The sequence below is a fragment of the Calliphora vicina genome, chromosome 5, assembly GCF_958450345.1.
Source record: "Calliphora vicina chromosome 5, idCalVici1.1, whole genome shotgun sequence".
NCBI classification, from domain to species: Eukaryota; Metazoa; Arthropoda; class Insecta; order Diptera; family Calliphoridae; genus Calliphora; species Calliphora vicina.
Genome location: NC_088784.1, coordinates 101,342,759 through 101,486,937, shown reverse-complemented (window position 1 = coordinate 101,486,937; position 144,179 = coordinate 101,342,759). Strand labels below are relative to the sequence as shown.

Genomic DNA, 144,179 nt, shown 5'->3' with positions numbered 1-144,179 from the left:
TTTTGAAAAAAAAATTTATGATGAAAAAAAAGTTCGGGTTAAAAAATATTTTTCCCGATTTTGACCCATTGTAGGTGCAACTTACTATAACCTTATCTACATCGTTGCAATGGACTGATATCATTAGATATCCATATTGTCTATATTAATGGTAATCCAGATATAGATCAAAAATAGGTAAAAAATCGAGGTTGTCCCGGTTTTTTGCTCATATCTCCGTTATTTATGGACCGATTTTGCTGATTTTAAATAGCAAACTTCTCGAAAGCATGTCTGACAGAATTATTGAAGATTTGGATACCGAAGATATCTGGGGTCTTCAGAAAATTGATTTCAACAGACAGACAGATGGACATGGCTTAATCGAATATATATACTTTATAGGGTCAGAAATGAAAAATGTAGAAATTACAAACGGAATGACAAACTTATATATACCCTTCTCACGAAGGTGAAGGGTATAAAAAATAGTCAGAGTTCGGTTGAACTCAATCTTATATAATCTTTACCGTAATACAGTTTTTTTTTAATTTGAAAAATACAGAAATCTTCAGATTTGAGTTCGACATTTCCAACATATGTCAAGCCAAGCTTGTTTAAAGAGCATGACTTGACACTTAAACAATTCAGCTTTAGCAGGCCTTTACTATGAAGAACACAACTAATTCATTTCGTAGATATTTTGTCCCACTGTTTTTGCGATTCTTATCAATCTATTAAATGGCAAACACGAAACTATAGCACTATAGTATATAAAATGCATCAAATATTTTTATATTTTCTCTTTCCATATATAAAAGCCAGCATTAGTTTTCATCAATTTATTTCAATTCTAAACTTAAACAGTTTCATATACATATTTACAAAATAAAAATAAACTTCGGCACATCATGAAAATGGACACACATTCCAAATATATTTGCCTGATTGGTATTTTATACATTATCGGTTCTATACTCTTTGCCATGGATCCTATAATGACATTGATTGGAAAGCTAAATGCTCAAGAAAATGGTAATTACAGTTAATTAATTAATAAATATTTTAATAAATAATTATTTGCTTTTGATGTTTATTTTCACAGGTAATTATGACCTAAGTACAACTGAACTCATTTTCAATATAGCATCAATTGGATTTTATGTTTTGATGCTGAGCTTAGCGGGTTTAATGATTCGGGGTGTTATGAAGGTTAGACAGTTTTATTTTTAAATTCAATTCATTTCAATTTAATACAAGTTTTCTATTTTATTTAGCAACGTCATTTATTAGTGGCTCCATTTTTAGTAATCACCTCTTTTATTTTGGCTGCCATGATTTTTGTGTTTTCCATGGATGTTTTTGTAGAATTCCGAACATCATTTTACTTTTTCCAAGATTCTTTATATACAATGGGTAAGTTGTTTTTAATATTAAATGTTACGATTTCGTCTTGTATGGTTGAAAAGCATGTTTTCCTACTTTATTATTTGCTCATTAACAATTTGTTTATTTATTTTATTTCTAGGTGTACAAATCATGGTTCTATATCCCATTTACACTCTGTTTGTGAAACTTCGCTCCAGATCTCTAAAAGAAAAATTAGCTGCAGAGTCTTCCTTTGAATCCGAAAAGAAAAACGTTGATATGATGACTCAAAAAGTATGTGTGTTATAAAGCGGACTTAAAGGGCATTTATTAAGTGATAATATTTTAATAATAAGATTTTATGTATTTAATTCATTAAATAATAATGTGAATTGTAAATTTTAATGCAATAAAAATAAATTAAAAGTAAGAAAATAATGTAAGAAAATGGTAATTTAAATCAAAAAACAAGTAAGGGGGGCTATATTCGGCTGTGCCGAATCTTATATACCCTTCAAGAACTTATACTTCAAAATAAAAATTTTAAATATTTTTAGGTGAACAAAATTTAATTTTTTTGCATTTTAATTTTTTGGAAAAAAATTTTTCGAATTGTTTTTTTTTAAAAACTTTTTAATTTTTTTTTATAAATTTGAAATTTTATTTTTAAATTTTAAAATTTTTTTTGGTGAAAAAAAAATTCGGGTTAAAAAATATTTTTTCCATTTTGACCCATTGTAGGTCCAACTTACTATGGTCTCGTTGCAAAGGTCTTTGAAATATCTATCATTATATATCCATATTGTCTATATTAATGGCTGAGTAATCCAGATATAGGTCAAAAATCGAGGTTGTCCTGGTTTTTTCCTCATATCTCAGCCATTTGTGGACCTTTTGCTGATTTTAAATAACAAACTTCTCGAAAGCATGTCTGACAGAATTATTTGTCAGAATTTGGATCCCGAAGATATCAGGGGTTTTCAGAAAATTGATTTCAACAGACAGACATGACTTAATCGACTCCGCTATCTATAAGGATCCAGAATATATATACTGTATAGGGTCGGAAGTGAAAAATGTAGAAATTACAAACGGAATGACAAACTTATATATACCCTTCTCACGAAGGTGAAGGGTATAATAAACTTTTATTGGGTGCTCCACAGTGGTATGCGAAAAAAAGATGGAAATAAATCTGTAACTTCTAAACCCTTAGTCCAATTTGAATGAAATTTCACATGCGGTAAAGTAAATTATCTGCGAGTTGTTTTATCATAGTTTTCCATAATTAATTTGTCACGTAAAAAACATAAGGTAGACATGTTATATATCAATGGATAGAAGATTTTGTCTACTTTCCAACAATGTATACAACTTTTGACAATTAACAAATTCATAGAATACTTTTTTGAAAAATATTACAACAAATGCTTTTTAATGAGTTTTGACATAGATAAAAATTTTTCAAATTGAAATCAAATGTTTATTTATGAATTTTTTGTAATGAAATTTTACACTTATATAGATTTTTTTATTGAAAATGAAAACAAATTTTGAAATTTGTAATCAGGAATCCCGCAATTCCCAGAAAAGTATTGAAAAATTCCAAAAATGGGATTTTTTCGTTTTTTGGCCATAATAGATTATTATAATTTGATATCGACTATGCTATTTGAGAATTTTAGCTCTAAAATTGAATTTTACATAAAAAATAGGCATTTTTTGAATGAACCAAAAATTATAATTTTTTTTTCATTTAAAATATTTGATGAAAAGTTAGCTTTTCAAAAAGTACAAATTCATTATACATACTCTTAGAAATTGTTTTGATAACTTAAAAAGAATAAAAGTACTTTTTTCCCCAAAAAATATCGAAAAATCGCATTTTAACCAATTCTTTCTTTATTTGATATATACATCTGTTGTTAATCCCATCAAAAAAAGTGGAGAAAATCGGGAAATATTTGGAACCGCGGTCATCAAAAAACTGGAGTAGGGTGGGTAAAAAGTTGAAAATTTAATTTTCAAATGCGAATATCTCCTAAGCTATAAGAGATAATTGATAGCTACGACGAGGTTTTATGTAGTGCTCGATGAGAAGATTCTATATATGTAAGTTTTTTGAAATCGGAACACAAACGAAGAAATATTATCATTTTTAAAATTGAACATACCCGAGGTGTCCTACCGTAGGTAACCCTGGTCCCGCTCGTGGTGAGGCATGAGGGCCGAGTTCAAAACTTAAACTCGACAACACTTCCTCTTTGCGCATGTGAAATTTCATTTAAATTGGACTGAGGGTTTAGAAGTTACAGATTTATTTCCCTCTTTTTTTTCTCCTTCTAAGTCTATTTGGGCGACAACGATTCTTGTTGGAGACTCTGATCTGCTAAGAATCATTATTTATAATAAGATTTCCTGAAGTCTAAAGATGCAATTTTCAATATTCTTTTAATTTATTTTGGAAAACCACCTTAAAACCTCTATTACTATGAAAATATTCAGATATTTTGACCAAATGATCTGGCCTAAGCAACGTGTGAAATGCGCATTTGAACTAGTTTATCCCCCAACAATAAATTTTTAATAAATTGGGAATTTAGCATAAATCTTACTTAAATAATGGGCAACAAAATCGAAAAAATTTGATAGGATTTTTAATGTATTTTGATGTATTGTGGTTCCAGTAGTACCAAATTTTAAATTCTATGGAGAAGTTTTTTTTTAATTTTTTTGTAAAATTGTGAATTTTTTTAACGTTTCTCCACATAATATATGATAACTCAAAAATGGGTTAATCCGATATTATTAAAATAAACTTAGAAAAGTTTAGATTTACATAACCTTTTATTCGTTTATATATTGCGTTTTAATCGGTTCAGTAGTTTTGGAGTTATAATAACAAATTGAAGCAAAAAATTAATTTTTTACGTGAAAATAGCTAATTTGTTTTAAAAAACTCATGAAAAATCGAAAACGGCAGAAATTGTTCAGGTTTATTATTACATTGCAAAACCACATATAATAGCAACAAAATTAGATATCGATCATAAAATTCGAATGATTCTTTTCGAATTTATTCACAATTATGGGAATTCGCCCATTTCTCAAAATTTTACTTTTTTGTTTGATATACATAAAATTGTGTAGTTAATGTTCTTCTTTCGATTGATTGAATATTGAAAACATTTTCCCCATGCTACGTACAATCGGCTCAGTAGTTTCGGAGTTATAAAAACAAATTGAAGCAAAACATATATTTTGTATGTGAATATAGCAAATTTTTTTGTTTTAAAAAAATCATGAAAAATCGAAAACGGCAGACATTGTTTAGATTTATTGCTTTATCGCAAAGCCACATGTAATGGGAACAAAATGAGATATCGGTCATAAAAATCGATGGATTATTTTCGAATTTATTTACAATTAAGTGAATTCGCTCCTTTTCAGAAAATTGTATATGCTTACAAGTGTGTCTGAGGGTCGACTAATAGGCCTAAGGGCTTTAAGAATATTATAAAACCTTTCACTTGGAACGAACCACAAATTCCTAAAATGCCCTACTTTGAGACCCCACAGAGCCTCTCCGTTTGTTTATAACTCAGAATATAATGGGTTTCTTGGGAAATAAGATAAATATTTTTATTAGAAATTTCTTTATATGAATTATTCATTCTTATTTTTGGAAAATTTTGTGTTTGTACTAAAATTGTATTGGCTTTCCCCGCCTCGGAAGCATAAACAAATATGTGTTTTAATAAGTAAACAAATTAATAAAATAGATTAATTGTTCGTAAGCAGAAAATTATTACAATAATATTGAATTACACAGTTCGTATTATACATATTATTATCAAAAGCTATTTTCTAGCTGGCATTTCCAGCCGAACAGCTTAATTCAAGTGCAATGATCAATTAAGCTACAGTGGAGCGAAAAGTAATAAAATATATGAAATTAAAATGTTAATATTTTTTAAAAAAAATAAGAGAATGGAAAAAATTATACTAAACTTGCTTAGTTAATTTGTTTTTATATGAAAATGAAAAACTAAGTTTTATTATATATGCCAATAGGTAATTCAAACAATACACTGTACCTAAAAGCTATGTTAATATAACTATTGGAATTAGTAACATCTTCGAATTTATTTGTACGAAGATTTTTTTGTTTATTTAATTGTCAATTAAAAATATTTTTGGTGCAAAAGGGTATGTATATGGGGGATTTCATGTCAAGTGAACCAACTTTTGAAATCGATGTCTTCCGATCGGGATGAAATTTGCACCAAGGTTAGCTCTATTGGATAGTAACTCAGACACAATTTTTCAACAACATCGGTCGAGAACTCTCTGAGTTATAGGGGGTAAAATTTTGACAATTTGGTCAAACAGGGGTTTTTTCTTATCCATGTAACTTATTACCTATTGTTCTTAGCAAAATGTGTTCCAAATAGTATAGATAGCTATTTCTTCGATCTTTCGAAAAAAAATATTTAAAAAAAAAAATAAAAAATTTTTAATATTTTTTTTCCGAAATCAAAAACTTTTTTGACTTTTTTTTAAAATACGCTATTTTTTTTTATTTTTTTTTTTTTCTTAAAATAAAGTTTAGATATTTTCCTTGAACACCTACTTGGTCGCTTAGTGGGATGCGAGTGGGATATCTATCAAAATAAATATTTTGTAACTCAAAACATAAAATTTTTGACTTTTTTTGCAAAATCAAAAACTTTGTTGACTTTTTTTTTTCAAAATGGACCCTTTTTTAATCTTTTTTTTTAGGTCAAACAAAAGCTTAGATATTATCCTTGAAGACCCTTTTGGTCGCTTAGTGGGATGCGAGTGGGATATCTATCAAAATAAATATTTTTTAACTCAAGACTTACAATTTTTGACTTTTTTTTTTGCAAATACGATTTTTTTCCAAATGGGCCCTTTTTTTAAAATTTTTTTTGTAGTCAAAAGAAAGCTTAGGTCCATTCCTTTAAGATATTTTTAGTCCCTTAGTGGGATGCGAGTAGGATATCTATCAAAATAAATATTTTGTAACGCAAGACATACAATTTTTTAATTTTTTTTTGCAAAATCAAAATTTTTTTCCAATATGGGCCCATTTTTAATTTTTTTTTTTTGCTCAAAAGAAAGCCTAGGTCCATTCCTTTAAGATATTTTTAGTCCCTTAGTGGGATGCGAGTGGGATATCTATCAAAATAAATATTTTGTAACGCAAGACATACAATTTTTTAATTTTTTTTTGCAAAATCGAAATTTTTTTCCAATATGGGACTTTTTTTTAAAAATTTTTTTTGCTCGAAAGAAAGCTTAGGTCTTTTCCTTTAAGACCTATTTTGTCACTTAGGAAGATGTGAGTAGGATATCTATTAAAATAAAAATGTTGTAACTCAAGACATTCAATTATTGACTTTTTTTTTGCAAATTCGAATTTTTTTTCAAAATGGGCCCTTTTTTAAAAATTTTTTTTTAGTCAAAAGAAAGCTTAGGTCCATTCCTTTAAGATATTTTAGGTCCCTTAGTGGGATACGAGTGGGATATCTATCAAAATAAATATTTTGTAACTCAAGATATACAATTTTTGATTTTTTGGCAAAATCAAAAACTTTTTTGACTTTTTTTTAAAATGGGCCCTTTTTGTAATTTTTTTTTTTGCTATAAAGAAAGCTTAGGCCTATTCCTTTAAGATGGTTTTGATCGCTTAGTGGGATGCGAGTGGGATATATATCAAAATAAATGTTTTGTAACTCAAGACATACAATTTTTGTGTTAAAACATTTATTTTGATAGATATCCCACTCGCATCCCACTAAGGGACTAAAAATATCTTAAAGGAATGGACCTAGGCTTTCTTTTGAGCAAAAAAAAAAAATTAAAAAAGGGCCCATATTGGAAAAAAATTTTGATTTTGCAAAAAAAAATTAAAAAATTGTATGTCTTGCGTTACAAAATATTTATTTTGATAGATATCCTACTCGCATCCCACTAAGGGACTAAAAATATCTTAAAGAAATGGACCTAAGCTTTCTTTTGACTACAAAAAAAATTTTAAAAAAAGGGCCCATTTGGAAAAAAAATCGTATTTGCAAAAAAAAAAGTCAAAAATTGTAAGTCTTGAGTTAAAAAATATTTATTTTGATAGATATCCCACTCGCATCCCACTAAGCGACCAAAAGGGTCTTCAAGGATAATATCTAAGCTTTTGTTTGACCTAAAAAAAAAGATTAAAAAAGGGTCCATTTTGAAAAAAAAAAGTCAACAAAGTTTTTGATTTTGCAAAAAAAGTCAAAAATTTTATGTTTTGAGTTACAAAATATTTATTTTGATAGATATCCCACTCGCATCCCACTAAGCGACCAAGTAGGTGTTCAAGGAAAATATCTAAACTTTATTTTAAGAAAAAAAAAAAATAAAAAAAAATAGCGTATTTTAAAAAAAAGTCAAAAAAGTTTTTGATTTCGGAAAAAAAATATTAAAAATTTTTTATTTTTTTTTTTAAATATTTTTTTTCGAAAGATCGAAGAAATAGCTATCTATACTATTTGGAACACATTTTGCTAAGAACAATAGGTAATAAGTTACATGGATAAGAAAAAACCCCTGTTTGACCAAATTGTCAAAATTTTACCCCCTATAACTCAGAGAGTTCTCGACCGATGTTGTTGAAAAATTGTGTCTGAGTTACTATCCAATAGAGCTAACCTTGGTGCAAATTTCATCCCGATCGGAAGACATCGATTTCAAAAGTTGGTTCACTTGACATGAAATCCCCCATATATTAAATTAACTTTAAAAATATGAAAATTTAAATAAATTATATTCTTAGCAATATAATCAAACGCTTGGAGACACGCGACATGTATAGAATGAAGTAAATGTGTTATTCACATTGTTGATAGACCTTCAGCTTCAGCAGTGGCCCAACAAGAATTACAGCAAAGGCGTTCAAAAACTCAAATAAATTTACAAACGCGAGATCCTACGAAACTTTTGGTGAAACAAGTCCCCAAAAGAAATCAAAATTCCACAATACCACCACAGACATCGTCTTCGGACAATGAAAGTGATTATTTTCAAAACTCAAAAAATCAAGCAGCCCACAACAAGCTCAACTCCCGACAAATCTACCTACATGGCAAGTTATCTCCCAGAAGTACCGGTATTGAAATGTTTCAATATTTTATTTAACTGTTCTGTTAATGCTGTTTAGTTAATTATTTGGTATTATTAAGAATAATAAGAATGTGAATGTTAGAATGTGGAATGTCCATCTCTATCTCAGATTGCAGGTTTCAATTAAAAACAAGTAAGAAAGTATGGTCGGTCAAGCCCGATCATATAATACTCTACACTAAGTAAAAGAGCAAAAACATTTTTCTTTTAAAATTTCAATAATTTATATTTTTGAGTGATTTTCGGAAGTGGGCCTTATATGGGGGCTATGACCAATTATGGACCGATCACCATGAAATTAGGTCGTGTGATTTATGTCTATATTAAAGTTAACTATGTTGAATTTTGTGTGTATACCAAAATTTTTAAGCGATTTATGTACGTTAAAGTGATTTTCGGAAGCGGGTCTATATGGGAGCTATGACTAATTATGGACCGTTCGTAACAAAATTTGGTGACATGAATTTTGTGTATATAAAACTTATTTGGAGCGGAATTTGTGGAGATACATATATAAGTTAAACATTTATGATCGATAAAGTCCAATTTCGGAGGGACATTTGTATGGGGGCTATGTGAAATAATTGACCGATTTCAGCCAGTTTCAATAGGCTTGGTCCTAGAGCCGAAAAAATAATATGTACCAAATTTCATCGAAATATCTTCAAAATTCCGACCTGTACTCTGCGCACAAGGTTTACATGGACAGCCAGCCAGCCGACCAGACGGACGGACGGACGGACATCACACAGAAAGTGATTCTAAGTCGATCGGTATACTTTAAGCTGGGTGTTAGATTAATATTTTTGGGCGTTACAAACATCTGCACAAACGCATTATACCCTCCCCACTATGGTGGTGTAGGGTATAAATAGTGATACTATAACAATTGGTTCATAAGTTTATTATTAACAAGTAAGAAAGTATGGTCGGTCAAGCCCGACCATATAATACCCTACACCAAGTAAATGAGTAAAAATATTTTTCTTTTAAAATATCAATAATTTATATTCATGAGTGATTTTCGGAAGTGGGCCTTATATGGGAGCTATGACCAATTATGGACCGATCACCTTGAAATTAGGTCGTGTGATTTATGTCTATATTAAATTTAACTATGTTGAATTTTGTGTGTATACCAACATTTTTAAGCGATTTATGCACGTTAAAGTGATTTTCGGAAGCGGGTCTATATGGGAGCTATGACTAATTATGGACCGATCGTAACACAATTTGGTGACATGAGTTTTGTATATATAAAACTTATTTGGAGCGAAATTTGTGTAGATACATAGATAAATTAAACATTTATGACCGATAAAGTCCAATTTCGAGGGGACTTTGTATGGGGGCTAGGTGAAATAATGGACCGATTTCAGCCAGTTTCAATAGGCTTGGTCCTTGGGCCGAAAAAGTAATATGTACCAAATTTGATCGAAATATCTTCAAAATTGCGACCTGTACTCTGCGCACAAGGTTTACATGGACAGCCAGCCAGCCAGCCAGCCAGCCAGCCAACCAGACGGACGGACGGACGGACGGACGGACATCGTTTAATCGACTAAGAAAGTGATTCTAAGTCGATCGGTATACTTTAAGGTGGGTGCCAGACTAATATTTTTGGGCGTTACAAACATCTGCACAAACGCATAATACCCTCCCCACTATGGTGGTGTAGGGTATAATAAAACAAAACCTTTAAATCTGACTAGTACTGGAACAGATCAAAAGATAGAGATGGACAGACATTCCACATAGTAACATTTACATTCATAAGGTTAGATATTAATTGTTTCCAAAATCAATTTTATTTGTAATGTTTTACTCCATTAAGTTTTCATTTTATCAATAAATAAAGATAAATTAAATAAAAAATCAATTTCATTGTCATTAGTAGTACTACCATAGAAAAAATAATTAACTTAACTAAACAGATATTTTATTACATAGATAATTTACCAAAAATAAAAGTATAAATTAGCTTTGCTATCATTTGTAATTTTGAAAAGTTTATAAGAAAGTTTAACAAAAATTTTAGGCATATTTACTAAATAACTTTGTAAATTCCATTCTACCCTTGCTCTTAGTTAAATTTATACTATAGTTTTAGGCAATATTACCTATAGAATTTTTTGTGTGTAACTATATTTAATTTTTTAATTAAATTTGCATGTTTTAGGCTAAAATTGCTGCGAAAACTAAGCTACCAATTAGAATATCGTATGAAATGAATTTGACTCTGATTGTTTTTTTTTGCTATTATCAAATTGTTTATTGAAACCGAATGTATATTTTCTATTCATATCTTTAGTTTTTGTATACATATATCTACAGAATATATATTGTTTTATTATAAGAGAAAAATGTGTCACGTGCGGTATGTCACGTACGATATTAAATTTTATTTATTATAAAATCATCCAAAGATTATTTTTATTTAAATATGACGGATTGTAAAGGAAAAAAGTTTGGTTTAGTGAAAGAAATTTTCGCATACATATTTCTACATGTACCTCAAAATTACTTCCGTTTTATGTCACGTTCGATATACCCGTATTTTGCTCGATATTTTGGACAATAATGTTTCGAAAGAACTCATTTTATTTTTAAAATATAGTAACCTCTGAATGGAACATAAAGAACAAATTATTTTCTAGATACTCTTATTTTTGCAAAATCTATTCCACTCTATAGGCGTACAAATGTCACGTACGTTGACATGGAATTGCTCATATGTATGTGACACATGTCCTGTAAGATGATTTCAAGTCATATTTGTATTTGTATTGTTTTTTTTTATTTTGTCCCACTGTTTATGGCAATTCTTATCAATTAATTGAAAGCACATCACAATAATCCCAATTCAACAAACATTTACATTTCACATATAAAAGGCTGCAGTTATATTTCCATAAATTTATTCGAATTCTAAACTTACACGTTACATATTGTACTTACAAAATATTTAAAAAAATAATATATATAAAAAAGAATATGGACAGTCATTCGAAAAATGTTTGCCTTATAGGCGTTTTACATATAGTGGGTTGCGCAGTATTTTCCCTGGAACCTTTAGTCCGAGCAATAGGCAATATAAATTCTGAAGAAAATGGTAAGTACCTAAAACGTTTAAAAAAAAAACTATTTTTACTTATTTCTCTTGATTTTTATTTAAACAGATGAACAAGGGTATGATGGCGAGTCTATTTTTCTTTTAGCCTCTGTGGGATGTTATATTTTATTGGCTACTTTGGCGGGTTTAATGATTAGAGGCGTTGTTAAGGTAAGATTTAATAAAAATTTGTATAAACAACATATTTTAGAAATAATATTCTTTTAAATTTAGCAACGTCATTTATTAGTGGCGCCCTTCTTAATAATTTCCTGCCTTTTCTTGCCTGCCCTGATTGTTATATTTTTAATGGAGGAATATCAGGGATCAATTTACTTTTGTCAAGATACTTTATACTCAATAGGTATGTATGTTTTTTACATAATGCAACACAAATTGCAGAAGTCTCCTTTTTTAAATTTACTTTACATTACACTGTCTGTAATTTTTTGAGTCATGGAAATATAACCATATACGGACAAGGGCTACAATTTTGTCTCAGAGAGTAAATCAAAATTCTAAACTGTTTGCAAAATATGAACCTGAGAAAATGATCACTTTTTTGCAAAAATTACACCGAGGCCCCAAATATTTGGGGGACCATAAAAAGTGCATGACTTTGGTCAAAACTTGGAGACACGGATCTTTTTTTTTTGGTATTTTATGACGTAGTGTTGTCCGTATATGGTTATATTTTTTCATGTTGCACTGTGTTATTAATCTTAATTTTATATTTCTTATTATAAATATTATTTGATTTTTTTTGTAGGCGTGCAAATCATGGTTGTCTATCCCATCTACACTTTGTATATGAAACTTCGTTCAAACTCTCTTAAAGAAAAATCGCAGCTAGAGCCGTCTTGTGGGCACGAGAAGAAAGACATTGGAATTTTGACTCAAAAATTATGTGTTTAATACGTTTGCAATTTCAAAAGGCATTTATTAAGTTGTAGTTGTATATAATTTATTATTAAGATAGGCCAATTCTTAATCTCTGGTAATTTTTTATTGTGACGATATACTGACAGTTCTCATGCAAAAATTATATTAATTGGAAGTAAAAAACCATAATCAGAGATTGAGAAAATCGGTCATAGTATTTAATTTGTTAATGAGATTATTTGTAGTAAAATGTAAAGCTTATTTTAATGAGAAAATGCTGTTTATTTTTATACGAATTGAAGTTATTAGTTTCCCGGCTACAAGACAATCAAAAATGCTGCACAGTGGTATGAGAATAAAAAAAGAGGGAAATAAATCTGTAACTTCTAAACCCTTACGCCGATTTGAATGAAATTTCACATGCGCAAAGAGGAAGTGTAGTCGAGTTTAAGTTTTGAATTTGGACCTCATGACCCTACCAGGAGCGGGATCAGGGGTTCCCAAAGTAGGACACCTCGGGTATGTTCAATTTTTAAAATGATCCTATTTCTTCGTTTGTGTTCCGATTTTAAAAAAAGCACTACATAAAACCTCGTTATCTATCAATTATCTCTTATAGCTTAGGACATATTCGCATTTGAAAATTTAATTTTCAACATTTTTACCCATCCTACTCCAGTTTTTTGGTGACCGCGGTTCCAAATATTCTCCGATTTTATCCATTTTTCTTTTATAGGATTAACAATAGATGTATATATATAAATAAAGAAGGAAGTGTTTAAAAATCATGGCCGAATCCAAAGTTACATACATTTGAATATAAAAAAATTAAAAAAAGTCGATTTTCGCAATTTTTTTGGGAAAAAAGTACTTTTATTCTTTTTAAGTTATCTAAAAATCTTCTAGGAGGATGTATAATGAATTTCTACTTTTTGAAAAGCTAACTTTACGCCAAATATTTTAAATAAAAAAAACATTTATAATTTTTGATACCGACGGGATCTGGTCCATTCAAAAAAGTCCTATTTTTTATATAAAATTCAACTTGAGGGCAAAAATTCTCAAATCGCATACTCGATACCAAAATATAGTAACCTATTTTAGATGGCCCAATAAGTTCTTAATTATTTTGTAAAGGGTTCCGATAACTCCGCCCTTTTGTTATGGATATTATAGCCAAAAAACGAAAAAATCCCATTTTTGGGATTTTTCTATACTTTTTTGGGAATTGCGGGATTCCTGATTATAAATTTCAAAATTTGTTTTTATTTTTCCATTTTCAATAAAAAAGTCTATATAAGTGTAAAATTTCGTTAAAAAATATTCATAAATCAAAATTTTATTTCACTGTAACAAGGATATGCTGATTTATTTATTCGTCGAAGGTAATTTTCGTTTCGTCCTCAACGATTATTTAAGTGACAATAGTTGTGTTCGCGTACTTGGTAATTTGTATAAATTATCACTGGAAGTTACGGGATTCCGTTCGTTTACTTTTAAAAACTTGTAACGAGAGAGTGTTAAAAGCGACAGTTCGTAGATAAAGCTGGCCACACACGGAATGATTTGTTCGCCAGATTTGTGATTGAAAATTTTCAATTACTTGTGATTTTGTTCGCGCACAGCCTCATTAACAAGTAACAAGACGTCGAACACGAACAAATCGGACTCACAAATCATCCGTGTGTGGCCAGCTTAAAGAACATGATATTTTTTACTGTACATTTTTTGTCCAGTAAAAAATATCAACATAAAAAACGTTTAAAACATATGGTTGCAAATGCAAACAAAACTAAAAAGTTGAAAATTAATACAATTTACAAGTTTTGCAAAGAAAAGAAGTAAAATAGCCCAAAACAAACGTTTTAAATTAATTTATAATAAAGTACAACTTATTTTTACAAATTGTTGTTTGCGTACTTTTTTTGTTACTTTTCAGATTGAGAGTAATTTATTTTTACTCTCTAAAATAAAGTTACTGGATATTTCTTACTGGAAAGTACGCGAACACAACTAATGTATATTATTTTATTGTCAACCAATTTATTTAGGTCAATGACAAACAATTTGCTACTAGTACAGTCTACGACACTTTCGCTTTTGTAATCGCAGTGATAAGTTCCTTTATTAATTAATTCAATAATTTTGTCATCAATGCTTGTTTGAGTGACATTGATTTCCATTTAGACTTCAACAATTCTTAGATGGATTGTTTGGAGGGGAGTTGAATTTTAATTAATTTTTTAAGAGTCGAAAACCATGATGAACATTTTACGTCGTCTGCCTCTGGGGTGCTTGGTTTTGTAGGCAAGCACTTTAACCATTACACCATGCCTCCACATCGAAGACATTAAAGAAAATTAATTCCATAATTTTGCCAGCAATGTTATATGATCGACATTGATTTCCATTTTGACCTCAATAATTATTGACTATTTTTTCGTCAACCATTATATGTATGTATTAGGGTATTCAATTAATCGGGTTTCTGGTTTAATCGGTTAATCGAGCAAATAATTAATCGAGGTTTAGATTTATTCGGTTAATAATCGGTTAATTTAAAATTATTCGATTAACCGAATAATTTCTATTTTCATTTTAAATTTGAAATACAACAACGAATTTTGTGTACAAAAACATAAAAAATCAGCAAATAAAGTATTTGAGATCATTTTTGTAAACATATCGCATATTTGCTGCAACAACGTCCTAACTTGAAATCCGTGTTTTATGAACTGAGTAATACAAAGTTCATTAATCTTTAATTTTGTGTGAAATTGTTTTTTTGTTGTAAACATCAAAATTAAAATTCATGTTTTCTTGTATATTTGATAAGTAAAAATTTGGGTTAAATACAGATTAGAAAGGTATTAACATCTACTATTTATATTTCTGAAATCGCATGATATGTTGAAAATTTATTTAAGAAATAGTAAAATGTCATAAAATATTCAAAGACGTTTTTCTCGAAACGACTTTTTTTGAATTATGACGTTGTTGCAGCAAATTAGAGATATGTGAGTTTTTTTTAGGGTTTTAGTGAGATCTTCTGAAATAATCTTTTATAAAAAGAATATAATTTAAACGATTTTTTTCTTTAGATTTAATAAAACTTTTCTTGAAAAAAAAACTCTCAAAAGCATGATAAAGAATATTCCTTTTTGGATTGTTTTAGATTTTTGATTAATTTAACAGCTTCGTTTATTTATGATAAAAGACTCATTTCAAAAAAAGTTTCGTCTATACATGTAAATATAAACAAAGTTTCAAATACATGTAAATTAAATATGTCAGTTGTTATACAACTCACTAATCATGTTTATAGGATGTTCAAAAAATATCTAATTTTAATTTGAAATTTGTATTTGAATTGAAACGGATAAATAAATACAAAAGCATTTTTTTAAGTGCAAAAAAAAAGGATTTTCGGTTAATCGACACAAATTAATCGGTTTATTTGTTATTTAAAAATCGGCAATTTCAAATTATTCGAACAGTTAACCGTCTAAAATTAATCGGTTAACCGATTAACGGTTAATCGATTGAATACCCTAACTAGCAGACATCACTCCTTTTTAGAAACATTTTAGGTTTACAAGATTATATCAATAGATATTTTGAACTTTTTAACTATTATTCCAGTTTTTTTAATAATATTTTATTCTGATTTGAAAATTGTTTACGCTAAGAGTTGCATTTCTAATATTGATTTGAGTTTTTAGTAGAGATTTGTAGTAGAGATGCATTTTTTGCACCATAACCGTTAAATTTAAATAAATTAAATTGTAAAAATACAAATCTAAAAGTATTGAGTAACTACTTTTGAGTATTGAGTACTCAAACAATATGGCAAATACTCGATACCCACTACTCAATACTTTTACAGCAATATTCAGCAATTCTCCAAAAATTGGTAATTGCGTATCTAAGTACCAAAAACTATAAAAATAAAAAAATAAATCTGCAAAAAGTGTTAAAATTAATGAAATTTAAGTATATTAGGACTAGAACATTCAACTAAAATTACTTTATATAAATATTGACTTACTTCAATAGATTATTCATAAAATAAATATGAAAAATTTTTATTCAAAAAAGCTGAACTTTAAAGGCGAATAACTTTAAAACGCGAGCTAACTTTTAAAAACCCTTTGGGGGTTTTGGTATACTAATTATTTACTTTCATTTCCCTTTGGTCTCATTCGGGAAAGATTTTCATGTTGCACAGTTGCATTAAATTAATTATATTTTTTTTTTTATTAAATAATAACTTTATTTACATGTAAATAAAGTTATTATTTAAAAAGTTAATAAAAAATGTTTTTGGTATTTTTAACGTATTTTTGGTCTTGACGATTTCTGGACGATTTTTTTCTTTTTAACTTGACGATTTTGCGGTTTTTTTTTTAACGATTTCTCCAAAAAAAAAGTTGGCAGCGTCAAACAAATTTGTGCTAAAAAAATTGTTACACTTTTTTGAGTAAATATGTATTTGGTTTTTCATCTCTCACTAACACTTATATGTATATTTTATTCTATGACTAATCAGCTATAAAATAAATTTGAAACATTTTAGTTGATCGTAAACCGTAGAAGAGGGAAGTGAGAATTTTTTTTAAAAATATTCATATTTTCAAAATGAAAGTTGTTATCAACACATATGGTAAGAATTTCTAAAGAAATAGCGACGAAATTCTCAGCAGCCAAGCCAGGTTGCTAATATTTGTGTTAATGTTAAATAAATTTGTTTAATATTAATAATTATATTTTTAGGAGGAAATTCGAAATCATGTTCCACAGTAAGAAAACCTTCGAAATCATGTTCCACAGTAAAAAAACCTTCGAAACCATGCACTAAAGTACAAACAAAATGTACTGCAGGACGAGGAGCAGTTGCATATGGATCGAAACCTAAACTTCAGAAGGAAACATACGTAAGACAAACTGTTGTGATAACACGAGAATATAGCACGAGTAAGAAACCAAAAAGTGCCGGAAAGAAAAAGTAAAAATTTCATGGCGATTTGTGTTAATAATTTCAAATTGTTAAATATAGTATCCCATAAATAAAGTTTTTTTTTATGCAAATACATAATACCAATAAACATTCGTTTAATGTTTTAAAATTAATTTATGGAAAAAGAAATACTGCGTCATTTTCAAGATCATTCAAAGTATTTGCTTAGATAATAAGTTGTGTATTGAAGTTACAAAACCATTTTAAATATAAATCGAAATTTTAGCATAAATTTCAATATTTATTTACAATTTCCAAACAAAATATTAATTGTTGATGTGTCTGATTTAGTTGTTATGAAATATAACAAATTAAACTGCAAAATTTAAAGTTTTCTATACAGAAACCTAAAAACATCATTCACCTTCAAAATAATTGTCAAGAGTGAATATTATCAGTAAATGGAGATTATACTCGTACAAGTGTTATTAGTCAGAGCTTCTGCACATACAACTTTGTCTTAATAACAAATTTCATTACGTGTTGTGATAAATATTTGTCATGTTTGGACACGGAGTCAAACATATTAATAAACATATTGTTATGTTTTTACCTTTTAAAAGCGGTGCTTTATTTCCTTTAAATAAACCGTATTCTTTTAATTGCAAATAAAAGTGATATCAGTAGTTTTGTTTATTAAAGTTGACTCTACAAATTCTCCATGGGCGGCTCTATGGGGGTTCGACATGTAAAATTTTTAAACACGTGCCATTTTTTGTTTCACATCAGTTTGTTTCACGATTTTTAGATTTCTGCTACACACAGAAAACAGATTGGTCGTAAATCGGTGTTTAGAATAAAAATTTAATAGAGTAAAACTAAATTTTATTGTAATAATTAAAAAACTATGCTCTTAATCGATTTTCTATGTTCAGAATTGAAAATCCATAAATGTATAAGAATTAAGGTTCTAATAACTCTAACGGTTTGTGTCTTTACTAATGTCTATTCAGTCAATTCGGAAACGACAATCGAATTGAATCAAGTATTTTGTGTTTCAGTTCCAAATATTATCGAAAAATTACAAAATATAAATTGATAAATTGTTTTGACATTTGTTCAAAATTAATATTAAAATAAATTGAAACATAATAGAATTTATGAACAAGTAAGAGAGCTATATTCGGCTATGCCGAATCTTATATACCCTTCACCAAATTATACTTTAAAATAAATTTTTTTAAATATTTTTAGGTAAACAAAATTTAATTTTTTTTTAATTGTTTTTAAAAAAAAAATTTTTTTTTAAATTGTTTTTTAATTTTTTTTTAAAAAAGTTTTTTCCAATTTTTTTTTAAAAATTTTTTTTTTTTTGGAAAAAAAATGTATGACAAAAAAAAATTTTTGATGAAAAAAAAAATCGGGTTAAAAAATATTTTTCCCGATTTGGACCCATTGTAGGTCCAACTTACTATAATAGCCTTATCTACATCGTTGCAATGGACTTTGAAATATCTATCATTAGATATCCATATTGTCTATATTAATGACTTAGTAATCCAGATATAGATCAAAAATAGGTCAAAAATCGAGGTTGTCCCGGTATTTTGCTCATATCTCCGTTATTTATGGACCGATTTTGCTGATTTGAAATAGCAAACTTCTCGAAAGCATGTCTGACAGAATTATTGAAGATTTGCATCCCGAAGATATCTGGGGTCTTCAAAAAATTGATTTCAACAGGCAGACGGACATGGCTTAATCGACTCCGCTTTCTATAAGGATCCAGAATATATATACTTTATAGGGTCGGAAATGAAAAATGTAGAAATTACAAACGGAATGACAAACTTATACATATTGTTACGAAATTGTACTTGAATTCAAATATAACGATTTTAACGGCTGATTTAAAAGTAGCATAATGTTTTCAAATAACAGTGCTGTAAAACTGTAACATATCTGTGGGCATTATTAAATAAAAGCTTTCAGTTGATTTGATCGTAAGTTGGCAACGCTGTATTCGATTTCGAATATTCAGTTAAAGAACATTGTAGAAAGTACACCACAGATGGCGTATGTATTAGAAACCTCTAGACAGTTAAAGAGCTTTCTAGATGGTAATGCAGCGTTATAAATAGTGGCAGAGGTTGCAGTCGTTAGTGAGTTTATCAGAGACGCTTTTCGAATAAACATCAACTAAGTGCCTTGAAGTGTGTTGTGTTTTTCAAGTAAATTCGTGTACATTATAAATTGTGTCTGTATTTCTGAGAATTTATAAACGTGTATAAAAAAAACATTGAGTGGCTATTTAATTCTGTTGTTGTTGTACATTTTAAATAAATAAAGAGTTGTTACAATTTTTAAACTACTAAACGGCTTTTATTTGCAATCAAAAGTATCCGGTTTATTTAAAGGAAATAAACCAGCGTTTTGAAAAGGTTAAAACGTAACAATATATACCCTTTTCACGAAGGTGAAGGGTATAAAAATAAAATGATAAATAAATAACTAAAAGAATTCTTTCTGATTTGATTTTGCGTGCAAAATATGTTGTGTTCATAAATATACACAGCTATTTTCTAAAAAAAAATGATTCTTATATTTTAACTAAAGTCATTATAACATTGTTTTAAGATTAACGGTATCAATTACACTGGACTTCTGCAAGAACACAAGTCTTAGTCATCCGGAACATGGTCCTTACCCTGTATGAGAAATAACTTATCAATTGCGCAACAATATTTGCCTTAATCTATTGTTCTGTTCAACATTTCTGAGTGGAAACCTGCAATGTGCCTTAATGTTATTAGTTATTAGCGTACAAAATGTATATTTTAACTTATATTTTATGTATTTTCATGTTTTAAAGAAAATAAATTAAAAAAAAAGGAATTTTTTGAATATTAATTTAACTATAATAACTACTGAATTGTCGGTTTCTTTCACCGAATTGAATAGGAAAAATGAGAAAAGGGAAAAAACTCCCGCGGAATTTTTATTCATAATTGGGCTGATAGGCATTTCAAAATTGAAATTTTTAAAAGGGGAACATACCTTGGTCCGCTCGTACTTTTGGACCGAATGGACTCGAATTACTTTTGTAAGTTACCAATAAATTACCCATAATATACAAAAGATTTCAGAGCAATATCAATTATGGATCCAAAAATAAAGGATTTTCAATTAAAAAATTTAAAAAAAATAGCATATTTTTTCTGTTTTTTTTGGGGCGAATAATTCTTTTTTTATTTTAAAAAAACAACTTTCTTTAAGAACATACTATAATAATTTTATGTTTTTCTGTAGAGTATTTTTACGGAGAACATTTTGATATAAAAACATGTCTTAGTTTTCGAATATGTCGCCCTTACGCCCTTCGGAATATGACCTATTTTTTTTATCAAAATTTCAACTTTGGGCCACATGTTCAAAAATCCCAAAGCTGGGATTAAAAAACGGAAAGCTGCTTTGGAAGTCTGGAAAAAAACCCAAAGAACAGACATTTCAACTAAAAACTGTGATTCCCCTCTTTTTGCTTATAAAACACAAGCAACTGAGGTGACGTAATTCGAATGGCGACGCAAATCTGACGACGCACAGTGGGGGAAATGAAAAACAAAGTGGAAATAAATCTTTAATTTCTAAACGAATAGTCTGATTTTAATAACATATACCATGACTATTAGGGTGATCGGCCCGGTTTTTTTGGTAAGGTCGGTTTCGGTTTTTTTGAAAAGCTCACATTTCGAATATCGAAGAAACCGGGTTTTTCTCCTCGAATAGCCGGTTTTTTCTAAAAGTGTGTTTTTATGAGTTCTAATGTATTAAAAACTTTAAAAAATATTCAAAATCCAAAAAAAAAATTAAAACAAATACTTCAACTATTTTAGAAGACTTTTTATATTTAGAAAATGTCACAAGTGATCTGGAAAGCCTGAAACAAATAGAAAATAGATTTAAAAAATCTAACGTAGTTGTTGACATTTGAAATTAAATTAAAGTCATAAAAAATCAAAAATATCAACCACTCATTTTTAGAAAAACTGCAATTAATTTCAAAATGGGTAGAATTTTACCCGAAGATCTTATGAAGGATAAGAAAAACATGGCTTTGGTATTTACCCGGGGAATCCCAGTTTTCATTCGTGTATAACGTTCAGCAAGTATGATGAAAAGCGACAGATATACATATATTAGAGCTACCGAAGATATATTGTAGTGCTACCAAAGCTCTGAAAATATGTAACTTAAGTGTGCGTAACAAAACACCTTAAGTCCAAACAAGTTTACAGATATTGTTTGCCAATTTGTTTTTCCAAAAACCTAACGTAGTTGCTGACTTTTGAAATTAAATAAAATTCACTAAATATCAAAAACATCAACCACTCACTTTTAGAAAAATTAAATATTAATTTCAAAATGGGATAAAAGTAGTAATCAAAATTGTTTTAATCACTGTTATTTTAATAAATAAAACTTTTTTCATCTTATTTCTAGGCGTTTTAATATTTTTCCAAAAAACCGGTTAACCGGTTATTATAAAAAACCCGAAACCGGTTTATTAAAATTGCAATTTTTTGAAGAAACCGAAAACCGGTTTCTAAAAAATGTCGAAGAATTTAAACACTAAAGCTAGGTATTCTGTTCAAAATTTCGTGCGAAATGCTGTCAAACTACATATAAAATATTTGGAATGAAATATATGCGAAATAATTTCGCAAAAGCAGTACTCTGTTTTTATTGTGGAAAACATGTGAAATAAATCTGGCAACCTTATTTTTCCACACGAAATAACATATGCAGCACTTCTTTCGCACGAAATTAAAACTAACAGCTAGCTGTCAAACAGCATATAAAATTTTTCGCATGAGAAAACCATAATTTTTCGCAAATATGAACAGAGTACTAGGCTTAAGGAAGGGCGGACTTTCATGACCACAAAATGGGGTATCTCGGGTATATGAAAATTTAAAAATAATGCAAATTGCTCTCGATCCGATTTGAAAGATTTTTTATATGTAGAATCTACAAAAGGACACATACACTTATAGATTACAAGATATTCACATTTGAAAAATTTAAAATTCAGTTTTTTTTTTAATTTCCATTGTCTAAATTTTTATATATTTTTATTTATCAAGAAATTTACAACTATTCTCGAAAAATAATTATTCCAAACTCAATGCTGACTCAAAAGTTATGTGCATTTAAATTAAAAAAAAAATGTAGTAGTTTTTTCAGGATTTTTTTTTCGATAAAGGTTAATATTTAGTTATTCTGAAAATAAAAACAAAATAAATAATGAGTTTATATTCTTTTCAAAGGTAATATTTTGGAATGTTTTATAGAAGAAAAATATTGGTATTAATGTAAGGTCCAGGTCCTTCAGAAGTAGACACTTTTTTATGTAAATTTAAATTTTATGCCAAATTTCGGCTCTAATCACCTCTTTTGTATGCCCCAAAATGTTCTTAATTATTTTGCAAAAGGAATTTATAGCCCGAACCTCGGTACTAGAGTATCCAAAACCGAAAACCGGTTAACCGGTTTTCTCATCTTTATAAACTCCACCGGTTTCGGTTTTTTTAACTTTTCGGTTTTTTGACAAACCGGTTTTTGTAAGACGGTTAACCGGTTTTAATGAAATATATTTCCTAAAGCTCATTGAAACATATTTATGAAAAACTTTGATACCATTTTTAAAAATATTGATTTATTTTATAGAAAATTTAGCATTTGACAACATTTCGTAAAAGATATAAAATAATTGCAAAAAGAATTCAAAAATGATAAATTTCCATTAAATAAAAATTTTAATATAAACTGTTTAACCAGTTTTTTTGAAGACAAAAACCGAAACCGCTTAACCGGTTTTTTTTAAAAGACAATACTCGAAACCGGGTTTTTCAAAAACACACTATTTCGGTTAAACTGGAAACCGGTTTTTTAAATTTTCCGGTTTTTTGGACACTCAACTCGGTACTTTCAACTGTTTTTTTGGGAATTGTGGGATTCTCAAGAAGAAATCACAAATTTCTATTTCAATTTTGCATTTTAATCAAAAATATAAACACATAATTTATTTTGTTTTTTCTTTTTCTGTTTAACTAAACATTAATGTAAGAACTTTTTATACCCTACACCACCATAGTGGGGAGGGTATTATGCGTTTGTACAGATGTTTGTAACGCCCAAAAATATTAGTCTAACACCCACCTTAAAGTATACCGATCGACTTAGAATCACTTTCTGAGTCGATTAAACGATGTCCGTCCGTCTGGTCGGATGGCTGGCTGTCCATGTAAACCTTGTGCGCAGAGTACAGGTCGCAATTTTGAAGATATTTCGATAAAATTTGGTACATATTATTTTTTTGGCCCAAGGACCAAGCCTATTGAAACTGGCTGAAATCGGTCCATTATTTCACCTAGCCCCCATACAAATGTCCTCTCGAAATTGGACTTTATCGGTCATAAATGTTTAATTTATAAATGTATATCCACAAATTGCGCTCCAAATAAGTTTTATATATACAGAATTCATGTCACCAAATTTTGTTACGATCGGTCCATAATTAGTCATAGCTCCCATATAGACCCGCTTCCGAAAATCACTTTAACGTGCATAAATCGCTTAAAAATGTTGGTATACTCACAAAATTCAACACAGTGAACTTTCATATAGACACAAATCACACGACCTAATTTTATGGTGATCGGTCCATAATTGGTCATAGCCCCCATATAAGGCCCACTTCCGAAAATCTCTCAAAAATATAAATTATTGAAATTTTAACAGAAAAACGTTTTTGCTCTTTTACTTAGTGTAGGGTATTATATGGTCGGTCTTGACCGACCATACTTTCTTACTTGTTTTAATTTAAATGCACATCACTTTTGACTTAGTATGGATTTTGAAATAATTTATCTTTCATAATACTATTACATTTGTTGTTCATCAAAAAATATATAGTTGAACAAAATCGAGAGAGATTTGAATCATCTATTAGCAAAAAAACCAGACTAAAGTAGGCAAAAAACTGAAAATTAAAATTGGACTATCGGTTTAGAAGTTACAGATTTATTTCCATTTTTTTTTTCATTTCTCCCACTGTGCGGCAACACAGTTTTATCAACTTAAAATAAAAACCATATGGGCAATTCCACGAGAATGACTACCACTGACTGAAAACCCTCGAAACATTTTATTGCCAAAAATAATAGTTTAAAAGACTTATTTAATTTTTTAATTAAATTTGCATGTTTTAAGCTAAAATTGCGGTTAAAACTAAGCTCCCAATTGGCATATAGTATGAAATGAATTTGACTCTGATTGTTTATTTGCTATTATAAAATTGGTTATTGAAACCGAATGAATATTTTCTATTTTTTACAGAATATATGTATATTGTTTTATTATAAGAGAAAAATCTGTCACGTACGGTATGTCACGTACGATATTAAATTTTATTTATTGTAAAATCATCCAAAGATTATTTTTATTTAAAAATGACGGATTGTAAACGAAAAGTATTTCGTATAGTGTATGAAATTAAAAGAAATATAACGCCTCTCACGATTCAAATATTTTCGCATACATATTTATACATGTAGCTCAAAATGACTTCCGTTTTATGTCCAGTACGATATACCCTTATTTCGCTCGATATTTTGGACAACAATGTTTCGAAAGAACTTTTTATTATTATAAATTATAGTATCCTCTGAATGGAACATAAAGACCAAATTATTTTCTAGATACTTTTATTTTTTTCAAAATCTATTTCACGTACGATGATATGGAATCGCCCATATACAACGTGTCTGAACATGCACAATACAAATTGTAAACAAATACAAATTTTAATTCATGGAAGCAAATAATATTGTATGTGTGTGTGTATAAATACGATGTCTGGATGTTTAATCTTTGTTTAAATAATTGTTTTTAGTAATAATATGCAAAATAAATATGATTTTTTTTGTGGCATCAGCATTTCAAATTGAATTTTTTTTGATTTCTCAAAAAAAAAAAAAGTAAGAAAGTATGGTCGGTCAAGCCCATATAATACCCTACACTAAGTAAAAGAGCAAAAACATTTTTCTTTTAAATTTTCAATAATTTGTATTTTTGAGTGATTTTCGGAAGTGGGCCTTATATGATCCATGAAATTAGGTCGTGTGATTTATGTCTATATGAAAGTTTACTATGTTGAATTGAGTATACCAACATTTTGAAGCGATTTATGCACGTTAAAGTGATTTTCGGAAGCGGGTCTATATGGGTGCTATGACTAATTATGGACCGATCGTAACAAAATTTGGTGATATGAATTTTGTATATATAAAACTTATTTGGAGCGCAATTCGTGGAGATACATTTATAAATTAAACATTTATGACCGATAAAGTCCAATTTCGGAAGGACATTTGTATCGGGTCGAGGTGAAATAATGGACCGATTTCAGCCAGTTTCAATAGGCTTGATCCTTGGGCCGAAAAAATAATATGTACCAAATTTTATCGAAATATCTTCAAAATTGCGACCTGTACTCTGCGCACAAGGTTTACATGGACAGCCAGCCAGCCAGCCAGCCAGCCAGCCAGCCAACCAGACGGACGGACGGACATCGTTTAATCGACTCAGAAAGTGATTCTAAGTCAATCGGTTTACTTTAAGGTGGGTGTTAGACTAATATTTTTGGGCGTTACAAACATCTGCACAAACGCATTATACCCTCCCCACTATGGTGGTGTAGGGTATAAAAACACACACACATAACCCGGCGCGCTTCAAAAAAAAAAATATGAATGTTTTTCTGATTCCACTCAAATATTTACAATAGTATGAAAATAACACATGAAAAATATTGAGAATCTCTCAATTATGTATATTCCATTCTATTTTTTATGTTAAAGAATAACTTATATCAAGCTTTACTTAAACTACTAGTATAATTCTTCAATTATAATTATATCCTTTATATAGGAGGGGTCATTCCTACTAAGCCGATACCGCCCAAGTTCAACCAAACATCATAAAAATATATGTAAGTGATTCTGATATAGTTTAAAGACTATCGAAATTACAATTTTCTTTGTAATGGCGCCCCCACACCCATTGTTCCGGTCTCGTTATTTTTTAGCTAAAACTCGTACAGTGTTTCCGCCCATAGGCCAAAAATAAATAAAACGATCACAAAATATTTAGACAAAATGCAAAAAATTGTCTCTTAAATATCCAATCTTTTTAAGGCCAAACCGGTTTTTACTGTAAATCTAACGGGACTTTTTAAAAATAAAATTGAAAGCATGAGCAAATATTCATTTGCAAAGCGCAGCTGAACGCTGGAAGAATAATTCAAAGCAAAAGTGCACTTCAAAAAGGTCTTGCAATTGCTGTAGTCTACAAAATTAAGTTATTTTCAATGGATTTTGAAGTTAAAGATATTTATTTTATCTTTAGAAAATAATAAAAACTAACTTGTGTTGTAATTCTTGTGAAATTAATGTTTCAGTTAACCTATATGTTTGTTACTTTTTTGTAAAACTTCATTATGTTTACTTAAAGTTTTAGTTGTGTTCCCCCAAGAGTCCCCCATAGGTTTCTTTTTCATTGTATTCATCTGATTCTTAAGATAATAAAAGTGCTGAAGTTAGTTGCGGAAATTTGCGGATGGGCGTGTAATCTGTAATATACTAACCCGCCCCACAGAGGTATGGCTTCATATATTTTTTTGCAAAAATTATAAGGAGTGGTTGTAGAGCGCTGAAATTTGGCACAGATAATTATATGGACCAAACTAAGAAACAAATAAAATTTTATCAAAATCGACCACGCCCAACGCCCACTGCCCATACAATCCAAATAGATTTTAAGTTTTATTAAAATCGGCCATGCCCACCGCATACCGTCCATGCAATCCAAATGCAATACATTTTTGAGCAAAAATTATAAGGGGTGGTCGTAGAGCATTGAAATTTGGCACCGAGAATTATATGGACTAAATTAAAAAAAAATTAAATTTTTTCTAAAAAGGCCACGCCCACTGCCCATACAATCCAAATTGATTTTTTCGCATAAAATTGTTTATATCCAAGCAAAAGTCTAGAAATTTGGTACATACATTTATTGAAACCAAAAAGGAACGCATATCGCGTTTCAATAAAATCGGTCACGCCCACCGCCCACGAAACCCATACATAAATAAGAATTTTTTGGATATTTCGTTTATTATTCGACAAAAAATGTTAAGTTTTCATCCTGTTCCGAAAACTATTCTTTTTTTTTAATCGAAACAAGACACTCCCACCTTTCATTTTATTAAAATAAGAGCTTGGGGGAAAGTGGGGCTACATTGAAAATCAAAAATACAATAATAATTAGAGTCTTATAGATATGGGCATATCTTCTTAACGATTTATGGTTTCCCCATAATTTTTTTTTATTGATGTTGAAATGTTATATTTTTCAAATATGTTAAAGGTAAATGGTATTATTAGGAAAATTATACCACTGAATTGCGTGAAAATATAAGTAAATTTTTGCTTAACACCCTTGCATGGACTTTAGTTCAATTTTTTAAAAATAAAATAAATTTTTTCTTAAAACTATAAGTGTACATTTCATCTATAAACATTTCTCTACATAATTGCATCATTTGATTGTTGAAATTAAGTGTTTGAAAAATTTACTTTTTGACACCAAAATCCCTGTGCACCGTCTTATTTTTGCATCGGTACATGCAAATCTGATCCATGGAGCTGAGATAAGCAAGCATGTAGTAGTGTCAATAGGTGAATTATCGGAGGAAGCAGCTGAAGCGAAAAATAAGCATATAAAACAGTTTAGATTGCAACATACCCAAAAAATTTCGTGCAATACTACAAATACAGAACTTTTAAATAGCCTGTTTTAAGTTCCATTTATTTCTGGAGGACAAACTTACCAACAAAGAAAACAAGTAGTTTAAGTCAAGGAGTTTTAAATTTGATTAATATTTGATATACATATGTATATTAATGTCTTATTTTACCTTACTACCTTATATTACTTAGTAATACCTCATATTGCATTATTTAACAATGTATAACATTTTAATTTAGTTTTTTTTTCAGTGTATAATTCAAATGAATTAAAATGGAATAAAAATTTACTTAAATTGTTTAAAACAAACGAATTTTCATACTGAAATATTTTATTTCAAAAATTCATAAAACAAATCTAAAAGCCAATTAACCCTTGAAAGATCAAAGGGCTACTGTGGTTACAGTTGTTAATATTTGTTCTTAAACATTTGCAAACTTTAAGTTCTTCGGGCATGCTATGAGGTGACAAATTTTGAAGATCCTAGCTTTTTTAGTTTTGGAGATATTGATTATTGACCGCTTGTTCATATAAGGGAAACCACAGTGCAGTGATAAGGAATTAATTAGCTGTTAGCTAAACTCCAGATATTCGAAATTAACTATTTACGTTGTATTGCAGGTGACTCACCTCCTGTTCCGATCCGATGGTTAATCTTCATGCCACTGATAAGAAACTGAATCATGTACAGTTTGAAGACTTTCACAATTATAGTTTTCCAGCTATTCGATATTACCATTTACGTTGTACGATTGGTTCTTTGAAAATGTCGAATTTTGTGCCAACCAAGCGTCATATGCGGGAAGTTTTGCTTTACTTCCTTAATTTGGAAAACAGTGCCGCTGAAGCACACCTATTGCATAACAAAGCTTATGGTGAATGTGTTTCATCGATTCATCTGTTAGATTCTGAAGTGGTGAATTTGACACGGCAGACAAAAATCGACCAGGCCTGCCAAAAAAGTTTGAAAACCAAGAATTGGAGGCATTACTCTGGCCAATACTTTGAATATATTTATGTATATGTATTGTTCAAATATTTCAAAACAAAAGCTAAACATTTTAAAAATTCCCGCATTTTTTAGTTATAAACCGAATATATATGTATGTAGTATTATTTCAATATTGTGAATATTGTATTTAAGTAATTTATTTACTACTATTTTAGATTTCATCTTTCAAGACTTTTATAAAAGCAAATAACGTAAAATTTCATCATGATGAGACTTGTCTGATCAAATAAATATTTATACTTATAAATTGTATGAATATATTAACTTGTTTTGTAATGGAGCTTTCTTTCTACAAACATATTAGCAGCTTTTAGTTAGAATTTATTAATAAGCTTAGTCGTTTTCAAAAATTTCTTTGTAATTTCTTATTTTTAATGAGTATTTCTAAAACCTGTTTAACTAACTGGTACTGCAAATAAATCTCTATATTTAAAATCACAAGTGTTATACCCTTCACCATGAGTGGCAAGTGTATATATAAGTTTGTCATTACGTTTGTAATTTCTACATTTTTCACTTGCGACCCCACAAAGTATTAATATTCTAGATCGTTATAGTAAGCGGAGTCAATAAAGCCATGTCCGTCTGTTTGTTGAAATCAACTTTCCGTAGCCCCCAAATAATTTGCATAAATGATTCATACATCAATATATCAGCTATAGTCCCGGTTCAAAATTGAGAAAATCGGCCCACCTCGATCTCTAGCTCTTGATCTATAGCTGGATTACTAAGTGATTAATATAGACAATATGGATATCTAATGATGGGTGTCGAAAACCTTTCCAAGAACGTATATAGCGCCATAGTAATTTGGACCTACAATGGGTCAACATCGGGAAAAAAATATTTTAACCCGAGTTTTTTTTTTCAACAAAAAAATTTTCAATTTTTTTGTTAAAATATATTGTGTTGAAGGGTATATAAGATTCGGCACAGTCGAATATACAGACATAGCTCTTTCATTGGTTTTACTATATAAAATTATTAATAAGCCCATTGAACTTTTATCACTAAACACACTTTTCAAATTTGACAATTTCCGAAATGTGTATGTTTTCATTTTAAAAAACAAATAAACAAAAAAAATTATTCAAATTTAATAATTGTGAAATACATACATACATACAAACAAACAAAAGTAATTTATAAAATTCTTCTGATAAAAACAATTTTTATATTGGAAGCTAATTGTATTTAAATAAATAAAAAAAATAGCCGTCGTTGTTTTTTATTTGATTTATTTTAATACCGGTTTATGATGATTTGAAATCAGGGTTTTCAGATTCTTAATAACAAATACTCAGAAAACTAGGGTCTAATTAAGATTCATATATTTCCTAAGCTGCTGCAACAACGTTTTATACCCTACACCATGAGTGGTAAGTTTGTCATTCCGTTTGTTATCGCAACGCAATGACGATATTGGTTCTTTCGTGAACCAATATAGTCCCTGCGCATACTAATATAGTCCCTGCATATTCCACAATCTGAAATTCTTATTATCTCGCATTTCCTCAAATTTTGTACCAACAAAGCGTCATATGCAAGAAGTTTTGCTTTACTTCTTTGATTAAAGAAAAGTGCCGCTGAAAGCTTATGGTGAATGTGTTTCATCGGTTTTAACGTTTGAGGGATGGTTTGTACTGTTCAGAAGTGGTGATTTTGACAAGGAAGAAAAAAATCGCCCAGGCCAGCCCAAAAAGTTTGAAGACCAAGAATTGGAGGCTTTACTCCATGAATATTGTTGTCAAACTCAACAAGATCTTGCAAAATTAATTGGGAGCTACTCAAGCAGCAATTTCAAAACGTTTGCTAGCAGCAGGATTTACACAAAAGCAGGGAAATAGGGTATCATACGAATTGAAGCTGAGAGACCTTGAAAGAAATGCTGCTTGCATCGAATCATTACTTGCGATGAAAAATGAATCCATTGCAATAACCCGAAGAGTAAGAGATCGCATGTGAAGCCCGAAGTCACCCAGCCGAATCGCCAAATATGCATGGCGCTAAGGTAATTCTCTGTATTTGGTGGAAGCAAAAGGGACCTATCTATTATGTGATGCTGAAATCTGAGCAGACCATCACATGGAATCTTTACTTAACGCAACTGATTCGTTTGAAGCGAACATTGGCCGAAAGACGCCCAGAATATGCGGCCAGACATGAAACACATGTTGCAATACCTGTTAAAAAGTATTTAGAATGAGTTTCGCTCTCTCTCTGGAATACGCTTCACTTTGGAACAGAGTATCCGATATTGGCTTGATTCGTTCTTGATCTCAAAAGATGAGCTTAGAATCCATATGTTGCCAGAAAGATGGGCAAAGGTTATAGCTAACAATGGCGAATACTTTGAATACATTTTTACTGTACAAATATTTCAAAATAAAAGCTAAAAATTTGAAAAAATCCCCCATTTTTAAGGCATACACCCAATCAATTGTATGAATATTAAATTTTAGAATCGTTTGAGTGGCTTAACACGATCGACTCAGCTGTATATTTTTTTAGCAAAAGTATTTAATTTCGCTGTTGTCTGTTTGTAAATATTGATTGTGTTGCCCACATTGTTGGGTACATGAATGAGTTCTGATAATGAAGTGTGTATTTGACAGTGTTCAGCAACTTTCTTAAAATAATTCAATAATTCAACAATTTAGTAACTTTAAGTAATTTCATTTGATTGGACAGGCAGCTAAACTAGCTGCTCAAAGAAATAAAATTTGAAAAAAAAAAAAAATCTTAAAAAAATCTTTAAACAAAACAATGAAGTGCTGCAGTCGTTCTACTTTGGGTATCACCATTGGCAGTCTTAATGTCCTGGGCTATATTCTGTGCACAATTTTTTCAATCATTGCCGTTGTTCAAATAAATGCAGCCGATGAACAGAATCAGCAACAGAAAGAAGAATTCGGTAAGTTGTGAGAAGAATTTTGTTATATGACAAAAATGAGGAATAAAGGAATAGAAAGATACATAGCCCAATTATGAAAAAAAAAATTACCCGCGAGTTTTTTCCATTTTCTTATTTTTAACATTGAATTTGAATAGGAAAAAAGGGAAAAAACACCCGGGGAATTTTTTGTTCATAATTGGGCTGATAGAAAAATCGTGATTATGTTGAAATTATACAGATTCTCTTTAAAGTTTTATTTTATGGAATAACCAAAAACACTGGAATAATATGACACTTGATGTGAAACAGCAACTTCCAAGATTTTAGTCTAATCGCTCAATATAAATCCGTAGCGCGTGTAATCTGAAGTTTAAAAATCCACAATTTTGCTATTAAATAGCCATTTTCACATTCAGTTATAACGGAATCATAATCCTATTGAATTTTTTTTTTTCCTATTGGAAAAATTTCTAACGCAAGACTATTTCAAAAATTTGACCATGGCTAAGACATTCACATCTAAGACCAAAAAATTTTTTTTTGATTTTCGTAAACGAATATTTAAATTTTAGAATTTAAAATAATATCAAAGCTAAAATTAATTCAATGTAATGAATTTTAGGAAAAACGAAATTCTTTCAATTGAATCGTTTATTTCAAAAACCTGTCAAGCAACAAAAAATCCAATATTGAGTTATTGGGCGATTACTGTTTTGTAAAGGTAAATGCATTGTTTATTGCAAATAGAAATAAATAATGCCTCCCTAATATGGTGAAACAAAGCCGAGAAATTTGTGTTTATTGCAGAAAGAAGTTAAGTGACAGCGCACAGTGGGGCAGAATCGAAATTTTTTGGAAATAAATCTGGCATTTCTAAACGGCTTGTGACTTGTTTTGAATAAAATATTAAGAAAATTTAGACAAATTTTTTTTAGTATTAAAAAGTGCCATATTTTTGAAGGACGGAGTTTTAAAGTTTCATATTTTTGAATTTAATTCAGATATTGACTTGAAATTTTTTTTGTAAGACCAAAAATTACCTTATCTAAACAAATAAATAAAGATCGGAGGAAATGTGGATCAAATTGTTCCTAATATTTACAATCCTATTAAAATTTTGATATAAATTTTAGTTTTAGAGACTCAATAAATATGTTATATGTAATAAAATCTTTATTTATTAACGAAACTCAATGAAATTTTCAACGTTTTTAAAGTTTGTTATTCTAAATATCCCAAAAATGGTATTTTTTTACAATTTTGCCTATAGGGTCCACATTTCCTTCGGGGCTGGGAAAATACTTTGGCGATAAATAGGAAACACATCAAGGTTTCTAAAGCAGCTTTCCGTTTATTGATCCCACCTTTGGGATTTTAGAACATGTGGCTCAAAGTTGAAATTTTGATAAAAAATGAGTCGAATTCCGAAGGACGTAGGGGCGACATATTCAAAAAGTGGAAAATTTTTTTATACCAAAATGTTCTCCGTAAAGATACCTTACAGAAAAACATAAAATTGTTGTATGTTCTTAAAGAAAGTTTTTTTTTTAATAAAAAAGAGTTACGTCACCTTTTCGCCCAAAAAACAGCAAAAATCTACTATTTTTTTAATATTTAAATTGAAAATCGTTTATTTTTGGATCCATAATAGATATTGATTTGAAATCTTTTGTATATTATTGATAATTTAGTTGTCCAACTAACAAAAAAAAATTCGTCCATTCGGTTGAAAATTACGCAATATATTTTTAAAATAGCGGGCCAAGGTATGGCCAAATTTTTAAATGCCTATAACTCGAAAATTAGAACAGATAAATAGCACACGCAAGCCGAGCGCTTTCCAAAAATATAAAAATCGGATGGGAAACAAAAAAATGGCACGTATTTAAAAATTTTACATGTCGAAGGTACCCCACTTTGAGCAGCTATAGCGCCGCCCCTGGAACATTTGTAGGATCCATTTTAATAACTTAAACTCGAATACTCCTTGGCTACGGTCACGTTAAATTTTATACCGATCGGACCAGCCGTTTAGAAATGCCAGATTTATTTCCAAAATATTTCGATTCTGTCCCACTGTGCAGCACTATGAAAGAGATATTTGTGAATTGTTAATGAAAATTCCACAATTCCTAAAAAAACTTTTCAAAATTCCAAAATTTTATTTTATATTTGTTTGGATCTGTTGAGGGCACCAAGCTCGGGGCTATGAAATCCCTTTGCACAATATTGAAGAACATATTGGGTCATACAAAACAGGTCTTCATTTTTTGAAAGCAGCTATGCGATTAAAGAAATTGTTGTCAAAAGTTGAGATTTACATAAAAAATAGGTCTAATTCGGAAGGCTCTGGACCACGCAATAATAATAATTTTTATAATATTTTGCTTTTTTAGTTTTCCCGAAATGTTATCTTTCAGAAAAGTATAATACATTATTTAAGTTTTTCTTATTTTCTGTATAATTTAAAATTAATGTAAGAACTTTTTTCGAAAAAAAAAAAAAAAAAAAAAATGGCGAAAAAAAACACTGACTGAGTAGAGGTTCAGTTCTTTCTTATGATTATTAATAAATTTGTTGTTAATTCAAAAAAAGATATTTCAAGAAAATCGGAAAAGAATTGGATCCGTTATTAGCAAAAAAGCAGACCGTGGTAGGTAAAAAAAATTAAATTTTAATTTTCAAATGCGAAAAACTAAACTATAAGAGATAATATATGGCTAAAGCAATGTAGATCTCGTCTAGTAGATTCCATATATATAAAAATCATTCAAATCGGATCGCAAATTTGTTATCATTTTCAATTTTTGATATGCCCGAGGTGCCCCACCCCTTGGTGTTATAAGCCCAAATTCAAAACTTAAACTTACCAACCTCCTCTATAACCATGGGACATTTTAATCGGGCTATTCGTTCAGAAGTTACAGATTTATTTCCACTTTTTTTCAGTTCCCCCACTGTGCGATGTATATAACGCTATTGGACCTGCAATGGGTCAAAATCGGGAAGAATATTTTTTAACCGAAAGTTTTTTTTCACCAACAAATTTTTTTGTCATACATTTTTTTCACTAATAAATTTAAAAAAAAAAATTAAAAAAATATTTAAATTTAGCTTTTTAAAAAATATTTAAAATTGTTTGGCACAGTCGAATATAGCTCTCTTAACCCTACTTGGTTGGTTAGGAATGATTTTATTAAAATATTTTTCAATGACCTACAACTGAAGCAGAATGAATTGTAGAACGAGTGTATGATGACAAATAGTTATTTCAGAACAAATATATATATGAATATGATATTATTAAACTCATTAAAAATTTTGTTTGTCATTTTACTTTTGAATTTCCCAATAAAATTAGAATATTTCGTATGAAATTTACAATAGTGTTGGTTGTTTGTTTCAGAAACTAGTTAAGAACAAACTTTATATTATTTTTTAAATATATGTATGTTAATATATCGAGCCCTTAGCGCCAAATTATCGTAAGCGACAAAACACAAATTTTACAGGAGAAGATTTTTTCGATTATTTTGAAATTTATGTATGGAATTAAAAATGTTATGATTATGGATGCCAATCCCGAAATCCCGATCCCGAAAATCCCGGGATTTTTCGGGATCGGGATTTCCCGAATCCCGGGATTTGTGAAAAAGAATCCCGGGATTTTTCGGGATTAACAAATCCCGAAATATTATGAGATTTTTGATATTTTAGGAAGATTTTTGAAGCACCCAAAATACTTAGAAAGCTAAATTTCAGCATATTTATAATAATCTCGCTTCAAATCCAAACGCAGCCAGATTTTTTCATTTGAATCAGGAAGCAGCACGTCTCCCTTCCATTGACAGGCTTTTACATAATTTACACTTTTACGAAATTTATGTTCAAGTTATTTTCTGAAGGGGCAAATGTAGACCGATTTCCGCAGTACTTTACAGTATAATTTCAGAGTACTTACAACTTATTTTGTGCAAAATTTTGTAAGGATTGCCGCATAATCAAGATATTTATGACTGCTCAAACAGTACTCCGGGGGACAATTGTATGGAGCTAGGGGAAATCATGGACCATTTGTTTTAATTTAATGCATTAGTTTTTGATTTGTTATATTTTTACTTAAATATATTAATGAAATCAATAGTTTTTATTGTTAAATTTGATGTTTTTGACGTTTAACTAAAATCCCGAAAAATCCCGAAAAATCCCGGGATTTACATTTCTAAAATCCCGAATCCCGGGATTTGTAAAACCCAGTCCCGTTTGGCATCCCTAGTTATGATGCGATATAATATAATTTCGTTCAAGCTATTTACATATTTTTCAAAAATATTTATAACTTTTGACAATTAAAAATTCATGGAATACTTTATTGAAAAATATGACAAAAAATGTTTTTTATTGAATTTTTGCATAGATACAAATTCGAATTGAAATAAAATTGTTATTTATGAATAGTTTTTAATGAAATTTCACAGTTATGTAAAATTTTCTATTCAAAATGGAAAAATAAAAACGAATTTTGAAATTTATTATCAGCAATCCCGCAATTCCCAAAAAAGTGTTGAAAAATCCCAAAAATGGAAATTTTTAGTTTTTTGGCTATAATATCCATACCAGGGTCGGAGTTATCGGAACCCTTTACAAAATAATTAAAAGCATATTGGCCATCTAAAATCGAATTTGATATCGAATATGCGATTTGAGAATTTTTGACCTAAAGTTTAATTTTACATAAAAAATAGGTGTTTTTGGAATGGACCTGGTCCCTTCGGTAACAAAAATTTAAAATATTTTATGAAAACTTAGCTTTCAGATAGTATAAATTCCTATACATCCTCTTAGAAATTTTTTGTGATAACTTAAAATGAAAAACAGTTCTTTTTTCCTAAAAATTAAATCGGCTCTTTAAAATTTTTTAAATTCAAATGCATATAACTTTGGACTTAGTCATTATTTTTAAACAGTTCTTTTTCTATTTGACACATACATATGTTGTTAGTCCAATGAAGAAAATCGGATACGCTGTTATCAAAAAACTGGAGTAGTTTGGGTAAAAATATTGAAAATTTAATTTTCAAATGCGAATATCTCCTAAGCTATAAGAGGTAATTGGTAGCTACGACTAGGTCTTTTGTAGCGCTCGATGAAAAGATTTTATATGTGTAATTTTTTTAAATCGGAACACAAACGAAGAAATAGGATCGTTTTAAAAATGTAACATACCCGAAGTTTCCTACTTTGAGGACCCTTGGTCGATCCCCTGGTGGGCCCATGAGGTCCACATTCAGAACTTAAACTCGACAGCACTTCTTCTATGCGCATGTGAAATTTCATTCAAACCAATCTAACCATTTAGAAGTTACAGATTTATTTCCTTCTTGTTATACCCTACACCACCATAGTGGGGAGGGTATTATTTGTTTGTGCAGATGTTTGTAACGCCCAAAAATATTAGTCTAACACCCACCTTAAAGTATACCGATCGACTTAGAATCACTATCTGAGTCGATTAAGCGATGTCCGTCCGTCCGTCCGTCCGTCCGTCTGGTCGGCTGGCTGGCTGGCTGTCCATGTAAACCTTGTGCGCAGAGTACAGGTCGCAATTTTGAAGATATTTCGATGAAATTTGATACATATTATTTTTTCGGCTCAAGGACCAAGCCTATTGAAACTGGCTAAAATCGGTCCATTATTTCACCTAGCCCCCATACAAATGTCCTCCCGAAATTGGACTTTATCGGTCATAAATGTTTAATTATACCCTACACCACCATAGTGGGGAGGGTATTATGCGTTTGTGCAGATGTTTGTAACGCCCAAAAATATTAGTCTAACACCCACCTTAAAGTATACCGATAGACTTAGAATCACTTTCTGAGTCGATTAAGCGATGTCCGTCCGTCCGTCCGTCCGTCTGGTTGGCTGGCTGGCTGGCTGGCTGTCCATGTAAACCTTGTGCGCAGAGTACAGGTCGCAATTTTGAAGATATTTCGATGAAATTTGATACATATTATTATTTTTATCAAGGACCAAGCCTATTGAAACTGGCTGAAATCGGTGCATTATTTCACCTAGCCCCCATACAAATGTCCTCCCGAAATTGGACTTTATCGGTCATAAATGTTTAATTTATATATGTATCTCCACAAATTCCGCTCCAAATTAGTTTTATATACACAAAATTCATGTCACCAAATTTTGTTACGATCGGTCCATAATTAGTCATAGCTCCCATATAGAGCCGCTTCCGAAAATCACTTTAACGTGCATAAATCGCTTAAAAATGTTGGTAAACACACAAAATTCAACATAGTTAACTTTAATATAGACATAAATCACATGACCTAATTTCATGGTGATCGGTCCATAATTGGTCATAGCTCCCATATAAGGCCCACTTCCGAAAATCACTCAAAAATATAAATTAATGAAATTTTAAAAGAATTTTTTTTTTTGCTCTTTTACTTAGTGTAGGGTATTATATGATCAGGCTTGACCGACCATACTTTCTTACTTGTTTTTCTATACCACTATGTGTCGCTAACGATAAAATTCGTTTACTGTAAAATGTAAACATTGACTTACGATAAAATCTTACCCTGTATAATTTTGAAGTTGAAGTCGGTCCATAAAATTTTAATTTTTGCAATAAAAAAAAGATTTAGAAAATGTCGCTTACGATAATTTGGCGCTAAGGGCTCGATATGTTTATCAAACAGTTACACAAATGGCTAACTTTCATAAGAAAAAATATCAATTTTGTAAAATTTTTTTTACAAAATTCAAGCAAAATCAATAATTTGTTGCTTGACTGGTTTTTGAAATAAACGCTTCAATTAACCAATCCTTTTTACTTTGGCTCAATTTCAATAAAACAATTTTGGAATAAGAGTCCGACCAAAATGAATATATTTTCAACTCTTGTGCAAAATTAAACATTTCTCATACAGGGTCAAGTGTCAAGTTTTCATGTATTTGAGATTTTTCCAAAAAAAAATATTGGAGATTAAATATTAGTTGTAATTACGTCTTTCACATACATGGGATTAAAATAAGTTACAGTCTTTAATACGCTTAAAAACCATATTTGATTTTGTAAACTTTTCATTTTGTAATCGCATATTCAAGCCTTAGAGCCGTTATCCGATTTGACTTAAATTTCAGTGTCATATTAATTCGAGACATACTCTTTGATGATAGTTTATTCTTTGTTTATTCCTCACTATTGCAAAATGAACTAATATACAATAATAATATTGTTTTCTAATTTTCGAATCTAGCCGTTTATAAAACACTATTTATTGTATTAATAGTAGTATGTTTAATAATGATCCTTATATCCGGTCTACTCATAACGGGCATTGTAAAGGTGAGTAGTAAGACCAACTAAATCAATTTTTTTAGGATTTGCAACATTTTAATAAATCTTTATAGAGACGCCACAAAATGATGCTTCCCTGGTTGATACTTAGTGGCATTGGTTTCGTTATCAACTGTGCACGTTTCGGTTATCTCATTATCGTTGCCATAATCCAAGGCATTCCCCTGGCCACAGTTATATTCATATTTATTTTGGGTTTACTTGGAATTGGTAAGTTAAGGGAAAACATTTTCACATTATATTATTTTTGCATTAATGGTATTCTCTTCTATATTTCTTTTTTAGCTATTTCCGCTTTGATATTGTGGCCTATTTATACCTTGTATAGAGATATGCGCAAGGAGAATAGTGAAATGCCGGGACGAGTAATGAACAGTAGTAGCCAAGTTGAATATCAGACCTCACCCAGTTATTATAAAACTTAAATTTGCTTTTAATTTTTTTTAATTGTTCATAAGTTTTCTATCGAAATAAATTTTTTTTTATAAATAAATGTACTAAAATACAAACCCGTCTGGTTCACACTGATATTACATTACAAAATTTTGTTTGGATCGGATAAGTATCTAAAATTTTATGTAAAAAATAGCCGAGACAAGTTTTGCATGATCTGAAATTACACACAGTCTCAAAAGTGAGTAAACACCAGTGAATAATTTGACTCGATTCAAATTTAAAAGTTTCGGTTTGTTGAAGATTAGACTGAATCTTAGGTTCGGTTCTGAAAAAAAAGGTTTAGGTGGACCCCAAATGTTTTTCTTTATTTAAAAAAATAATATAATTCACTGGTGCTAACCCACTTTTGGCATAAAACGCAATACCGAAAATGCAATCCCTTCAGTGACTCTATTACTTAGCAGTAGTAGAATACCGACTTATTGGACAGTTGATAAAAATGGTGACCTAAAATAATAAACTACTTCTCAAATGGAATTTCTTTGTAAAAATTATGACGATTCGGTGGAAGAAATGGCTTGAATTGTTACTTCAAAGGATCGATTCTTTGTTCAGAACAATGAATTCAAAACAATTAGGACAAAAAAAAATTTTTTATGAAAAAAAAATTCGGGTTAAAAAATATTTTTGCCGATTTTGACCCATTGCAGGTCCTAATTACTTATGAGGAAGAGGGGAGTGGGAAATTACTAAGGATATAACTGACACACAGTGGTATGAGAAAAACAAGTAAGAAAGTATGGTCTGTCCAGCCCGACCATATAATACCCTACACTAAGTAAAAGAGCAAAAACATTTTTCTTTTAAAATTTCAATAATTTATATTTCTGAGTGATTTTCGAAAGTGGGCCTTATATGGGTGCTATGACCAATTATGGACCGATCGCCATGAAATTAGGTCGTGTGATTTATGTCTATATGAAAGTATACAAACTTTTTAAAGCGATTTATGCACGTTAAAGTGATTTTCGGAAGCGGGTCTATATGGGAGCTATGACTAATTATGGGCCGATCGTAACAAAATTTGGTGACATTAATTTTGTATATATAAAACTTATTTGGAGCGCAATTTGTGGAGATACATTTATAAATTAAACATTTATGACCGATAAAGTCCAATTTCGGATGGACATTTGTATGGGGGCTAGGTGAAATAATGGACCGATTTCAGCCAGTTTCAATAGTTTCAATAATGTGTACCAAATTTGATCGAAATATCTTCAAAATTGCGACCTGTACTCTGTGCACAAGGTTTACATGGACAGCCAGCCAGCCGACCAGACGGACGGACGGACATCGTTTAATCGACTCAGAAAGTGATTCTAAGTCGATCGGAATACTTTAAGGTAGGTGTTAGACTAATATTTTTGGGCGTTACAAACATCTGCACAAAAGCATAATACCCTCACCACTATGGTGGTGTAGGGTATAAAAAGAGGGAAATAAATCTGTGACTTCTAAAGCCTTAGTCCGGAAAAAAAGAGGGAAATAAATCTGTAACTTATAAAGCCTTAGTCCGATTTGAATGAAATTTTACATGCGTAAAGGGGAAGTGTTGTTGAGTTTAAGTTTTGAATCTGGACCTCATGAGTCCACCAGCAGCTGGGCCAGGAGTACCCAAAATAGGACACTTCGGGTATGTTCAATTTTAAAAATGATACTATTTGTGTTGCGATTTCAGATTTCAAATTCTCAGCGAGTTGTTAAGTTTTCCCTAATTAATTTACCACGTGAAAAACATAAGGTAGACATGTTATATATCAATGGATAGAGGATTTTGATTTTGTTTCAAAAATATATATAACTTTTGACAATTAAAAAATTCATGGAATACTTTTTTGAAAAATATGACAAAAATATGGTTTTTATTGAGTTTTTGCATAGATACAACTTTTTCAAATTGAAATTAAATTTTTATTTATGAATATCTTTTATTGAATTTTCACAGTTATGTAGATTTTTCTATTTAAAATTGAAAAATAATAAAAAAATTTGAAATTTTGTATCAAGTATCCCGCAATTCCCAAAAAAGTCTTGAAAAATCCCAAAAATGGTATTTTTTCGTTTTTAGGCTATAATATCCATACCACGGGCGGCGTTATCGGAACCCTTTACAACATAATTAAGAACATATTGGGCCATCTAAAGTAGGTTACTATATTTTGATATCGACTATGCGATTTCAGAATTTTTGCCCTAAAGTTGAATTTAACATAAAAAATAGGCTTTTTTTTGAATTTACCTGGTCCCCTCCATATCAAAAATTATAAGTTCTTGTTTCATTTAGAATATTTTGTGTAAAGTTGGCTTTTCAAAAAGTACAAAGTCATTATACATCCTCTTAGAAATTTCTTAGATAACTTAAAAAGAATAAAAGTACTTTTTTCCCAAAAAAATTGCGAAAAATCGCCTTTTTAATTTTTTTAAATTCAAATGCATGTAACTTTGGACTCAGTCATGATTTTTAAACACTTCTTTCTTTATTTGATATATAGATCTATTGTTAATCCTATAAAAGAAAAATGGATAAAATCGGGGAATATTTTGAACCGCGGTCACCAAAAAACTGGAGTAGGGTGGGTAAAAATGTTGAAAATTAAATTTTCAAATGCGAATATCTCTTAAGCTATAAGAGATAATTGATAGCTACGACGAGGTTTTATGTAGTGCTCGACGAGGAGATTCTGTATGTATAATTTTTTTTAAATCGGAACGAAGAAATAGGATAATTTTAAAAATTGAACATACCCGAGGTGTCCTACTTTGGGAACCCCTGGTCCCGCTCCTAGTGGGCTCATGAGGTCCAATTTTAAAACTTAAACTCGACTACACTTCCTCTTTGCGCATGTGATATTTCATTCAAATCGGCGTAAGGGTTTAGAAGTTACAGATTTATTTCCCTCTTTTTTTATTCTCATACCACTGTGCGTCGTTATTGTCGGTTAATGGTTCTACAGCTAAATGTTCTTCTAAATCATCGTGGTTTGGCGAATCAAATCCATCTCCTCCAATTTGATGAGGTAAATCTATAATTTCATTAGTCAGCGTCAGCGTACTTTTAGCAACACAATCTGGCCATGTAGTTTTCCAGAATGCATTTAATGTTTGCGGTTGCAGTTTAGAGATCGCTGATGCTGCCAGAATAATGCAATCCAAAATTGTAAATTTTTTCCAAACTTCATTTAACGTAAGTGGTTCATTTTCAAGTTCGTTTAAAATGAATTGTTAAATGATTTTTATGTAACTTTTATTTTTTTAAAAGTGGAAATTATTCCTTGATCTAAAGGCTGAATAACGCTAGTTGTGTTCGGTGGAAAAAATTCGACTTTAATGTTTGGATGTTCCACATAAGCATGACCGGGTGCATTGTCTATAATCAGCAAAACTTTAAATTCAAGACCTTTTTTTCTTCATATAAGATTCAACTTCTGTTGCAAAGAATTTTGTAAACCATTCAGTTAACACTGAAGTTGCACCGTAATTTAGAAAAAACACCAGTAATTAAGAAGGGAAATCCCCAGTTTCTTCTTTCAATAATAAGATACATACACAATACGTATAGGCTGCACACGTTGCATTTAAATTTTAAAATTGACAAAAGTTTCTGCTTCTTTCGATGAGGGGGCTAGGTAACAGGGAAAGCTAAATCTTCGTACTCACTTTCATGTTAACTGAGAGAATTAAAGAGAACAAAAAGCAACATCCACCAGGGTTGTCAGATTTTTTTTATACATCCATCGCCAAAAGCTTAACGCAAAATCGCCAAAATAATTTTTTGGAGTTCTTTATTGTAACATACTTATTTTATGTACAAAGAACCAGAAATTATTTGATTTTTTTTAAAAATAATGAAAATCCTAAAATCTATCCATCGATTAAAATGGAAAAGTTTCGGTTTGTTGGAGATTGTGCTAAATAATAGATTCGGTTCTAAAAAAAAAGATTTAAGTCAGACTGATGTTTACTCACTTTTGAGGCTCTCTGTATTATAAAGACAATTTATTTCGGTTTAAATCTAATAATACATATTCTATAATAATAAAAAATTTAAATTAACATATTTAGAACGGCCAATGCTAAGCCTTTAAAGTGAAATCTTCCAGCTGTATCGCAATAATTGTAAACTTGTGGCCAAAAATCTAACAAATCTGTTGGAATTTCATCTTTACAGATCTAACTCCAATTGATATATGCTAATTCTGTCCAATGCAATTCATATTCTTCTGCAGATACTTTTGGATTTAAAACTAAAGTTAATGAATTTTTAGCTACCGAAAATTTGATTTGTGTCAAAGAGTTTCCAATTTTAATATTGGAAATTCATTATATACTTTAAAATGATTTATATTTCCTGATAACCGTTTAAGCATTTCGTTTAAAAGTTTTTTTAAGTACAAAAAACCATTTTCTTTTAAAATATCTATATCATATTCCTCCATTTGTATATTTTGTAATTCCGTTTCAAATTCTATGACAAAATCGATAGATTCCAATGAAGGTAAAACAAATCTGACAACCCTGCCTCCACCACCATATGTGGTAAATGAGGGTATATATAAGTTTTTCATTTCGTGTGTAACATTGAGAAATAATCATTCTAACATCCAATAAAGTATGTATAGATATATGTATAAGTATTATTGATCCTTATGAAATTCTAAGTCAATTAAGCTATGTATGTATGTCCACCTGCTTATAGATTGGTAATAATGGCAAGATCATCGAAATGTGTATTAAAATCCGAAATTTTACTGAATGTGAATTCCCTGGTGATTGTATAAGAATGTATCATTTTGTAAACTGGCCATAAAGAAAGAGGGTTTTTAATTCAAAATTTGAACTTTTTATCAAAATTCGGACAAACACATCATTTAAATATAATCGAAAAGATATAACGATCATTTGCATAAGTGGTTTCCACTGTCGGCTCAATTGTATATTTTTAATAAGAGTAATTCAGTTTTGTTCTCTTATTATAAATAAAGCTTGTGTCTCTATCTCTCATGAATGAAATGCAATTTGTATTTGATGTGTTTAGCAACTTTCTTAATATGTAATTCAATTCAATAATTTAGTGACTTTCAGAGAATTCATTTGATTAAAAAGACAGTTCGCAGGCTGCTCAAATTAAAAAAAAATGTTTAACAAAAAAATAAAGAATTATCTTTTCAATATTCTGACATACAGTGCGTGCTTATATTTTGCGTGCAATACCATTGGGAAAATAAAGAAACCAGACAATGAACCGAATCAGCGGCGGAAAGATGAATATGGTGAGTGTAACAACTTTGTAAGAACTTTCTTTTAAGACAAAAATAGGGAATGAAGGAACAAATTGGTAATAATTGCAAATATTAGTCTAATCGGACAATGAACTCAGAAGATTAAAGATTCTTTCAGTTTTATGTACAATTTTTTTATTATTAAATATTCCTTTAAATACTATATTCGAATTATTAACAATTTCTCATATCATTTGAAAATATCTGAGATAGGGTTGCCAAATGTCCCGATTTTCGCGGGATTGTCCCGCTTTTAGTCATGAAATCCCGCTCGGGATTCGTAATTCCCCCTTTTTTTTGGATTTTCCAAATCTAATAACTACTTACTTCATATCTAGTTTTAAAGAAAATCATTTTGTTGAAAATGTATAAAAAAAAAATCAATCAATTAAGTGGAACTGATATGTATGTATTTCACGTGAGCAAATATTTATTTTTTGAATGATCAATCGACTGATTAATGATCAATAAACTCGAATAATTAAAAATCGTTATGTCTGGCTGGTTGTCCGTGACTGAAATACCCAAGAATTTGAGGCGATACTCAATGAAGATAGTTGTCAAACTCAACAAAAGATAGTTGTCAAACTCAAAACGTTTGCAGGAAGCAGGATTCATCCAAAAGCAGGGAAATACGAATTGAAGCTAAAACACATTGAATGATGTTTTTTATGTCTGAAATGCTGCAGTACCTGTTAAAAACCACTTAAAATAAAGTGGTTGGGAAGTTTTGACTCATCCGCTTTATAGTCCAAACGTTACCCCGTCCGACTTCTATTTGTTTCGATTGAAGCAGAACGTTCTCTCTGCAATACGCTTCACTTTGGAACAGAGTATCTGATATTGGCTTGATTCGTTCTTGGCCTCAAAAGATGTGCAGTTATTTTGGATCGTAATATTTTCCAATATATTTTTTTTATTTTTTGTAAGGAAACTTTCCAAATCAAGTTAAAGTAGCAAACAAACGAACAAAACATGTTACGTATTTTTTATACAGGACGAAATGTTCTTTTATTTAACTCTATTATAAGATTTACACATTTATTGCGTAAATTATACAATTTGGGAAAAATACAGTAGCGAAGATCCCTATTAAGTGCGAATGGTTTAGCATCATTGCAAATGCAAAATTTTACCCTAATCCGATAACAAAATACACAAAAAAACCTTTAAAATGTTGCATTTGCCATGATGCAAGACCATTCGCAAAATTTTAATTTTGAAAATACATAGTAGGTATAAATTTTTGATCAATATCTAAAAGTGAGAAAGACATTTGTGAATTATTACTGAGAAACCCGTATTTTGTTACGATCGGTCCATAATTAGTTATAGCTCCCATATAGACCCACCTCCGAAAATCACTTTAAAGTGCATAAATCGCTTAAAAATGTTGGTATACTCACAAAATTCATCATAGTAAACTTTCATATAGACATAAATCACACGACCTAATTTCATGGTGATCGGTCCAGAATTGGTTATAGCCCCCATATAAGGCCCACTTCCGAAAATCACTCAAAAATATAAATTATTGAAATTTTAAAAGAAAAATATTTTTGCTCTTTTACTTAGTGTAGGCCCTACACTGTAGGGTATTATATGGTCGGGCTTGATCGACCATACTTTCTTACTTGTTTTTTATAGTTACGAGTATTACAGCAAGTATCATATTTTTTATATTTTATCATTAATTTGTGCCTTCCTTCCCTGCAAAATTGCAAAATGAACCCGTTTAATAACTAATAAACAATATACTTAATAATTCTTTTTTGTTATCTTCAAATCTAGCCATTTATATGTCACTTTTAAATTCAGTAATAATAGTATGTTTAATAATGATCCTTGTACCCAGTCTACAAATAACGGGCATTATAAACGTGAGTAAGTCCAACTAAATAAATTTATTAGGAACTGCATCATTTCAAATATTTATAGAGACGCCATCAATTGATGCTTCCCTGGATGATACTTAATGCCATTGGTTTCGATGTCAACAGATCTCGTTTCGGTTTTGTCATAATTCTTGTCATTGTCGCAGTTATTTCCCTATCTACAAATGTAGGAATACTGGTTTCGGATTTAGTTCTAATTGGTAAGTTAAGAGAAAATATTTCCACATTATTTTATTTTGAAATTTCACATTACATATCTTATTTATGTATATTTTCAGCTGGTATTCTAGCTTTGATCATTTATGCTTTGCATAAAGATATACGCAAAGAGAAAAGTCAAATGCCAGGTCGAGTAATTAGAGGCAGCCAGATCGGTTATTATTAAACTTAAATTTGATTTTAATTGTTCATAAGTTTTCTATCTAAACATGTCTAATAAATACATTTTTGTTTCAAGTTTAATTTAATTTAGTTTAAAACACTGTCCAACAGCATTTTTGGAACAGAATAGCGACCCTATAATTCTGAAAGACCATGTTTTTTTTTTACAGTGTACCAAAGTTTTAATTTTTTGGTCGATGGGATCATTACACTAACTGAAAAAAAAGTTGTAAGTTAATGTCTGAGAGAATTTTTATTGTCAGAGTTATATTGTCGAACTTTATGGGGATCAATTTCGTGGAAGATCTTAACCCTCTATTTCCTCTCTTTAGGGGTCAATTTGACACTTTTTTCGAGAAAATCAAAAAAGTCATTTAAAAAAGGACATTTAAGGATTAAAATATTCTGCGAACATTTGAAAAATTTCAGTAGCGATCACCAAAGATACAAAAGTTGTAAATAAAGCTCTTTACGCTTAATTAGCAAAATTACACGCCACCTTGGATCAAAATTTTTTGTAAAAAATCGCAAAAAATGTATTTATGATCCGAATGAGCTAAAATATAAATAGTCCTTAAGGAGATCTACAAAACATGTATATGTAAGTTAACTCTTTTAGTTCAAGAGATATTTAGGTTTATTTATTATACCCTTCAGCTTCGTGAGAAGGGTATATATAAGTTTGTCATTCCGTTTGTAATTTCTACATTTTTCATTTCCGACCCTATAAAGTATATATATTCTGGATCCTTATAGATAGCGGAGTCGATTAAGCCATGTCCGTCTGTCTGTCTGTCTGTCTGTCTGTCTGTCCGTCTGTCTGTTGAAATCAGATATCTCCGGGATCCAGATATCTCCGGGATCCAAATCTTCAACAATTCTGTCAGACATACTTTCGAGAATTTTGCTATTTAAAATCAGCAAAATCCGTCCATAAATAACGGAGATATGAGCAAAAATCCGAGACAACCTCTGAAAATTTCATCAAAAAACACAATGTATTGCATGCTTTGACAAAAAAACAACAAAACGTATGTTTGGATGTGCAAGTTTTGTGTATTTTGTTTTTTTTAGTGTTTTGTTTCTTTTGGCGTTGTTGTTGTTTTTTATACAACTAAACGTTTGTTTGGTTGTGTGTTGGTTTTTTTTACAAAAAAGCAACAAGACGTATGCTTTGCGTATTTTGTTTGTTTTTGTGTTTTGTTTCTTTTGGCGTTGTTGTTGTTTTTTATACAACTAAACGTTTGTTTGGTTGTGTGTTGGTTTTTTTGTCAAATAAGCAACAAATCGTATGTTTGGATGGAAGCATATGCTTTGCGTATTTTGTTTTTCTTTTGTGTTTTGTTTCTTTTGGCGTTGTTGTTTTTTATACAATTAAACGTATGTTTGGATGTGTGTTGGTTTCATTGGCTTGCGTATTTTGTTTTTTCTTTTGGTGTTTTGTTTCGTTTGGCGTTGTTGTTGTTTTTTGTGTTCTTGATAAATTTAGGATGCTGTACGCTGAAAGTGGGCAATGTACATACATACCTATATACTAATTATAAAAAATAATAATGCATCCACAACAAAGGTGAAGGGTATATAAGATTCGGCATAGCCGAATATAGCACTCTTACTTGTTTTTTTTTAATTCTGCTCGATCTTTTTTTGGTTTTTTAGAGGGTAAACATTTTTTTTTTTAAATATCAGCTATTTTCTTATTTTTTATTATATTTACAGTATTTTTTACGTTTTTCCCCAAAAAAAATCTCTATATTTTTTTCTTTTGCAGAAACAAATTTTCTTCGGCACTATATAAAATTTGTACATAATCCGAAAAGTCACCTCCAGACCTATCCAAACTTTGACAATTTAAAAAAAAATTTAGGTTTGAGTAAAAAATTCTAAAAAGGTAAAACACCGATCCTCGATAAAGCTGCATATTTGTATAACTCTATATCTTATTTAAATACATACAAAGTTATTTCACTATCACACGGTAAATAACGTTACGTATTTGGAAATAAAAAATGTCAAAAATTAGTTGCAGAATTGATAATGATCACAATATACAAGATTTTTCTATTAAATTTGTATCGAAAAACAAAGTCGATAAATATGAAAAAATGAGATGGACCTTTAATTGAAGGATGCTCTACCCAGCAAAAACTTTACTTACAAATAAGCCGAAAAATAAGGGGAATTTGACGATTCGTCTACTTATTTTTCTACTGTAAGAAGTCATTATTTTTGTTCGCGATGTCCCAAAAGTAATCCTTTATATTTTGGCCGGAAATATGTTGTTTTGTTAGTAGAGTTATTTATAGAATTTTGTATTTGCAAACAAAAAATAAAAAAAAAATGAGTCGCAGACCCGATTCGAACCTGCAACCTTCTGTTTGGTAGTCTGCCGTTGTGCTCACTACACCACTGCTTAGTTATTTAATTGTGCATCAAATAATGATTTTCACACAGTAATACAATATTCTTTTCTGGTTTTCTAAAAATAAACATGCAATAAAAAAATGGGCAAATTGAAAAAAAGTAACAGTTTTTTTGTTTTGTTTGTTTACTACTTAAAAAGTAAGTTATTAAAAAAGACATTATTAAAAAGACATTGTAGCTTTTTAAGCGATGTTTTTGCTGGGTATATTTTGTGTGGCCACCATTTGCATCAATCAAGGCTTGCAAACGCTGGATCATCGAATAAATCAATTTTTGCACTTATTCTGTTGGTGTTTTATTCCATTCCTCTAAAATTACAGCTCATAACTCACCTTGGTTTTTGGGACGCCTTTTATTTCCAGATAACTTCATAAATTGGATTTAAATCTGGACTCTGAGCAGGAGTATCCAGTACCTTATCGCAGTTATAGAGAAGCCAAGTCCTTACCTGATAAAATTTGAAATTCAGCTTCCTATAATTATGGTTTGGATTTTCATATAACTAAGATATTTATGAGAGCTTAACTTTTTCAGATAGGGCAATCGTATGGGGGCTAGGATAAATAATGTACCGATTCTAACTAAACTCATTAGGATTTGTCCTTGGTACAATAAAAAGCTTGTACCAAATTTTGTCGAATTATCTTTGAAATTGGGACCCGTAGATTGATTACAGGTTTTACATGAGCTGACGGACATCGCTTAATCGACTCAGAAAGTGATCCTGAACATCCTGAACTATTGTCCCAACACCCACTTTATGGTGGGTGTTGGGACAATAGTAGGGTATTCATTCGACTAATGATCGTTCGACTAATCGAATAATTTCATACGAATAATTATTCGAACAATTTTATGTAGAATAATATAATAAAACGAATAAATGTTGGTATATATTTAAATTTCTTAAATTTCTTAAAAGTTTTCATAATTCCAAATTTAAATAAGTACTAATGACTCACAAAAATTGTACTGTTTCTGAAATTCGACAAATAACTAAAGACAAAGGGACTTTCGGACTTATAAATATATAAATACTAGCTGACCCGGTGCGCTTCGCCACCCCAATTAGAAGATGGAAATAGTACTATCAAGTCTCACTTTGTGAATCTAATTGTAAATGTCTAATTTCATATTTCTGGGTCCATTATTATAGAAAATGCAAAATGTGTTCCTAATTTTAAATTTTTAGGTTTATTATTATAAAATATTCAAAAAGTACCATTGCAATAAGGAAATAGTACCATTGATTATCACTTTTAAATTCGCATTCACTAAACCATAACCCGTCAAGTTTGAATTTTAGATTTGTATATCATTTCCTATATTATCAACTAATTTTGTTTCTATAATACATAATATTTAATAAATTATCAGAAAACCGAAACCGCGGTTTTGAAATTCTTCGGTTTCTTGGAAACGCTAGGTCCAATATTATAGTAAATTCACAAAAGTACATATGAGATCAAAGAAAAAGTACCAAGAAGTATGGCCTTGAATTTTCACTCACTTGGGACACGCCTAATTTCATATTTCTATGTCCATTATTACAGAAAATTCAAAAAGTACCATTAGAATATAGAAAAAGTACCAAAAAGCAGCCCCTTGTGAATTTCCACTCACTTGAGTCCATATAAGCTTTATAGCATGTTTCTAGGTTCATTGGTGAAGAAATTACAAAAAGTACCATTCCAATAAAGAAAAAGTACCAAAAAGTCTCCCCCTAGAATTCTTACTCACTTAGGACCATATATGTTTAATTTCATGTTTCTAAGTCCATTGTTATAGAAATTTCAAAAAAGTACCATTAGAAGTACAAAAAAGTACCTATAGTTCAGTTCACACATTTTGGTACCTAAATATTATCCCCTATTCCTAACATTAACTTCACTCAGATACATATCAGCTAACTTTAATGTCGATAACTGAAATAATTTAAAATGTTAAAAAAGTACCATTAGGATAAAATTTCAAGTTTGAAATTTAAAAATATTCCATTTTGCCAAAATTGTTTATGCTACAGGCATGTCTCAAAATATTAAAATCTGTGTTAATGTGCCCAAGAATAAATATGTTTTAAAAAGTACCAAACTGTTTACCCGGATTTGCCCCAATATACACCTTGGTACTCGAGTTCCAAATAACACCCTGTTAGTTAATTTTTGTATAAAACAGGAACCAACATTAAAAAAATTATCAAAATTGGCTTAATAATTTCAAATATAATGTATTTTCCCGATTTTATCCCCTTTTTGGTACCTTTTTTTATCCCCATTGCGGTGGTAAAATTTTATTCAAATAAAAATCTGCATCGTGGTGGGAGTTCATAATAAAATATTCGTATGTCTATGTCATACTATAGAAAAACATATTTTATGAAAAAGTACCAAAAATAAACACAATTTTATTTTTTGTTAAGTAAAGAATGCGATTTAAAATTTGTTTATATGTTTATTGGTGTAAAAGATACATAGGGTGCCAAAAAAGTACCAAAATACGGTTTTTACCCGTTTTCTAACCTAAAATGTTCAAATTTCGAAAAAGTACGAAACACCTGTCAGCTTATTTTTTAGATGAAGTAACATGCAATTTTAAGTTTTTTTGTATCTTTATTAGTTTTGAAGATATAAGGTTACCGAATTTACCCGTTTTTACCCTTTTTTACCCCCTAAACGTTCGAATTTCAAAAAATCCCTTCTTATCGGATCGTTTTGGGGAGGGACGAACCCACAGTTAAAATTTCATGATTCTAGCTTCAGCCGTTTGGGCTGTGCGATGATGAATCAGTCAGTCAGTAACGTTACTCTTTTATATATAAATATTACTGCAAGAAGTTACAATTCTAAAAACAAATCTTTCAAAATTTTTAACTAGGACTTGAACCATTGAAAATAAAAGGTACGGAATAAAATTTTTGTTATTTATGTAGCTGGCGAAATATTAGAAGAATCGCAATTAATAATCAAAATATTAACTTAGATTAAAATGGAGTTGAATGTGATTTTGAAACGGTCATCGAAAGTGATATTGAGGATGACATTTATAATGATTACATTAGAGATAGATGAACGCCATTATCTTAAAATATATGTATGTATGTATATAAGTGATGTTATTAACCGCGTACGTAAGTGTTGCAAAATATTTAATAAATCGAATGATAAACACAAATATTGCAAACTAACGTTTTGTTGCTGGAAAAGCATGGAGTTCGTCTTATACATGATTTTGAACAACGTTGAACATCTTTGTCTAATACTATGTTCACATTTGCAGAGTTAATCATCTCAAACGTGATTAAGCTCTAATCACTTCAAAATCGAGATGATTATCCATACATTTAAATGATTTGTTAATAACTTCAAATAGACATGATTAAATCTTAATCACTTCATTAATCACCAGGGCAACCAAAAATATGCAATATCATATTTTTTGCTGTGCATCGTATAAATATATGAGTTAGTTATTTATCCGTTTCAGACAATTATGAGAATTTTGGCATCGATTTGTTAGTGCATATTTTTGCATATTTTGCTCTTTACTGCATATTTTTGCATATTTTGCGTTTTATAGCATATTTTTGCATATTTAAATCATAACTGCATATTTTTGTTGCATATTTTGTTTTCTAAATATAATTTTATTGCTTGTATTGTAATTTTTCATTTCTATATTTTACAATTTTGTTAAGGTCCAATGATAATTCGCCTAAGCTACTTAAAGAAAAAAATATAGTACCCATAATCGACTTATCTTCATTAAATTTTCATTGACTTATGGGATCTTAGTTTCCATATATTTGAATTAAATTAAAAATATTCACACACAAATATCAAAATTTAACAAATAGTAAAAAATACATAAAAAATTAAAAGAAAAGAAAATGGGCAACTTCTTAACAAAATGTTGGATACATTTAAAAAAAAAACTTAAGGTTGCTTGAGACAGTTATGGCTGGGCATTAAAAGTTTACCACTAATGTAAAATTAAACAACTTTTCAGCAAATGTTCAGAATATTAAGATCCATCCAAAATATCATGGTCAAAAATATCGAAAATATCACGTTTGTTACAAATTGTAACAAAGATGTTAGGAAATCATTAAAAAACAATCAATTGATGAGAAAGGAAGAAACATAGGAAATGTCACGGTATTTTGAGTTCCAATAATAAAAATGCAAAAAAGGTTTTTTTATTTTTCCGCAGTTTTAAAGAAAACAAATCATTTCACTATTGTAAGGCTTGTTGATAATTCTGTTTAAATTTTGGGAGTCAAATTTAGATGTTAATCTTCATATATGATAAGTGCTCCAAAATCCACTGCAATTTTTTATCAAACAATAACAAACGCTCTCTATAGCGATTTTGAAACATAATTCAAATGATAAAGATTTTAAAGCTTTATGTAGAATAGAAACATTTCGAGAAATTCTTAATATCATCTCCCTATTATATTATGCAACTAAACAAAGTTTTATTTACTTATATTATTTTTAATAAAACATTAAAATCAAACAATAGCCAACTATTTTTAAGTGCATATTTTTTATATTTTAAGAGCATATTTTTCGTTTTTAAGTGCATATTTTATGCGCATAAAACACTTTTTTTAGAGCATATTTTTGGTTGCCCTGTTAATCACGTAGGATCAACTGAACATACCTCAAACTGATGAAGATGGTAGCATCGGCCACCCTTTAGTGTAGTACCGATAAATAAATTTTGACAGAAGTTTTTTATTTTCTTAAAAAACCTTAAATAATTCATCAATGTTCACAATTTCATAATTAAAACGTTTAAAATAATCTGCTGGTATCTTTAATAAAGTATTTATTTCCATATTTAATGCCTTAAAGAAATATAAATGTGTTTGTTGTTTTTTATTTGTCAACTTAATCATTTTAGTGTCAACTTAATCATCTCAAATGTAATGTGAACGGCTTTGATTAACTTAATCAAAATTTAGCTTAAACGCGTTTATAAGCCCAAGTGTGAACATAGCATAATATGGTAATAAACTTTTTGCATATTTGTAAATGCGTCAATAATGCACTGCCTGGCTTCAAATTAGCCACGTTCACTGCCAATGATATCAAACTTTGGACCGATTCCCTTTATTGTGTAATTCCCTAAGACAACTTGATTAAGCAAAGATTCGGCGACGGTGATAGAGCTTGAGGGTATAATACAATTTGTTATAAATAATTTAGAAAAAGTGAATAATTCATTTACTAAAGAATTAGTCACTCAATTCAAAACCCGAATTAATGAACGACATAAAAAAGTTCTTAATACGTTTATATTGTATTTGAATTCAGCAGCATATCCAACTAGCTTAAATTTTTTAAAGCATATCTCCAAAACGGAAACTAAAGGGTTTGCTATTCAATTGTTTTGTAGATTGTTCGGGAGTTAATCTGATCAGAATATTTCTGATGAAAATTTAATGACGGAATTTGTTTTCGAATGTTTTTTAACATTATCAATACTTGAATTGTTAACTTTAACGTTATTTTTTGTTTTTCTTTAAAAATAAAATATTAAAAAACCGACATAAAAACTTCATTCTTTACTTTTATAAAAGAATTTTAATTATTCGAATAATTCGATTAATTTTATTCGAACAAGTTAAAATCTCTTATTCGAACAAGAGAAAAGTCGAATAATTCGATTACCCTAGACAATAGTTTTGAACGTTTTGAACGTTACAAACATCAGGTCGGTCAAGCCCGACCATATAATACCCTACACTAAGTAATAGAGCAAAAACATTTTTCTTTTAAAATTTCAATAAGTTATATTTTTGAGTGATATTCGGAAGTGGGCCTTATATGGGGGCTATGACCAATTATGGACCGATCACCATGAAATTAGGTCGTGGATTTATGTCTATATTAAAGTTAACTATGTTGAATTTTGTGTGTATACCAACATTTTTAAGCGATTTAAGCACGTTAAAGTGATTTTCGGAAGCGGGTCTATATGGGAGCTATGACTAATTATGGACTGATTGTAACAAAATTTGGTGTCATAAGTTTTGTGTATATAAAACTTATATGGAATTTGTGGAGATACATATATAAATTAAACATTTATGACCGATAAAGTCCAATTTCGGAGGGACATTTGTATGGGGGCTAGGTGAAATAATGGACCGATTTCAGCCAGTTTCAATAGGCTTGGTCCTTGAGCCGAAAAAATAATATGTACCAAATTTCATCGAAATATCTTCAAAATTGCGACCTGTACTCTGCGCACAAGGTTTACATGGACAGCCAGCCAGCCGACCAGACGGACGGACGGACGGACGGACGACCAATTATGGACCGATCACCATGAAATTAGGTCGTGTGATTTATGTCTATATGAAAGTATACCAACATTTTTAAGCGATTTATGCACATTAAAGTGATTTTCGGAAGCGGGTCTATATGGGAGCTATGACTAATTATGGACCGATCGTAACAAAATTTGGTGACATGAATTTTGTATATATGAAACTTATTTGGAGCGAAATTTGTGTAGATACATATATAACTTAAACATTTATGACCGATAAAGTCCAATTTCGAGAGGACATTTGTATGGGGGCTAGGTGAAATAATGGACCGATTTCATCCAGTTTCAATAGGCTTCGTCCTTGGGCCGAAAAAATAATATGTACCAAATTTGATGTAATATCTTCAAAATTGCGACAGCCATCTACATGGACAGCCAGCCAGACGGACGGACATCGTTTAATCGACTCAGAAAGTGATTCTAAGTCGGTCGGTATACTTTAAGGTGGGTGTTAGACTAATATTTTTGGGCGTTACAAACATCTGCACAAACGCATTATACCCTCCCCACTATTGTGGTGTAGGGTATAAAAATAAAATAATAAGATAGGAGTGGAAAGGATTTCTAACACTTACCCCTGTTTTGACTTTAAAAACTTTCCAATTAGAACGAATTTGTAAATCACTGTTTGTTTCACTTTACAAAAATTTTATGTGGATTCGGAATTAAATCATTTAGCCAATGGCTTTACTATTCAGTTCAAAAATATAAAAAAAAACATTGTTTTCGTTTGTGTTTCATAGATAAATTATTCAAATTTTCTGTGTTTAATGAAATAATGTTTAAGTAAAAAGTAAAAGCGGAAAAGTCAGGCGGAAAATATGCAATTTTTTCAGTTTTTGTAAAAATTTTGTCATTAAGAAATTACTTTTGCAATTTAGTTTAAAAGAATCGAAATGCGTACGTAATTGTCATTCTAATGAGATATAAAAGACAAAAATTGGTTAAAAAATGTTAAAGTTATTAAAAATTTGCCAGGCCATTAATGTGTCACAGGCCACTAGAACAAGAAATGTAGGAACAAAATTAACATACTTTGAGAAATATTAAAATAAAAGCTTATTTTTACTTAAAATATATCCATATTTACTTGTAAATGAGTTTTTATCTTCATAGGATAGTCCCCATTTACACTGTAAGATTTTATTATTCTTCTTTAAACTTGCATTCGCGTTTACACACAAAGATTTTTATTGCATACAGTTTGTACATTAATGTGCATGTTTGTGTGTATTTAGGTATTACGAACGAAAACACAAAACGAATTGCAAGTACATCAGAGTGTGTACCCCTTTATATGCCTCTTGCCTCTCTTGCCTATAGAGTAAACTTTCATGCGAGGAAAATCTGCATGTGTAAACGGCGACATACAGTTAACCTATTCGCAGGTATAACCAAACAAATTTAATTTTTTTAACGGCAGTTTCAAAACTCCATTTTCTATAAATACTAGACTTTATGCTATATTTTTCTTAAGTTTCATCAAAATCGGTCCAAAAATATATAACATTTCGCTATCTTTCCATGAGAAATTCCAAATATTGAAAAAATTGACCTTTGACCTTCACGATTTAAGGGTTAACGTTTTTCCCACTTTTATTAAAACTTTCAGACTATATTTCGAATTAACTGGGCTATACTATTCTGAATAGCTTTTACTTAAAATTCATAACAGTAGGAAGATTCGGCTCATTCGTCAAAATATGGCCAAAAAAATAGTTTTTCTCGAAAATCTCAAAATTTAAATCGCAGGTACGGAAAAACTATAGGAGGTTTTATCATACTTTTTTCATATTTTTATTAACTATTAAGTTCTCAATAAATCCTAATACGATGCTCCAAAAATTCTGAAATTTGTTTAACAAAATTTTTAAAAATTTTCAATTGGAGTTTTGTAACTGCCGTTAAAAAAATAAAATTTTTTGGTCATGCCAGCGAATAGGTTAACGGTATCCTACGAAGACAAAAACTCATAAACCAGTAAATATGGATATATTTAAAGTAAAAATGAGCTTTTAGTTTAATATTTATTAAAATAAGTTAATTTTGTTCCTACATTTTTCGTTCTAGTGGCCTGAGACACGTTAATGTCCTGGAGAATTTTTAACATTTTTTGACCAATTTCTGTTGTCTATGTCCCATTAGAACGACAATTACGTACGCAAAAACTGAAAAAATTCAATTTTTCCCCATGTAAATGCATCTCAGAAAACCAAACTGGGGGTTGTGACTGGCCAAAATCCAATTTTCTTTTATTAAGGGCCATCCTAATGTATATGTACAACGTGTTGGGGTGATAAGCCAAAAATTTCGCAAAAATTTATTCCTCTGATAAAAACAATTTTTTTATTTGAAGCAAATTGTATGTACATATGTATGTAAATTAAAAAGAAATATACTCGTCGATGTTTTTTATTTGATTTATTTCAATACTGGTTTTTTTGCGATTCTTAATCAGAGTTTTCATATTCTGAATAACAAATTAAGACTCTTATATTTCCTAAGCTGGTATTATATTATACAGCAAAGTTGTATGCCCTAAACCAAGAGTGGTAAGTTTGTCATTCCGTTTGTTATCTCAACAATATTCATTCGCGAACCAATATGTGTTATATGGGGAGTATGGACCAATACTTAGTAGGAATATTCCATAAAACGTGCTTGTATATAATTTGATCACGATATTAATTAGTACTAGTATAACCCGGTGCACTTCGCTACCCCTACCCTAGTAATATTATAAAATAATGAATGGATTTCTTATAAAAAAATATAGAGAATCTCTCAATTACAGTTCACTTGATATTCGAAAATAACTAACTAATTTGGTTTGGGAGATACGCCTCCACTGCTCTGATCCCAATCATTTTTAAAGCTTTTATGTAAATATGAAGCTTTACTTTAACTTTCCTTTATAAGGGATCCTACTAAGCCGATCATGCTTAGCTAAACTTCGAACAGGAATCAGGAATAAAGTTTTTAGCAAACCTCCGTAGAATGGTAATAAATTTATTGATACAGAGTTTAAATGCGTTTAGAATTATAGTTCTCCATATATTCAAAATTAATTATTTACTTTGTCCTACGACCAGTAGTAATGCAATGCCGACCACTTTCAGCCAATCTATGTAAAATGGTAAGAGAGCTATGCAGACAAAGTTTGAAGAACCTTGCAATTATTACTTGGTATGAGAGTTGAGTCACCTCCTTTTCCGACCCCTTCCAATTTGGTTACCCAGATATTCGAAATCAATATTTACTCTGTATAGGAGGTACTACGCCCTCTAATTTTACTCCGTTTATATTCAGCTAAACTCCGCACATTAATAAGAAATTAATTCGTAAAAAGTTTAAACACTTTCACATTTATAGCTCTCCAGATATTCGAAATTAAATATTTCCAATCCCGAAAATTTTTAGTGAAACTATGTAAAATTATAAAAGAGCTATTTAGACAACATTTTAAAAATCTTGCAATTATAGTTCACAAAATATTTAGAAATAACAATTTACTTTGTATGGGAAGTGAAGTTGATTAAACTTCATGCAGTGATAAGAAATTGATTCGTATGAAGTTTGAAAACCGTCACAATAAAGTTCTGTAAATATTATAAAATAACTATTTGTTTATGTACAATTACATATTTACCCCATATGCATAAACAGTTTTTAAATTTGTCAAAGGTTTATAAGAACAATTTTGAATGGAAATTTTGTTTTATAAACCTTTGATAAAAAAAAATCTTTTGTAATTAAGAATGTAATATTAATGTTGTTACACAAAAATGTACTATAACACAAACGGCCTATATACCTTACTGTGTTGGGGAATTCCAAAACTTAAATAAATAAATAAACCTTTAATAAATTTGAAAATAAAAAGAAAAAAGAAAATAAAAAAAACACCTTCAAAATATATTTTTTTAATTGACTTTAAATTACTAAAGTCATCTTCTTTGTTTTCTATAACAACCAAGGCGAATTCATACAAGGTGGTGTCAGTTCTACAAAAACAACGATTGGTCTTAACAAATGTCAAAAAACCAAAATGAAAAATTAAACAAATAAGTATTTAAACTAAATATAGTGTATATAATTGAATAGTGAGGACTTTACTTATTTATGTAAACAATAAATATTTTGTTATTAAGCTTAGATTATGTAGATATTTAAATATAAAAACAAGTTTTAACAGTTGTTAGAACCAAAAAGCGAAAAAAAAAATTATCAGCTGTTTGACTGACTCCACCTTGTATAAATTCGCCTTGATAACATCTCTCACTTAAAACAGAGCGAAATCATACTGTTTAATTGTTTCTCTTATTTATTTACAACAACAAATTGGACAAACATGCATTGCTTTGTTTACATTTTAGCTTAGGTTCACATGTACACGTTTTTGCATATGTGTTAGTAACATCTTTAAACGATTATAACTCCTAAAAAACTGAACCGATTTCAATAATTGAATGTATAATGTGAGCGTAAAAGAGGTCTAAAGAAATCGTAATTTTCTGAGGGGACCTTGTATGGGGGGTCTAGGGACAAATATTGTCCGATTTTCGCCATACTTTACAGTATTATTTCAGAGTACTTACAACTAATTTGTGCAAAATTTAAACAGGATTGCCGCTTACTCAACACATTTATGACTGATCGAACTGTATTCTGGTGGGACATTTTTATGGGGCCTAGGTGAAATCATGGACAGGCAGACAAACATAGCTAGATCGTCTTACAGTGATATATCGTTGTATCATGGACATTTGGCTTTGTTGTCAATTCGGCTGGCTGGACGTGCGGGCCTCACATACGATCTCTTACTCTTCGGGTTATTGTAATGAATCCATTTTTCATCGCAAGTAATGATTCGGGCCAAAACTTATTTTGTTTTATACATATCTATTGCTATATATGTCCAGGATTATTCTATTGTGTGTTAAAATCAGAATTTTTTTTAATGAATGTGAATCCTTAAATGGCTTCGATTGGAAAAGTTGCATTAAATTTCCTTGTGATCGTTTGTGATAGGATCATTTTGCAAACTGGTCATACAAAATGTTTACAAAGTGGGCGCCATATACTTTGAAATGTTATAAATTTAGTAATAAATACTATACATACTCTAATTAAAATAATCAAAATTCTTTCAAGGGCACCCTTTAAATATAATAAGATAACGTTCATTTGCATAAATTACAAATGAAATGGTATGACAAATGGTAAATTTTAGAATCGTGTGAGTGGTTTACCACGGCCGGCTCAGCAAAAATATTCAATTTTCCTTATCTGTTTGTAAATACATACATACTATGTGTGATTATTTTGAATAATTTTTTTTTGTTTCTTTTTTTTCTAGTTTCCATTCCATTTGAATTTCGCTATGTTTCACACATTATTGGGTACATGAATGAATACATACTTTCATACATACAATAAAGTGTGTGTTTGATGTGTTCAGCAACTTCTTAAAATAATTCAATTCAAGAATTTAGTGACTTTAAGTAATTTGATTTGTTTGCACAGGCAGCTTGTTAGCTGCTCAAATTGAAGATATTAAATTTGAAGAAAAAAAAAAACTAAATCTTAAAAAAATCTTTAAACACAGCAATGAAGTGTTGCAATCGATCCACTTTGGGTGTTATCATTGGCAGTCTTAATGTACTGGTCTACATTCTGGGCATAATTTCTGCAATCGATGTCATTGTGAAAATAAATACAATGAAAGAATTGGGTAAGTTGTGAGAAGAATTTTCCTATATGAAGTAACAATTTACATAAATCGGTAAAATACAAATTTTTTAAAGTAACAAATATTGTAAAATATCGAAAAATCTTGATTTTACCGAAATTATACAGATTTTCATTAAAGTTTTAGTTTTTGGAATTAAAAAGAGATGGGATATTGTAACACTTGTTTTTAGTCTAAATGGACAATGACAATACAAAACGCATGAACTTTTCTCATTATAGGTGAATTGTAAAGTTACTGAATTTTATTTCTCGCTTAGGAAATCTTCGAGTTATTAAAAAGTTATGGGACTGACGAACCAGCTGGACAAAGATAGTGCAACAATAATTATACTCGTTTATGAAAAAATTTTAATGAAAGACCATGTGTTTTAACTCTTCAAAGATTCAGAAATGCTCTGCTATTAGTGTTTGTCTAACTTGGCTAAGCCAAAAATCTACATTTACTTTGGCTCAATTTCAGAATATTGTTACGAAATTGTACTTGAATTCAAAAGATTTAAAAGTAGCATAATGCAAAACTGTAACATATCTGTGGGCATTATTAAGTGAAGGCTTTCAGTTGACCATTGATCGTAAGTTGGCAACGCTGTTTGAATTCGAATATTCAGTTAAAGGGGGGTCAGACGACATGTATTGCTTGTGTTTTGTGCCATGTATTGGGACATTTTTCCATATGTAAACATATACATACCGTGTGATACATATGAAACTTTGTGTATGTAAAATACATGTGTATTACACGTGACATTTTTGGCAATTAGAGCATGTTCTATTTTCGCGTGTATAACAGTGTTGTATTTTGAAATACAACACTGTGTGAGTGCAAAATAAAAAAACAAAACAAAAAATAGTAAAGAAAAATCATTACAAAATAAATTTCATTGCATTAAATATATTTATTGTGATTTAAAAATGTTTTAAATAAATATATTGTTAAAAACAACAAACATATAAACTAATAGAGGTTATGTCACATGCAATTACATATGTATGTTTGAACGTGGAAATTATGAATCGTATGTATAACGTGAATTTTGACATACACATGGAATACCATATGTATCGAATACATGTCCCAATACACAAGCAATACATGCCGTCTGACCCCCCTATTAAGGAACATTGTAGAAATAGAGCTTTCTAGATGGTAATGCAGTGTTATAAGAAGTTGCAGTAGTTAGTGAGTTTATCAGAGACGCTTTTCGAATAAACATCAACTGAGTGCCTTAAAGTATGTTGTGTTTTTCAAGTAAATACGTGTACATTATAAATTGTGTCTGTATTTCTGCGAATTTGCAAACGTGTATAAAAAAAACATTGAGTGACTATTTAATTCTGTTGTTGTTGTACATTTCAATAAATAAAGAGTTGTTACCGTTTTCAAACTACTAAACGGCTTTTATTTGCAATCAAAAGTATCCGGTTTATTTAAAGGAAATAAACCAGCGTTTTGAAAAGGTTAAAACGTAACAATATTATGATACCGAAAAATATACCCAATAAGCATTTTTACTGGAAAGCAAGTGTAATTCAAGCCTTGAATTATAGTCAAGCAATTGAATTATAGTTGTATTACTATTTGTATTAATAGCATTCTTTAGTAAAAAAGGAAACATACATAAATTTCAAATATTTTTCAAGTTTCAAACATAATTATACTTATTTGCATTCAAGTCAAATTCCAACAAAATGTTCAATTTTTAGGGCCTTGGTGCTTATCTATTTTGAACTCTGTGCAAAATAAAACAATTCGAAACCTTTCTCAGACAGGTTCAGAAGTCAAGTTTTCATATATTTGGGATTTTTCATAAAAAGTTGATGAAATATCATGTATTTTTTAAATGAAACTTTAGAAAGTTAAAATTACATTCTTATGGTTTTGTGAAAAAAAAAATGGAAATTATCCTTCTTTTACACTTTACACAGAAATGTGTTTTCAAGTAATTTTGATTTCATTGGCATTATAAGCTGTTTAGTAGTTTAAAAATTGTAACAACTCTTTATTTAAAATGTACAACAACAGAATTCGCGGAAATACAGACACACTTTATAATGTATAAGAATTTACTGGAAAATACAGCACGTTAATACCATGTTCACACGATGGCATTATTCGTCATTCACGCTCTCATTCGTCATTCAACCCCCAATTACGAACTGAATTACATGATTCGCCATACAAAATTTCAAGTGCGAATTACCTTGTTCGTACGTAATTCAGTTTTAATTACCTTATGAATTACGAACGAATGACTGTCATCTCTAATTTTTATCGATTATTTATGTATCAAAATCAGCTGTCCAAACAAAAATGTCAAAACAAAGAAAAGATTTTTGTATTAAATAAATAAATTAAAAGAAATAAAAAGTCTGATTAAAGTTAAATTCATAGTAGCAGCTCTGCCATTCTTTCAGCCCACACCTTTAATAAAGCCCGCTCGCTGCCCTGGTCCAACTTGCTTGCACTTTTTCTTTTTTCTAATAATGAAAATAATAATTAAATTATATTTGTTTAATTAATAATGCTACAATTTTATGTTTTTACTTACCTTTTTTATCCATTGCTAAATTACAAATTTAAAATTCGCACCAAACAAACAAAATAAACAAAAAAACAAAACATGTAAACAGAAGAAAAAAAAACAAGAAGAAGAAATAAATAAATGTCAAACTGAATTACGAATGTTGTCGTGTAAACAGGTTGATTCGCAATCGTAATTCAAAACGTGAATTAAGTAATTCAGACTGCCGTGGAAACATGGCATAAGGCACTCGGTTGATGTTTATTCGATTAGCGTCTCTGATAAAACTAACTAACGAATGCAACCTCTGCCACTATTTATAACACTGCCATCTGCACTCTAGATTGTTCTTTAACAGTCAAAGCTCGTATATTCGAAGCATAGAGCTTTCGAATACATACGCCATCTCTGGTGAACTTTCTACAATGTTCTTTAACTGTCAAAACTCGAATATTCGAATATACGAGTCGCAGCAAACATTCAGCATTGCCATACTTACGATCAATAATCAACTCAAAGCTTTTATTCAATGTTAATAATGCCCACAGATATGTTACAGTTTGAGAGGCACTGCTATTTGAAAGCATTATACAACTTTAAATCAGCCGTTAAAATCGTTATATTTGAATTCAAGTACAATTTCGTAACAATATTAATCATTCCTGACTACTAAAAACTATAAATTTTAATTTATTTTATTTTTTCGACATATACAAATGTATTGTTTAAACTTTTAAATTAATTATTTTCAGTCGGTTAACCAAAAACCCGGTTTTCGAAAAAAGGCCAATTTCGGTTAACCGACAAATCGGTTTTTTATAAACACTACCTTTACCAAATTATACTTTAAAATACAAATTTTAAATATTTTTAGTAAACGAAATTAAAAAAAATTTTTTTGCAAATTTTTGTTCCCTATAAAGTTTATAAAATATATATGTACTTTATTCTGGATCCTTATATATGGCGAGTCGATTAATCCATGTCCGTCTGTCATTTTTTGTTCCTGTTGGAAACATAAATCAGTATTAATTACGATTACGTTATGACTACAAAAGGAAATTAAAATTTCATAACAAAATGTTTGCAGTTTGCATTATTGTTGACGTACTTCTGCGACGATGCTGCACAGGTTAACATTGCCCGTTTTTACTAAAATGTTCAAGTGTCATATTTTGAAATTCATAGCATAAAAAAAAATTCATAAAATGGACTATTGCAAAATGAAAATGTTTAATAACTATTTAATTAATAATAAACTTAACAATTTTTCTTTGTAATCTTCAAATCTAGCCATTTTGAAAATACTATTCATTGTATTAATAGTAGTATTTTTTATAATGATCCTTGTATCCGGTCTACTAATAACGGGCATTGTAAAGGTAAGTTAGTCCAACTAATAAATTTATTACGATTTAAAACATTTTAATAAATATTTATAGAGACGCCACAAATTGATGCTTCCCTGGCTGATACTTAGTAGCATTGGTATCGTTGGCAACTGTGCATGGTTTGGTTATCACATAATTGTTGCCCTAATCCAAGGCATTCCCCCGACCACATTTATAATCGGATTTCTTGCGGGTTTAGTTGGAATTGGTAAGTTAAGGGAAAACATTTTCACATTATTTTATTTTTGCACTAATGGAGTTTTCTTCTATATACATTTTTAGCCTTTTCCGCTTTGATGTTGCGGCTCATTTCTGTTTTGTATAGAGATATGCGCAAGGAGAATAGTCAAATGTCGGCACGAGTACTGAACAATAGCCGAGGTGAATATTAGGCCTCACCCAGTTATTATCAAAATTAAATATGATTTTAATTGTTCATAAATTTTTTATCGAAATACAAATGTTTATAAATAAAATGTACAAAATACAATATGCATGATCTGGTATTATTTCTTGGCAGATCGGTATACAGTAATTTTGACTTACCTGCACAATCAACTTTGCACGATATTTTTTTGCAGGTAATTTAAAAAAGCAGTTAACCTCAATGCACTTACCTGCTCATTGATGCTGGTAAGTGCATTTGCAGTTTACTGCCCAAAAAAGCAGCTAACGGCAAATAATTTACACGAAGCTTTGTGATTTTTCCGTCTAAAAATAACGTCAAATTGATATTTTAGCTACTTTTAAAATTATTAAGAAGTGTACAACATATTTTTTCATTAAAAATCGTATTTTTCTTATTTGTTTTGATTTAATTTTGTATTAGGCAGCTAAATTAAATTTTTTTCATGAAAACCAGTTTATAGCTTCCAAAAGTATTATGCACTTATCTTAAATGTGCAGGTATGAACAATGCACTTAAATTAACGAATTTATATGGAGTTTGGTAAATAAATATACAAAACACAAGTTTTGTGCACTTAAGTGAAAGGCAGGTAAGTCAAAACTACTGTATTATTAAAATGCAATTACTAAATAACATTCCCTTCAATTGCTTAGGGATTTAAATGGTGTCCTAAATTTTGCGGCAAAATTTAGTCAGATTTTATAGATTTTAAAGTTTTTTCTAGAAATCTGTTTCTCATCAAAACAGGATGTAGCATTAAAAATCGTTCTCGACCAAAAGATATCTCAAAAACGGACACCCTCCCAAAGATTTTACTTAAATATAAGCTATTATACGATTAAAAACATATATAAAATTCAGAATGTGACCATGAAGAGTTCTCGAGATAATTGAAATTTAGGGATATATTTTTATAACTAGGCTAACTCGTTGCTCTTCGCTTCTGATACCACCCATTTGCAATACGTAAAATGGTAGCAAAATAACACATACCAAGTATCCATAAGATATCCATTAACTATAAATGTAGGAACAAAATTAACATATTGTTACGAAACTGTACTTGAATTCAAATATAACGATTTTAAGGGCTGATTTAAAAGTAGCATAATGCTTTCAAATAACATTGCTGTTTGCTATTAAACTGTAACATATCTGTGGGCATTATTAAATAAAAGCTTTCAGTTGACCATTGATCGTAAGTTGGCAACGCTGTTTGAATTCGAATATTCAGTTAAAGAACATTGTAGAAAGTACACCACAGATGGCGTATGATCTAGAATATTCGAACTTTGACAGTTAAAGAGCAATCTAGAGTGCAGATGGCAGTGTTATAAATAATGGCAGAGGTTGCAGTAGTTATCGAGTTTATCAGAGACGCTTTTCGAATAAACATCAACTAGTGCCTTAAAGTATGTTGTGTTTTTCAAGTAAATTCGTGTACATTATAAATTGTGTCTGTATTTCTGAGAATTTATAAACGTGTATAAAAAACATTGAGTGACTATTTAATTCTGTTGTTGTTGTACATTTGAATAAATAAAGAGTTGTTACCATTTTCAAACTACTAAGCGGTTTTTATTTGCAATCAAAAGTATCCGGTTTATTTAAAGGAAATAAACCAGCGTTTTGAAAAGGTTAAAACGTAACAATATTTTGAGAAATATTAAAATAAAAGCTCATTTTTACTTAAAATATATCCATATTTACTTGTCTATGGGCCATTATTACAACTTGCTTTTATAATTAAAGGTAACTTCAAGCAATAGAAAAAGGTACCCCTAATGTTAACTTTAACTATAAAGGCAAGTTGTAATAATGGCCCTATGAGTTTTTGTCTTCATAGGATACAGTTAACCTATTCGCATTTATGACCAAAAAAATAAAATGTTTAAACTTAAGAAAAATATAACATGAAGTCTAGTATTTATAATAACAGCACAAAAATGGAAATTAACCCTTAATGGCAATTGGGGTTAAAATGATGCTCAAATTAAAATTACGAAAAATACAGTTAATATGAATGGTGCTAATTTTAATGTTTTTTATAATTAAATAAACTGAATCATTCAAGTTATTTTTTAAATTTTATAAATCAAAAGTACACTAAAAATCAATAAAAACTTCATCTTCAAGATCAAAATCTAAAAAAACTTTAAAAAAATTCAAAATATTTTTTTTAAGCTGCCTAAAAGTATGCTTTAGTTTATAATAATTTAATAGTTTATGGCCCAAAAGACTTAATTCCTTTAGTTTTTTCTTACTAACTTAAATTGACCTACCTAAACGGTGTTAAGAATCATTCCTAGGAAGTTCATATGTTCTAGAAAGTAGTTTACTGAGATCTTAGGTACATTTTTGTAGTTGATTGTTTCTTTTAATTTTGAACGGTTTGCTACCTATGGTCCTGAATAGAGGAAAAATGGTAAAAAAATGGAATTTTTTATAGTTTTTTTTTGCGATTCACAATTTTTGTACGAACTGTTGGCAAGAAATGAGCCTGAGAAAATTATCACTTTTTTGCAAAAATGACACCGAGATCCAAAATCTTTTGGGGACCATAAAAAAATGTGCATAACTTTGGGTAAAACTGGGAGACTGCTGTCCGTGTTATTCAACGAAATTTAGGAATCAATTCAATTTCGCAAGAATTAATTTTTAACCAAAAAACGACATAGGCAACTCTCTTAATTGTTATGTAAGTGGTATTTCCCCAAAAGTATCATTTTACAGCAGTTCGTTTCTCGTTTATTTTGTATTTAATATTATTTGTAAAAGGCAAGAGATAATATTAAAATAAATTTACTAGTTAACACACAAACATACACTTAGGGAAAACCTATAACTTAAAAAACGCGTCATATTAACCCAGATATGCCGACGGCTTGAGCTTGATCATTTTAAAAGTACTTTTATTTTATTTTGGAAGCAAATGAGAAATAAAAAACAGTGCAATTAAAGTTTTTTAAAAATTTATTGAAAAAAGTGGTTTTTTAAGTCGTCCAATATAGAGGACATTGGGGTCACAACAAAAAAAACTAAAACGCAATAATGAAACATTCATGCATATAACAATCAAGCTACTCTTCATAAATATAAATTTCAAAAAAATATAGCATTTATTCATTTGTAAATGTACAAAATTTTACTTTCAGTACAAACGAGATATGTCCATAATGACTAAATATGGGCATTTTGAAAATATCACAAACTAAAAATTCAATAACTCAAAAATAGTAGCAAAAAATAATGCGATCACACAATCTCCCATGAGGTAGTGGTGAGTACTAAGTATGTGAACAAGAAAAAATGGTACTTTGATAAACGTGACGTATCCTGTAAACAAGAACTACATGTAGTACAGTCGGCATATCTCGGTTAATTCCATAATTTTCATTATATATACATATGTAATAGAAAAATTATATTAATATTAAACTTTAAATTAATATTTTTCCATATTGAAATAAAAAATTTCAACAATACTAGACTTTCCTCAATGTTTCTTATTGAATCAATATTTTATTGATTTTTAGTTGTTTTTGTCTCTGGGTGTACTAATAGAACTACATACATACTGCTTATACTTAGATTGCTAATAGAGCCAAGATCAATGAAATGTGTATTGAAATCAGGAATTTTACTGATCGTACAAGAAAATATCATTTTGTAAACAGACCATAAAGGATCTCTACAAAGAGGGTTCTTTCTACATATTTTTTTAAATTAAAAATTTGGACTTTCTATAGAAATCCTTTAAATGTACTCAAAAATATATAAAGGGTATTATTGCATAAGATAAAGGTTATTACAAATGAAATACCTAATTAATTCTAAGTTGTTTATTTTAGAATCGTGTAAGTGATTTCCACTGTCGGCTCAGCTGTATATTTTTAATAAGAGTAATTCAGTTTTGTTCTCTCATTATAAATAAAGCTTGAGTCACTCTCATGAATGTAATGAATGAACTTAATTACTAAATAATTCAATTCAACATTTTAGTGACTTTCAGGGAATTGATTTGATTAAACAGACAGTTCGCAAGCTGCTCAAATTAAAATTACAAAAAAAAAAACAAAAACAATGAAGTGTTGCAGTCTTTCCACTCTGGGTGTCATTATTGGCAGTCTTCATGTTCTGTTCTATATTGTGAGCACATATTTTGCCAGCGATGCCATTGTGGTAATAAATGCAGACATGGAACGGAATCCGGGGCGGCAGGAGGAATATGGTGAGTTGTGAGAAGAACTTTATTTTAAGAAAGCAATAGTGAAGTAACAAAATGGTAATAATTACAGATATTAGTCTAATCGGACATTGAAATATGAAGAATAAAGATTCTTTCAGATTTATGTAGAATTTTTATACCCTACACCACCATAGTGGGGAGTTAGTTAGTGCTGATGTTTGTAACGTGCAAAATTATTGTCCCAAAACACACAACTTAAAGTATACCAAACTGCTCAGGATCATTTGCTGATTTAAAGATTTGTTATTCGACAAAATTTTTATTGTCCCAAGGACAAAGCCTATTGAATTTGATTATAATTGGCCCATTATTTCTACTAAAATATCTTAGTTATATAGATATCAAAACCAAATAAAAGCCGAACTCGCACGATCAGTTAATAATTAGTCATAGATTTCATATAAGGTCCTCTACCGGAAATATTCCAATAAAATTCAATACAAATTAGTTTCATATATACAGAAGACATGCCACCTAATTTTATGGTGATTGGTCCATAATCGGTGTAGGGTGTAACATGGTCCGACTTTCTTACTTGTTTACCATACTGTTAATTCATAGTTATATGTATGAGTGTCTCTCCCACACAAGTTATAAAATTAAATGTTTAAGTTCTCGTAAATTTTTTGGGTATTTGCATGCTTAATTCTGTTGTTTACCTATGTTTTAATTAGTTTTTTGGTTAACATAAGAGCACATTTAACATTGCTGCTATTTTGCTTAATATAGACAAAACGTGATCACGGTCATTGTTTAAAAGAACAGTGATTTATAAATCACATTCACTGAGAAATCACGGGATCGCTCATCGCTACTCCGAGCCGCACTCATAAAAAAGTAACCCCTTTTTATTTGATATTTTCCTTTCCATCACTATTACAAAATGAATCTGTTTAATAACTAATAAACAATAAACTTAATAATTTGTTTCTTTGTTATCTTTAAATCTAGAAATTTATAAGACACTATTAATTATAGTAATAGTAGTATGTTTAATAATGATCCTTATATCCGGTCTACTCATAACGGGCATTGTAAACGTAAGTAATTCCAACTAAGTCAATTCATTAAAAGAACTGCATCATTTCTAATATTTATAGAAACGCCACAAATTGATGCTACCCTGGCTGATATTAAGTGGCATTGGTTTCGTTATCAACTGTGCTCGTTTCGGTTATGACATAATAGCTGTCATTTTCCTTGATATTTCCTTGTCTACAGCTGCAGAAATACTGTTTAAGGATTTAGTTGGAATTGGTAAGTTAATGGAAAATATTTCCACTTTATTTTATTTTGCAATTTCACATTATCTTATTTATATTTCTAGCTATTTTCACTTTTATAATGTGGGCCATTTATACGTTATACAGAGATATACGCAAACATAAAAGTCTAATAATTGCTGTCTAGTAATTGTTCATAAGTTTTCTATATAAATAAATATGTTTATAAATACATTGTTGTTTTCATGTGACTAGTTTAATGATACTCTGTATCACCTGTATTTTCCACCAATAATCCTTAAATTACCTCCTTAATGATCACCTCTATTTTCCACCAAATATCGATTTTTATATGTTTTTTGGTTAACCTAAAATCGGCTGTAGATCCTTAAATAGTGGCCCAATCGACAAAATAATAATAATCTGTGATCACCTCTATTTTCCACCAAATATCGATTTTTATATGAAAAACCTAAGATCGGCTGTAGATCCTTAAATAATGGCCCAATCGACAAAATAATAATAATAATCTGTGATCACCTAAATTTTCCACCAAATATCGATTTTTATATGAAAAACCTAAGATCGGCTGTAGATCCTTAAATAATGGCCCAATCGACAAAATAATAATAATAATCTGTGATCACCTAAATTTTCCACCAAATATCAATTTTTATATGAAAAACCTAAAATCGGCTGTAGATCCTTAAATAATGGCCCAATCGACAAAATAATAATAATCTGTGATCACCTCTATTTTCCACCATAAATCGATTTTTATATGAAAAACCTAAAATCAATCTGTAGATCCTTAAATAATGGCCCAATCGACAAAATAATAATAATCTGTGATCACCTCTATTTTCCACCAAATATCAATTTTTATATGAAAAACCTAAAATCGGCTGTAGATCCTTAAATAATGGCCCAATCGACAAAATAATAATAATCTGTGATCACCTCTATTTTCCACCAAATATCGATTTTTATATGAAAAACCTAAAATCGGCTGTAGATCCTTAAATAGTGGCCCAATCGACAAAATAATGATAATCTGTGATCACCTAAATTTTCCACCAAATATCGATTTTTATATGAAAAACCTAAAATCGGCTGTAGATCCTTAAATAATGGCCCAATCGACAAAATAATAATAATCTGTGATCACCTAAATTTTCCACCAAATATCGATTTTTATATGAAAAACCTAAAATCGGCTGTAGATCCTTAAATAATGGCCCAATCGACAAAATAATAATAATCTGTGATCACCTAAATTTTCCACCAAATATCGATTTTTATATGAAAAACCTAAAATCGGCTGTAGATCCTTAAATAATGGCCCAATCGACAAAATAATAATAATCTGTGATCACCTCTATTTTCCACCAAATATCGATTTTTATATGAAAAACCTAAAATCGGCTGTAGATCCTTAAATAGTGGCCCAATCGACAAAATAATAATAATCTGTGATCACCTCTATTTTCCACCAAATATCGATTTTTATATGAAAAACCTAAAATCGGCTGTAGATCCTTAAATAGTGGCCCAATCGACAAAATAATAATAATCTGTGATCACCTCTATTTTCCACCATAAATCGATTTTTATATGAAAAACCTAAAATCGGCTGTAGATCCTTAAATAATGGCCCAATCGACAAAATAATAATAATCTGTGATCACCTCTATTTTCCACCAATTATATGAAAAATTGGTGGAAAATAAATCCTCCTTAAATAGTGGCCCAATCAACAAAATAATAATAATCTGTGATCACCTCTATTTTTCACCAAATATCGATTTTTATATGAAAAACCTAAAATCGGCTGTAGATCCTTAAATAATGGCCCAATCGACAAAATAATAATAATCTGTGATCACCTCTATTTTCCACCAAATATCGATTTTTATATGAAAAACCTAAAATCGGCTGTAGATCCTTAAATAATGGCCCAATCGACAAAATAATAATAATCTGTGATCACCTCTATTTTCCACCAAATATCGATTTTTATATGAAAAACCTAAAATCGGCTGTAGATCCTTAAATAATGGCCCAATCGACAAAATAATAATAATCTGTGATCACCTCTATTTTCCACCAAAAATCGATTTTTATATGAAAAACCTAAAATCGGCTGTAGATCCTTAAATAATGGCCCAATCGACAAAATAATAATAATTTGTGATCACCTCTATTTTCCACCAAATATCGATTTTTATATGAAAAACATAAAATCGGCTGTAGATCCTTAAATAGTGGCCCAATCGACAAAATAATAATAATCTGTGATCACCTCTATTTTCCACCAAATATCGATTTTTATATGAAAAACCTAAAATCGGCTGTAGATCCTTAAATAGTGGCCCAATCGACAAAATAATAATAATCTGTGATCACCTAAATTTTCCACCAAATATTGATTTTTATATGAAAAACCTAAAATCGGCTGTAGATCCTGAAATAGTGGCCCAATCGACAAAATAATAATAATCTGTGATCATTTTCCACCAAATATCGATTTTTATATGAAAAATCTAAAATCGGCTGTAGATCCTTAAATAATGGCCCAATCGACACCTCTATTTTCCACCAAATATCGATTTTTATATGAAAAACCTAAAATCGGCTGTAGATCCTTAAATAATGGCCCAATCGACAAAATAATAATAATCTGTGATCACCTCTATTTTTCACCAAATATCGATTTTTATATGAAAAACCTAAAATCGGCTGTAGATCCTTAAATAGTGGCCCAATCGACAAAATAATAATAATCTGTGATCACCTCTATTTTCCACCAAATATCGATTTTTATATGAATAACCTAAATTCGGCTGTAGATCCTTAAATAATGGCCCAATCGACAAAATAATAATAATCTGTGATCACCTCTATTTTCCACCAAATATCGATTTTTATATGAAAAACCTAAAATCGGCCGTAGATCCTTAAATAGTGGCCCAATCGACAAAATAATAATAATCTGTGATCACCTCTATTTTCCACCAAATATCGATTTTTATATGAAAAACCTAAAATCGGCTGTAGATCCTTAAATAATGGCTCAATCGACAAAATAATAATAATCTGTGATCACCTCTATTTTCCACCAAATATCGATTTTTATATGAAAAACCTAAAATCGGCTGTAGATCCTTAAATAATGGCCCAATCGACAAAATAATAATAATCTGTGATCACCTCTATTTTCCACCATTAATCGATTTTTATATGAAAAACCTAAAATCGGCTGTAGATCCTTAAATAGTGGCCCAATCGACAAAATAATAATAATCTGTGATCACCTCTATTTTCCACCATAAATCGATTTTTATATGAAAAACCTAAAATCGGCTGTAGATCCTTAAATAATGGCCCAATCGACAAAATAATAATAATCTGTGATCACCTCTATTTTCCACCAAATATCGATTTTTATATGAAAAACCTAAAATCGGCTGTAGATCCTTAAATAGTGGCCCAATCGACAAAATAATAATAATCTGTGATCACCTCTATTTTCCACCAAATATCGATTTTTATATCAAAAACCTAAAATCGGCTGTAGATCCTTAAATAGTGGCCCAATCGACAAAATAATAATAATCTGTGATCACCTCTATTTTCCACCAAATATCGATTTTTATATGAAAAACCTAAAATCGGCTGTAGATCCTTAAATAGTGGCCCAATCGACAAAATAATAATAATCTGTGATCACCTCTATTTTTCACCATAAATCGATTTTTATATGAAAAACCTAAAATCGGCTGTAGATCCTTAAATAGTGGCCCAATCGACAAAATAATAATAATCTGTGATCACCTCTATTTTCCACCAAATATCGATTTTTATATGAAAAACCTAAAATCGGCTGTAGATCCTTAAATAGTGGCCCAATCGACAAAATAATAATAATCTGTGATCACCTCTATTTTCCACCATAAATCGATTTTTATATGAAAAACCTAAAATCGGCTGTAGATCCTTAAATAGTGGCCCAATCGACAAAATAATAATAATCTGTGATCACCTCTATTTTCCACCAAATATCGATTTTTATATGAAAAACCTAAAATCGGCTGTAGATCCTTAAATAGTGGCCCAATCGACAAAATAATAATAATCTGTGATCACCTCTATTTTCCACCAAATATCGATTTTTATATCAAAAACCTAAAATCGGCTGTAGATCCTTAAATAGTGGCCCAATCGACAAAATAATAATAATCTGTGATCACCTCTATTTTCCACCAAATATCGATTTTTATATGAAAAACCTAAAATCGGCTGTAGATCCTTAAATAGTGGCCCAATCGACAAAATAATAATAATCTGTGATCACCTCTATTTTCCACCATAAATCGATTTTTATATGAAAAACCTAAAATCGGCTGTAGATCCTTAAATAGTGGCCCAATCGACAAAATAATAATAATCTGTGATCACCTCTATTTTCCACCAAATATCGATTTTTATATGAAAAACCTAAAATCGGCTGTAGATCCTTAAATAGTGGCCCAATCGACAAAATAATAATAATCTGTGATCACCTCTATTTTCCACCAAATATCGATTTTTATATCAAAAACCTAAAATCGGCTGTAGATCCTTAAATAGTGGCCCAATCGACAAAATAATAATAATCTGTGATCACCTCTATTTTCCACCAAATATCGATTTTTATATGAAAAACCTAAAATCGGCTGTAGATCCTTAAATAGTGGCCCAATCGACAAAATAATAATAATCTGTGATCACCTCTATTTTCCACCAAATATCGATTTTTATATGAAAAACCTAAAATCGGCTGTAGATCCTTAAATAGTGGCCCAATCGACAAAATAATAATAATCTGTGATCACCTCTATTTTCCACCAAATATCGATTTTTATATGAAAAACCTAAAATCGGCTGTAGATCCTTAAATAGTGGCCCAATCGACAAAATAATAATAATCTGTGATCACCTCTATTTTCCACCAAATATCGATTTTTATATGAAAAACCTAAAATCGGCTGTAGATCCTTAAATAGTGGCCCAATCGACAAAATAATAATAATCTGTGATCACCTCTATTTTCCACCATAAATCGATTTTTATATGAAAAACCTAAAATCGGCTGTAGATCCTTAAATAGTGGCCCAATCGACAAAATAATAATAATCTGTGATCACCTCTATTTTCCACCATAAATCGATTTTTATATGAAAAACCTAAAATCGGCTGTAGATCCTTAAATAGTGGCCCAATCGACAAAATAATAATAATCTGTGATCACCTCTATTTTCCACCATAAATCGATTTTTATATGAAAAACCTAAAATCGGCTGTAGATCCTTAAATAGTGGCCCAATCGACAAAATAATAATAATCTGTGATCACCTCTATTTTCCACCAAATATCGATTTTTATATGAAAAACCTAAAATCGGCTGTAGATCCTTAAATAGTGGCCCAATCGACAAAATAATAATAATCTGTGATCACCTCTATTTTCCACCAAATATCGATTTTTATATCAAAAACCTAAAATCGGCTGTAGATCCTTAAATAGTGGCCCAATCGACAAAATAATAATAATCTGTGATCACCTCTATTTTCCACCATAAATCGATTTTTATATGAAAAACCTAAAATCGGCTGTAGATCCTTAAATAGTGGCCCAATCGACAAAATAATAATAATCTGTGATCACCTCTATTTTCCACCAAATATCGATTTTTATATGAAAAACCTAAAATCGTCTGTAGATCCTTAAATAATGGCCCAATCGACAAAATAATAATAATCTGTGATCACCTCTATTTTTCACCAAATATCGATTTTTATATGAAAAACCTAAAATCGGCTGTAGATCCTTAAATAGTGGCCCAATCGACAAAATAATAATAATCTGTGATCACCTCTATTTTCCACCAAATATCGATTTTTATATGAAAAACCTAAAATCGGCTGTAGATCCTTAAATAATGGCCCAATCGACAAAATAATAATAATCTGTGATCACCTCTATTTTTCACCAAATATCGATTTTTATATGAAAAACCTAAAATCGGCTGTAGATCCTTAAATAGTGGCCCAATCGACAAAATAATAATAATCTGTGATCACCTCTATTTTCCACCAAATATCGATTTTTATATGAATAACCTAAATTCGGCTGTAGATCCTTAAATAATGGCCCAATCGACAAAATAATAATAATCTGTGATCACCTCTATTTTCCACCAAATATCGATTTTTATATGAAAAACCTAAAATCGGCCGTAGATCCTTAAATAGTGGCCCAATCGACAAAATAATAATAATCTGTGATCACCTCTATTTTCCACCAAATATCGATTTTTATATGAAAAACCTAAAATCGGCTGTAGATCCTTAAATAATGGCTCAATCGACAAAATAATAATAATCTGTGATCACCTCTATTTTCCACCATAAATCGATTTTTATATGAAAAACCTAAAATCGGCTGTAGATCCTTAAATAGTGGCCCAATCGACAAAATAATGATAAGCTGTGATCACCTCTTTTTCTTTGTGTATATGGTTTGGAAAATTTATTTTTATTACAAAATAATGGTGGTACAACTACTGAGTTTACATATTTTCTTGTCAATCTCACCTAATTCGGAATATATTTAGGAATGATGCGTTGCTTAAAAAAAACTTGTATATTTTTTTAAAGTATATTATCTGGGTATTTCCCGCCTGTAAATGATAACCAAATGACTATATTAAAATATTTTGATTGTGGTCCTCAACATGATAATATTGTTAGTTTAGTGAACAAATGCGCAAAGTCTATTTTTATAAAACTTACAGTATATGAAATAAACATTCTAGAATCGTTTATTTTTCTAAAGCTGTGTGCTGGAAGAACTAATATTTACTCATTAGTTAAGACATTTTTGTCATAATAGCTCCCTTTGAAATATTATAGAGCAACGCTATTAATATCAGTGCAATAGATGGCAAATTTCTGTGTAATTTTACTTATAATCTGGCTTTATATTAAAAGTGGACTTAGAGCCTTTACAATCTAAGCTAACGAGAATAATATGTCAAACGTAATGGTGTAATTAAGTACGGAATTACACGTACGGAATTATTGCTTATGCCTGCTGTATTCCAAAAAAAAAACCGCTCAATTCAGGTGCAATAAAAAACAATTAAGGCACAGTGGAACTAGAATGTACAAAAGAAAGACAAATTGAATTTTCAAATGTTGGAAAATATCAACCAAATTGCAGTGCTCTGAATAGTAGCTATTCATTGGTAGTTTAGCTCAGACAACAACAAGAAATGGAGACGTAAATATGAATTTAGTTTAATTAAACTCTTTTCAAAGAAATGTATTTTTTGAGTTAAACTTTGTTTAACTAAACTCTTTAAAGAGAAGTCTAACTAAATCCATTAACTAGTTTCTGGATAAATTTATATTTCTGATTAAATCCTTTTGTTTGCATGATTTAAACCTATAAACCTAGTTTAACTAAACTCGTCTATTTTAAGTTTATCTAATTTCAGTGTTTCTTTTACAATTATTAAGAAAAAAACTTAGTTAAACTAAACCCTTTAAAGAGGAGTTTAACTAATTCTTTAACTATTTTCAGGTGAAATTTGTATTTCTGATTAATTTCTTGTGTTTGCATGATTTAAACTTACATAAACCTAGTTTAACTAAACTAGTCTAATTGAAGTGTAATTAAATTGTAAATTATTTTAAGCTTCATTATTTAATTTTTTTTTAGTTCTGGTAACCTTTGAGTTAAACTTAGTTTAATTAAACTCTTTAAAGAGAAGTTTAACTAAACCTTTAAATATTTTCAGGTTAAATTTGTATTTTAGATTAATTCCTTGTGTTTGTATGATTTGAACTTACATAAACCTAGTTTAACTAAACTCGTCTATTTCAAGTTTAACTAATTTTAGGGTTTCTGTTTACATATCTTAAATAGCAAAAAACTTAGTTTAACTTAACAATTTAAAGAGAAGTTTAAATTGTTTAGTTGGTTATTTTTTTGTGTATGTATGATTTAAACTTTTGTACATAAACCCAGTTTAACTTAACTCTCTTAATCAAAGTTGTTTTAATAACTGAAATCTACAGAAACCTAGTTTAACTAAAACGCTTAAGGTAAGTTTGCTTAAAATGTTAGGGATTTTATGGTTTATTTGTTATTTAAAATTGATTTTGGTTATTTTTTGTACATGTATGATTTAAAGTGACATAAACTAAGTTCAACTAAACACATCTAATTCTGAAATTTACAGAACCCTAGTTTAACTAAACTCGCTGTTTGGTTATTTCTTGTGTAGGTATGATTAAAACTTTTATTTATTAATTATTTATATTTCAGTGTATTTTTCAAGTTTGTTTATCTTAAGTAAAACCAAAACATAGTTCTCTTTTAAGAAAAGTTTAACTAAACTATGAAATATTTCCAGATTCAATTGTTATGGTTGGTTAATTCCATTCATTGTAAATTCGTTTCAAAGCTTTTTTAAAAATTGTTCAGGCTTGTAAGACATGCATATCTAGAGTCTGGCTATTTGATCCCACTGTTTTTACGATACTTATCAATTTATTAACAGCCAACACGAAACTTTAACTCAATAAAGCATCAAATAGTTTTGTCTATTCACTTAAATATAAATATGAAATGTCATTTTTAGTTTTCATTAATTTATTTGAATTCTAAACATACACAATATTGTATTAAAAATAAAATAAAAATTAGTTTAAAAAATCCTCTATATCAAGACCATGGACTCGCATGCCAAAAATGTTTGTCTGATTGGCGTTTTACACATCTTGAGTTATATAGTGTTTGCTTTGGAACCTCTAATAAAAGCCATACGAATAATAAATTCTAAAGAAAATGGTAAGATAAATTAAATATTAAAATAAACTAACTAACTTGTCAATAATTAATTTGTTCGATATTTATTTAAATACCTGGAAGAACACAATCTTATTTTGTATTTTGCTGTGTTTGGATTTTATGTTTTAGTGACCATTTTAGCGGGTTTGATGATGCGAGGTGTGGTTAAGGTAGCAGCAAATAATTGATATTTTATATATAAAAACACAATGAAAATAAAAAATTTCTTTCAATTCAGCAACGTCATTTACTAGTGGCTCCCTTCTTAATCTTTATCATTCTTGTATTGGCCGCCTGTATAATTATGTTTTTAATCGAAGAGTTTCAAGGAGCATTTTACTTTATAGAAGATTCTTTTTATCCAATAGGTAGGTTTTATTTTTGTGTATACCCCCAATATACTTTATTTTTAAATATTTTAAATTATTTTTAAGATTAACTAATATATACTTGTTCATATTTTTAGCTGTACAAATCCTAATTCTCTATCCCATTTACACTTTGTTTGTGAAGCTTCGCAAAAAGTCCCTAAAAGAAAAATCCCTGGCCAAGTCAACCGAGCTTTTAAAGCAAACATGATATAAATATTATAATAATACGTATAATGTCTTTTGTAATTAAATTTTAAATTATTATTCAATAAAGAAAGACATGTACAAGACAACGATTTATGCTCAAAAGATTTATTTATACTCTGCTATGTCCTGGCGACTCATATTGAGGTGTTGTGCATTGCTATGTTAATTTACATTGTCATGTCATGTCATTGTAATGCAGCCAACATTTTTTAACCGAGTCATAAAGATTGCCAGCTGTTTTATGACTTAAAAATGCTGGATTTACAATAGATGGCGTATCTTTTGAATGCGGTTTTTGTTTTTAATAACTTATATGTCATTTTGAAGGGTACATATCTGTCCTTTATTCTCACGTAGTTATTGAACTTTATAGTGTAAAAAACAAAGTTTTCTTTTGCTTCTAAAATGTCGAATTTTATAGCACAAAGCGTTATATGCGGGAAGTTTTGCGTTACTTCTTTCATTTAAAAAAAAATGCCGCTAAAGCTCGCCGATTGCTTATCAATGCTTATGGTGAATGTCTTTCATGGGTTTCAACGTAATATAGATTTGTTCGTACTAGTGATGTTGACACGGAAGACAAAGATCGCCCGAGCCACCTAAAAAAGTTTGAAGGATTCATCAAAATCCAAGGGAATTGGTTACCATACGAATCGAAGTCGAGAGACCAGAAAAGAAATTATGCTTGAAAGCTTTAAAAGAAAATCATTTTTGCACCGAATCATTACTTCCGATGAAAAATAGATCCATTGCGATAACCCGAGGCGTAAGAGTTCGTATATGAAACCCGGCCAAGCAGCCGAACCGACACCAAAGCCAAATATCTATGGCGCTCAGATAATTCTCTGTATTTGGTGGAAGCAAAAAGGTCCTATCTATTATGAGCTGATGAAATTTGACCAGACCATCACAGGGAACCTGTACCGACAACAACTGATTCGTTTGAAGCGATCATTGGCCGAACATGAAACCGTACATTTCCATCATGACAACGCTAGGACTGCAAGGACTGTTAAAACGTCTTTAGAATGAAATGGTTTGGAAGCTTTGTTTCACCCGATTTATAGTCCAAACCGTGCCCCATCCGACTACTATTGGATTCGATCGATGCAGAACGCTCTCTCGTGGAAAAGTTTATAGCTAATAATGGCCAATACTTTGAATAAATTGTACAAATTTTTCATAATTTTATCTAGTACCCATACAAATGTCCCCCAGGAATACTGATTGAGCAATCCTGATAAAATGTTGCACAAATTTGTTCTAAGTATTCTGAATGCTTAATAAACTACCAACTACCAATGAACAAAAACATATTTTTTTTGTAATCTTGCTATGGTTTTTTTAAGGTAAAGGGTGTCTTTTTCAAGACGATAGAACTTGAAATAGAAATAGAATTTTTGTCAACTTTTTTGAGCATTGCTGGCCGAATAACACGAATAATGTTGACCTCCAAGACGTCAATTGTTTCTGCTTTATCAGTAGAAACCAGTAACAACACGTGGCCCCACAGAAAATAATCGAGAGGTGTTAAGGCCAATTGTCAGCTACATTTCTCGAAATCAAATTATCTCCTAATTTTTATATCAATAAATCGATGGTTGCGGTTAAGCCAAAAATTATTCTTATCGCAGAGCACAATTTTGCGACAAGTTGCGCGAAGCAAATTAAATCGGTATAGATGGCGTTCAATCTATTCATGATGATTTACACACTTGCGTAAGTTCTATCGATCTTAAAAAACACCCTTTATTATTTATTTATATGCATTTTTAAAAAAAATAGTTTCAGCGTAAAAATCTCTGGGTTTTTCCCGCCTCAAAGTCATAAGAGAATTTTCAATTCAAATACATAAAAAAATGTATAAAGTAGATTAATTTTCTTACACACACTAATGATCCAGAGTCATTCGTACACATTATTTTGCAAAGTGGCGTAATTCAAGTACAATGGTCAATTAAGACACGGTGGAGCGAAAAGTGATAAAATTAATGAAATCAAATAAAGAGATGAAAAATATTTTCGTCTATGTTATGTAGATTTTTAAATTTTTAACTATTATTTTAAAATATTTGTACAATATAAATTTATTCAAAGTATTGACCATTGCTGGCTATGACCTATACTCATCTTTCTGGCAATATATGGATTCCCAGCCAAAAAAAACTGCTCAACTTTTGAGTCCAAGAACGAATCAAGCCAATTTGGGATACTCTGTTCCAAAGGGAAGCGTATTCCAGAGAGAGAGTTCTGCATCGATTGATACAAATAGTAGTGGGACGGGGCAAGGTCTGAACTATTATGCGGGTGAGGCAAAACTTCCCAACCACTTCATTCTACAGACTTTTTAACAGCTATTGCATAATGTGGCCGAGCATTGTCATGATGGTCATAAGCGTAGCTAGACTATTATTCTGGGGTGGGCAAGTGGCCTTCCAAATAGTAAAAATAAAAAAAAAATTTTATAAAAAAAATAATTTTTTATTAAAACAAAACTAAAATAGCACAAAAATTCAGTTTGCTAACATAACTACTTCATTTTTAATATTTAAAACTGCTAATTTATTTTATAAAATATTTTTATATATTTAACTTCCAATAATCAACTGAAGGAATAGAATCCGGCAAATCCAGATTTTAGCTTTTACCTAATGTTGATTCTATATAAAAATCTTCAAGAACACTTTTAATTACAGCGTAATTTTTAATTACTGACTTACAATTTTCATATCTACAACTCCATCTAGTTGTGCAAAGGCTGTTTATTTTATACTGTTTAATTTGAAGAGCTTGGCTTAGGCTTTTTAAATCATTATTATTTTCTGGTTTCGAAAAGTGAATGCATAAAGCCTCTATGCCCATGGTAGGCGTTCATATTGTTCAGGTTACGATGATTTTCGTCAAACAACCCGAATGTGAACAAAAGAGCGTAAAAATACACACAATTCATTCAGTTTCTTGATGTTGTTGTGGATATTTTATTTTTTACCCAAAAGAGCACACAAATTAAATGCATCTTTTTGCCTACCAATGCTCTATGCTAATAATGTTTGCGCTGATGATACGTGTGAACACGAATCCACAATAACTAAGTTTAGCCTGTCGGATAAACAATGAACCGAAATGGCTTGCGGATTTGACTCCTTTATTTTAGCTTGTAAAATCCAAACATTACATGTGCTCCGTTGTACGATTGGCATTGGAATATTTTTTAACTTTTAGGGTTCCAAAAACCCAATGATTAATGTTCTAGGGCACAGCAATCTCTTAACGAAACAATCTACAAATCCAAAAAAATCTTTCTGCGACTTTCCAAATTTTTATCTGGGGTGGGCAGATGCGAGTCTGGGGTGGTTTTGCTCATCCCAGCACCCCCTTATCTACGCCAATGATGATGGTTTCAATGCTCGCTCAGTTGTATTCGGTACAGGTTCAATGTGATGGTCTGCTCAGATTTGAGCAGCTCATAATAGATAGAATCTTTTTGTTCCCATCAAATACAGATGATTGTCATTGCGCCATGGATACTTAGCTTTGATGTCGATTCGCCTGGTTGGCCGGGCGATGCGGTGCAAAAAAGATTTTCTTTTATAGCGTTCAAGCTTCATTTCGGACATGCAAAATCGGCTTTCAAGGTCTCTCGGCATCAATTCGTATGGTACTTAATGTCCCTGCTATTGGATGAATCCTGCTGATCGCAAACGTTTACTGCATGAGTACCTCCCAATGATTTTTTTTTTTTGGCTGGCCTGATCGATCTTTTTCTTCTGTGTCAAAATCACCACTTCTGAACCGCACAAAGCATCTCTCGTACGTTGAAACACTTTCACCATAAGCTTTGGTGAGCAATCGGAGTGCTTTCAATCGGCACATTTTTTTCAAATTAAAGAAGTAAAGCAAAACTTCCCGCATATGACGCTTTGTTGGTACAAAATTCGACAGCAAAAAAAAAAAAAAAAAAAACGTGGTTATTAACACTATAAAGTTCAATAATTAAGTGAGCATAAACGACAGATATGTTTCCTTCAAAATGTCATATAAGTGATTAAAAACAAAACCGGCGCACAGTGGTTTAGAAATGTTTTTTGTTTGGAAATAATTCGGTATCTCGGGAACTGTTGGAGATATTGTTATGAAATTTCACATGGTTGGAGCTGAATTGCTTTCGAATTGATTTACAGTTCTTCAGCTTGCTAAGGGAAATGGGGGCCCCTCAAATTTGGTCACTCCGGGTCTCAAATTTGTTAAAAAAAAATCGCCAAAAATCCATTTATGATCCGAATAAGCTGAAAGTTAAAATATAAATAGTCCTTGAGAAGACCTACAAAAAATATGCTTACACATTTTCAAATTTTTAATTTTTCCTAACACGGGGAGAATGTGTTCCAAAAACTGAGTTTTTTTAGAAAAGTGTCTACTGTGACTTTATTTACCGTTTTTTTAAATAAGATAGGGTTATACAATTATGAAGCTTTTTCGAGAATCGGTGCTTTGCGTTTATAGAATTTTTTTACTCCAACCGATTTTTTTTTTTTTTTAATTGGCCAAGTTTGTATAGGTCTGGAGGGGACTCGGTCTGCTTAAGTAAGCCAAATTTTACTTTATACGCTTTTACTTTTCAAATCATATAAACAATTTATAAAGTCTCGAAGAAAATTTATTTCTACAAAAGAAAAAATATAGGGACTTTTTTTGGGAAAAAAAAAATAAAAAATACCGTCCATTTTATGTGTTCCAACTTTGTATGAAATAACTGTCAGCAAGTTGTTTGATATTTTTTAGAATTGTATCACCAATTTCGACGCTCCGTCGGCTCTCCATATCTAAAAAGCCAAAAAAAAAAGATCGAGCAAAATTAAAAAAATTAATAAATAAATAAACCTAAATATCTCTTCAACTAAAATATATAACTGAACTAAAATATAGGTGACCAACTTTGAAGGGCCACGTACTGGCCCCCATTACCCATAGGAAGTTAAACAACTGTAAAACATTTCGAAAACACTTCGACTCCAACCGTGTGAAATTTCGTAATAATATCTCCAACAGTTTCCAAGATACCGAATTATTTCCAAAAAAACGTTTGTAAAACACAGTGGCGCACAGTGGTATGAGAAAACAAAAATAGGGAAATAAATCTGTAACTTCTAAACCCTTAGTCCGATTTCAATTAAATTTCACAAGAGCAAATGGGAAGTGCTGTTGAGTTTAAGTTTTGAATCTGGACCTCATGAGCCTACCAGGAGCTGAGCCAGGGGTCCCCAAATTAGGACACCTCGGGTATGGTCAATTTTAAAAATTATCCTATTACTTCGTTTGTGTTCCGATTTCAAAAAAATTACATACAAATTCTCAGCGAGTTGTTAGCTTTTCCCTAATTAATTTGCCACGTAAAAAACATAATGTAGACATGTTATATTTCAATGGATAGAAGATTTTGTCTACTTTCCAATAATGTATATAACTTTTGACAATGAACATATTTATGGAATACTTTTTTGAAAAATATGACAAAAAATGCTTTTTAATGAGATACAAATTTTTCAAATTGAAATAAAAATTTTATTTATGAATATTTTGTAATGAAATTTTACACTTATATAGATTTTTTGTTGAAAATGGAAAAATTAAAACAAATTTTGAAATTCGTAATCAGGAATCCTGCAAATCCCAAAAAAGTATTGAAAAATTCCAAAAATGGTATTTTTTCGTTTTTTGGCTATAATATCCATACTAGGCGCGGGGTTATCGGAACCCTTTACAAAATAATTAAGAACATATTGGGCCATCTAAAATAGATTATTATAATTTGGTATCGACTATGCGATTTGAGAATTTTTGCTCTAAAGTTGAATTTTACATAAAAAATAGGCATTTTTTGAATGGACCTGGTCCCCTCGGTATCAAAAATTATAATTTTTTTTCACATAAAATATCATAAAAAAGTACAAATTCATTATACATCCTGTTTAGAAATTTTTTATATAACTTAAAAAGAATAAAAGTACTTTTTCCCCAAAAAATAGCGAAAAATCATATTTTTTATTTATTTAAATTCAAATGCATGTAACTTTGGACTCAGTCATGATTTTTAACCAATTCTTTCTTTATTTGATATATACATCTGTTGTTAATCCTATACAAAAAGTGGAGAAATTCGGGAAATATTTGGAACCGCGGTCATCAAAAAACTGGAGTAGGGTGTGTAAAAATTTTGAAAATTTAATTTTCAAATGCGAATATCTCCTAAGCTATAAAAGATAATTGATAGCTACAACGATGTTATGTATTTTATGTAGTGCTCGATGAGAAGATTCTATATATGTAAGTTTTTTTTAAATCGGAACACAATCGAAGAAATAGGATCATTTTTAAAATTGAACATACCCGAGGTGTCCTACTTTAGGGACTCCTGGTCCCGCTTGTGGTAGGGCCATGAGGTCCAAATTCAAAACTTAAACTCGACAACACTTCCTCTTTGCGCATGTGAAATTTCATTCAAATTGGAAGTTACAGATTTAGAAGTTACAGATTTATTTCCATCTTTTTTTTCTCATACCACTGTGCGATGCATTCATTTGCATAGCTTTTAAAACCCCATTTAATTGTTTTGTCCCACAGCAGTTGGTTTTTTTTGTAATTCTTATCAATTTATTGAGAGAACACCAACCAATGAAACTAGTGCATCAAACATTTTCCGTTCGAATATATAAAATAAAGCATTTGTTCTCATAAATTTATTACAATACCAAAATTACAAGCAGCAACATATCAAACTTAGGAAATATTGAATAATAAGTTTAAAAAATATTGTCTTCAACATGAATATGGACAATCATTCGAAAAATGTTTGCCTCATAGGCGTTTTACACATCCTGGGTTACATAATATTTTCCCTGGATCCTGTAACGAGAGGTATTCGATTTCTAAATTCAAATGATAATGGTAAGATCAAGTTACAAGTACATATTTATACGTAAATACTTATTGTATTGAATTTTTATTTAAACAGATAATGTTACCCTTGGCAGCGAAACCATTTTTCTCTTGGCCGTTGCTGGATTTTTTTTATTGCTGGCAATTTTAGAGGGTGTAATGATTCGGGGTGTGATTAAGGTTGGTTTGAATAGTTAAAACAAACATATTTTTAATATTAATTGTATTTTTTTTTTGGTTTGCAATTCAGCAACGTCATTTATTAGTGGCTCCTTTCCTAGTAATTTTTTCCCTCTTGTTGGCTACCACCATAATTTTGTTATTAATACATTTGATAATAGAAATTCACGCAACACTTTACTATATCAAAGATTTTTTGTATATAATTGGTGAGTTTTTCTCTCTTTTACCTTTAAACTGTTTAATTTGAAAAGTATTTTTCATTCCTTTTTTCTTCAGGAGTACAAATCATGTCCATCTATCCCATTTACACTTTGTATTCGAAACTTCGCTTAAGATCGCTAAAGGAAAAATCACTTGCAGAGAACGAAAAGGAGAGGATGGCTTGTTGACGCATTTTAAAGGACATTTATTACTGTTTAGTACAAAGTTTATGTGAATAATTATGTAGAAATTTAATAATATTAATAAAAAAAGTGTCTTGCTTTAAACAAAATACAAATTAATAAGCCATCATTGATTGGACTGTGTGCTTAGCCGTCTAATCGCAATAAAATAGTGGTCCAAATAGATAAAGAATGATAATCTGTGATCACTTTATTTTTAACCAAAAACTTAATTTTCATATATAAGTGGATAAGTATAAAAAATACAGCAATCACTGTTCCATGATTCGGAATTATCGTGGCGATACGGATCGCGATCCATCGATACACGTTCAAGAAATATCGTGGTCACTATAATATTGTTACGAAATTGTACTTGAATTCAAATATAACGATTTTAAGGGCTGATTTAAAAGTAGCATAATGCTTTCAAATAATAGTGCTGTAATAGCAAACTGTAACATATCTGTGGGCATTATTAAATAAAAGCTTTCAGTTGACCATTGATCGTAAGTTGGCAACGCTGTTTGCTGCGACCGTATATTCGAATTCGAATATTCAGTTAAAGAACATTGTAGAAATAGAGCTTTGTAGATGGTAATGCTTTATGTTTCTTCTTTGAAAAATATTTAATTTTTTCAAATATTTTTCAAGTTTATGAAATTGTGCATGAAATTTACACTTTTTTCTGCCAAGAGGAGCACCCAACGACTAAAACTAATTCGGGTACACTGAATTCAGTGGTACTAGTTATACCCTACACCACCATGGTGGGGAGGGTATAATGCGTTTGTGCAGATGTGTGTAACGCCCAAAAATATCAGTCTAACACCACCTTAAAGTATAGAATCACTTTCTGAGTCGATTAACCGATGTCCGTCCGTCCGTCTGGCTGGTTGGCTGGCTGTCCATGTAAACTTTGTGCGCAGAGTATAGGTCGCAATTTTGAAGATATTTCGATCAAATTTGGTACATATTACTTTTTCGGCCCAAGGACCAAGCCTATTGAAACTGGCTGAAATCGGTCTATTATTTCACCTAGCCCCCATACAAATGTCCCCTCTAAATTGGACTTTATCGGTCATAAATGTTTAATTTATCTATGTATCTACACAAATTTCGCTCCAAATAAGTTTTATATATACAAAATTCATGTCACCAAATTTTGTTACGATCGGTCCATAATTAGTCATAGCTCCCATATAGACCCGCTTCCGAAAATCACTTTAACGTGCATAAATCACTTAAAAATGTTGGTATACACACAAAATTCAACATAAATAACTTTCATATAGACATAAATCACACGACCTAATTTTATGGTGATCGGTCCATAATTGATCATAGCTCCCATATAAGGCCCCTTCGAAAAATCACTCAAAAATATAAATTATTGATATTTTAAAAGAAAAATATTTTTACTCATTTACTTGGTGTAGGGTATTATATGGTCGGGCTTGACTGACCATACTTTCTTACTTGTTTTTTAAATATTTTTTTTCGAAAGATTGAAGAAAGAGCTATCTAAACTATTTGGGACACATTTTGCTAAGAATAATAGGTAATAAGCAGGGAAACCAAAATATGCAAATGCATGTTTTTTCTGGTGAGTCTAATGAGCACATGGATAAGATATTTACACGTTTCAGAACTATTTAAGAATTTTGGCATCGATTTGTTAGTGCATATTTTTGCATATTTTACCCTTAAATTAATATTTTTGCATATATTTGTTTTAAGAGCATATTTTTGCGTATTAAGAGCATATTTTACTGTTTAATAGCATATTTTGAGTTTATCAAAAACAAGTTTGGTCTTATTTATTTTTCGCTGTTGTGTTACAGGTTTTTACTTCCTTTGTTTAAAATTCAAAATTGAAAAATAGATGGCTTTTCACCAAAAAAAAAAAATTTAAAAAACAGAAATTTTTTTTAAAATTTAAAATAACAATTCGAAAAATTTTTTTATCCAAAAAATGAAAAAACTGAAAAAAAATTTTTGTTCACCTAAAAATATTTAAATTTTTTTATTTTGAAGTATAATTAGGTGAAGGGTATATAAGATTCGGCACAGCCGAATATAGCTCTCTTACTTGTTTTAATATAAAATAAGCACTATTTTAATAATAGCTCCATCTAAATATCAAATTTTAGTTCTAATTCAAACTTAACCGTTCTAAGTGTTAAAGAAATATTGTCTTTTAAATTTGCTCCTGTAACATCAGTTGATGTCGAAAGAACATTTTCTATATTTAAAAATGTTTTCAGATCCAATAGACAACGATTTTTATTTGAAAATTTAAGTAAATTTTTTTTGGTTAAAAATTATGTAAAAGTTTGTTTTTTAAAGAGCATATTTTTTAAATTTTAAGAGCATATTTTAAAGTTTTTACTGCATATTTAAAGCGCCTAAAACTCTTTTTTTAGAGCATATTTCCGGTTTCCCTGGTAATAAGTTACATGGATAAGAAAAAACCCCTGTTTGACCAAAATGTCAAAATGTTGGTGAAACAGGGAGTTCTCGACCGATCTTGTTGAAAAATTGTGTCTGAGTTACTATGCAATAGAACTAACCTTGGTGCAAATTTCATCCCGATCGGAAGACATCGATTTCAAAAGTTGGTTCACTTGACATGAAATGCCCCATATACATTTTTAATTTTATTATGTTTTTTATTTTAATTACTAACAACTACTTTTTTTAAACTAAAAATGGTTCTTCATTAAATTTTCATTAAGACTGCAAAAAATATTCAATTGCAACAAATTTATTAAAAAAAAAAATTAGGATACTACCTAAAATAAGGTAAAAACGAATTATTAATTAATTCCTCAAAGCGTATACGTTATTTTGTTCAAGAAAATTATATACTTGATGATACTTTAGTTTCAATTTTGGTTATAACTTGGTTATTTTTGATAGTAAAATTTTAAAATTTTGTACACATATGTAATATGAAGTAGTGAATCGTAATCAATAATAAAATCAGTTTCGAATTTTTTGATGATACGTTGTTTTGCATTTTAGGTGACGATATGTATATATATTCTGGATCGTTATAGATAGCGTAGTCGATATAGCCATGTCCGTCTGTAGTTATGTTGAAATAAACTTTCTGTATCCCCCAAATAACTTGCATACACGATTCATACATTAATATACCGGGAATTGTCCCGGTTCGGTGAATATTTAAAATCCAGAAAAAACCAGGACAACCTCGATTTTTGGCATATTTTTTATCTATGTATATCTGGATTACTAAGTCATTTATATAGACAATATGTATATCCAATAATATATATTTCAAATATCTTTGCAGTGGCGTCTATAAGGACAAAGTAAATCGGACCTACAAAGGGTTAAAATCTGAAAAAATATTTTTTACCCCGAATTTTTTTTTCACCAAAAAAAATTTTTGTTATAAATTTCTTTCCCAAATAAATTTAAAAAAAATTTGAAAATTTAAAAAGTTTAAAAAAATCGTAAAAAAATTTAGCAATAAAACTTTTTCGCTAATAAATTAAAAAAAAAATTTAATTTTAAAAAAAAGTTTTTTTAAATTTTTGTTTACACAAAAATATTTAAAATTTTTATTTTAAAGTATAATTTGGTGAAGGGCATATATGATACGGCACAGCCGAATATAGCTCCCTTACTTATTTAATATAACATTGGTAACATTGTTACTTTTAATGCAACGATTCGACACTCGATCATTCTTTCTATAGATTTCGTCACGAGAAATAGAATTTAAGTTTAAAAATAAGATTGATATTAATAATCATACCGACTACTATTGAGAAAGTAAAACTCCGCTGTATTTACTTTGCATTTTTTTATAATTCTACTGAGAGTATGATAGCCGTAACATATAAATTACAGCCACACTAGTGTTAACCGCACTTGTTTCGAATTAATTTTGATATGTCAGTAAAACCGCATCACTGGAAAGTTTTCTGATATTTTGGAACTCACTCGATTACTCACATTAGCAAAAAACCAGATTAATAGTTTGTGTATTTTTAAACACTGCACTACGACTGAAGCGAAACCATAAAGTAAATAAATTCAGGATTCTTAGTGACTGTGAAGTCAAGAAGTTAAGCCCCCAGAATTTAATTGTAAAAGAATGTATAAAATTTTATAATATTTATTGCATTATTTAAAAAAAAAGAATTACATAATTAAATTATTATTAATATTAAAAAATAGACAATTGTCCAATTCTCAAGCGGTGTCGTCGTAGCGTTGTAAGTTGTATGTCATAAATATTTATTTAATTCGATACAAAAACAAAACAAAACAACATACAACGATACAAAGCTACGACACCGATTGTGAATTGGTTAAATAAATTGCTCGAATATTTAATATTTTCACCAAAATTACTCAATTTTAATTTCTACACATATTGGGATATTTTGTTGGGATATGATCTAAACAACCTTCAATATTTTTTTGTCGTATATCTCTAAACAGAGAAAATATAAGCCATATTACTACGCCTGCAATAACTGCAAAGATTAACAATAAAATATCATAAAAATAAAAAATTAATAAAAAATTAAAGGTTATTATAGTTCGCTTAACTTACCCAGTCCAAATATATGGGAAAGAAAGTAACCCACATATAAGTGGAAATAACCTAGGCTCCTTATTAGTTCTATTGATTTGTATACGTAAGCAATGGCACTAAGTATCAGCCAGGGAAGCATCAAATTGTGACGTTTCTATATATTAACATATATGTATAATTGAATTTATTGGGCTCTTTACAAATTTAGTTGAACATACCTTTACTATACCAAATATGAGTAGAGCAGATACAGCCGTCAATATTACAAATATTATTATTAAAATAATAAAGAATGCATTAAATGCATCTGGAGTTAAATATATAAAAAAAAAACAAAGAGAAATATTATTATACAATATGTATAAAAGGAATATGCAAAAAAAGGCTTGACTAACCACTATATAAATTTGATACATCATGGCTACCTTAGTAAAATTATAAATTTTGTTAGACGTTTCTCCACATAATTAATGACAACTCAACAAGTTTTAGTCCGATGCTATTAAAATAAACTTACAAAAGTTGAGATTTACATAACCTTTAATCCGTTTATATATTGCGTTTCAATCGGCTTAGTAGTTTCTCAGTTATAATAACAAATTGAAGCAATTGTTATTATAACTCCGAAAATGAGCGAATTCACTTAATTGTGAATAAATTCGAAAAGAATCAATCGATTTTTATGGTCGATATCTCATTTTGTTCCTATTACATGTGGATTTGCGATAAAGCAATAAATCTGAACAATTTCTGCCATTTTAAATTTTTCATATTTTTTTAAAAATAAAAAAATTTGCTATTTTCACGTAAAAAATATATTTTTTGCTTCAATTTGTTATTACAACTCCGAAACTATGGAGCTGATTGAAAGGCAATATATATGTGAAAATTTGTACAAAGCATGGGGAAAATGCTTTCAAAATTCAATCAATCTAAAGATGAACACTAACTACTCAATATTATGTATATCAAACAAAAAATTACAATTTTGTGAAAATGAGCGAATTCACTTAATTGTGAATAAATTCGAAAAGATTCAATCGATTTTTATGATCGATATCTCATTTTGTTGCTATTATATGTGGCTTTGCGATAAAGCAATAAATCTGAACAATTTCTGCCATTTTCAATTTTTCATAATTTTTTTAAAATAAAAAAATTTGCTATTTTCATGTAAAAAATATATTTTTTGCTTCAATTTGTTATTACAACTCCGAAACTATGGAGCTGATTGAAAGGCAATATATATGTGAAAATTTGTACAAAGCATGGGGAAAATGCTTTCAAAATTCAATCAATCTAAAGATGAACACTAACTACTCAATTTTATGTATATCAAACAAAAAATTACAATTTTGTGAAAATGAGCGAATTCACTTAATTGTGAATAAATTCGAAAAGAATTAATCGATTTTTGCAATCGATATCTCATTTTGTTCCTATTATATGTGGCTTTGCAATAAAGCAATAAATCTGAACAATTTCTGCTTAGTAATCGGCTTAGTAGTTTCTCAGTTATAATAACAAAATGAAGCAATTGTTATTATAACTCCGAAAATGAGCGAATTCAATTAATTGTGAATAAATTCGAAAAGAATTAATCGATTGTTGCAATCAATATCTCATTTTGTTCCTATTATATGTGGCTTTGCGATAAAGCAATATACCTGAACAATTTCTGCCGTTTTAAATTTTTCATAATTTTTTTAATATAAAAAAATTTGCTATTTTCACGTAAAAAATATATTTTTTGCTTCAATTTGTTATTACAACTCCGAAACTATGGAGCTGATTGAAGGGAATATATATGTGAAAATTTGTACAAAGAATGGGAAAAATGTTTTCAAAATTCAATCAATCTAAAGATGAGCACTAACTACTAAATTTTATGTATATCAAACAAAAAATTACAATTTTGTGAAAATGAGCGAATTCACTTAATTGTGAATAAATTCGAAAAGAATCCATCGATTTTTATGATCGATATCTCATTTTATTGCTATTACATGTGGCTTTGCGATAAAGTAATATATCTGAACAATTTCTGGTGTTTTAGATTTTTTATGATTTTTTTAAAACAAAAAAATTAGCTATTTTCACATAAAAAATATATTTTTTGTTTCAATTTGTTATTACAACTCCGAAACTATGGAGCTCATTGAAAGGCAATATATATGTGAAAATTTATACAAAGCATGGGGAAAATGTTTTCAAAATTCAATCAATCTAAAGATGAACACTAACTACTCAATATTATGTATATCAAACAAAAAACTAAAATTTTGTGAAAATGAGCGAATTCACTTATTTGTGAATAAATTCGAAAAGAATTAATCGATTTTTGCAATCAATATCTCATTTTGTTCCTATTAGATGTGGCTTTGCGATAAAGCAATAGACCTGAATAATTTCTGCCGTTTTAAATTTTTCATAATTTTTTTAAAATAAAAAAATTTGCTATTTTCACGTAAAAAATCTATTTTTTGCTTCAATTTGTTATTACAACTCCGAAAATATGGAGCTGATTGAAAGGCAATATATATGCGAAAATTTGTACAAAGAATGGGAAAAATGTTTTCAAAATTCAATCAATCTAAAGATGAACACTAACTACTCAATATTATGTATATCAAACAAAAAATTACAATTTTGTGAAAATGAGCGAATTCACATAATTGTAAATAAATTCGAAAAGAGTCAATCGATTTTTATGATCGATATCTCATTTTGTTGCTATTACATGTGGTTTTACGATAAAGCAATATATATGAACAATTTCTGCCATTTTCAATTTTTCATAATTTTTTTAAAATAAAAAAAATTTGGTATTTTCACATAAAAAATATATTTTTTGCTTCAATTTGTTATTATAACTCCGAAACTATGGAGCTGATTGAAGGGAATATATATGTGAAAATTTGTACATAGCATGGGGAAAATGTTTTCAAAATTCAATCAATCTAAAGATGAACACTGACCACTCAATTTTATGTATATCAAACAAAAAATTACAACTTTGAGAAAATGAGAGAATTCACTTAATTGTGAATAAATTAGAAAAGAATTAATCGATTTTTACAATCAATATCTCATTTTGTTCCTATTACATGTGGTTTTACGATAAAGCAATATATCTGAACAATTTCTGCCATTTTCAATTTTTCATAATTTTTTTAAAATAAAAAAATTTGCTATTTTCACGTAAAAAATCTATTTTTTGTTTCAATTTGTTATTACAACTCCGAAACTATGGAGCTCATTGAAAGGCAATATATATGTGAAAATTTATACAAAGCATGGGGAAAATGTTTTCAAAATTCAATCAATCTAAAGATGAACACTAACTACTCAATATTATGTATATCAAACAAAAAACTAAAATTTTGTGAAAATGAGCGAATTCACTTATTTGTGAATAAATTCGAAAAGAATTAATCGATTTTTGCAATCAATATCTCATTTTGTTCCTATTAGATGTGGCTTTGCGATAAAGCAATAGACCTGAATAATTTCTGCCGTTTTAAATTTTTCATAATTTTTTTAAAATAAAAAAATTTGCTATTTTCACGTAAAAAATCTATTTTTTGCTTCAATTTGTTATTACAACTCCGAAAATATGGAGCTGATTGAAAGGCAATATATATGTGAAAATTTGTACAAAGAATGGGAAAAATGTTTTCAAAATTCAATCAATCTAAAGATGAACACTAACTACTCAATATTATGTATATCAAACAAAAAACTAAAATTTTGTGAAAATGAGCGAATTCATTTAATTGTGAATAAATTCGAAAAGAATCCATCGATTTTTATGTTCGATATCTCATTTTATTTTGATTATATGCGGCTTTGCGATAAAGTAATAAACCTGAACAATTTCTGCCATTTTCAATTTTTCATAATTTTTTTAAAATAAAAAAAATTTGGTATTTTCACATAAAAAATATATTTTTTGCTTCAATTTGTTATTATAACTCCGAAACTATGGAGCTGATTGAAGGGAATATATATGTGAAAATTTGTACATAGCATGGGGAAAATGTTTTCAAAATTCAATCAATCTAAAGATGAACACTGACCACTCAATTTTATGTATATCAAACAAAAAATTACAACTTTGAGAAAATGAGAGAATTCACTTAATTGTGAATAAATTAGAAAAGAATTAATCTATTTTTACAATCAATATCTCATTTTGTTCCTATTACATGTGGTTTTACGATAAAGCAATATATCTGAACAATTTCTGCCATTTTCAATTTTTCATAATTTTTTTAAAATAAAAAAATTTGCTATTTTCACGTAAAAAATATATTTTTTGCTTCAATTTGTTATTACAACTCCGAAACTATGGAGCTGATTGAAAGGCAATATATATGTGAAAATTTGTACAAAGCATGGGGAAAATGCTTTCAAAATTCAATCAATCTAAAGATGAACACTAACCACTCAATTTTATGTATATCAAACAAAAAATTACAATTTTGTTAAAATGAGCGAATTCACTTAATTGTGAATAAATTCGAAAAGAATTAATCGATTTTTACAATCAATATCTCATTTTGTTCCTATTACATGTGGTTTTACGATAAAGCAATATATCTGAACAATTTCCGCCATTTTCAATTTTTCATAATTTTTTTAAAATAAAAAAATTTGCTATTTTCACGTAAAAAATATATTTTTTGCTTCAATTTGTTATTACAACTCCGAAAATATGGAGCTGATTGAAAGGCAATATATATGTGAAAATTTGTACAAAGAATGAGAAAAATGTTTTCAAAATTCAATCAATCTAAAGATGAGCACTAACTACTCAATTTTATGTATATCAAACTAAAAACTAAAATTTTGTGAAAATGAGCGAATTCACTTAATTGTAAATAAATTCGAAACTAATTAATCGATTTTTATGATCGGTATCTAATTTTGTTCCTATTATATGTGGGTTTGCGATAAAGCAATATATCTGAATAATTTCTGGCGTTTTCGATTTTTTATGATTTTTTAAAATAAAAAAATTTGCTATTTTCACGTAAAAAATATATTTTTTGCTTCAATTTGTTATTAGAACTCCGAAACTATGGAGCTGATTGAAAGGCAATATATAAACGGATTAAAGGTTATGTAAATCTAATTTTTTCTAAGTTTACTATAGTAATATCAAACTAACCGTTTTTGAGTAATCATTAATTTTGTGGAAAAAGATCTAAAAAAAATTCACAATTTTACTTAATATTTTGAAAAAAACACTCCATAGAATTTAAAATTTGGACCATATTTGTACTACTGGAACCACAATACATCAAAATTGTGTAGTGGTTTAAAAAGCTTTTACAATTTTTTAGATTTTGTTGCCCTGTGTTATCTGAGTAATATCAGATCTCTGGAATCGGTAAATCTGTCGGCTTAGTATACCTTGGGAACAATCAAAATATGTGACAGCATCCTTATTCGTTTGTAATTCTGTCACACACATAATTCAAATTTAGGCCAAATTTTCTCTAATTGCATAGATAGCCCCAACCTTGGTACCCTCAATAGATCTAAAAATTCCATTTTTGATATTTTTGAAGGAATTTCTAAGGTCACCAGGTTTACCCACAATTTTAAATTGGATTTGGGGCTTCATATCATATATTTTCAATTAGTAATTGAATGTCTTATTTTTTTAAGTAAAAAAAAAATACATTTTGTCTCAACTTACTGCTCACATGTTGATGCGGTTGATGTTGCTCGACTTCCTTAAACATCATATTTACTCCCACTGCGCCAAGGATCGCATAAATGGTCGAACTAAAATAGATGAGGACACATATAATGCCAATGATCACACCCAGTGTGGAACGACTCAACAATTTCATTATTTTACAATTAGTTAAAGCTTTAGTTTTAAAAAATTTATTTTTCAAACTGTAAACAACTGAAAAATTGCTAAAGTATAGAACAGTACTATCAAGAGTTTACAATCCAACTGAATGTTGTAAATAAAAGTTTTGCATTATTAAGGTTCTGACCGCCAACTAATCATGTAAAGTAAAGTTTATTTATATTCAATAAATATCAAAGTTAATCATGATTTAAATAAAGAAACCAATGTTCAATATTATTAGAAAAGAGAAAACCATTAAATTCGCATTCTAATAACATTTAACTTTAATTTCTTTTTATAAATTATGATTAAATAAGTTTTGTATGTGATGAATCAAAAGAATTTTTTCTTTACATGATTAATTAGTTGGCATTGAATTTATACTCCTTAGTGAGTTGTTGTAATCAGTTCACTTAAGTAGATCCTAAATTTTAATATATTTATTGGAAAAAATATTTTGAAAATTTTGAAAATAATGAAGTTATTGAGCCGTTCCACACTTGGTGTCATCATTGGCAGTCTAAATGTCCTGATCTACTTTGTTTTGACCTGTTATACCTTCGTCTATGCACTGGCTTTACAAGCGGCTATTAAAAATATCCATCAGCGGAATGCAGCAAGCTGTAAGTTGAGACAAAATTGTATTTTACGATTTAAGAGGAAAAAAAGCTAAAAATTAATTGAAAATAAATGTTATTAAGGGTAAAGGTGGCTTTAAACAATTAGACTTGATTTACGACTCTTGGGACAGTAACACAAATAAAATTCAATCCGCTTGTAGACTGATTTTTGGAAAACTTTCACAAAATAAAGAGACTCATTAGTATCTCATATAGATATTACACATTGTTCACTTTAAATGTTAAAGCTGTAAAAAACTCATTTTAATATGATACTGTCCCAAATATATGTCATAAAATATGATCGTGTAAAAGGGCTTTAACTAATTATATAGAACTTTTAAAATACTAATACATCTTGGTGACCTTGAAAATGGAATTGTTCAGATTTTTTCATTTGAATACAGTGGAGTCGGGATAGAGTGAACACTTGATAGTATGAACACACAAAAAAATACAAAGTTGAATTCTATGCCACAATAAAAGTGCTATAAATAAAAATAACTTTGCGAAAAGTGGAATGTCCCAGCGTCGAAAAAATACTCCATAATTGACTTTTAAAGCGATGTAAAAATTTGCCTGTCAGTGGAGAAAAGCTTAAGGCAAAATAAAAACAAGTAAGAAAGTATGGTCGGTCAAGCCCGACCATATAATACCCTACACCAAGTAACTGAGCAAAAACATTTTTATTTTAAAATATCAATAATTTATATTCGTGAGTGATTTTCGGAAGTGGGCCTTATACGGGAGCTATGACCAATTATGGACCGATCACCTTGAAATTAGGTCGTGTGATTTATGTCTTAATGAAAGTTATTTATATTGAATTTTGTGTATATACCAAAATTTTTAGGAGATTTATGCACGTTTAAGTGATTTTCGGAAGCGGGTCTATATAGGGGCTATGACTAATTATGGACCGATCGTAGCAAAATTTGGTGACATGAATTTTGTATATATGAAACTTATTTGGAGCGAAATTTGTGTAGATACATATATAACTTAAACATTTATGACCGATAAAGTCCAATTTCGAGAGTACATTTGTATGGGGGCTAGGTGAAATAATGGACCGCTTTCATACAGTTTCAATAGGCTTGGTCCTTGGGCCGCAAAAATTATATGTACCAAATTTGATCGAAATATCTTCAAAATTGCGACCTGTACTCTGCGCACAAGGTTTGCATGGACAGCCAGCCAGACAGACGGACATCGCACAGTGGTATGAGAATAAAAAAATAGGGAAATAAATCTGTAACTTCTAAACCCTTACGCCAATTTTTGGGATTTTTCAAGATTTTTTTGGGAATTGCGGGATACTTCATAACAAATTTCAAAATTTGTTTTTATTTTTCCATTTTAAATAGAAAAATCTACATAACTGTGAAATTTCATTAAAAAATATTCATAAATAAAAATTTTATTTCAATTTGAAAAATTTGTATCTATGCAAAATTCAATAAAAAGCATTTTTTGTCATATTTTTCAAAAAAGTATTCCATGATTTTTTGAAAAGTAGACAAAATCCTCTATCCACTGATATATAACATGTCTACCTTGTGTTTTTTACTTGTCAAATAAATTAGGGAAAACTTAAAAATAAAAACAAATTTTGAAATTTGTTATCATAATAAGGGCGGGGTTATCGGAACGCTTTACAAAATAATTAAGAACTTATTGGGTCATCTAAAATAGGTTACTATATTTTGATATCGAGTATGCGATTTGAGAATTTTTGCCCTAAAGTTGAATTTTATATAAAAAAAAGGCATTTTTTTAATGGACCTGATACCGTCGGTATCAAAAATTATAAATGTTTTTTTCATTTAAAATATTTCGCGTAAAGTTAGATTTTAAAAAAGTATAAATTCATTGTACATCCTCTTAGAAATTTTTTAGATAACTTAAAAAGAATAAAAATACTTTTTTCCCAAAAAAAATGCGAAAAATCGCCTTTTTTAATTTTTTTAAATTCAAATGCATGTAACTTTCGACTCAGCCATGATTTTTAAACACTTCTTTCTTTATTTCATATATAGATCTATTGTTAATCCTATAAAAGAAAATTGGGGAATATTTGGAACCGCGGTCACCAAAAAACTGGAGTAGGGTGGGTAAAAATGTTGAAAATTAAATTTTCAAATGCGAATATCTCCTAAGCTGTAAGAGATAATTGATAGCTACGAGGAGATTCTATATGTGTAATTTTTTTTAAATCGGAACACAAACGAAGAAATAGGATTATTTTAAAAATTGAACATACCCGAGGTGTCCTAATTTGGGAACCCCTGGTCCCGCTCCTGGTGGGGTCATGAGGTCCAAATTTAAAATTTAAACTCGACTACTCTTCCTCTTTGCGCATGTAAAATTTCATTTAAATCGGCGTAAGGATTTAGAAGTTAGAGATTTATTTCCCTCTTTTTTTATTCTCATACCACTGTTCATCGTTTAATCGTCTCAGAAAGTTATTCTAAGTCGATCGGTATACTTTAAGGTGGGTGTTAGACTAATATTTTTGGGCGTTACAAACATCTGAACAAATGCATTATACCCTCCCCACAATGGTGGTGTAGGGTATAAAAATGAAATGTTCCATGTATGTAATGGCATCACGTGATAACGGCTGGAGCGATTTGGCTGATTTTTTTTTGTATTCGATTCGAAATTTTCAGGATATGGTTTGTAATGGAAAAAATTCGGAAATTTTAATTTTCACTTCTCATTTTTCTTAATAAGAGAATTTTTTGGAAAAACTTGATGAACTAACATTAGCAAATAGCTACCGCGCGAAGCCGGGTCGGGGCGTTCAGCTAGTTTTATATAAAAGTGAAGTGATTTAGAACTAGTTTTAAATCTATAGAAACTAAATTAAAAAAAAAGTTTGAAAGGCCAGAACAAATTAAAAGGGGCTATTAGAGGTTAAGTGTAAATTACATCTAATACTGTAAAGTATCAAGATTAAGTACTATAAATTTCAGCTGCAATTATCTGCTAACTGTTTTATAAAAACCTGTGCTAATTTGCAAAAAAAAACTTTAAAGAAAAATTGTAGTTTATTGAAAATACTGACTATCTGTTGCTAGAACCGAAAAAATCTATGGATATAATTCGGTGTTGAAATGATTAACGTAGATCGATTTTAGTAAAATCTTCTGTATTTATTTCCTTATTTTGTAAATTGCTAAACCTCTATTCTATAAAACATGTATCTAAATTTAATAATATTTCTTTTTTTATATTTAACTCCAGACGCATTTAATGCAATATTTATTATTTTAATGGTAATGTCTTTAATAATGATGGGTGTATCTGGACTACTAGTAGTGGGTATTGTAAAAGTAAGTTTAACTGAAGAAGTAATTCTATAAATTCGTAAAGAGCTAAATAATTTCAAATATATATTTATTTAAATAGAGAAAACACACTTTGATGGTTCCCTGGCTGATACTTAGTGGCATTGGTTTTGTAGTCTACTGTCTACGTTTCATATATCATATATTTGCCGGCATTATCTATGGAGTTACCCTGTATTCAGTTGTAAAAGTATTTATTGTGGGTGTATTGTCAATAGGTAAGTTAAGGTTAACAGAATATAATTAATTTATTACTCGATTTGATATTATTTTAAACCGAATCTTTTTAGGTCTTTTCGGCTTAATAATATGGCTGATGTTTTTCCTATTTAGAGATATACGCCGGCAGAATGTTGAAAATGCATGCCAAATTCAATATCAGTCAGCACATGCGGGCTCAATTGAATCGTTCGAATAATTCAAAACCACTGTTTTCGATCAAAATATTGTACGATCAATAAACTGTAGTTGACACATGTTTAAGTATGTATAGTGGGGTGGGTTAAATTTTTTGCGACATAGATCGCGATTCTTGTTGTATGGGTCTTTCCAAGAAACTTTGCCGAAGAAACCATAGCTCAAAAATGAAAGTCAAATCTTTGAAAATTTATGAATATTTGAATTTCTCATAATTAAATCCGCGTGTTCGAAGTTAACTTTTGAACTAGAGTTTCTTCGGCAAATTTTCTTGGAATGCCCCATACAACAAAATTCGCGATGTGTATTTCTACATTTTACCCACCCTAAGTCTATACATGTAAGTACAAAATTTCATTAAAAAATATTATTAATAAATAAAAGTTTATCCCGTTTAATGATGAAATTGTGTCGAGACTTTTTACGCATGTCGATATATAATCATACAGACAGACAACTGGTAATTCCATCTCCAACGCCTACCCCTTATATAGAGAATTTAAAAATTAATTTCATTCAATTTATATGATTCTTCGGAAAAAAAAACTCCACACAAATAAGATTTTTAGTTTGTTTATTTTGAAAACAAACATTGCCATTGAGTAAATTTACGTCCGAACGTCAGGAACCAGTTCTGTTTCAAGCATTAATTAAATTTCTGTTTATTAGGCATAAACATAAAACTTCAAATTTCCAATGAAAAGTATTGAGTTACTCTCTTGATACGAGTACGAAATTTTCAAATTAGCAAATTCCAGAGAACAATTTCAATAGTTTTGAAAACACCACATATCGTCACCTAAAATGAAAACAACGTAACACCATTTCAACAATTTTTGAAGTTATGGGAAAAAAAATAATTCCCAAACTAAAAAGTATCTCTGATATGAAGTTAATTTCTTATATTTAATTATTAAACACCCAGCAGTTCTAGGAGACTATCCCGAACTAGTAATTTTACCTATCATTTAGGATGACAACTAGTTACATAACTAGCTACGTGACTAGTTATTTTAACACGTGCATGTCCTAAGCAGGGGGTCAATTGATAGCTTTTGATTATAATGAGACTGTCGGATAGCTGGTCCAAAGTATTGGGTTCATATACCGGTAACTAGCTATTTTAACATGTACGGACACAAGTGAAAGCTAATTGACCTCAAATAGTCAGTTAAACATTTTCTTATCATCTCAAAGACAGTCCAATAACCGATTGCTTATAAACAAACAATCCTCCGACAACTCTCCAATATATTACTTCTGGGTGGTAGAATTACTACTTTTCAAAGTGCAGTACAAAATAAACGTTTAAAGTGACTACATCTAGGTTACTTAGAAACACTAAAGTGGCAATTGACTTTACGTTACAAAATAAACGTTTAAAGTTACTAGAATAGACAAACATAGAGCGGAAACTAGAAAAAAAACTCAAACAAAAATATTACTCAAAATCATTGGTAGGCAAAAAGAGGCATTTAATTTGTGTGCTCTTTTGGGTAAAAAATAAAATATCCACAACAACATCAAGAAACTGAATGAATTGTGTGTATTTTTTACGCTCTTTTGTTCACATTCGGGTTCTTTGACGAAAATCATCGTAACCTGAACAATATGAACGCCTACCATGGCTCAAAATAATCATGTTTTTGTTTTCACATAGTTTTTTCTACTAATACATTCTCACCACTTAGGTTTCTGACAACTGAGTTAGGTCTTTGACAGCAGAGTTTCCGCTCTATGTCTATTCTCTATGTCAATTGTCTTCACGCTAGGTTACATGGGATGTATAAAGTAACCAATTGACTTCTCTCTGCACTACAGAGAGCCTCAAAAGTGAGTAAACACTAGGGAATTTTTTGATTTTTTTAAGATCATGAAAATCGTTATAGTCCGACTTAAATTTTTTTTTCAGAACCTAATCTATTATTCAGTCCAATAATCTCCAATAAACCGAAATTTTTAAATTTTAATCGATGGATAGATTTTAATATTTTCATTAGTTGTGTTCGCGTACTTGATAATTTGTACAAATTATCACTGGAAGTTACGGGATTCCGTTCGTTTAAGGCAGAATTAGTCTTTACTTTCTGTTACGTTCCGAATCAGCTGTTTCTCTTTTGTACATGAAAAACATGTATAAGTAGTTAGTTTTTCTGTGCTGTTCCGTTCTGTTCCGGACGAACCTGTTAAAAACAAAAATTGTCTACGTAATTGTAAGTGACAGCGGCTTTTCAAATAAAGAAACAAATTATTATAAAAACGAGCCATCTGGTCGAAAATATCAAAGGAAATGGGAATGCCAGGTAAGTTAATGTGTTTTAAAGAGGAATTATGTGTTAAAAGAAAAGAAAAATTATATATTTTGTCACAGAACAACTAACTGCCATAAGTAAAATTCAGATCGGAACAGAACGCAACAGCAACTCTTTACTCTCTGAAATAAAGTTACTGGATATATTGTTACTGGAAAGTACGCGAACACACCTATTATCTTAAAAAAATCAAATAATTTGTGGTGTTTACTCACTTTTGAGACTCTCTTTACATGTCAAATGACCCAAAATATACAATTAGGTCTCAGCCAAGTGATCAGACATTTCTTGCAATTACTGTCTATAAGGGATACATTGATGACTGCTGGGCAGATTGACAAACACATTTCCGCATTGGTAGTTTTCCTTATTATATTTTAATTTCAAGCAATGATGCGATTTTGGAGATTTTGCTGTTAAGTTTTTTTACATTTTATGGGACGATATGTATGTAATTTATAATTATGCATCTTATAAAGAATAATTTCATTTTGTTTAAGATAAATATACATAACTTTAATACGTAAATAAACAAACATCGCAATTTATTTCTGATTGTCTGTTCAATTGAGTTGCTACAATATAATACCGGTTCTTCGAAATTTGAAAACAGAGTTTCCATATTTTTGAAATTCTAGTTACTTCTGTCTAAATAGGATGATATTTTCGTATGGTTTCAATCATAGAGAATAGACATAGAGCGGAAACTCTGCTGTCAAAGACCTAACTCAGTTGTCAGAAACCTAAGTGGTGAGAATGTATTAGTAGAAAAAACTATGTGAAAACAAAAACAACACTCGTATGTGTGATTATTTTGAGTAATTTTTTTGTTTGAGTTTTTTTCTAGTTTCAATAAGGCAATGCAAGCTAGTACTCTCACGTTTCGGTTGTCAGAATTGGTCCCATAGATCGTGTGATTTAAACCATTTTTGGGATTTTTGAAAAGTTTTTTGACCATTTTGGAATTTTCAATAGTAAATCTTAATTTATTATTTCTATATTATTGTAAAATTCCATTGAAAAGAATTCATAAAAGAGATTTTATTGCTAAAAATTAGTTTTTACAAAAAATCTTCAATGAAGTTATTTAATTATTAAAAATTTTATATATTTTTGAAAAGAAGACACAATTTCCTACACTTTGATATATAATATGTATAACTAACTTTTTCCACTAGTCTCATTAATGGCTTCTAAATAAATAACTTGCAGTAATTAGCTTCTTTCTTTTAGTTTTCTCCGTTGATTGGTAATGCAGTAGTCGGCAATGCAGTGAAAAAAATATATTACAAAATGGCAAGATTCAGCATATTGTTGGAAAAAAATTTTTGTTAAAATTTTGAAGAGTGCCAGGTGGAATATTGTGACACTAGGCCTAAAAGTTAAATGCTGAAAATTTGGGCCAAATCGGACAACGATTTCTGGACGCGCATCGAGGTCAAAGTTCAGATATATGCGAAATTTTACTATTTATATGGAATAAATACTATTTATATGGAATCATAAGAAGTGATTTTGACACGGAAGACAAAAATCGCCCAGGCCAGCCAAAAAAGTTTGAAGACCAGGAATTGGAGGCAACAAGAGCTTGCATATACACAGAAAACAGATTCGTAATAGCAACTGAATTTGTTGCCAATCGAATGATTCGGTTGTACACATAGAATTTTTCGGTTTTAGTAACAGAAAATCATTGGACAGAGAAGAATTTCGATTAAAGCAACCGAACTTTTGTTGTCACTTCTAAAATTTTGTAGCCGATTGGCACCAAATTCGGTTGTGAACACGAATCTGTTTTCTCTGTGAATTTCAAAACGCATTGAAAAGCAGGGAAATTTTGTACCATACGAATTGAAGCCGAGAACACTAGAAAGACGATTTTGCATGTCTGAAATGATGCTTGAACGCTTTAAAATAAAATCATTTTTGCACTTGGATCCATTACGATAACCTAAGAGCGTAAGAGATCGTATGTGAACCCCGGCCAACCAGCCGAATCGACACCAAAGCTAAATATCCATGGCGCTAAGGTATTTGGTGGGAGCAATCTGATCATATCATCACAGGAAACCTTGAAGCGAGTATTGGACGAAAAACGCCCAGTATATGCAGTCAGACATGAAACCGTAATATTCCATCATGACAACGCTCAGCCACATATTGCAATACCTGTTAAAAACTATTTAGAAGGAAGAAGGAAGGAAGTTATAGTTGGCCCGTCCTACTACTATTTGTTTCGATCGATGCAGTACGCTCTCTCTGGGATACACTTTACTTTCGAACAGAATATCCGATATTGGCTTGATTCGTTATTGGCCTCAAAAGATGAGCAGTTTTTTTTTTTTGCTCGGAATCCATATTTTCTATTTTGAACACACAGTGCAATGGCAACCCCTCTTTTATTGAATTGTTTGGTGTTTCCCCTACGAATAATTAAAATTATAAAACATATCGAACTCAATCACTCTCTTTTATTTCGTATGTATCTTTAAAAAACGGCACGATATAATAATTTATCTATTTCATTTGTAACACATGATTAGGGGGAAAATAACTAATACAGAACTAGTTATCTGACTGGTTCATCGGGGTTAGATGCTGTTCTTAAATCTAACATTTTTTATTAAAGGGATCATCTGTCATTTCAACATTACGTTTGAACAACTTAAAATGGAAAAAAATAATTTTGCATAGTAAGATTTCACCAATTTTGAATATAATTTTGGAGCCCATTATTTTGATTGAATTTTTTTCGTTTTGGATTCGTGTTTTGTTGCAGGGTGGGTGCATCAAGTTCGGCTTAGTAGCATTAAAGTTAATATCGGTTTTACCAGCAACATTTAATATTGTTCTCTGTTTAACATTCAATTTCATATATTGTACATATGATGACATGAGAGTACACATTTAGTTGGCGTTCAACACATAATTTAGTAACGCAAAGTGTTTAACAGTGAGCAGTTGGTTTAACGGAGTCTAAATTTGAAAAAGAAAAACGTATTTTGAAATAAATTTAAAAACAAAATTCTAAAACAATGAAGTGCTGGAGTCGTTCCACCCTTGGTGTCGTTGTTGGCATCCTAAATATCCTAGTCAACTTGGCTTGTATCATTTATTCAATCATCACTTTGGGAAATATAAATGCAATTGGGCCTACGACTCAACAGCAGAGAGAATCCATCAGTAAGTTGTGATTAAGTTTGGTTTTATGACAATTGAAGGGCAAGGAAGTAATGTATTGATAAATGATAAATAAATTTATTATTAATATCTATTATTCAGGTAAATACTTGGAACACACAATTAATCATTTTACAGTGAACATGAAATTGTATTTAATTTTCTCCAATGAACAGTTCGCTTGATCGTTAGCTTATTTAGTAAGCTAAGCCTCAAAAACGTATTAAAATCGTTTTGGTATCACACTTTTTAAATATGTAAATGCTGGGGTTTTCACTCATTTGGAAAGGTTTTTTTTCCAAGAAAATATGTGCCAATTTCCTTGGTAATTTCACAATGTGTTTTGAAAAAATTACTTTATTTTTAATGTATTTAACACATTTTATTATATGTTAAATATAGGCAATTTCTGATTTAGTTTTAAACAAAATATGCCAACTCCAAAAAGAAATACTTGAAAACGTTCTAAACAGTGTTTAAAAAGCTACGATAACTAACAAATTTTTAACTGTTGCTACAACTACTGCTTCAAAAAAGTGTATGTAGCGGTAGCAGTAGCATTTGTCTTTTTTCGTTTTCTTGTTTTTTGAAACTACTGCTACCTTCAAAATATAAAACTCTTAACAGAGCAGTAGTAATAAAACATGAATTGTAAATGGAGTAGTAGCATAAAAATACAAATCATTGCTACTGCTCTATATCGAGTTTTAATTTTTAAGGTAGCAGTTAAGTAGCAGTTGATGCAGCAGTTAAGGTAGCAATAAAAGTAGTCAAAAAAGAAAATCTTCAGTCATAACACCAAAATTTACAGAATTAAACACTGTGTGTTGTTTTTGTTTTGAGAGAGTTTGAAAGAATTATTCGATTTTATTCGTCTCAGATGTTCGTGTTGCTAACAGAAAGATCGTGTTTTCTGTGTGTATAACAAAAAAGCCGAACTTTTGTTTACAACACGACCAACATACACAAATATACATTCACAACAACAACACATAATATAATTTTTTGGCTGAAGATTTTTATTTTTGACTTATTTTATTGCTACCTCAACTGCTACTTCAACTGCTACTTAACTGCTACTTCTTCTACTACCTCAACTGCTACTTCTATTACTACTAAATTTTAAAAGTAGCAGAATTAATAAAAAACTAATGACTGCTACATCAAAACTTTTTCTTTTTTAAGGTAGCAATAGAAAATAAATTACTCTGCTGCTTTTAAATTTTTCTTTTATTAGTACTACTACAACTACTGCTACCAAAATGTGAAGGTAGCAGTAGTAGTAGTAATTATTGACTCCGAGTTTTTATTAATTTTTTTAACTAGACTACTTGTGTTTTTTCGTTGCTACTGCTACTAGTATGCTAGTTTTTTAAACACTGGTTCTAAATATGTATAATATGGGTGTATAACTTCTTTATTTTTTAACATTTGTACAATATAAATTTATTGAAAGTATTTTGGCCATCTTTCTGGCAACATATGGATTCCGATCCAAACGAATCTGTTCCAAAGTGAAGCGTATCCCAGAGATAGGATTCTGCACCGATCGAAAGTAATAGTAGTCGGACGGGGCACGGTCTGGACTATAAAGCTGGTGAAGAAAAACTTCCCAACCACTTCATTCTAAATACTTTTTAACAGGTATTGCAACATGTGTACAAGAGTTCGCTTCGAACGAATCAGTTGCGTTCGGTTGGAACCAAAAGGGTCCTATCTATTATGAGCTGCTGAAATCTGGCCAGACCATCACAGGAAACCTGTACCGAATGCTACTGATTCCATCATGACAACGCTTGGCCACATGATTCAATACCTGTTAAAAACTATTTAGAATGAAGTGGTTGTGAGGTTTTGCCTCACCTGCCTTATAGTTCAGACCTTGCCCCTTCCGACTACTATTATTTTCGATCGATGCAGAACGCTCTCTCTGGGATACGCTTCACTTTTGAACAGAGTATCCAATATTGGCTTGAGTCGTTCTTGGCCTCAAAATATGAGTAGTTAAGTGCTAAATGAGAGCTGATGGTTACTTCCTTCCCCTCAATTCTATGAAATTATCGTTTTCATTTACTTAATTTAATAATTCGTTCTACATATTTTACATATTTCTAGGCCTGTATAATAAAGTATTTAGTGTAATATTGGTAGTATGTGTTATAATGGCCATTGTATCTGGTATATTCATAAGGGGTATCATAAAGGTAGGTTTCTTTTTGAAATTATTGCTTAAATTTTAAGCGGCTGAGATAATTTCAAATATTTATAGAGACGTCACAAATTGATGATGCCCTGGCTGATACTTAGTGGCATTGGTTTTGTTCTTAATTGTGGACAATTCTTATTTACTTTTATTGGTACTCTATTCCAAGGCTACCCTCTGAGCCATATTGTAATTACTTTGATTGTGGGTTTATTGAGTATTGGTAAGTTATATATTATATCTATTATTTATTTTATATAAATATTAATTGCATATTATTGTCTCTCTATGCAGGTATTTCAGCCTTGATATTATGGCCCATTTTTACCTTATTTGGCGATATACGCAAGAAAAATACTGAACAGATTGGTCGAGTAACGGACGGTAGACAAGCGGAATACCACCAAACACCAACCTATTATAATAAGGCATAACCCAGAAGGTTTTCAAAATGCTTATTAGTTTTATAACGATTTATTATAATGCATTTTAAATAATTTAAGTGTCTTTAAAATTTAATAAATTATGTTAAATTATATAACGATCCTTTATACTTTACACTCCGATGTTTGGTAATGCAGTAGTCGGTAATGCAGTGACAAAAAATATATTTGAAAACGACAAAAAATGGAAGAAATATTTTTACGAGTACGTACGTTTGCCTAATAGAAATTGTATGTATTGTATTTATAAAAATATATACATACCTACAGTTATACCTATCTTTATATTAAGGCTTCCCCGTTTGTAAAAGAAAAAATTTAAGGAAGATATTCCCAACTAAAATCAAGGATAAAAATGTACTTTTTGAAGAATTTTATATTATATTCAAAACCCTCTATCTTAAAAAAGACAACTTTCAGGAGAGCCAAAAAACTGTTTTTTTTTCATATCACTTGAGTTATTAAAATTCGATATTCTACAATAATTTTTTAAAGCAACTACTGAATCTCACATATAATTAGATAGATAGAAATATGTATGTTTCTTATGAAATTCACACCATATATGGGGGCTGTTTTACTGAACATTTGAAAGATAGAGGGTTTTGAATATAGGCCCTCGATATGAAATATTGCTATTATGTGAAAGATATTTGAAAAGCGTTTTCAATGTAGGACATAAATTCTCCTGTAGCTCCAAAAAATTTCGAAGTTTTGTAATTTTTGGGAAAAATTTTGACATATTGTAGAATTATTTAATGCAAATACATAGTTTAAATTAATACGTTATGAACCTCATATAAATTTACCGAAACGGTTTTTAAGTTATTCGATATTCAATCTAGTTCGAATTTTATTAAGGCACCGTAACGGTTATGAGTGATATCAAAAAAGTTATTTTATAACAGTTATTTTGTGAATTTAAAAATAAAAATCCATCTAAAACAGTTATTATTCAACGTAAAAATAAAAGTTCTCATGAAACTCTTAAAAAAAGAGTTCTATTTTTTCCGTCATAAAACAAAAGTCATTTGAGGAGTTTTATTTTTTACGTCAGAAAATAAAACTTATTTTATGTAAATTGACACCTAAAGCTTGCTGCTGGTCAGATCATTAAAATTTGTAAAGCTCCTTGCATAGCAATTTAAAAAATTGTCATTAAAATAAAATCAAGTGACATTTTAATTTGTTATTGTTTGATTTCTATTATCACATTGTTGTTTTTTTTTCTCAAACATTATATCAGATAGACTCAATATAGAAAGATACTGAAAATAAGTAGAAAATAAACGAAAAGAGTTTTATTTTCTGACGGGAAAAATAAAACTCCTCATATGAATTTTATTTTATGACGTAAAAAATAAAACTCCCCAAATGAGTGTTTTTCTGAAGGGAAAAATAAAACATCGCAAGTGACTTTTTTTATGACGGCTATTTAAAACTCTTTTGTAAGAGTTTCATGCGAACTTCTATTTTTACGTTTATAAATAACGGCTGACTGTGGAGTTGAGATAATTTTTTTTATAATAATTTTAGAAATGGCTTTGAAGGCCCATTTTAAATATCTTTCATATCATATTCATATATTTTATTTGAGAGAAATATGAAAAAAACTTTAAAAATGTACCTTTTTATCGTTTAATCCAGCTCACCAAATACAGAACCCAGGACAAAAATTTTGATATCTTAGGGCACTTCTACACGTTCAATATATATTGTGATATTTGGATCGCGATCCATTTTAATGGATCACGCAAAATTAGGTGATTCTGCAAGTTGGATCGCGATCCATCAATACTGCATGCTACACGTTCAATAAATATCGCGATACTGGATCGCGGTCAATATATATTGAACGTGTAGCAGTGCCCTTAGAATGAATGAATGATATTTTTGTTGGGAACATCCACTGATTTCTTTTTTTGGGTCTCTCCCTAATATACATGTACGAATGTATGTATTCAATAGAATGACATACCCCTCTTCAAAAAAATAAATACTAATGTACTTAATAGGGATGTAAAATTCAGTACTACTGTACATTTTTCAGTACTTTTTGACATGGAAAATACCATAGTACACCCACAAAATATTAAGTACTTTTTATAAATTACACTGTGTATAATTCACCACTACGTGATAAAAGACCAACAAAATAAAGACCCGTGTATCTCAGTTTTGCACTTCTCTGAGGCAAAGTTGTAGCCTTGTCATAAAGAACAAAAATTGTAAACATATAAAATCAAAAAAAACTTCATCTTCAATATCAATATCGCAAAAAACTTTAAAAAATTCGAATTAAAATTTAGAAGTAAATTTTTTTAAAGCTGCCTAAAAGTATGCTTTAGTTTATAATAATTTAATAGTTTATGGCCACACTTAATTCTTTAGTTTTTTCTTACTAACTTATATTGACCTACCTAAACAGTGTTAAGAATCATTCCTAGGAATTTCATATGTTCTAGAAAGTTGTTTATTGAGATCTTAGGTACATTTTTGTAGTTGATTGTTTCCTTGAATTTTGAACGGTTTGCTACCTATGGACCTGAACAGGGGAAAATAGGTAAAAAATCTAATTTTTTAAAGTTTTTTCTGATTTTGATCTTGAAGATGAAGTTTTTTTGATTTTATACGTTCACAATTTTTGTTCTTTATGACAAGGGCTACAATTTTGCCTCAGAGAGTAAAGCAACATTCCGAACTGTTTGCAAGATATGAGCCTGAAAAAATTATCACTTTTTTTTGCAAAATTGACACAGATGCCCCAAATCTTTGGGGTCCCATAAAAAAAGTCCGTGACTTTGGGCAAAACTGGGTCTTTTTTGGTCTTTTATCACTTAGTGGTGTCCGGTTATTTTTTTTCGTGTTGCACTGTGTAATCCATTAAAGTTCACAATTCCATCATTAATAAGTTTAAAAAAAACTGCTGATAGCTTTATTAAGTATTTCTTTTGATTTTAAATTTCAAGTCGAAAACAAAAATTACGAAATTGTACTTTAATTTAAATATAACGATTTTAACGGCTGGTTTAAAGTTGCATAATGCCTCTCAAACAGCAGTGCTTCTCAGCCTTTAACATATCTGTGGGTACTATTAATATAGCTGTGGAACATACAACATTGAATAAATGCTTTGAGTTGATCATTGTTTGAAGGTATGGCAACACTCAATGTTTATGATGCTGGCATTAACATCGAAAGCTCTGGAATTCGAATGTACTAGTTTGTCCGCAGAAGATTCACGAAAGATGGAGTGTGTATAAATAATGGCAGAGTTTGCAGTCGTTAGTGAGTTCATCACAGACGCTGTTCGAATTAACTGTATTACCAGTGTAGTTTTGTACATTAAGTGTGTGCATTTCTGCGTATTTATAAACGTATATAAAAATACTGACAGCCGAATTTATAACCAAAATTTTGCATGGTTTTAACATAACAGTTATTTATAATGTATTTCTTAATCAAAGACTTGCTAAGTCTTTAAACAGAGCAGCTGTTTTGTGTCAACGTAAAATTGTAAATTATTATTAAAAAAGTTTTGTATGGGAATAAAATAAAATTAATTAATCCACATTTGGTTCTTCTTTATATGATTTGAGGGAAAAACACTTGAATAGAAATGTCAACAAATACATCAGGGTTGAGTAGTTGGCAATGCATCACACTCTTCAGAGTTGATTTTCAAATTATTTATTGACAGACAAAAGTGCTAACTCTCTGCTTAGCTTAATCGGTCTGCTCGTTAGCAGATCGTTGTGAATTTGAACAAATAAACAGTTGTTACAATTTTAAACTACTAAACTGCTTTTATTTGCATTCAAAAGTATCCGGTTTATTTAAAGCAAATAAACCAACGTGTTTAAAAAGGTAAAAACGTAACCGTATGTATGTGAACCAATTCAACGAATAATTTAGTACTTTCAAGCTTCAAAAAAGTACTCTTATCAAAATCTCATTTTTCCAAACCTAATAACTAATATAAATAAAACATTCAAGTTGAATGGCCACACAAAATCATAAATATTTTGCCAAAACCAAGGCCAACTTTGTTTATTTTCTTTTTTATATTTTATACACATTTTTTCAAAGAAATTATAACCACATAAACAAAAGCACTTTGCTACCATATTTAAACAAAAATATATTAAAATGTTGAATACAAGTATGTATTTGAAAATAATAAAAAGTTATCTCTTAACGTAAACTATTACCCAGCAAAAACTTAGTAATGACTTGTAGTTACTCAATAATATGCTTAGAAGTAGTCTGTCTGCTGCTTATTTATTACCTTCTGTAGGACCTAACTATCAATGTGTTATTTAAGTCAGTCCTTCGAACTAGTTTTAGTGATATTTAAATTGTGGTTATAGTAAATAGTGAAATACATATCAATATTTAGCATTTTAACTCATAACTACTTGGCAATGAATGTTTTAGCTGGGCGCCTCTTCTCTGCCAAGAACAGAATTATGCGTAAAATATTTTTTTAAATAAATGAGAATTGTATTGATACTTTTTATGACATACTGTAACGTGTTTAATGTCTAATAATGCCACAGTGTAATTAAAACTTAGGGCACTATTTGAAAATATCCATAACAATTTTAAATTATAACGAACCATTGTTATTTTGATGACATCATCCAATATTACGTACAACCTCATTGAATTTGTTTGGCGGGTGTTTTTCGTTATTCAGTAGAGAAGCAAACAATATGCTTAACAACAACAATCGTGTGTTTTTGGGATTTTTTTAAAGTTTTCTCTATGTGTGCTTAAATTTCTTCCCCCAGTCTTGACGAACCATCCATTTGTTTACTAATAGGGAGGTCACACGATATGTATTCCATTTGTATTGTGACATGTATTGAGACATTTTTCAAGACTGGTGTTCAATAGGATAAAGAAAAATTTATACTTTTCTTTTAATGATACTTATTTAATTTATTAAATTAGTTAGCTTATTTATATTAAAGTTGGCTAATATGATATTCAGTAAAGAACTACAAAATAAGTAATAACAAGTAAGAGTGATATATTCGGCTGTGCCGAATCTTATATACCCTTCACCAAATTACACTTCAAAATTTTAAATATTTTTAGGTAAACAAAATTAAATTTTTTTCCAGTTTTTTTTTGATATTTTGGAAAAAAAATTTTCGATTGTTATTTTAAATTTTTTAGTTTTTTTTTTAAATTTTAAAATATTTTTTTTTGGTTTTTTAAATTTTTTTTGTGAAAAAAAATTCGGGTTAAACATTTTTTTCCGATCTTGACCCATTGTAGGTCCATCTTACTATGGTCTTATATACGTCGTTGCAAATGTCTTTGAAATACCTATCATTAGATATCCATATTGTCTATATTAATGTCTTAGTAATCCAGATATAGGTCAAAAATCGAGGTTGTCTTGGTTTTTTCCTCATATCTCAGCCATTTGTGGACCGATTTTGCTGATTTTAAATAGCAAAATTCTCGAAAGCATGTCTGACAGAATTATTGAAGATTTGGATCGCGAAGATATCTGGGGTCTTCAGAAAATTGATTTCAACAGACAGACAGACGGACATGGCTTAATCGACTCCGCTATCTATAAGGATCCAGAATATTTGTATATACTTTATAGGGTCGGAAATGAAAAATGTAGAAATTACAAACGGAATGACAAACTTATATACACTCAGGTCTCGTTTTATGCGATAGATGCGTTCCAAAAAAAATCGCATAAATTGAATTCGCATAAAACGATACTCTAGTTTCATATAAAAACTAATGATTCGTTCCAAAATTCTGAAAAACCGCATAAATTCAAATTTTAATTAAAAAATCAAAACAAAATCGCATAAAACAAATCAACAAAAATATATTTATTTCATTTTCTTAAACAATAAAAACAAAACAGGATTAAAAAAATAAACAAAAATATAATATTAATTCATTAACGACTGAAAAACAAAAAATTATTCAAAAATATATCTGAAACGGTTTTTAAGAAAATTCTGTTAATATGTATGATTAATCTGAATCACTGGAATTGCATCGTCTGCATCGTTTTGGAATTGGTTCAACGTCACTTTCATCACTAGATGATATAATCATATTGCCATCATATGGTAAATTATCATTTTCATCACTAGAATTTATCTCGTGAATAGGGGATGAGATCAAAGAATTTTTATGAGTTTCAATTGTTTCTTTTCTTGCAAAATATTTTGTCATCAAACTTTGAGATTTTGAATTTGTAAGTTGCTTATACAATTCTTGATATCCGGAAAACAGATCAGTCAGTCCGCGTTGAATGTTTAATGCTCTTTCCATATCTGGATCCATATTAAGAATTTGATTTTGTAAAGCATTAACTGTGCTGAGGATATCACCAATTTTTTTTGAAGTGAAGTGTTCAACAATTTCTTCGGAATCACTCTCTTCACTATCCACGTTTTCTTCAGTTCCAACAACTAAAGTAATAACGTCGTTATCGGTTAATGGTTCTTCAGCTAAAAGTTCTTCTAAATCATCATGGTTCACCGAGTCAAATCCTTCTCCTCCAATTTGATGAGCTAAATCTATAATTTCATTAGTCAGAGTCGATATTTCCTCCCCAGTACTTCTAGCAACACAAGTTTTCCAGCATGCATTTAATGTTTGTGGTCGCAGTTTAGAGATCGCTGATGCTGCCAGAATAATGCAATCCAAAATTGTAAATTTTTTCCAAACTTCATTTAACGTAAGTGGTTCATTTTCAAGTTTGTTTAAAATGAATTGATAAGTGTTTTTTATGTAGTATTTTTTAAAAGTGGAAATTATTCCTTGATCCAAAGGCTGAAGAATGCTAGTTGTGTTGGGTGGAAAAAATTCGACTTTAATGTTTGGATGTTCCAAATGAGGATGGCCGGGTGCGTTGTCTACAATCAGCAAAACTTTAAATTCAAGGCTTTTTTTCTTCATATAGGATTCAACTTCTGGTACAAAGCATTTTTGAAACCATTCAGTAAACACTGAAGTTGTCACCCATGCTTTAGAATTTGCCATCCAATGAACTGGTAAACAAGTTAAATCCTTACCTTTAAGAGCTCGTGGCTTTAAAAACCTATTTACTACTAGCGGCTTTAACATTTTATCTCCTGAAGCATTACTGCATAGTAGAAATGTTACTCTTTCCTTGCAAGCTTTAAATCCACTGGCTCGTTTTTCGGATTTCGCAATGTAGGTTCGACTTGGCATCTTTTTCCAAAACAGACCAGTTTCATCAGCATTAAATACCTGATCTGGGCAATATCCCCCGTCTTCAATAATTTTTTTAAATTTGTCTGGGTAAGCTGCGCAAACGCTCTCATTTGCTGAAGCTGCTTCACCTCTAATTTGAATGTTATGGAGGTTATTTCTTTTAATAAATCTTGTCATCCACCCTTTACTTGCTGTAAAATCCTTTGGCGTAGAAGTTGACGGTTCAGAATCTTTAATTGTCTCATAAAATTTTAAAGCCTTTTCTGTGATCATATATCCGCTAACAGGAATTTTTTTTTTCGTTAAGTCTTCAATCCATATAACGAGAGCTTTTTCCACTTTTTCAATTAACTCGTCTCTTGAATAAGAAGAATATTTAGTGCTTAGTTTTGTGCCTAAAATTACAGATTTTCTTATTGAAATCTCATTTTTTTAATAGCTCGAATTGTTGATTCCCCTAGTTTATATTCCTTTCCAAGTGCGGTATATTTTGCTCCTTTTGAAATGCGATCTAAAATTTCAATTTTTGTTTCCAGGGATATCGTTTGTCTCGTTTTTTTATTTTTTTCCATTGTTATATCCTAAATGATAAATAAATACATATTCAGCAAATAAAAAAGCCACCAAAATTTACGATTTTTATACTAACTTTTTCCCAAAGTGAAATGTTTATTGAGGTTTAGCACTGATTTTAATTTAAAAGTTAAATCACTCGAATCACTCACTCACTGCACCGTAAGTAAACAAATGAACCAGCTAATAAAAAATGGCAATGGCCACAACACACATGCATATTTTCTATGCACAAAAAACAACGCACCGAAAAAAGCACAAGCTATTAAAAAGGGAAATCCCCAGTTTGTTCTTTCATTAGTAACACACAACACACATACATCGTATCTCCTATGCATAGAAAAAACACAAAATAAAATAAACTATAACGATTAGTGATGCAAACATGATTTAATTTAAAAACGGTAAAAAAGCTAAAAACATCTAAAATTTCAAAATCTGTTAGATTTCAAAAAAAAAAAATCGTTCATTTGAAAACCGCATAAATTTGAATCCGCATAAAAAAAATCCGCATAAAACGAGACCTGAGTGTATACCCTTCTCACGAAGGTGAAGGGTATAAAAATGCATTAAGAGCATTCATTCACAGTGCAACACGAAAAAAAACCAAATACGGACACCACTACGTGATAAAAGACCAACAAAAAAAGACCACTGTCTCCCAGTTTTGCCCAAAGTCTTGCAATTTTTTTTATGGGCCCCCAAAGATTTGGGGCTTCAAGATCAAAATAGCACTATGCACAGTGGTTTAAAAACTTTTTTTTTGGAAATAATTCGGTATTTCGGTGTTTTCGAGCTGTTTTCGACTATTTATATTCAAAATTTCAGCTTATTCGGATCATAAATGAATTTTTGGCGAATTTTTTAAAAAATTTGAGACCCGAGGTGATCAACTTTGAGGGGCTACTTACTTCCCCCCATTAGCGCTAGGAAGCTAATCAGCTCGAAAACACCTCAGCTCAAACCATGTTTAATTTCGTAACAATATCTCCAATAGTTCCCAAGATACCGAATTATTACCAAAAAAAAAGTTTCTAAACCACTGTGGTATGGTGATGTAGGGTATAAAATTAAGTGTATTAAAAAGGAAATACTTTATTGAATTAATAATAATTAAAACTATTATTAATTATTATTTAAGCAAATCTGATTTATAATCTTAAAATGTACTAATTAGTATTAAAAGTATTACATTAGTTTATATATATATAAAATACCATAATTGTTGAAAATTCTTATTCAGCGCATTCTAATTTTTTAAATACCAGCCATATTTTGAATTAATAAAGAATGTTATTGATAAATTTGAAATCTAAACGTGATCTGGGCACAAAATTTTGTTGTAAAATTGCAAATTTTCCAATTAAATTTGCTAGCATATTTTCAAATCAAGATACAAAATTGTTATCAGTTTGTTTTTAACATTTCTCTCATTGTTGATGAAAATCACAAATTAGTTGCATTGTTTTTATTGCAAACTTGATTTCAACTAGGGTTTTTAATTACCCGACCTTTTTGGATTCCCGGGAATCGGGAATTTTTTTTTTACATTCCCGGGTACCCGGCTATTCCCGAAATATATAATGATACTGTAAATTAGGAATATTATAGCCAAATTTCATATAAAAACTTAGTGTTATAATTATTAAATATCAGATCTTCGAATTAATTAATAAAATTTGAGCTTAATTCACTATAATCTTAATCCGTAATTAAAAAATGTCAGCCTTTCATTCCATGAATACCTTCCTAATATTTAATTTTTTAGATTCATTCCAAAGCCTTTGTTTAAACTGAATTAATTTTAAGGTTTATTAATAACAGAATTTATTCAAACTTTGAATGATTAAATTTTTGTTAAATCAAATCATTTCCAAAATTAATTAAAAAAATTGTCTTAAACCTTTTTGTACTAGATTTTAATTGAAGAAAAATTTAATCATTTAATAAATTTTTGAAGCTATTTTGTTATGGATTTGAAGAAGAAATTTAAAGAAATTAGAATGATGCAATAAGAAATAAATTCTATAAATAATGAAATCTCTTTATAAATTTTCATACGAAAAACCCCAGATAAATAATAATAAGCGGCTTATTATTGCCAAGATATAAGCAAAAAAACTTTTCACTGTTTTTTGGTGAAAAAAACAGAGTTCTAATTTGTTTTCTATGTATTTTCGTCAGTTTTTAATTCACGGGATTCTCGACTAAAAATCCCCGGAATCGGGTAGTGAAAAATTGGCAAAATTCCCGGGAAATTTATACCGGGAATTCCCGGGATAAAAACAGATATTGTTATATAAACTTTTCACAGGTCAAAAGCTAAAAACTATAGAGATGATTTATATAGACTTGATGCATCATGACTACCTAAGTACAAAAATGGTAAAATTTTTCAAAGATTTTTTAAAAAAAAAAATTTAAAGTAAAATTATAAATTTTGTTAAACTTCTTTTCCTTCTGTTTAAACTTCTTCTCCAATTTATATAATTTAAATCTACAAACTCTCTTATCGATCCTACTCTCCCTTATTTCAGTCTCTTTTCTATCCACTACTTTCTTTATGGATCTTTATGGATAATGGACCGAAGTTATCTGTGCAAAGGACGAAAGGCTTTGGGTGGCTATCTGAAGACCTAACAACCCACTGAATGGGACCATAGCCGATATATTGATGTATCAATCAATGTTTGTTAGTTCTTAAGGTGCTTTGGAATGTTGATTTGAACAGATAAAAGATCCAGAAATTACAAATGGATTGACAAACTTAAATGTATATAATCTCAACACTCATGGTGAAGTGTATAAAAATACAATATGCGTATGTTATCACTTTGTTTGAATCGCTCAATACAAATTCTCAATAAAATTGTTGTTGTTTATTTTATTATAAACAGTTGGCATCTAGCTAGCGTTTCACGAACTTTGTTAAACGCTAAAACGTTAGCGCTTTTGTTGGTAAAAAAAAAAAATTTCCTTCGCATAATTTTACAAAACTAAAATCATAAAATTATGAAGTGCTGCTGCAATCGTTACACTTTTGGTATCACCATTGGATCCCTTTATATTGTGGGCAGCATAATCGTTATGATTCTTTTTTCTATTATAACATATGTAAGTCTTGATGAGCTTGATGAGAATCCAGAACGTAGAGAACGATTAAAATACGAAGGTAAGTTACAAAACTCGGAAGGAAATGTTTCTGTGAGCAGAGTGTTTGTTTTAATATTTAAAAATGTATATATACTATATTCGGCTGTGCCGAATCTTATAAACCCATCACCAAATTATACTTTAAAATACATTTTTAGGTTAACAATATTAAAAAATAATTTTTTTTTTTTAAATTTTCATTTGAAATTTTTTTTTTAATATTTGAGTGAAAAGAATTTTATGCCAAACACTTTTTTTCAAAATTAAATTTTTTCTTTATTTTAAATTTATTAGTGAAACAAATTTTATGAAAAAAAAATTTTTTTTTGGTGAAAAAAAATCGATTCGGAATTAAAACATGCCAGCCATTCATTCCATAAATCCATTCGCAATATCTAATTCTTTAGAATCATTCAAAGTCTTTTTTTAAATAGAATTCATTCATCGCTGAACTAATTCATAACAAAATTCATTCAACCTTTGAATGATTCAAGTTTTGTTAATTCAAATCTAATACAAATTGAATTAAAAAATGTTTTCTTCATTCATTTTTGTTTTGCTATTAATCATTTACAAAATGAATTGCAAAAATTGACTTTTTGGAAAAGATTAGAATTGAAAAAGATTTTCAAAAGAATGAATTCAATACATTTGAAGTAAAACTGAATTAAGACTTTGAATTAATTCATAATGAATTCATTTGTATTCAATTGTAATAAAATATAATCCATCCAACAGCTATCGAAGCAATGATAAATTGTTTGGTATCAGTCTTAATATCCGGCTTATACATTGTCGCCATTGTCAAGGTAAGTTCGCGTAAAAACCAGGTAACCGCAACTTCTTAAATTGATAATTTTAAATAAATATTTATAGAAATATCACTATCTGATACTACCCTTTCTGATATTTGGCATATATGTTTTCTATGTCACTTGTTATACATTGTACTGGTCGTTTATTAGCGCTATACAAGCTGGTTTTTCCGGCATAATATTTTTAATACTGTTCCTGATTACTGTGCTGACAATTGGTATGATGCAAAATATTTTTTAAAAGTTTTATTGCAATTTTATCTTTATTTTCTCCTCTGCAGGTATTGAGATTGCAATTTTCTTCTTCAGTATTTCTTTGTTCAAGAAAATACTTGCTGAAAATAAGTCTGAAAAAGTTCGAGCCGATCATGAGTTGGCGGATAGATCTTTAATTTGAATATTTTATAACTTATGTATCGTACATATTTATACTCAATGTTTTTTTTATAACAATATAAATAAATTATAAACAATTCGTTATAGAAATACAGCCTCAAAAGTGAGTAAATTATTTGATTTTTTAAGATGATGAAAATCCTAATATCTATACATCGATTAAAAGTTTAGGGCTGTTGGAGATTGGGCTCAATAAAAGAATCGGTTCTGAAAAAAAAATTTAGTCAAACTGTAATGATTTTCATGATCTGAAAAAAATCAAAAAATTCATTGGTGGTTCACTTTTGAGGCTGACTGTAGTTCATTATAAGCTCAACAGTTAAGCAAGTGGTCAATGTATCCCCTAAAGATAGTAATTGTCAGTTCACTTGGCTGAATCTAATTCATACATTTTGGATCATTTGCCACGTATGTGCTCTTTGTAGTGCACAGATACATTCCATGTAATCTACCATGAAGACAATCGTTACTTAAGTGTCTCTAAGTAAATGTTTATTTAATATCGTACAAACTGGTTTTATACAAATTGTGTTGGTATAATTCTCATACAGTTTATTTTCTTTTTGTGTCAAGAGACACTTTAGTGTCTCTAAGTAAGTAGTTATTTGACCCACTAGAAGTAATCTATTGGAGAGTTGTCGAATGAAGGTTTGGTTAAATGCAATTGGTTATTGGAGTTTCTATGAGACTGACTATTTGAGGTTAATTTGCAGCCGTACATTTTATAATAACTAGTTATGTAACCGAGCAAGTAACGAGTTAGGTAGCTAGTAAGGTAACTGACTCTATGTAACTGATATATGAATCCAATGCGTTGACTACTTTGGATCAGCTATCAGACAATCTACTTTTAATCAAAAAAGGTCAATAAAAAAATAAATAGTCGCGTAGACAGTTATGGAACTAGCGTCACCCTAAATGATAGGTAAATTTACTAGTTATACCTAGGGTTTTTCTCCCAAGAATTCCCGGTACAACTTTCACGGGAATTTGGCCAATTTTTCACTACCCGATTCCCGGGATATTTAGTCGGGAATCTCGGGAATTAAAAACTGACGAAAATACATAGAAAACAAGTTAGAACTTTATTTTTTCCACCAAAAACGGTCAAAAGTTTTTTACAGTTTTTTGCCTATATCTTGGCAATAATATACCGCTTATTATTATTATTATTCATTATTTATAGAATTTATTTCTTATTGAATCATTCTAATTTCTTTAAATTTCTTCTTCAAATCCATAACAAAATAGCTTCAAAATATTTATTAAATTTTTCTTCAATTATAATCTAGTATAAAAAGGTTTAAGACAATTTTCTCAATTAATTTTATAAATGATTTGATTTAACAAAAATGTAATCATTCAAAGTTTGAATAAATTCTGTTACTAATTAACTTTAAAATTAATTCAGTTTAAACAAAGGAATGAATCTAAAAAATTAAATATTAGGAATGGATTTATGGAATGAAAGGCTGACATTTTTTAATTACGGATTAAGATTTTAGTGAATTAAGCTCAAATTTTATTAATTAATTCGAAGCTCTGATATTTAATAATTATAACACTAAGTTTTTATATGCAATTTGGCTATAATATTCCTAATTTACAGTATCGTTATATATTTCAGGAATAGCCGGGTACCCGGGAATGTAGAAAAAAATCGGGAAATTAAAAACCCTAGTTATACCCTAAGTATAACTAGGGTTTGTCTTTCCGTTTGTAATTTCCACAATATAATTTTCCAACCCTATAAAGTTTATATATTCTGGATCCTTATAGATATCGGAGTCGATTAAGCCATATCCGTCTGTCTGTCTGCTGAAATCTACTTTCCGAAGACCCCAAATAACTTACATACACGATTCATACATCAATATCTCCGGAATTCTTTCGGCTCGGTTGCTATTTAAATTCGGTCCATAAATGGTTGAGATATAAGGGAAAAAAACCAGGACAACCTCGATTTTTGACCTATATTTGGATTACTAAGAGCCAGTTTTTGACTTCGTATTTAAATATGAATTATATTTAAGTTCTATTTAAATACGAAAATGAGTTTCTCAGTGCTTTTTTAAATGATACTTAAATGGCCAACGTTGGCCATTTAAATTCTATTTAAGTTTCATAAACTACCATATGTTTTTGACAGCTGACTTTTGTTGTTTGGTTTTTTTTTCACTCTATTGTAGTAAAAAAAAAAAACAAACAACAGCGTCTTGCTAAAAAAAGCGTCTTGCAAAAACTACAATTCCGATGCGGGGCAATTGGAGCTTCTTTTGTGCATTTTCCTACCAATAATTTTATTGTTTAATAAACTTTTATTTCTTATTGGGCAAAGTGTATCAATTTTTGTTTTGGTTGAACAGCTGTTTTAAGCAAAACTATCGATAAATTTTTGATATTTAGTAGTGCTACCATACTTTTATCTTATTTAAATAAGACAAATTATGTAGCACTGAAAAACTCAAACTGTATTTAAATACAACTTAATTTTAAGTTAAAATTAACTAAATACGTATTTAAATAACAAGTCAAAAACTGGGCATAAGTCTATATTAATACACTATGGATATCGAATGATAGATATTTCAAAGACCTTTGCAACGAAGTATATAATACCATAGTAAGTAGGAACTACAATGAGTCAAAATTGGAAAAAAATATTTTTTAACCCGAATTTTTTTTTTCACCAAAAGATGTTATTCCTCAAATATTAAAAACAATTAATTGAAAAAACCAAAAAATTTTTTTTTTAAATTTAAAAAAAAAATTAAATTTTATTTATTTATTTCATTTATTGAATGTAATCTAAAAGCCTCCTTACAGGCCAAAACTGATTACAAGATAAAATATAATTTAAGCACAATTCAAACTTACATAGTATATGTTAATATTAATTATTGTCGTATATAATTGCTAATATAATTGTTTCCTAACACAAATATGGGTCTATTCTAAATATCACTTTTAATAGTAAAATTTTGGTGATAACAATGAAACACATAGGGCCTTATTCATAACAATTTATCAAAGGTTCACAAGACAAATTTTCATACAACATTTGTTCAATAAACCCCTGACAAACCGCTATGAATAAGGTAGATAGTCTAAATATGATTCATTACAAAACTAGAAAATTGTTTAACGGTCATGGAAAAATGTCTTTCACTGTATGGGATAATAGCATCTTTTCATAATCAACAAATTAAAGTTAGGTATTCGAATTGAGGATGTTCTAGCCGAATTCAAAAATTGAAATCTTGAAGCAAGATATGAAGGTGAGTTATCCCAGCAAAAACTTTGCTTACCTAGTAAGCCAGCAAGTATAATTGGAGCAAAGCGATAACTACTTATTATTTGACTGAAATACTACTTACCGTTGTTCGAGATTTTTAAAAAATTCAGGGGTCAAGCTTACAAATGTACTTACAATCAGTTGAGAAATAAGTAGTAAATTCACAACAAGAATATGTAGCTAAAAAAAAAAACACAAAAAATATTGCCTTGTGTGGGAATCGAACAGTCACATTATTTGCTTGTGTTTGATAGTCAAGCTGCTAACTCACTGCTCCATGTACGAGTTATTTTATTGTAAGTTAACAATAGTTTTAACATCAACATATAAATGAATATGATATGAACAAAAAAATTAATGGCTTTGACAGGTGGCGAACCACTAACCTCCCGTTTTCCAGTCAAACACACTAGATAGCTGTGCTAAATGCAAAAGTTCATTACCAGCCTGCATAAAAATAAGTACTTATTCTAGTAAATAAAATAGTGTGCTGGGTAACCACCACTCCTTACAAAAGAAGGCATGAAATAACTAGTGGTCATTACAAAAATTCACAAAATTTTTCCTGGGATATTTCATTGTTTTATAGAATAGTGTAAGCAACTTTACTTTTACAATTTTTATTTTATTTTATGTGTTGTTGCTGTTGGCCACTTTGGATTTTAAATAGTTTGTGTTGTAGTTGTTGCTGTTTTCGTTGCTGTTTTTTATTATTTATTGAATATTGCTGTTTTGGTGGATATTGTACATTTTTGATTTGTGGTTCTAGAGTTTTTGTTGTCGCTATCGCTGTTTGTGTTTGTTGTGCTTTTGTTGCTGCTGCTGCTGCTGCCTTTGCTTTTCTATACGATTGTCTATGATGACATTTTCGATGGGTCTGTTGTAATTGCTGTGAAGCTAAATCCACGCTATATCTATTTCTCACTCCCATATCACCACCGTTCATAGATTTCTATTGGTGTTTTTTTTGTATATTTGTGACTCCAAAGAAAAGTAGAAAATCTCAATAAATTCTATGTTGTTGTGTGTAAATTTTTTCTATTTTTTTAGTTGTACTAAATTTTATCGTCCTGATCATCTGTAAATAAAAAAAATGGTACGGAAATATAAATTATTATTATGATGATAAAAAGGGTAAAAAAGAAAATTTGTAGCAGGTCAATTAATAGTTTTGCAAATTTTTATTTTCAATTTTAGTAAAATTAATTGGAGCATGACATCTAGAGTTTACTCTTGCACAAATCCAATTTTTACAATTTTAAAAATTTAAAAAAACAATTCAAAAATTTTTTTTTCCAAAAATAAAAAAATAATTTTGGAAATAAAAAAAATTTGTTTACCTAAAAACATTTAAAATTTTTATTGTGAAGTATAATTTGTTATTTATTTTTTTTTATACACAAATTATTGTTTTTGTAGAACTGGCATCACCTTAAATGAATTCGCTTTGCTTCAAAGCTAAAAATAACTCAACTTTTGTGCTTTGCGCAGAAGTTGTATGTACTGATTGGATATTATCAAACACAAAAACGTTAAGAAAACTGAGAGCATCAACAACGATAAAGAGCAACAAAAAATAAAATAGAATTTAATTAAATGCACCTTGGAATATATTCCGGCGACATTGTAGTCAACTGCAAGTCGATTTATTATTAAGGCGAATTTATAAAGGCAGTCGTGTCTTTTTGAAGGGTACATATCTGTCATTTATTTTCACTTAGTTATTGAACATTATAGTGTTATTTTGTACCAAACGAATCGTCATATGCGGGAAGTTTTGCTTTACTTCTTTAATTTGAAAAAAAAATGCAGCTGTAGCTCGCCGATTGCTCACCAAAGCTTATGATGAATACGTTCCTTCGGTTTCAACGTGCAAGAGATGGTTTGTACGGTTCATAAGTGGTGATTTTGACACGGAAGACCAAAAAGTTTGTTGTAAAACTCAACAAAAGCTTGCAAAGTCATTGGGAGATATTCAAGCAGCAATTCCAAAAGCAGGGAAATTGGGTACCATACCAATTGAAGACGAGAAACCTTGAAAGACGATTTTGCATCATTTTTACACCGAATCAGTACTTTCGATGAAAAATGGTATTACAATAATCCAAAGCGTAAAATATCGTATATGAAGTCCGGCGAACCAGCCGAATCTACACCAAAGGGGCTATCTATTATGAACTGCTGCAATCTGACCAGACCATAACTTCAAAACAGAATATCCGAAATGGGCTTGATACGTCCTTGGCCCCAAAAGATGAGCAATTCTTTTGTCGCGAAAAGGTCTTTTGCTGTGAAAATGTCATAGCTAACAATGGCCAATACTCTAACCCCCATTTTCTCAATATCGGGTTAACGTTTTTCGTAACAATAAACCTCTAATTAACATTTTTTTTTTGTATGAGAACTGTCAGTTTATCGACACGATAAAAAATAACCAGAGATTGAGAAAATGGGGGTAAATAAATTTATATTGTACAAATGTTTCAAAATAAAACCTAAAAATTTGAAGAAAAAAACCCGCGAATTGGGTCGAAATAACCAATATTTGAGTTTGGTAGTCTCGGTAACAATTATTCGAATTGACAAACATTTTAAATGATTGAAAAAATGCTGTTCATTAAAAAAGGCATTAGTTAAAAGCGCTGCAGTTTTTGGCCTACATAATTTCAACAACATACATACATTCCCATTTGCCTGAAACACACAAGCGAATTTTTATTTACATTTTATATATAAGATCTAACAAGCCGGCCTAAACAAGAGCGGAAGCCGGAAAGTGTTTCCGCTTAGCTTTAACGCTGAAATGTCATACCTAAACAAGAGCGGCAACGCTATGTCAAATAATTATTTAAACAATAAAGTGCATTACAATATTGGTGTTTAAGATTTTTCTTTTGTGATTTGTAAACTAAAATTTTATGAAAAAAAAAACAAAATATTAAAGTTTAAAAAATTAGTTTCTTGGTTATTTGTTAATCATTATTTCTTTATGTGTTTATATTTATTGTGTTTTGCAACTAACTTCACTTTCAAACGCGCTGTCAAAATCAGATATTCCAATTGCAAAGCGTTGCCGCCGTGTTATTTCTGTATTCTGCATACAAATTGTATGGGCATGAGAATGTTTGACAATTTGAAAACGCTTTCCACTCTTATTTAGGTATGCTTGTAGGTAAAATTCTTTAAACATTCAAAAATATATGTGAATTCTCATTCACATCATCCAGATACGGATTCTCTCTCATTTAAACACAATGTCTCCCTCTCTTGTTTGTGTTAATTTCCCAAAATTGAGAGCATCAATTAAAAAACAAAACAAAAAAACGAGTTTGAGTGCTATATTCGGTTGTGCAGAACCTTACATACCCTCCCCTGAAAATATTTTTTTATTTATTGTTAAAAAAAGCATATTTGTAATAAATATTTTTTGGATATTCTTTGAAATCAAAATTTTTGGTAAAAAAGTAGTTATTTTACGGGTTTTGCTTATGTTTCGGTTATCTATGGATTTATTTGGAGGATTTTGAAACATATTTTAAAAAATATTTCTGTTAAAATATTTGTTTGACCCTACCTCTGTCATTTATGCACCGATTTTCCCTATTTTAAATAGCAACCAATATAGAATATGGGGGTGGTCTCTCCTCTAGTTTAACGAGACTATTAATCTATACCGACGGCTCAAAGAAAGGGGATATAGTGGGAGGAGGTGTCTACATTCCTGAATATGGGATAAGGATGTCCTTCAGACTTCCAAATGGATGTAGTATTCTTCAGGCCGAGGTATCCATCAGGACAGCGGCCAACTGCCTCAGTTATTACTGGATATCTGGCAATCAAATCCCTTACAGGTGTTAATGAGATGGCGAGACATTCGACAGTTGTACTCAATAGGGTACGTGGTCACGAGGATAAGGAAGGCAATTGTATTGCTGACAACTTGGCGAGGATGGGAACCTCGATGTCGGAAGATGAGATAGACTTCCTCTGTGGCATTCCGCTGTCGATATGTAAACAACTGATAAATGATGCATACTATGAGCTTGCTCAATCACGGTGGGCTAATGAATCCACTTGTGTGATAACGAGGATGATATGGCCTGTGTTGGACTGTAAACGCTCGTCGTATCTACTCGACTTACAACGAATACGACCTTGGTGGCGATGATCACAGGATATTGCACCTTCGGTAGCCATGGAATAAGAGTTGGGCTGCCACACCGTTATTTCTGTAGAAGTTGTCAAAATAAGGAAGAGGAGCAGACCATCTTACACTTCTTCTGCGAAGCCTCTCCGAACTATTCTAAATATCACTTTTAATAGTAAAATTTTGGTGATAACAATGAAACACATAGGGCCTTATTCATAACAATTTATCAAAGGTTCACAAGACAAATTTTCATACAACATTTGTTCAATAAACCCCTGACAAACCGCTATGAATAAGGTAGATAGTCTAAATATGATTCATTACAAAACTAGAAAATTGTTTAACGGTCATGGAAAAATGTCTTTCACTGTATGGGATAATAGCATCTTTTCATAATCAACAAATTAAAGTTAGGTATTCGAATTGAGGATGTTCTAGCCGAATTCAAAAATTGAAATCTTGAAGCAAGATATGAAGGTGAGTTATCCCAGCAAAAACTTTGCTTACCTAGTAAGCCAGCAAGTATAATTGGAGCAAAGCGATAACTACTTATTATTTGACTGAAATACTACTTACCGTTGTTCGAGATTTTTAAAAAATTCAGGGGTCAAGCTTACAAATGTACTTACAATCAGTTGAGAAATAAGTAGTAAATTCACAACAAGAATATGTAGCTAAAAAAAAAAACACAAAAAATATTGCCTTGTGTGGGAATCGAACAGTCACATTATTTGCTTGTGTTTGATAGTCAAGCTGCTAACTCACTGCTCCATGTACGAGTTATTTTATTGTAAGTTAACAATAGTTTTAACATCAACATATAAATGAATATGATATGAACAAAAAAATTAATGGCTTTGACAGGTGGCGAACCACTAACCTCCCGTTTTCCAGTCAAACACACTAGATAGCTGTGCTAAATGCAAAAGTTCATTACCAGCCTGCATAAAAATAAGTACTTATTCTAGTAAATAAAATAGTGTGCTGGGTAACCACCACTCCTTACAAAAGAAGGCATGAAATAACTAGTGGTCATTACAAAAATTCACAAAATTTTTCCTGGGATATTTCATTGTTTTATAGAATAGTGTAAGCAACTTTACTTTTACAATTTTTATTTTATTTTATGTGTTGTTGCTGTTGGCCACTTTGGATTTTAAATAGTTTGTGTTGTAGTTGTTGCTGTTTTCGTTGCTGTTTTTTATTATTTATTGAATATTGCTGTTTTGGTGGATATTGTACATTTTTGATTTGTGGTTCTAGAGTTTTTGTTGTCGCTATCGCTGTTTGTGTTTGTTGTGCTTTTGTTGCTGCTGCTGCTGCTGCCTTTGCTTTTCTATACGATTGTCTATGATGACATTTTCGATGGGTCTGTTGTAATTGCTGTGAAGCTAAATCCACGCTATATCTATTTCTCACTCCCATATCACCACCGTTCATAGATTTCTATTGGTGTTTTTTTTGTATATTTGTGACTCCAAAGAAAAGTAGAAAATCTCAATAAATTCTATGTTGTTGTGTGTAAATTTTTTCTATTTTTTTAGTTGTACTAAATTTTATCGTCCTGATCATCTGTAAATAAAAAAAATGGTACGGAAATATAAATTATTATTATGATGATAAAAAGGGTAAAAAAGAAAATTTGTAGCAGGTCAATTAATAGTTTTGCAAATTTTTATTTTCAATTTTAGTAAAATTAATTGGAGCATGACATCTAGAGTTTACTCTTGCACAAATCCAATTTTTACAATTTTAAAAATTTAAAAAAACAATTCAAAAATTTTTTTTTCCAAAAATAAAAAAATAATTTTGGAAATAAAAAAAATTTGTTTACCTAAAAACATTTAAAATTTTTATTGTGAAGTATAATTTGTTATTTATTTTTTTTTATACACAAATTATTGTTTTTGTAGAACTGGCATCACCTTAAATGAATTCGCTTTGCTTCAAAGCTAAAAATAACTCAACTTTTGTGCTTTGCGCAGAAGTTGTATGTACTGATTGGATATTATCAAACACAAAAACGTTAAGAAAACTGAGAGCATCAACAACGATAAAGAGCAACAAAAAATAAAATAGAATTTAATTAAATGCACCTTGGAATATATTCCGGCGACATTGTAGTCAACTGCAAGTCGATTTATTATTAAGGCGAATTTATAAAGGCAGTCGTGTCTTTTTGAAGGGTACATATCTGTCATTTATTTTCACTTAGTTATTGAACATTATAGTGTTATTTTGTACCAAACGAATCGTCATATGCGGGAAGTTTTGCTTTACTTCTTTAATTTGAAAAAAAAATGCAGCTGTAGCTCGCCGATTGCTCACCAAAGCTTATGATGAATACGTTCCTTCGGTTTCAACGTGCAAGAGATGGTTTGTACGGTTCATAAGTGGTGATTTTGACACGGAAGACCAAAAAGTTTGTTGTAAAACTCAACAAAAGCTTGCAAAGTCATTGGGAGATATTCAAGCAGCAATTCCAAAAGCAGGGAAATTGGGTACCATACCAATTGAAGACGAGAAACCTTGAAAGACGATTTTGCATCATTTTTACACCGAATCAGTACTTTCGATGAAAAATGGTATTACAATAATCCAAAGCGTAAAATATCGTATATGAAGTCCGGCGAACCAGCCGAATCTACACCAAAGGGGCTATCTATTATGAACTGCTGCAATCTGACCAGACCATAACTTCAAAACAGAATATCCGAAATGGGCTTGATACGTCCTTGGCCCCAAAAGATGAGCAATTCTTTTGTCGCGAAAAGGTCTTTTGCTGTGAAAATGTCATAGCTAACAATGGCCAATACTCTAACCCCCATTTTCTCAATATCGGGTTAACGTTTTTCGTAACAATAAACCTCTAATTAACATTTTTTTTTTGTATGAGAACTGTCAGTTTATCGACACGATAAAAAATAACCAGAGATTGAGAAAATGGGGGTAAATAAATTTATATTGTACAAATGTTTCAAAATAAAACCTAAAAATTTGAAGAAAAAAACCCGCGAATTGGGTCGAAATAACCAATATTTGAGTTTGGTAGTCTCGGTAACAATTATTCGAATTGACAAACATTTTAAATGATTGAAAAAATGCTGTTCATTAAAAAAGGCATTAGTTAAAAGCGCTGCAGTTTTTGGCCTACATAATTTCAACAACATACATACATTCCCATTTGCCTGAAACACACAAGCGAATTTTTATTTACATTTTATATATAAGATCTAACAAGCCGGCCTAAACAAGAGCGGAAGCCGGAAAGTGTTTCCGCTTAGCTTTAACGCTGAAATGTCATACCTAAACAAGAGCGGCAACGCTATGTCAAATAATTATTTAAACAATAAAGTGCATTACAATATTGGTGTTTAAGATTTTTCTTTTGTGATTTGTAAACTAAAATTTTATGAAAAAAAAAACAAAATATTAAAGTTTAAAAAATTAGTTTCTTGGTTATTTGTTAATCATTATTTCTTTATGTGTTTATATTTATTGTGTTTTGCAACTAACTTCACTTTCAAACGCGCTGTCAAAATCAGATATTCCAATTGCAAAGCGTTGCCGCCGTGTTATTTCTGTATTCTGCATACAAATTGTATGGGCATGAGAATGTTTGACAATTTGAAAACGCTTTCCACTCTTATTTAGGTATGCTTGTAGGTAAAATTCTTTAAACATTCAAAAATATATGTGAATTCTCATTCACATCATCCAGATACGGATTCTCTCTCATTTAAACACAATGTCTCCCTCTCTTGTTTGTGTTAATTTCCCAAAATTGAGAGCATCAATTAAAAAACAAAACAAAAAAACGAGTTTGAGTGCTATATTCGGTTGTGCAGAACCTTACATACCCTCCCCTGAAAATATTTTTTTATTTATTGTTAAAAAAAGCATATTTGTAATAAATATTTTTTGGATATTCTTTGAAATCAAAATTTTTGGTAAAAAAGTAGTTATTTTACGGGTTTTGCTTATGTTTCGGTTATCTATGGATTTATTTGGAGGATTTTGAAACATATTTTAAAAAATATTTCTGTTAAAATATTTGTTTGACCCTACCTCTGTCATTTATGCACCGATTTTCCCTATTTTAAATAGCAACCAATATAGAATATGGGGGTGGTCTCTCCTCTAGTTTAACGAGACTATTAATCTATACCGACGGCTCAAAGAAAGGGGATATAGTGGGAGGAGGTGTCTACATTCCTGAATATGGGATAAGGATGTCCTTCAGACTTCCAAATGGATGTAGTATTCTTCAGGCCGAGGTATCCATCAGGACAGCGGCCAACTGCCTCAGTTATTACTGGATATCTGGCAATCAAATCCCTTACAGGTGTTAATGAGATGGCGAGACATTCGACAGTTGTACTCAATAGGGTACGTGGTCACGAGGATAAGGAAGGCAATTGTATTGCTGACAACTTGGCGAGGATGGGAACCTCGATGTCGGAAGATGAGATAGACTTCCTCTGTGGCATTCCGCTGTCGATATGTAAACAACTGATAAATGATGCATACTATGAGCTTGCTCAATCACGGTGGGCTAATGAATCCACTTGTGTGATAACGAGGATGATATGGCCTGTGTTGGACTGTAAACGCTCGTCGTATCTACTCGACTTACAACGAATACGACCTTGGTGGCGATGATCACAGGATATTGCACCTTCGGTAGCCATGGAATAAGAGTTGGGCTGCCACACCGTTATTTCTGTAGAAGTTGTCAAAATAAGGAAGAGGAGCAGACCATCTTACACTTCTTCTGCGAAGCCTCTCCGAACTATCTGGCAGGGAATTAAGGCATTTAGATGCCTTTATTAGGAAAAGCAGATGGTTATTTAGACCGGTCATGCAAATGTCACCTCATAGTGGCCCCGCATCTGTCGCATGATGGACGCTCTTTAAACTTCTTCTCCAATTTCTATAATTTAAATCTACAACCGCTATTATCAATCCTATTCTCTCTTATTTCCCTCTCTCTTCTCTTATCTCCTCTATTTTCTTTATCTTGGAACAATCAATGGACGGCAGTGATCTGTACAAAGGCTTTTGATGGCTATCTGAAGACTTAACCTAAACGGGACCATAGCCGCTATATTGATGTATCAATCAAATCTGTTATTTCTTAAGGTGCTTTGGATTATTGATTTCAACAGACAGACAACGCAATATCTATTCCGTTTTCTATAAAGATCCAGAAATTACAAATGGATTGACAAACTTAAATGTATATAATCTTAACGCTCATGGTGAAGTGTATACAAATACAATATGCGTTTTGTTTTTGTATTTCTGTAGCTGTTGTGCATATGTTATCGCCTTGTTTGAATCGCTCAATACAAATTCTCACTGAAATGTTTGTTTATTTTATTATAAACAGTTGGCTTCTAGCTAGCGTTTCGCGAACTTTTAAAACGTTAGCGCTTTTGTTGGCATTTGTGTTTAATTAAAAATAAAAAAAAAAACAATTTGTTTTCATCGCATAATTTTGCAAAATAAAATTATGAAGTGCTGCTGCAATCGTTACACCTTTGGTATCACCATTGGATCCCTTTATATTGTGGGCAGCATAATCGTTATGATTCTTTTTTCTATTATAACATATGTAAGTCTTGATGAGCTTGATGAGAATCCAGAACGTAGAGAACGATTAAAATACGAAGGTAAGTTACAAAACTCGTATCTTAACTAAAAGGAAGGAAATGTTTCTGTGAGCAGAGTGTTTTTGTTTTAATATTTAAAAATTTATATACAAATTTTTATTGAATTGCACATCTGTATTTTTTTTATTATACATATATGTATTTACTTATATTTAGTCATATGTATATTGTTTTTAAAAAGTAATTATTTATCAATTGATATTAGGAGGTCACAATGAAGGTTCAAACATGAATTTATTTTGAATTCAAAATTATACCTACACTTGTTATCGCTAGATTTGGATTAACATTTGCAATCGAACATAATCACAGGAGTTATAATAGCTAGCTTTCGACCCCTAACAGCAAAAATATCCTAATTAACAATAAAAATTCGATTTTTTGGTTTTTCAATATTTTTAATAGAAATTTTTCCAAATATTCAATTTATACTCAAAATTCAATAAAAAATACGTAAGAAATGTGTTATTATTTACTTGTGTATATTAACAACAAAAAATAAGAACATAATTAATTCAATTCCGAAAATAGACAACAAACTGGTATGTATTTTTGATTAGGGCATTGATTGTGCGATTAATCGAATAATCAAACATTCTGATTAATCGATTAATCATCATATCGAATTTTAATTCAATTTTGAAAATTTGAACATTTTTGTTTGGAAAAATTAAAAAGAAAAAAAAAAAAACAAGTAAGAGTGCTATATTCGGCTGTGCCGAATCTTATATACCCTTCACCAAGTTATACTTAAAAATTTTAAATATTTTTAGGTAAAAAAAATTTAATTTTTTTTCCAGTTATTTTTTTAAATTTTTGGAAAAAAAAAATTTTCGATTGTTATTTAAAATTTTTTTTTTTAAATTTAAAATTTTTTTTAATTTAAATTTTTTTTTTTAAATTTTAAAAATTGTTTTTTAAATTTTTTTTTGTGAAAAAAAAAATTCTGGTTAACATTTTTTTTCCGATTTTGACCCATTGTAAGTCCAACTTACTATGGTCTTATATACGTCGTTGCAAATGTCTTTGAATTATCTATCATTAGATATCCATATTGTCTATATTAATGTCTTAGTAATCCAGATATAGGTCAAAAATAGGTAAAAAATCGAGGTTGTCTTGGTTTTTTCCTCATACCTCAGCCATTTGGATCCCGAAGATATCTGGGGTCTTCAGAATATTGATTTCAACAGACAGACAGACGGACATGGCTTAATCGACTCCGCTACCTATAAGGATCCAGAATATATATACTTTATAGGGTCGGAAATGAAAAATGTAGAAATTACAAACGGAATAACAAACTTATATATACCCTTCTCACGAAGGTGAAGGGTATAACAAGGGATGTGCGATTAATCGATTAATCTAAAACTCTGTTTAATCGACTAATCAAATATTTTGATTCTTTATATCCAGAATTAATTTAGTAATTTGTTTATTTTATGTTTTTTTTATTGTCTTTTTAATTTTTCTGACCAAAAATATTCAAATTTGAAAAATCAAAATTCAAATTAATTGGTTAATAGAAATGTTGATTAATTGATTAATCGGTATATTGTTTAATAAGAACGTTTGATTATTCGATTAATCACACATCCCCAAAAAAAAAACAAGTTACACAAAATTCAATGAATTAATTTTAAATTATTCAAATTTCTAAATAATATATTATTCTTTGCTTTGAATAATTAAAATTATTCAATTACTTCTGGATATGAATAATCAAAATGTTTGATTAATCGAATAATTGATTAATCAGAAATTTGAATAACAATCCCTAGTATTGACTAAACAATGGGAACTTAGGTTTCATTTTTTACAACAATTTTCTGGTCGTTTCAGTGACAGTATTTTGTCGAATATTCGTTGTTTTGTATTACTGCTTCACAGCGACGCACACAGGGTTGAAATGTACCAAAATTGGCGATTAATTCAAAAGCTGAACTTTATCTGTTTCAGTCATATTTGGTATTGGGTTAAAGTGCATTAAATAATACATCACAAACTGCTAAAATTACAGTTGTGAGTAACTTACTTTATTGGCAGTGAGCGGTCAAAGTCAAATAATTTTTACAAATTTCGAGAGCTTATATTTTTTGTTAAATCTGTTAAAAGTAGAAATATTAAAATGGAACCATCCACTTCAGGTATTTGAAAACATAAATAAATAATTTTTGTTTAGATAAATGTTTTGAAAATATTTTTTAAGATTTTTTTTAAAGTTCCCCATTATTGGGGGTTTTTCGATATATAGATTGAGTTTAAAAAAAATCAGGGCGAGATCGGGTAAATTCCATTAAATGCTCTTAAAATATGAACTTTCAGCTTCTATATACAGAAAAAAAATCGTGCGGGTTTATTGAGATTTTTTATTTATTTAAGTTATAGTGAAAGAACTCCTCTTGCTAAAAAACATATTCTGATACAAAATAGGTTAAAACATTTTTTTCTTACATTTTTTTTAAAGTTGTGTTTTTATGTATTTATGATTGTTCATTACAAAAATTTATAATATTGTCTTTTGTGGGTTTTTTTTAAAAAAATTTTTACATTTATAAAATTTTGTGAAAAACAAAAATTGGATTTTAAATTAAATTTATGCTAATGTAAATACATATAATAAATTCATATTTTGAATTTTTTAATAGCACTTTAAGTATGCTTTAATTTCCAATTTTATTCAATAATTTATCGCTTTCCATTCCAAAGTTACAGCATAAATTGTGAAAAAAGGTATTTTTTTCCAAAAAACAATATGCGCTTAAAGGGTTAATTTTTTTTAACCTTTTTTTTCTAAAATGCTGTGTTTTTATGTGCTTATAATAACTCATCAATAAAAAAATATAATATTTTAAAACTACGGCTTCTATGAATTAATCGCCACTTTGGGTACCATTCAACCCACTGTGCGACGATGCATTGCTTCAATTAAAGAATCAATTGTCTATTTTCAAATAGTTTGCCATTTCCTTATGATAAATCTTCTTTAGTGGTATCATTTTGAGTCCGTATTTTGAGATCTACAATTTCTCATATGGTTTCTACGGGATTAAATTTCTGGCATTAAATGGGCATTACATTGTAACCACTCGGTTACAACCCTAGTGGACATTGCTGGAATCTGCAGTATCTTTTATCATATGTATTGGTCCCATAATATTGTCATCGCCAAACTTGACTGTTCCCATTGGCCAAAAAAGACAACAGTATTGAATTTCCGACTCGACCCGTTTAAATGTTCTTTAGCATTTTTGAGCTAAATTCACTAAAATCTTAATTCGGAATTAAAACATGTCAGACATTCATTCATTCATTCCATAAATCAATTCCTTAGATTCATTCAAAGACTTTTATTTAAATAGAATTCATTCATCGCCGAATTAATTCATAACAAAATTCATTCAACCTTTGAATGATTCAAGTTTTGTTAATTCAAATCTAATACGAATTGAATTTAGTTTTGTTTAGCTATTAATTGAATTGATGAGAAATTTAATCATTTAATACATTTTTAAAGCTACTTTTTAATAAATTTGAATTCCAGAAAAATTTAATGATTCAAAAATGTATTAATTCTTAAAAGAATGAATTCGCAAAGGAATGAATTTAAAACATTTGAAGTACAAAGGAATTAAACTTATGAAGTCATTACCGGAATGGTTAAGATATTTATTTTGATTTCGAAAAAGGAATTAAGAATCAATTATTTCGAACCTTAGCATACAGTTCCTTCCTTATAGTTTTAGAAAATCTTCTTAAAATTCACATTTTAAAACTTGTTTGTATTATGTATGTAATAAAATATATTCCCTCAACAGCTATCGAAACAATGATAATATGTTTAATAACAATCTTAATATCCGCCTTATACATTGTCGCCATTGTCAAGGTAAGTTCGCGTAAAAACCAGGTAACCCTAACTTGTTAAATGTATAATTTTAAATAAATATTTATAGAAATATCACTATTTGATACTACCTTTTCTGATATTTGGCATATATGTTTTCTATGTCACTTGCTATACATTGTACTGGTGGTTTATTGGCGCTGGAATGGGTGGTGCTTCCGGCATAACATTTTTAATACTGTTTCTAATTGCTGTGCTGGCAATTGGTATGCTACAAAATATTTTTTAAAAGTTTTATTGCAATTTTATCTTTATTTTCTCCATTGCAGGCATTGAGATTGCAATTTTCTGCTTCAGTATTTCTTTGTTCAAGCAAATACTTGCTGAAAATAAGTTTGAAAAAGTTCGTACCGATCATCAGTTGGCAGATAAATCTTTAATTTGAATATTTTATAACTTATGTATCGTACATATTTATACTCATTTTATTTTGCAAAATTTATACTCATTTAAATATTTTTTTTATACTCGTGCCTAAAATAAATTATAAATTATACAAATATTTCAAGTGTTTACACCCCCTGTCTATACTTGACAAATATTTATCATAACAATTATTGACGTTTGTTGGCAAGACAAAGTTGTCTGAGCAAAAGCACTAACAATTTTGTCATAACGAAACTATAATAAGCTATGATAATTATTTATGTTGACAACAGTTACTTTGTGGTTACTTTGAAGTTTATCATGATAAAAATATATCAGGTATAAACAGGGGGTTATTTTTAAATGAAAAAAATAAACATAGTCTTTTACATTATAATAAATGGAAATAAATCGGTAGTGCGGCAAAAAAGAATTCGTTATTTATATTTTAAGCTTATTATCGAAATAATTAGTTTTTACATAAAAAAATATAAAATTTTCAATTATCCCCACTATTTTTAGTTTTAATACACATTTTTTTAAATTTGTATTTCTGTTTTTTGACATTTGGTAAGACCAATTGTTGTTTTTGTACAACTACAATCCCTTAAATGAATTCGCCTTGCTTAAAAGTTAAAAATAAAAAAATACTTTTGTACTTTGCGCTGAAGTTTGATGTACTGATTGGAATACTCTGTATATACATACATGTATTTAATATCAGCTGTCAATCGCAGTCAAAGTGAAAGTATTGTATTTGTTTGGGCCTTTAGTTTGCTAACAAATACGAATTTCCATACAATATTTTGTGAACACATGGTAACGCTACAAATCCAAAAACGTTAAGAAAACTGAAAGAATCAACAGAGAGAAAGAGCAACAGAAATAAAATAGAATTTAATTAAATGCGCCCAAAGTAAATTAATAAAGTAGCGACAGTACTACAACAAATACAACATTTACAAAAACCACAAGCAATTTTGTTTTTGGTTTAAGGTCTGAGCTGTCAAAGTTGCCTGTTGTTGTTTTTGCTTTTGGGCTTGTTGTATTTTTCGCCACAACAACCACAAGTGAATTGACAGTTCAGACCAAAGTAAAAAAAATAGTCAGCTGTTCTAATGAGTCTACTTTATTAATTTACTTTGAATGCGCCTTGGAATCTATGTATTTTGGCGACATTGTGGTCAACCGCAAGTCGATTTTTTATCAAGGCGAATTTATACAGCCAGTAACGAATTCAGGCGAATTCATTAATTTTTTATATACATATCAATGCGATATTTATAGGTAGTTCCAAAGTAAATTAATTAATTTACTTTGGGTAGTTCCAATTGTACAACAAAGGCAGCTATACAAAGAACAACATGTATTTGGTTTTTGTAAATATAATTACGAAATTGCATTATCAATTTGAATTTAACGGTATGTAACCGCTGCTTGCAACATTTACCATGTTTATAAACATTTCCATCTGCAGAAACATCTACTTATTATTAACATTTTTTAAAAGTATGACATCATTAACTTTTAAAGCTACTAAAAGCTCTAGAAATAGAACATTCTAGTTTTGTTCGTTAGATAATATAGGGCAACAAAATCAAAAAATTAGCGAATTCACTTAATTGTTAATAAATTCGAATAGAATCCATCGATATTTGTGACTGATATCTCATGTTGTTGCTATTACATGTGGCTTTGCGATAAAGTAATAAATCTGAACAATTTCTGCCGTTTTCAATTTTTCATGATTTTTTTAAAACAAAAAAATGCTATTTTCATGTAAAAAATATATTTTTTGCTTCAGTTTGTTATTTTAAATCCGAAACTACTGAGGCGATTGAAATGCAATATATATGTGAAAATTTGTTCATAGCATGTTGAAAATGTTTTCAAATTTCAATCATTCAAAAGAAGAATACTAACTACTCAATTTTTTTGTTTATCAACCAAAAACCTAAAAATTTTGTGAAAATGAGCGAATTCACTTAATTGTGAATAATTTCGAAAAGAATAAATAGATTTTTATGACCGATATCTCATTTTATTGATATTATCATGATTTTTAAAAAAAAAAAAATTTACTATTTTCATGTAAACAATTTTTTTTTTTTTCAATTTGTTATTATAACTCCGAAATACTGAGGCGATTGAAACGCAATATATAAACGGATAAGAGGCTATGTTAATCTCAACTTTTATAAATTTATTTTAATAATATCGGACTGTTTGAGTTATCATTAATTATGTGGAGAAATATCTAACAAAATTTATAATCTATATATATAAAAGAGTAACGTTACTGACTGACTGACTGACTGACTGACTGACTGACTGATTCATCATCGCACAGCCCAAACGGCTGAAGCTAGAATCACGAAATTTTAACTGTGGGTTCCTCCCTCCCCAAAACGATCCGATAAGAAGGGATTTTTGGAAATTCGAACGTTTAGGGGGTAAAAAAGGGTAAAAACGGGTAAATTCGGTAACCTTATATCTTCAAAACTAATAAAGATACAAAAAAACTTAAAATAGCATGTTACTCCATTTAAAAAATAAGCTGACAGGTGTTTCGTACTTTTTGGAAATTCGAAACTTTTAGGGGAGAAAACGGGTAAAAACTGTATTTTGGTACTTTTTTTGCACCATATGTATCTTTTAAACCAATAAACATAGAAACAAATTTTAAATCGTAT

At 29.8% G+C, this 144,179-nt stretch overlaps 11 protein-coding genes and 1 long non-coding RNA gene across 12 annotated transcripts; 11 read left to right on the top strand and 1 right to left on the bottom strand.

Annotated features, from left to right (window-relative positions):
* The first annotated feature begins 813 nt into the window (after positions 1 to 813).
* On the top strand, positions 814 to 1,767 carry LOC135962544 (uncharacterized). Its single transcript, XM_065514535.1, has 4 exons — positions 814 to 1,014; positions 1,085 to 1,191; positions 1,257 to 1,395; positions 1,508 to 1,767. The coding sequence occupies exons 1-4, from the start codon at positions 891 to 893 to the stop codon at positions 1,654 to 1,656; spliced, it is 519 nt and encodes a 172-aa protein (XP_065370607.1). The 5' UTR covers positions 814 to 890; the 3' UTR covers positions 1,657 to 1,767.
* A 9,701-nt stretch (positions 1,768 to 11,468) lies between these two features.
* LOC135962186 (uncharacterized) lies at positions 11,469 to 12,801 on the top strand. Its single transcript, XM_065513964.1, has 4 exons — positions 11,469 to 11,644; positions 11,712 to 11,815; positions 11,879 to 12,008; positions 12,414 to 12,801. Exons 1-4 carry the CDS (start codon positions 11,527 to 11,529, stop codon positions 12,557 to 12,559), a joined length of 498 nt encoding a protein of 165 aa, XP_065370036.1. The 5' UTR covers positions 11,469 to 11,526; the 3' UTR covers positions 12,560 to 12,801.
* Positions 12,802 to 17,106: 4,305 nt separating this feature from the next.
* LOC135962182 (uncharacterized) lies at positions 17,107 to 17,631 on the top strand. The gene is made up of 2 exons (XR_010576630.1): positions 17,107 to 17,189; positions 17,300 to 17,631. It is a non-coding gene; the product is annotated as an uncharacterized LOC135962182 (long non-coding RNA).
* A 14,406-nt stretch (positions 17,632 to 32,037) lies between these two features.
* On the top strand, positions 32,038 to 40,153 carry LOC135961012 (uncharacterized). Its single transcript, XM_065512456.1, has 4 exons — positions 32,038 to 32,278; positions 39,544 to 39,632; positions 39,698 to 39,854; positions 39,930 to 40,153. Exons 1-4 carry the CDS (start codon positions 32,131 to 32,133, stop codon positions 40,067 to 40,069), a joined length of 534 nt encoding a protein of 177 aa, XP_065368528.1. The 5' UTR covers positions 32,038 to 32,130; the 3' UTR covers positions 40,070 to 40,153.
* A 5,028-nt stretch (positions 40,154 to 45,181) lies between these two features.
* LOC135962307 (uncharacterized) lies at positions 45,182 to 47,739 on the top strand. Its single transcript, XM_065514157.1, has 4 exons — positions 45,182 to 45,373; positions 47,174 to 47,262; positions 47,321 to 47,477; positions 47,556 to 47,739. The coding sequence occupies exons 1-4, from the start codon at positions 45,238 to 45,240 to the stop codon at positions 47,660 to 47,662; spliced, it is 489 nt and encodes a 162-aa protein (XP_065370229.1). The 5' UTR covers positions 45,182 to 45,237; the 3' UTR covers positions 47,663 to 47,739.
* A 14,253-nt stretch (positions 47,740 to 61,992) lies between these two features.
* Positions 61,993 to 72,204, top strand: LOC135961510 (uncharacterized). The gene is made up of 8 exons (XM_065513009.1): positions 61,993 to 62,158; positions 65,994 to 66,082; positions 66,143 to 66,299; positions 66,374 to 66,472; positions 70,528 to 70,731; positions 71,701 to 71,789; positions 71,850 to 72,006; positions 72,077 to 72,204. Exons 1-8 carry the CDS (start codon positions 62,035 to 62,037, stop codon positions 72,157 to 72,159), a joined length of 1,002 nt encoding a protein of 333 aa, XP_065369081.1. The 5' UTR covers positions 61,993 to 62,034; the 3' UTR covers positions 72,160 to 72,204.
* An 8,407-nt stretch (positions 72,205 to 80,611) lies between these two features.
* Positions 80,612 to 81,490, top strand: LOC135959908 (uncharacterized). Its single transcript, XM_065511045.1, has 4 exons — positions 80,612 to 80,870; positions 80,952 to 81,040; positions 81,109 to 81,238; positions 81,337 to 81,490. The coding sequence occupies exons 1-4, from the start codon at positions 80,753 to 80,755 to the stop codon at positions 81,447 to 81,449; spliced, it is 450 nt and encodes a 149-aa protein (XP_065367117.1). The 5' UTR covers positions 80,612 to 80,752; the 3' UTR covers positions 81,450 to 81,490.
* Positions 81,491 to 88,160: 6,670 nt separating this feature from the next.
* LOC135962394 (uncharacterized) lies at positions 88,161 to 89,055 on the top strand. Its single transcript, XM_065514305.1, has 4 exons — positions 88,161 to 88,393; positions 88,461 to 88,564; positions 88,635 to 88,773; positions 88,844 to 89,055. The coding sequence occupies exons 1-4, from the start codon at positions 88,270 to 88,272 to the stop codon at positions 88,954 to 88,956; spliced, it is 480 nt and encodes a 159-aa protein (XP_065370377.1). The 5' UTR covers positions 88,161 to 88,269; the 3' UTR covers positions 88,957 to 89,055.
* Positions 89,056 to 93,084: 4,029 nt separating this feature from the next.
* On the bottom strand, positions 93,085 to 99,489 carry LOC135962344 (uncharacterized). The gene is made up of 4 exons (XM_065514218.1): positions 99,234 to 99,489; positions 93,745 to 93,833; positions 93,545 to 93,680; positions 93,085 to 93,464 (listed from the first exon to the last, which is right to left on the bottom strand). Exons 1-4 carry the CDS (start codon positions 99,388 to 99,390, stop codon positions 93,346 to 93,348), a joined length of 501 nt encoding a protein of 166 aa, XP_065370290.1. The 5' UTR covers positions 99,391 to 99,489; the 3' UTR covers positions 93,085 to 93,345.
* Positions 99,490 to 99,804: 315 nt separating this feature from the next.
* LOC135962443 (uncharacterized) lies at positions 99,805 to 104,147 on the top strand. Its single transcript, XM_065514370.1, has 4 exons — positions 99,805 to 100,021; positions 103,268 to 103,356; positions 103,433 to 103,589; positions 103,662 to 104,147. Exons 1-4 carry the CDS (start codon positions 99,874 to 99,876, stop codon positions 103,787 to 103,789), a joined length of 522 nt encoding a protein of 173 aa, XP_065370442.1. The 5' UTR covers positions 99,805 to 99,873; the 3' UTR covers positions 103,790 to 104,147.
* Positions 104,148 to 109,039: 4,892 nt separating this feature from the next.
* Positions 109,040 to 112,024, top strand: LOC135961091 (uncharacterized). The gene is made up of 4 exons (XM_065512574.1): positions 109,040 to 109,283; positions 111,396 to 111,484; positions 111,550 to 111,706; positions 111,778 to 112,024. The coding sequence occupies exons 1-4, from the start codon at positions 109,136 to 109,138 to the stop codon at positions 111,915 to 111,917; spliced, it is 534 nt and encodes a 177-aa protein (XP_065368646.1). The 5' UTR covers positions 109,040 to 109,135; the 3' UTR covers positions 111,918 to 112,024.
* Positions 112,025 to 136,932: 24,908 nt separating this feature from the next.
* LOC135960909 (uncharacterized) lies at positions 136,933 to 141,622 on the top strand. Its single transcript, XM_065512310.1, has 4 exons — positions 136,933 to 137,210; positions 141,032 to 141,102; positions 141,170 to 141,326; positions 141,390 to 141,622. Exons 1-4 carry the CDS (start codon positions 137,051 to 137,053, stop codon positions 141,503 to 141,505), a joined length of 504 nt encoding a protein of 167 aa, XP_065368382.1. The 5' UTR covers positions 136,933 to 137,050; the 3' UTR covers positions 141,506 to 141,622.
* Positions 141,623 to 144,179: the final 2,557 nt, after the last annotated feature.

What these genes read in the sequence shown, in the direction of transcription:
- LOC135962544 (XM_065514535.1), top strand. Translation starts at nt 891, where the DNA reads ATGAAAATGGACACACATTCCAAATATATTTGCCTGATTGGTATTTTA. An exon ending in GCTAAATGCTCAAGAAAATG is followed by an intron (nt 1,015 to 1,084) that starts GTAATTACAGTT and finishes TTATTTTCACAG; the next exon opens with GTAATTATGACCTAAGTACA. An exon ending in TGATTCGGGGTGTTATGAAG is followed by an intron (nt 1,192 to 1,256) that starts GTTAGACAGTTT and finishes TATTTTATTTAG; the next exon opens with CAACGTCATTTATTAGTGGC.
- LOC135962186 (XM_065513964.1), top strand. Translation starts at nt 11,527, where the DNA reads ATGGACAGTCATTCGAAAAATGTTTGCCTTATAGGCGTTTTACATATA. An exon ending in TATAAATTCTGAAGAAAATG is followed by an intron (nt 11,645 to 11,711) that starts GTAAGTACCTAA and finishes TTATTTAAACAG; the next exon opens with ATGAACAAGGGTATGATGGC. An exon ending in AGATACTTTATACTCAATAG is followed by an intron (nt 12,009 to 12,413) that starts GTATGTATGTTT and finishes TTTTTTTTGTAG; the next exon opens with GCGTGCAAATCATGGTTGTC.
- LOC135961012 (XM_065512456.1), top strand. Translation starts at nt 32,131, where the DNA reads ATGAAGTGCTGCAGTCGTTCTACTTTGGGTATCACCATTGGCAGTCTT. An exon ending in GCAACAGAAAGAAGAATTCG is followed by an intron (nt 32,279 to 39,543) that starts GTAAGTTGTGAG and finishes TTTCGAATCTAG; the next exon opens with CCGTTTATAAAACACTATTT. An exon ending in TCATAACGGGCATTGTAAAG is followed by an intron (nt 39,633 to 39,697) that starts GTGAGTAGTAAG and finishes AAATCTTTATAG; the next exon opens with AGACGCCACAAAATGATGCT.
- LOC135962307 (XM_065514157.1), top strand. Translation starts at nt 45,238, where the DNA reads ATGTTTAACAAAAAAATAAAGAATTATCTTTTCAATATTCTGACATAC. An exon ending in AAATAACGGGCATTATAAAC is followed by an intron (nt 47,263 to 47,320) that starts GTGAGTAAGTCC and finishes AAATATTTATAG; the next exon opens with AGACGCCATCAATTGATGCT. An exon ending in TTCGGATTTAGTTCTAATTG is followed by an intron (nt 47,478 to 47,555) that starts GTAAGTTAAGAG and finishes GTATATTTTCAG; the next exon opens with CTGGTATTCTAGCTTTGATC.
- LOC135961510 (XM_065513009.1), top strand. Translation starts at nt 62,035, where the DNA reads ATGAAGTGTTGCAATCGATCCACTTTGGGTGTTATCATTGGCAGTCTT. An exon ending in AAATACAATGAAAGAATTGG is followed by an intron (nt 62,159 to 65,993) that starts GTAAGTTGTGAG and finishes CTTCAAATCTAG; the next exon opens with CCATTTTGAAAATACTATTC. An exon ending in TAAGGATTTAGTTGGAATTG is followed by an intron (nt 72,007 to 72,076) that starts GTAAGTTAATGG and finishes TTATATTTCTAG; the next exon opens with CTATTTTCACTTTTATAATG.
- LOC135959908 (XM_065511045.1), top strand. Translation starts at nt 80,753, where the DNA reads ATGGACTCGCATGCCAAAAATGTTTGTCTGATTGGCGTTTTACACATC. An exon ending in AATAAATTCTAAAGAAAATG is followed by an intron (nt 80,871 to 80,951) that starts GTAAGATAAATT and finishes AATACCTGGAAG; the next exon opens with AACACAATCTTATTTTGTAT. An exon ending in AGATTCTTTTTATCCAATAG is followed by an intron (nt 81,239 to 81,336) that starts GTAGGTTTTATT and finishes TCATATTTTTAG; the next exon opens with CTGTACAAATCCTAATTCTC.
- LOC135962394 (XM_065514305.1), top strand. Translation starts at nt 88,270, where the DNA reads ATGAATATGGACAATCATTCGAAAAATGTTTGCCTCATAGGCGTTTTA. An exon ending in TCTAAATTCAAATGATAATG is followed by an intron (nt 88,394 to 88,460) that starts GTAAGATCAAGT and finishes TTATTTAAACAG; the next exon opens with ATAATGTTACCCTTGGCAGC. An exon ending in AGATTTTTTGTATATAATTG is followed by an intron (nt 88,774 to 88,843) that starts GTGAGTTTTTCT and finishes TTTTTTCTTCAG; the next exon opens with GAGTACAAATCATGTCCATC.
- LOC135962344 (XM_065514218.1), bottom strand. Translation starts at nt 99,390, where the DNA reads ATGAAATTGTTGAGTCGTTCCACACTGGGTGTGATCATTGGCATTATA. An exon ending in ACCGCATCAACATGTGAGCA is followed by an intron (nt 93,834 to 99,233) that starts GTAAGTTGAGAC and finishes ATTTAACTCCAG; the next exon opens with ATGCATTTAATGCATTCTTT. An exon ending in TTCCCATATATTTGGACTGG is followed by an intron (nt 93,465 to 93,544) that starts GTAAGTTAAGCG and finishes TAATCTTTGCAG; the next exon opens with TTATTGCAGGCGTAGTAATA.
- LOC135962443 (XM_065514370.1), top strand. Translation starts at nt 99,874, where the DNA reads ATGAAGTTATTGAGCCGTTCCACACTTGGTGTCATCATTGGCAGTCTA. An exon ending in TAGTAGTGGGTATTGTAAAA is followed by an intron (nt 103,357 to 103,432) that starts GTAAGTTTAACT and finishes TTATTTAAATAG; the next exon opens with AGAAAACACACTTTGATGGT. An exon ending in TGTGGGTGTATTGTCAATAG is followed by an intron (nt 103,590 to 103,661) that starts GTAAGTTAAGGT and finishes GAATCTTTTTAG; the next exon opens with GTCTTTTCGGCTTAATAATA.
- LOC135961091 (XM_065512574.1), top strand. Translation starts at nt 109,136, where the DNA reads ATGAAGTGCTGGAGTCGTTCCACCCTTGGTGTCGTTGTTGGCATCCTA. An exon ending in ACAGCAGAGAGAATCCATCA is followed by an intron (nt 109,284 to 111,395) that starts GTAAGTTGTGAT and finishes ACATATTTCTAG; the next exon opens with GCCTGTATAATAAAGTATTT. An exon ending in TGTGGGTTTATTGAGTATTG is followed by an intron (nt 111,707 to 111,777) that starts GTAAGTTATATA and finishes CTCTCTATGCAG; the next exon opens with GTATTTCAGCCTTGATATTA.
- LOC135960909 (XM_065512310.1), top strand. Translation starts at nt 137,051, where the DNA reads ATGAAGTGCTGCTGCAATCGTTACACCTTTGGTATCACCATTGGATCC. An exon ending in AGAACGATTAAAATACGAAG is followed by an intron (nt 137,211 to 141,031) that starts GTAAGTTACAAA and finishes TTCCCTCAACAG; the next exon opens with CTATCGAAACAATGATAATA. An exon ending in ACATTGTCGCCATTGTCAAG is followed by an intron (nt 141,103 to 141,169) that starts GTAAGTTCGCGT and finishes AAATATTTATAG; the next exon opens with AAATATCACTATTTGATACT.